General features: G+C 43.3%; 3 protein-coding genes and 1 pseudogene across 3 annotated transcripts; 2 read left to right on the top strand and 2 right to left on the bottom strand.

The window, feature by feature from the left end:
* The first annotated feature begins 2642 nt into the window (after window positions 1-2642).
* OSGEPL1 (O-sialoglycoprotein endopeptidase like 1) lies at window positions 2643-18507 on the top strand. Its single transcript, XM_066635444.1, has 9 exons — window positions 2643-2803; window positions 9824-9899; window positions 10687-10937; window positions 11502-11889; window positions 13162-13366; window positions 13454-13602; window positions 15908-16038; window positions 16554-16625; window positions 18212-18507. The coding sequence occupies exons 2-9, from the start codon at window positions 9885-9887 to the stop codon at window positions 18288-18290; spliced, it is 1290 nt and encodes a 429-aa protein (XP_066491541.1). The 5' UTR covers window positions 2643-2803; window positions 9824-9884; the 3' UTR covers window positions 18291-18507.
* A 7803-nt stretch (window positions 18508-26310) lies between these two features.
* On the bottom strand, window positions 26311-68030 carry ANKAR (ankyrin and armadillo repeat containing). Its single transcript, XM_066637169.1, has 20 exons — window positions 67433-68030; window positions 64316-64753; window positions 63253-63416; window positions 61939-62054; window positions 59510-59687; window positions 56164-56377; window positions 53202-53409; window positions 51398-51606; window positions 47596-47700; window positions 44491-44735; window positions 43696-43864; window positions 43043-43070; window positions 39549-39795; window positions 39176-39329; window positions 38915-39076; window positions 37114-37220; window positions 35160-35282; window positions 32238-32396; window positions 28138-28255; window positions 26311-26603 (listed from the first exon to the last, which is right to left on the bottom strand). Exons 1-20 carry the CDS (start codon window positions 68028-68030, stop codon window positions 26398-26400), a joined length of 3948 nt encoding a protein of 1315 aa, XP_066493266.1. The 3' UTR covers window positions 26311-26397.
* On the top strand, window positions 52461-52576 carry LOC136637312 (5S ribosomal RNA; annotated as a pseudogene).
* An 8096-nt stretch (window positions 68031-76126) lies between the features above and the next one.
* ASNSD1 (asparagine synthetase domain containing 1) lies at window positions 76127-87875 on the bottom strand. The gene is made up of 7 exons (XM_066635743.1): window positions 87825-87875; window positions 86774-86951; window positions 84737-84790; window positions 83288-83363; window positions 79821-81374; window positions 78739-78920; window positions 76127-76642 (listed from the first exon to the last, which is right to left on the bottom strand). Exons 5-7 carry the CDS (start codon window positions 81279-81281, stop codon window positions 76393-76395), a joined length of 1893 nt encoding a protein of 630 aa, XP_066491840.1. The 5' UTR covers window positions 81282-81374; window positions 83288-83363; window positions 84737-84790; window positions 86774-86951; window positions 87825-87875; the 3' UTR covers window positions 76127-76392.
* Between the last annotated feature and the right edge of the window lie 26920 nt (window positions 87876-114795).

The following is a 114795-nucleotide window of genomic DNA, read 5'->3' as shown; positions in this document are numbered from 1 at the left end:
TTTACGAGGCTTAAAAAAAAAAAAAAAGATCTAGGAAGAAATTACTTATTTATTTACAAATAATAGCCCCTCAAAAATGCTTAAATATGTATCTCCATGTAGGCTGTTTTTAAATCACCTGAGCAAAGGGACTTTGTTTTTTAAATTGATATGCCTTAGTGTGTTTTTTGCCATCCACATGAGTTCTGGGAACAGAATCCTCGCAAATAATGAGACTTAGGGCCCAATCATATCTAGTTTTCCAGTGCCAGTGCAGCCTTACCAATAGGGCAGTGGTATTCAAACTGGGGCATCGCGATGCCCCAGCCTGAGGGTCCTGGTCTCTTTCCCCTTAAGGGGTGGGGGCAGCGAGGAGGCAGGATCCCCAGGATTGCTCCACTCAGGAGGCTGCAGGGGTTTGGGTATACTTGCCCAAGCCTCCTGGGGCTGCGGGGAGCCCTGCGCAACCTTAGGCAGGGCTCACCAGGTCAGGGAAAGTGAGAGTGAGGTGATCGCTCCACTTTCCCTTCTGACGGCGCTGCAGGGACTGGGGTGCACCCTCCAGTCCCTGCAGCAGCCATACCTGGGTGTGGGGAGCCATGCGTGAGCGCCTGCAGGGCTCCCCAGCTCAGGGAAAGAGTGGAGAGATCGCACTCCGCTTCCGATTTTGCGGAGACAGAGTGCGATCTCTCCACTCTCACTCTCCCTGACCTAGGGATCCCTGCAGGCACTCGCGCACGGCTCCCCACACCCAGGGACAGCTGCTGCAGGGACTGGAGAGTGCACCCCAGTCCCTGCAGCCCCCTGAGCAACGCAATCTTGGAATGAAGACAGATAGTGTCATGTGATTTTGAAGATCATGCTGGAGCAGTGTTTCTCAACCAGTGGTACAGGTACTACCAGTGGTACTTGAGATGGTGTCCGATGGTACAAGTAGGACCCCCAGATCCTGCTGCCTCTTAGTGAGACCAGCAAAGCAACACAACAAGCAGTGGTAGGAAGCTTGGCACAGCAGACAGTGCTCCAGTGGGCAGTTTTCATGCACTCTAGAAAGCGCTTCTGTCTGCCCAGAGCCTCTTACCAGTGTTTCTTGCAGTGCTCCTGGCCTCCCAATCCAGAAATAACTGGCAATGATGTCATCACCAGTTACTTCTGGTGGTTCTTCCAATACGTGGACCATGTGAAATGGTACGGGGATGGGGACAAACGTTGAGAAATGCTGTGCTAGAGTTTTAGTTCTGAAGTTGCTAGGTGTCAGTAAAAGTCCTTTGCTTTAGTCTGAACCAGGACTTGCAGTGCATTTCATTCCATTTGATTTGTTTTTGCTATTGGTATTTGCCATTTACAGCTGAGTGTTACACACATGTGTTTTTCTCATAATTGGGAAAGGGTAAGGTTTCTCAGTGCTAAATTAATTACTGTTGGAGATCTGTCTCCTGTCCTCTCTCCTAAAACAAAGCTACCAAACGATAATAAAACTCAAACAATATAATTGCAATCAATAAAAACAAAACGGGTAGTCCCAGGCTTATGTTCTGGTTCCGTTTAAGATGTTGGTCTGGAAGTCAGAACCAGCACCCAGCAGCACAAGACTGTACCTGCCCAGCTGTCTGCAAGCCAGCCACAGACAGGGACTACCTGTGCGATATAAAAACAGCAGCATAAAAAGACCACAAGCAAACTGGTTAAGGGCCTAGTCCTAGCCAACTTTCCAGCACCTGCACAGCTACAATGCAGCCTGGAGGCAAGGAAACAAATGTTCCCCTACCTTGAGGAAGCAGCACACACCCCCATTGGCAGGGTTGCACCAGAAAATTGGATAGGTCCTAAAACAACAGAAGTAAAAGCTTTGCTTTTAAATGCAGTAGCTACGTTCTGGATAACAACTTCCAGCCTGGGAGAAAGGAGCCTATCTTGTTGCAGCCATTTTCAACCACTCTGCCGTGGCACAGTGGTGTGCTGCGGATGGTCTACAGGTGTGCCCGGGGAGTTTGGGGGAGGGTCATTTGTGAGTAGGGCCACTGGGGGAGGCGAGCCCCTGCAGTCAGTGCGTGCGCCTTGTCAGCGGTCCAAGAACCGACGGTGTGCCTTGACCACTGGAGTGCCTTGTCGGTGTGGCGTGAGACGGAAAAGGCTGCCAAGCGCTGCCTGCAGGAAGAGCTGAGAAAGGGGCTGCCACTGCGAAGACACCGGCTCGGTGTGCGTGCAGCAGAGCTCGGGCCAGATGCTGCCCCAAGGCCTGCGCTTGCTGAACCCAGGTCTGCCACAGCCTGCTCTGGACAACTAGTGTGCCTGGACTCCCCAAGCGCTTGCGCCTTTCCATGCGCTGCAGCCCGCAAACAGCTGATGCGTCCACCAAGCGCCTTCTCCCAGGGGGTCCTGGAGCCCCGCCCCGCCTCTGCGCTCACAGCTGTCACTCAAGCGGGTGGTGCCCACCAAGCCGGAAGCTGCTACGGGCCCGCTCTCTCTCGCCCATCTCTGTGGTTTGTCTTCATGCGGAGGGAGCTTCTGTGCGTGTTCCGAATGCCGTTGGCTCGTCCGCGTGGCCACGCCCCCTTCGCCAGCGGCCATCTGCGCTCGTTTTAACCCTTGCGGGCCCGCGGCGGAGCGACGTTGCCTCGCGCGTTCGTTGTGGGCGGGGCTGCGAGTGTGAGGTGAATGGGGGGGAGGAGGGGGCAGAGCACAGCAGCTCCCGGCTCTGGTCCCCGAGTCCAAGGCCTTCACCCTCCTCGCCGTTGAACAGCGGCTGAAGCCTGCCGAGGACCTTACCAGGAACTCCACTCCTAGGCGTGCCATAGACAGGCCTATGCGTGTCTACTCAGAAGTAAGTCCCATTCTAGTCAATGGGGCTTACTCCCAGGAAAGTGTGCACAGGATTGCAGCCTAGCAGCCCAGTCCTAGGCGTGGCTACTCAGAAGTAAGTCCCATTCTAGTCAATGGGGCTTACTCCCAGGAAAGTGTGGAGAGGGCTGCAGCCTAATCTTATGCGTGTTTACTGCTTGATGATGTCACTTTGGGCCATGACGTCACTTTCAGGTTAATGACTTCACTTAAGATGGGTCCTGTCATTTGTCATTCTAAAAAGTGGGTCCCAATGCTAACTAAAATGTCTGAGAACCACTGGTGTGATGTACCACATTTATTGTAGCTTTGTGAACCACAATCCAGTCTTTTATTTCAACTCTTACCTATTTAAAAAGAAAACACCTGACAAAAATTATAAAGAGTATTGTAAATCGGCACACCATGCTGTGGGGGGGGGCTCGCATCCCCCAATGGACCTACTAATAAATGACCTTCCCCCAAATTCCTGTGGCACGCATGTGGACTATTCATGGCTCACCAATGTGCCATGGCACAGTGATTGAAAATCGCTGTTTTAAATACTGTCCAAAGTTAGATTCTTCCTTGAAACTTTTGTCCCTTCTACCCTTCTCCTCAATACTGGAGAAAACAATTTACTTTAGATATGTTTTTAAAAAAATGTATTTTGTGTTGTGTATTTAACCCAAATTCTGTTTGTTTTTTTGGCTGCAGTCCTAAACACATTTACGAGGAAGAAAGCCCCACTGAGCTTAATTGGGATTCACGGCTGGGCTACTGGGGCCCTGGGCAAGCCCTTCGCTTAGCCGCACCTCACCCTGTGGAGCATTAGACCAGTGTGATCAGTACTGAGGTTTCATGGGCTCATGCCTAATCTGATGCCACCTCACCTCTTTAGAGCCCAAGCATTGTGGTCACTTTAGAAAGCTGTTGTTTGATTTGAGTGCTGCATGCTCAGACTAGTGTCATAGTTGGCTTGTTGCAGGACTGTGGTTCCTTTAGGTTGGCAGGAAAAAGTTAAATATGAAATGGCCTTCAGGGCCTGCTTGCTACGTATTATGTACTCACAGAGCAACAAAAGAAGGATCACTTTTGCTGTCATTTGAGCTGCAAAAGACGGGCAGCCAAACCACGGCTCAGGGGCCACATATCACTCTTTGACATAATGTGCAGCTCACAGAAATACGTTGGCTGAACTTTTGGCATCATAATATAAAAGGTAAATAAGATATTTTTAAGTTATATAATTATTTCCCTGGTATAAACTGAGAGTCCACTGGATTAAAACAAGTTTAATGTTCATGGTGAATAAATATATTTAAGAACGTAAGTACTTAAGCAAGTTTGGCCACCGCTGCAAAAGAGGTTATAAAACATGTAGAACAGTTTTCCTTGTTGAACATCCTGCTCTTTGATTAAGTGCAGCATATTAAAAATAAAACATTATGGCTAACAGGCAGTTGGTTTTTGAGATACTGATCAGATGCTCCTCAAGCGTTTCCTAGAATAGTATAATCAGCAATGTCACATTTTGAAATCTCTTTTGGGATGTGTAAGTAGGGGCAAAAAGTTTTTCCTTCTGCAGTCCCACATATTTACTGACTTTCAAGTAAATATGCATCAGATCAGCCTAGAAGTCATTTGGATGAAGACTTTGCAGGGGAGGTGTTGGGTTGGCCAGGTTGGGTATTGGACAAGGGCTTGTGTCAGAGAACCTACCTAGCTGCACTAAACCCTGAAACCTCAATACTGGTGGTTCTCGTTGCACCCAGTGAGGCATCAAGGGGAGGACAGGGAGCACAATGGAGGGCCCAGTGCAGATGTTAGGTTCATAGCAGACCCAGAGTCCAAATTGTGGGCCTGCCTTGGGAGGAAAAAAGGAGAGGCTTGATCAAGGCCTTCTGCTTCCCAGTCAGAAGGGAGATCTTGTTTACTCTGGGAGTGGGAGAGCTCAATTGTATGCAAATCTACTCAGAAGCAGGTCCCATTATAGTCCATGGCAGTGGTTTTCAAATTTTTCACACTGAGGCCCACTTTTTAGAATAAGAATCTGTCAGAACCCACCGGAAGTGATGTCATGACCCGAAGTGACATCATCCAGCAGGAATTTAACAATCCTAGGCTGCAATCTTACCCACACTTATCCAGGAGTAAGTCCCATTTACTATCATTGTTAAAAGCATATATACAATATGTTAAGTTAGGAAGATAGGAACCTTGGGTGTGTCCCAGTGTAGAGCAGGGCACACAAAAAGGCAAACACAGCAGAGTCTTTAGCTTTAGCTACAGTATATTAGAGCTAGGAGTTTCACAGACAGAGTAGTCAAAACAGTCCAGGTCATACACATTGAGTAAAGCAGTCCAGCAATAACTTATCAGTCCAAGGTCAATAACATATACATACATAGATATCCAATCGTCAAAGTCTCCAGCAGCAGTATCAGTGTTCACCTACCTCACTGGTGGAGCTGAAGACTGAGGGCTAAGTACTCTGAGCACCCAATCAGTGTCTGCTCAGTTACCTAGGGTGTGGCAGGTGCAGTGAGAAAACTGCTGACTCAGCTACCAGCAACTTTCCATGAACCAAACTTGTCAGCTTTGTCTCTGGCTTTGCAAGAACAGAGCGCTAACACAATAGCCTGTTGAAAGTTCCCATTTAAAAATTTCCCCAAATGCAGTCACATATCATGGTAGCATAAAGGCCAATATATTAAAAATAAAATATTGAAATGAATGGGGACCCATCCCGACCCACATTTTGAGAAACACTGATCCATGGGACTTACCCCCAGGTAAGTGTGGATAAGATTTCAGGTGGAACCACCTCCAAACAGCTATATCAATTAAAAGCAACTCGGAGCCCAATCCTGGGACCACAGTCACAAACATGCCATAAGGCACGTTTGCGGGGTTCACCGCTGGGCTCCCGCCAGTGCGAGCCCAGCGCTGGCCAATGCTGGGATAGCACTGGGTGGTGGCCCACGTTCTGCAGCTCAGCGATCTCCTGTACTGCCAGGCTGCAGTACAGGAGTTGGGGGCATGGATGGGGGCATGGGGAAGGCGTTCCGGGGAGGGGGGAGGCTGGCAGGGGCAGGCCGGAGGCGGATCCGCAGAGCTGTGCTCCGCAGGATCCAGGGCGCTCATGCAGAGTAGCCCCATTGCGGGGCTGCTTCCCTTACTCAAGGGAAGGGGATGAACATCTCCTTCTCCTGAGGAGCCTCCTGCAGTAGCACAGGAGGCACAGGATTTGGCAGTAGCCCTCCTCTGAGCCTGGGCGCTGCGAGCAGCTCAGGATTGGGCTGTCTGTTGGTTATAACATGACATAAAAACAATGCTAAATATAGATTATATTAAATAAATGAAGATTTCTGAAAGAGCTTTTAGATTTTATCTTTTCAAGGATGTGTGAAATGCCTCTCCAGTAAACCAGATTTCTTTTCCTTTCTATCACAAGGCAGCTTATAAAGATTAAAACTCTCGCTGATCAAAACCATTGAGGAATCAATAATTAGAATGTCAAGGGAGATGGTGAAGCTCTGCTGTTTAACAGTGTTGCCTCCCAGCTGGAATGAAGAAAACATTAAGTCAGGAGGCAACTGCTGTCTCATTAGTTGGGTCAGTCCAGTCCATGTGTATGACCTGGACTGTTGAGTTGCTTAACCTTGTTTTCAGTTTTCCCATTCGTAAGATCAGGAAATCATTGGCTGTATGATGTAGGGCTGAAGAGAAGCAACCACTCATTAATATAATGTGCCTTTGCACTAATGTGTGGGTGCTTTTAATAGTTATGGAAGTCAGACAAGTCAGCAGATTTGAGTAATTACTGGAGGCATTTACAAGAGGTATAGGTGACCTACAGCCCAATCCTATGCATGACTCCTCAGAAGTTAGTCACATTATAGTCAATGGGGCTTGGAGTAAGCCCCATTGACTATAATGTGACTTCTGAGAAGAAGTAAGTGTGGATAGGATTGGGCTGTTAGTTTTTAATGTGCATGGATGCATTAGCAAAAGTTTTACAGAAATTGTGTTGGAATAATTTTTCCATGTTTATAAAAATTTATTTCAGGTGTTTTACTACTAGCATCCTAATCAGCAGCATTTGCTGGACAATGCTAAGAAGACTATCATTCTGATCATACAACATGTTTGTGCACTTCAGGGAATCCTGATATTCTTTCATTGTGATTCCTGTTGGAAGAACCATCAGAACTAGTATTGCTTCTCTCAAACAAACTGCTCCTCCATGGGTAGCTCGCCTGTTCAACCTGCAGAGGTCCTCTCTCCTGCCAGCAGCCTCCCGCCACTACCGCAGACCCTTGGTCCTCAGCGGGTCTTGTGCACAGCAGCCACACACCAAACTCCAGTGTCTCTAGCAGTCTGTTAGTCACAAAGTCAGTCAGAGTATCCAGGGCAAAGACCGAAGTCAGTCAGTCTCCTCTCCTACCTCCAACCTGCACTCCTTCTACAACCCACAAACCCTTCCTGCCTCAGGTGCTCCTTATATACTTAGGTACCTCATTGCCTCTAGTGGCTGCAGCTGTGCAGCACACCCTTTACTGAAAGCCGAGGCCTTAACTCTTAAAAGGGTCACTGCAGACACCACATTCTACCTCCTCACCAGATCTTTTGCTATTCCACTACATTCCACCCCTTGGTGTCACAGTGGTCCCCTTGATCAATTGGTTTCTTTCTTGGACCATCCACCCCTTGGTCTGCCATATCTTCTCCATACTGGTTGCTGAAGCTCCCATACAGTGCAATCCCTTCCTACCCATTCTGGTGCCCATTTGGTCCATGTCATCCCCCATAACAGAGGGCAGCCTATCAATCCCAGTGGTCCTGCAGTTAAGTCCAGAGACCATCCTATTAATTGCAGGCATGCTGGCTCCTCCACCTCCATCTGTTCCCCTCTCTAGGGCATCCCCAAAACTATGAGGCATTCCCATCCCATTTCTTGGGGAATCTCTTTCAAACCCACCTCTAACTGCACAGTCCATTTTATTCATCCTGCCAAGCCCCATTCTAGGAGGGTAATGGCCCAAGCTCTCCACACCACGAAAAGGGCCTTCCATTCCTCCCATTTTGTTCATCCTAAAGCCCAAGCCTTTTATACCCATTCCTCCAGGTTCCAAGTTGCCTATCCCCAGGCCCTTGTTCAAGTGGTTTGCATCAATAGGGATCCCTCCTGGTCCAGCCCCATACCAATGCCCCCAAGTCCATGAGGAAGTTGCTGGAGCCGCTCTGGAGGGAAGCAGTCTCTGTTTGGTAAGGTTCGTTCATCTGTCTTCACGTGCATCTGTCTACCAAACAGCAACTGTCCATTGAACATGGAGATGGCCTGAACAGCTTCAATCACTTGCTCAAAAGTCACAGTGCCAATCCCTTGACTTCTGCCATCTTTGTCTTTAAAAATGTCTGCATGGACAACCACACCAGCCATGCTGAACACATCCTTCAGTTTCTTCCAGCCAACTTTATAGTTCAGATTGGCAACAGAGATAGTGCTTCCCAATCTGCCAGCCTGAAAAGAGTCAAAGAGGCCCTCTTTGCTGCTCCTGCAGCCCCCACCCCTTTATCTCTAGTCAAGACCAGCGCTTTAATTCAACCAGGCACCCTGCCTGTGTCTTATTAAGGCTTTCTGCTGCCTTCATATCTTTATGGGCCGGGGTGCTCAAACTTTCAACTTTAGGGATGCTGGACCTTTAACAAGTTTATAGAGAGAGAATTACAGCAGGTGCAGTTTGTCATCCCACAGATGACAAGCTGCACCTGCTGAAATTCTCTCTTCTATACACTTGTTAAAGGTCCAGCATCCCTAAAGTTGAAAGTTTGAGCAACCCTGTTGTGGGCATTTGCCAAGGCCTCCACATATGTGAGATTTTTCTCTCTATGCAAATTAGCCCCTTTAACTTGGCACCTTCTTCTCTTAGGGATCTTATCGCAGCCCCCTCCCTACTTGATGTACTAAGTTCTTGAAGGAAGAGGATGCCAAGCCAGACCCATCTCACCATGTGGTACAGGATTTGAAAAACAGTCAAAAAGAAACTCACAGTGGTCAGAACATCCCATGATATGGTGCGAGTATTTGCTCTCCATGTAGCAAGGTTTAGGGTCTCTTTGCTCTCATTACACAGGGGGATACTAATTGCCTTGGGCTTGGACCCAACTCCTGGTACCAATTTGTCTTGCTACAACTCCTCCCCACTGGGTATCCTGCTCACTTAAGGCTGGTTAGTTGCCTTGTTTAACTCACCAGGGCAGCAAGCACACATCAGAGTCAGGTCCCAGTCCAATAAATGAAGGTTGCCAGGTCACAGTCCAAAGTCAAATTCCAGGTTAGTCAATGCAAGGTACCAAATCAGAGTCCCAGTCAGCCACCTCACCTTTAAACATTCATTCCTCCCACACCACTAGCTTTATAGGTGCTGCTTATATGCTCCTAGGTTCACTTTAGCCTCTAGTGGCTGCAGCTGTGCAGCACACCTCCAGCTACCACCTGGGCTTTAACCCTGCAGAGCAAGGGGCACTGTGGACACCACACCCTATCTCCTTGGTAATATCTTCCGCGATTTCACTACACCCGTCCCTGGTACCAAGCTATAGAGTTTGAAGGATTGAGAGCCTTGTGACTATTCTTATGAAAAACATAGAATTAAATTATTAAATACATCTGTCTAATCCTTGCTAACTGGGTAAGAGCCATTTTTTCAAGTGGGTGCTCCTCTTTTATTTAGCAGGGGGAGAGTAATGGGCCCTCCCCACCCCAGCAGTGTCTCTTCTAGTGGCTGTCTGCTGGTGTTTTGCATCTTTTAGTTTGTGAGCCCTTTTAGAATAGGGAGCCATTAGTTATTTGATTTCTCTGTAAACTGCTTTGTGAACTTTTGTTGAAAAGTTGAAAAGATAAATACTGTTAATAATAATAATAATAATAATCTGTCTGGCAACACATCTCAGGAAATTACAGTATGGATTTTATATAGTCCAAATTTTTCTAACTTTATTTGTGTATCTGTCTTAGGAGGCTGTGAAATGTGTTATACTGCAATTGGGAAAAGTATAAAAAGAAATATTCTGGCACCATGTTTTTGACACAGGTAACCCATAACAGTTATGTTCAATACATAAAGTATTAAAGGGTCATTTTTCTTTGACTTTCAGCTGCTTAGGTAATTTATTTTATATCTGAATTTAGTTTTACAGAAGGCAAAAGAGAGGTGCCTTTCCTATTAGTTCTTGAATGTGATTATCATTTAAGAGTAACAGCCCAATCCTGAGCTGCCTGGAGCATGGAGCTGCTGAAGCACCAATATGGCTACTATGGCATCTAATGCACAACCGAGCAGCCCGTGGTGGCTCCTTGGAAAAAAGGGGACTTTCATCTCCTTACCCCGAGTAAGGGAAGTAGCCCCTCACTACTGATTCTGCAGTGGCTCTTGAGCTGGCACAGAATTAACTATTCCCATATTGGGACCACACGGCCCAACATGGGGCTCCACTGGTCCCACTCTCCTCCCATCCCACTCTCTGCCCTCATCATAACTCCCTCCCACCTTCTCCCTGCCCTCTCCCCCTTTCAAATAATATTTGAGTGGAATAGATATCTTTGAGAGGCTGCTATTGAGGAGGAGGAACCTGCCTGCAACTACTGCAGGTTTATGCTTTCTGCTTTATACTTGCTGTTGCATTCTGGAGTTACCCCCCCCCCCCATCCTGATGTTCCTTTCCCTTTGCCAATGAAGATAAATTATTTCACATCTAATGGTATCTTGAAAGGGGGTGAAGAGGCTGGCTAGAGGTTGGGGCACATGAGTTTGATTGTCAATTATTTCTAACTTGTCAGTTACCTCCATACTTGTCATTCTAAATGACATTTTTGTCTAGTTCCTTTGTAGGCATGCCTATCTACAGAAAACTTCAATAGTGAGTAGCATCCTAGGAGTAATTTCAAAGTCTCCTAAGTGTTGCTGGAACGGCTCTATAAGTAGTATCTCCACTTGCTATGGCAAATTATTTTCTACTAAAATAGTTCTGGGAATAGAAACCAGCTGTGATGATACAGGAGCTGCTGTGGTGGATGAAGCTGGTGACATTTTAGGAGAGGCACTACATTCTCAAAGTGAGATTCATTTAAAGTAAGTAAGTCTTATTTTAGGTGAAGGAACTATTGAGGTGCTATTTTGTTATCATTAGTACATATTAAAGTATTGAAAGGCAGGGCTGGATTCTCAAAACATTTAAATGCTTTTAGAGTTCTGGGAGAATTCTGCAGTCCACAGAGAACATGTTTATAATTACCAATAATAAAAGCGCCAACTCCTCCAGTAAAATGCAGAAATTATGAAACATAATTTATTATATTAATAATGTATGTACCGGGGATGGCCAACCTTTCAACTTTTGGGCTCCTGGACCTTTAACAATTATGTAGAAGAGGGGATTTCAGCAGGTGCAGCTTGTCATAAGGAAATATCATTTTGATCTGTAATTTCCTGGCCATAGCCAGTTTGAAGCCAAGCTTGCAGGAAGGCATCAAATCATTAGCATCCAGGTGGCTCTCTAAATTTGCTGATCAGCCAAATAGTTAGGCTGGACAAAATATTAGTTAGGCTAATGAAGATGTTAACATCTATATTTGAATTTTTGAGAAGGGTCAAATGAATTTAACATCAACATTATCTGTGTGTCTTTCTAATTAGAACAGGTGGAATTATCCCTCCAGTGGCACGACAGCTTCATGAAGAAAACATTGTCAGGATAGTCCAGCAAGCACTCTCCGTGAGTGGAGTGACTATGAATGAGCTCTCTGCTATTGCAACTACTGTCAAGCCAGGACTTGCTTTAAGCCTTGGAGTTGGACTGGATTATAGTTTAGAAGTGGTGAAGAAGTACAAGATGCCTTTCATCCCCATCCATCATATGGAGGCACATGCACTGACTGTTAGACTGACCAACAGAGTGGAATTTCCATTCTTGGTGCTTTTGCTCTCTGGGGGTCACTGTATATTGGCAGTAGCACAAGGAGTTTCAGATTTTCTTCTCCTTGGACAAACCCTGGACATTGCTCCAGGGGACATGCTGGATAAGGTAATTCCTTGAAAATAGATTTGTCTTTCAGAAACAGTAGTTTGTATTATTTGGTCCTCAACTTGTCAAGAACTGGATCTCACCTCAAACCCCTATCTGCAACATGGGACCAACCTTCAAAATCCCAGGAGGCAAGAGGAGTGGGCAAGTGATGGTTCCTCTTCTTATAAAGTGGCAGCCAGTCCATGTACACTGCAACTCCGGGGTTAGTGACATGAGCACACAAGTGTACTCTCCAGAGACCTGCTTTTAGCCAGAAGTACCTTCTTTTGGAAGTAATTTTTTGCATCATAGGTTGGATAAAAAAAATGTACACTTAGTTGATACATAGTTACACCTCATTGCTGAACTAGTATAATTCTCAGTCAGTTCAAAAGATCTGTTGTGTTGTGTGTGTGTGACAAGCCACTGTGCAGTTGATTTCATCAATATAACTGCTGCAACATATATATTTCTAGTGTTATAACAGTTTTTTGCCATACTAACAAAATGGGACTGGCCAAGAGCTTATGCCCACCAGATAGCCCACCCCAGCAGGACCAGTTCCTGAATCCTCACTGCTGATGAGGGTGGTTGTGCTCGAGGCACCATCAGGGTGGCAAGACAATGCTCTAGGGTGCCTAGTGCAGGTTTTTACTCCAGGCACCAGCATTGCCAACAAGACTTTCTTTGGGGTCTATGATACTCTTGTAGTTTCTGACCCTGGGGCACAGGGTGCTGACCCATCTAGTTGTTCTTCCACTGCCACTAGTTCCAGCTTGTCAGTGCCTCACTCTCAGTGGATCTTGAGGGTTGAGAGACACTCCCTTTCAGTAACTGGGTGCCCCGCCAGAACCTGGGGCTGAACTGAAGTAGACACAATGCAGCTCCATGATTGAAACTGAGTTTATTCACAAAGGACACATCAGTAGGAATCTTTCTCTCAAATAGATCAGCATTGTATTTCAGGAGTGACAAGCTCCAGTTCCCTACACTGAATGGCTAGGAGCATGCCTTTGTATTCATTTTGGGGCTGTTTAGCTCTTCTCCCTTTCAGTTGACCATTTGAGAAGGAATTTCAAACCAAACAACCAAACCAAACTGTTGTTCCTGCACTTTTTCCGCTTAAATGGTCTTGGAGGGAAACTTATAGTTTGAATTCTAACCAACTTCAGACAAACTGTTTTTAACCTTTACTCAGATGGCTCTTTTTTTTAACCTTTTCAGATGGCTCTTTTTAAAATTTTCATTTCTTTATATTCTGTTCTGCTTTTTTCTATTTTTTTTTTTAAGGTAGCCAGAAGACTTTCATTACAAAAGCATCCAGAGTGCTCTGGTCTGAGTGGTGGAAAAGCTATAGAACGGTTGGCCCTGGAGGGAAATATGCAACGTTATAGGTTCAAAGTTCCCATGGAACAACAGCATAACTGCAATTTCTCCTTTTCTGGACTTCAAAGTCAGGTCACTAGAATGATTGCAGAAAGAGAAAGGGAAGAAGGTATTTTCCAGAATAGGCCTAATACAAATTGTATCTGTGAGTGACACATATGGTTGGAAAACTCATTTGGTCATAATTTTTTTTTAGGCCTTCAGGAAGGGCAGCTCTTGTCCTGTATCTCAGACCTTGCTGCAGCCATCCAGTATACAGTCACCGTTCATATTGCTAAGCGAACACACCGGGCTATTCTTTTTTGTATAAGAAAAGGTATTTTACCTCAGAACAAGGCAGCTCTGGTAAGTTTGTTTATGTATTATGGATGAGCCATACCTCCTAGGTAGACAACACAGTTTCATTATAGCTCTTTTTGTCCTTAGGGTAAATTTTACAGTGTTGTTAAAATCTGCCACTTGAAAGTTTGGTGCAGAAAAGTGCAGTTGTCTGTGCTGTGCTTTCAGCAAACACAAGCTACATTTTCTGGCTAGCACTGTGCCAAGGAGAGCAGTATATTCTGGCTGCATGTGACCAGTAGCCTTGTTATCAGGAAATGCTTCAGGAGAGGAAACTGTGCAAGGAAATCTATCCTAGATGCTTTCTTCCATGAAAAGCCTGTGTATTGGAATCGCAGAAGATCTGGCAAGGAGGTAGATGTGGTGTCAGCAGTGGCCCCTTTAAGGGTAAGGGCTGGGCATCCAGCAGAGTGTGCTGTACAGCTGCAGCCACTTGAAGGCAATAGGGCCCTCAGGGATATAAGGAGCACCTGAGGCAGGAAGGGTTTGTGGGTTGTAGGAGGAGTGTAGGTTGGAGGGGACACCCTGACTGATTTGACTGACTTACCTGGAACCTGACCTTGGAGTGTAACTTGGCTTATTGGCTCTGGACTCTGATTTGGCAACTCTCATTGATTGGACTGGTTTACTTGGAATCTGTGGGCTGGAATTGGACTCTGACTTTTGCTTGCTGCACTGGTGAGTTTCACAAGGGAAACTAATCAGCCTTAAGCAGGCAATAGGCCCAGTGGATTGGGATTTGGCAGAACAGCTTGTAGTTCTCAAGTTTGAGTCACAACCTGGCTGCTCCTCCCATCATCTTCCTCCGCTACCATGTAACAGGAATGATAGCACTGGTGGTCAATTACGTAGCAGGCTCTGACCTAATGCGCAATTGAGTCCACAACTGTGAACACATCTACATTAAAACAGTGTTATAGGTACCTTCCATAGAACTGTCTCTGTTTTCCAGGAATGTATCCACATCGTTGTAGGAGGTGTGACTGTACCTGATCTGAAATTCTGCTTACATGGCTAGAATCTATTTTGTTCCTAAAATTAGCACTTTTAAAACAGGAAGTGGTGACCTGAACAGCAGACAGAAACTGGCATCTCAAGTTTTACTAACTACAAAGGAAATAAAATCTACTGACAGAACAATCCTGTGCATGTTGTAATTCTCTTAAGAGCTTCCCCCTCTCTACAGACATTCCAACAGAAATTGAACACTTTTTGGTTGACATTTGAGCACGTTGAGTGGGTTGGGGATTTGATTGTTATGCCTATCACACTTGTTTTATGGCTGCTTATTGGTTACTTTTATTACATGCGGTTCTGTTTCATAGCACTGGTCTTATGCTGCAATATATGTTTTGATTATTTATTCTGCAGATTTGCCCAGGGGTTCTATGTGCTGTGCTGTGGAGTACTAAGGCTATGCTATACACTGATATTTTGAATATTTTTAGTGTTTCCACCAGAAATGTTGTTTTTTATTATTGATTTCAGTATTTGTACAATATTGTATGTTTTAATATTGTTAGCCACCTTGAGTGCCTTTGGGAAAAGGCAGATACAAATCTCATAAATATCTACATACTTGGAAACAAGTCCAGCTGTGTTAAATGGCGCTTACTCACTAGTAAATATATTTAGGCTTGCACCGTAAGTCAGCGATCTCCAGACTGGAGACTGTTGTGTCCCAAAAAAGCCTTCCCCATCCTTAGCGCAGCTTACCATTCTGCCATGGCATCATGTTTGTTTCAAGCCAATCCTGCCATAGAGACACTCTGGGCAGCCACTTTTACTGCCCATCATCCCAGAAGGCTGTGCAACAGGATGTCCAGGCAGACACGACTGTCCCTGTGCCAGGATCGTCTTGAAACAAATACAGTGCCATGGCAGAGGGCTTTTTCCAAACCCCAGATCCAGCCTGCAGACTGGAGTTTGGAGAGCCCTAAGTCATAGCTTCAAGGCTATGTACGTTCATGGAGGAAATCAGCATGCAGTGGGAGCCTACCCTAGAATGATGATGCTAATGCTTTGTGTCTTAAAGTAAATATTGAGGAATTTTAAAAATGGCAGATTAGAAGAACATGTCCAGATGTTCTGATTAAAGAAAACGGAAGCATTCCTCAATCTTCAGACATGGTACTGGAGTTCTTCTTCAGCATCACCTTGCTTGATTGATTAAAAGTAATGTAATGCTTCTCTTTTGTGTTATGATCCTTGTGGGATGGTGTTCATATCTTAAGCATCTCCTCCATGTTGTTGTGAGTAGAAAGATGTAGCTCTTCCCTGACATTAAAGTGATTTCCAACACTGGTTTCAGGTGGTGTCAGGCGGTGTTGCAAGTAACCAGTTTATCCGCAAAGCTCTGCAGGTTGTAACAGATGCCACAGACTTCACCTTGCTGTGTCCACCTCCCAGGCTCTGCACTGATAATGGTGTTATGATTGCATGGTGGGTAAAGATACTTGTCAATTTTGAATGAGCTGCAATGCTGTGGTGTCATGTGGTTAATTTAGTAACACATACTTTCTTGGTAGGAAATTGCATGCACACCTTAAAGTTGTAGCTGGTGTAATTTTGTGGTACATACATGCCATGGAAATCTGCCACAAACAGACATATGCACTTCTCAAGTAGGGTGGTGTACATTTTGGGTACATATGATTTCCTATGTGGAAATGGACAGTTCGTCACATCTGAAGTGACACTGTAGAATCATTCATTTTCTGAAAGAAAACGCTCTGTAGTTCTTTGCCTCCAAATTTGAGCAGGGTCAGTGAGTATATTTTGTGCATTCATGTTCATTTCCCGTTGAGGGATATTAGGTAGGCCAGGTTGAAATATCGCATTGCCTGAAGAGCTTAGCTGGAGACTTGCTGCCAGGCAATATCAACATATCATATTGTGTTGCAGAGAAATGAAATTGTTTTATGCTCACGTGTCTTATTCAAATGTACCCTCTTTAGGAATGGCATTGAAAGGCTTCGTGCAGGATTGGGTGTTTTATATGATGTAGAAGGCCTAAGATATGAACCAAAGTAAGTAGTATAAGAACTTCATCTTTATTTCTCTGGTTTATATACTGTATCTTATTATCTCTGTGGTTCTCAGGGTTTCAGAGAAAAGTGTGAAAATAAGTGCTCAATATCTCCTGAGTACTTGGGAATACTAGGAAACCATAGGTAGTACTTTGCCAGCTGCAAGGAGGTATTCAGTTCTGGGCATAACTCTCTGCCCCTTCCCCATCTAGATCACACCTCTGTCCTCCCTGGCCATATGTGTACTATATCCAGTGGGGAGGGGAGCAAATCAGGTGACTTCAGAAGGGAAAGGTGATTTAAATCCCCTTACTCCTGTGTAAGCCTCCTGCTCTGCAATTGCACTAGCGCAAGTCCGAGGAGAGAAATAGGTTGGGGAGGCTGCTGCCAGAGGGGATAGGATCCTGTTCACTCCATTGCCTCCGAATGCATTCCCCCTCAGCCTTCCCTCCCCCATTATGCCCCCTCCACCTCATTTCACTCCTATTATGCCCCCTCTACACCTTGACCCCACTCCACCCCCTGCTCCTTCCCCCACCATCTTACCTGCCTTTGAAGATCTGGTACACACAGGAGGCTCTGGCCTTCTAGCCAGCGCTCAAGCAGCATGCTACTCAGTGTACTGACAGAAAGTGCTTTATGGCTGCTTTACAGCAGCCAATGCTAGCGGAGAGAATGTTCTACCAGCACTTTCAGCCCAAAGGATTGTGCTGTTCATGCTGAATGAACATGCATTTAGCATGAGATTCAAAAGTTATTCATATACAGGTCCAGCCTATTTATACACTGATTTTTTATACACAAATTTGACTCAACACGAATGGACCCTGCAAATGAGAGAGAATGTGCTGATCCCTGGAGAAGGGGAAAAATGCATCCCTTTAAAATCAGTTTTAAAAACTGAACAGTCCTTTAACAGCCTCCTTAATGAGAGAGAGAGAGAGAGAGAGAGAGAGAGAGAGAGAGAGAGAGGGCAGCAGGCTAACAATCCATCAATCCTTCTCTCTCCAGGCAATCCCTCCCTTCCCCCTGAGCAAGTGAAAGAAAGATACTTTGCGTTGGTGAAGGGAGGGGCTGAGTGAAGTGCTGATGGATTTTCTTCTTAATGACTCTCAGCTTAGAGTCAAAAGGTCAGCAAGGCTGTTTTTCAATCACTGGAGCAAAGAAACTTTTTTTCTTTTAAATTTGGTATAGTGCATTTTTTTAATCCATGTGAATGCTTGGAACGGAACCCATGCGAATAATTAGTCTCAACCTGTACATTGAAATTAAATAAAGGGGTAAAAGGAAGCTAGTAGTAAAAGCTATTAATAAGGAACAAGATAATCAGAATTATTTTGCTTGAAATTCATAGGCATGGACTGTTTAAAACTACTGTATAATTGTTGTATTTCTTTGAATAGGAGAGTTTTAGGTTTTATGAGAATGAAAATTATTATATAAATGAAATAGTAAATAACCAGTGAGGTATATTATCCAATTATGTATGAGTTTATAAAATGGGCTAATTGTTTTGCCCCCAAATTTATGTGACTGTAGTCTTGTCTGAGTAAGAATGAGTAATAACAGTTTTTCTTGTTTCATAGAGCTCCTCTCGGGACTGATATATCAAAACTAGTCAAAGAAGCTACCATCAAAGTGCCAACACTGAATCTAACAATCTGATGTTTGACTTATTTTGAAAACTTTGTTTTGCTGAAAATCGAACGACCCCATCAAACAGCACAGCACAGCAATTTTTTGAGGATTTCATACTGTTTGCCTCCAGTCTTGCACTCTTTTTAATGCAGTGTGTCATTGCTTAAATATTTTATACTCTGAATACATGCTAGAAAGAAACCGTTTTTTACCCAATTTAACTAATAAAACTCAGCGTTCAAGAGGCCTTGTGTCAGATATATTACAATGTATTTTGCATTTTTTCCTGGACATTGAGCTGGTGCTCAGCTTGGAAATATCTGTGGACTTACAGCCCAATCCTATCCACACTTTCCTGGGAGTAAGCCCCATTGCCTCTAATGGGACTTATGTCTGAGTAGACATACATAGGATTGAGCAGTTAATCTGTAGTTGTGTGTGTGACACTGGTGGCAAGGAACAGTTTTACTAACTTTGGCTGGTCCTACCTGGAGAAAGCTGATCTAGCCTCAATTATGCATCCTCGGGTTGTATCAAGACTGGGCTTCTGTAATGCACACCACATGTGATAGCCTTTAAAAATGATCTGGAAACTGCAGTTGGTTCAAAATGTTGCAAATCTATTTTCAGGTTGAATTTAAAGCCCTAAACACCTGAGACTGAGGGCCCAACTCTATCCAAATTTCCAGCACCAATGCAACCACAATGCAGCCCCAAGGTAAGAGAACAAAGGTTCCCTTACTTAGAGGAGGCTTCTCTGACTGCCCCCACACTGTTGGATGTAGAGCACATCCTGTTGGCGCTGCTGCATCAGCACTGGAAAGTTGGATAGGATTGGGCGCTGAGTTACTTTAAGGACTTCATTCACCTGTATCAGCCTTCTTAAGACCTAAAATCGGCATCACAGACCCTACTGTCTAGCCCAGCTCTAATTGTATTCAGATGGACGGTACCAGAAAGAGGGTGTTATTGGGTGGCAATGCAGGAGTCACTCCTCTCCTTGGGGATATTTTTCTAAACCCCATGTTTTTATGTTTTAAAGAGGCTTTTAAAATGGTTGTATTCCATAAGACAGTGATTCTCAAAATTTTAGCACCAGGACCCACTTTTCAGAATGAGAATCTGTCAGGACTCACCAGAAGTGATGTCATGACCAGAAGTGACATAATCGAGCAGGAAAATTCTTAGCAATCCTAGGCTGCAATCCTACCAACACATACCCAGGAGTAAGCCCCATTGACTATCATTGTTAAAAGAATATACAGAGTAGCCTGTTAAAAGTACAGATCGGTAACATTTCCACAAATGCAGTCACATCCCATGGTAGCATCAAGCCTAATATATTATGGGGACCCACCTGAAATTGGCTCGCAACCCACTTAGTGGGTCCTGACCCATAGTTGTGGAAACACTGCCTTAAGATATACAATAATTGATTTGTTGTGAGATATTTAGAACACTCCTTTATGTTTCTTAGTTTTAGAACCTCCCCCCATTTCATCTGTTTCATGGGGGACTCACAACACTTGTGAGAAATTTTGGGGCATAGGGTAGCCAGCTTGAGTGGCGGCGGTGGCATTATCACAGAAAATGCTTTGCTGCTCTTCCTGGCAACTAACTGCTGCTACCTGCCATTTTTTCTCACCAGAATGGGAAGCAGCAGTTCCCAAACTATGGGTCTGGGACCCAAATTTTGGTGGTTCGCGAAACTGACAGGTCAGATTGGGCTATGTGCATCAAGGATTAAAAAGCTTCTGGGGGGGGGGCACTGCTTGCCAATCACCATTATAGCCACACCCCTTGGAATTTATAAATCAGGCAACAGCCTCTTGGGCAATGATTTTCAACCTTTTTTGGTCTCATGGCACACTGCCAAGGTACTAAAATTGTCAAGGCACACCATTGGTTTTTGACAATTGACAAGACACACCATGCTGTTGGTGGGGGGCTCATATCCCCCAATGGTCCTATTAATAAATCACCCTCCACCAAACTCCCATGACACATGTGGGGACCATTCGCGGCACACCTGTGTGCCATGGCACAGAGGTTGAAAATGGCTGCTCTAGGGCCTCTAAAACATTTGGGAGCCAGGGAATTACACCTCAACTGCTCCTTTTACCACCTGCAGGGGAACAGCTTTTTATGTACAAGAAAGATTACATACTGTGGCTGTCACCATTTACACTGGAAAGCCAACTCCAAAATGTCATTAGGTCCCTCGTGATAGCTGCCATGGTTTTTCCTACACCAGCCATCCCTGAAAATCGCTGAAAGTATATTTGATGAATATTTTTGAACCAGTGCAAGCTTCTGAAGGAAGCACCACATTCTGTGAAGTAAGAGTTTAACCCCACCTTGTCCTGACACTGCATGTAAGTTGCTTTTTAGACATAATGGTTGACTGGTCACCAGTGTTTTTATTTCCTAGCACTGCAGCAATTCTTTGCATTAATATGTAACTTTGCATTGAAAATATAGGGTTTGTCCTGTCACTAATCTCTACATAGCAGTAGTTCTACCCTAATGAAGTAGTATCCTAGTGGTCTTAAGAGCAGCGGTTGTTCCTTGCTGCTACACCATAGTCATTCTTTCTTTTCTGGGGAGTTACTTCGGAGCGCACAGACGTTAACAATTCTTGGTCTTAAAACTTGAATGAGATCTGATGATGTGGTATGTGGCTGTTGATAGTGTGTGGAGATAGGAATGCGGGGCTTCTCCAGAGTTCTGAATCGTCCCATTAAGTGAGTTGTTGTAGGCACTAAAAAGAGGGAATCCTTTGGATGGCATTTTGCTTTGTATACTTTGACACCAGTACCCCGTGATTTGTCTGCAAAACAAAAACATTACTTTCTTATGCGCTGACAGCATCATCCATATCAGACAGTTCAGTGGCATAACAAAATTACTTTTTAAGTTGAGGGAATATCACTGTTTTGGCTGTTCTACAACATATTGGATAAAATGGATGGAACACAGAGATATTTTGGCTTACATAAAGGGTTTATACAAGTCCAGTTCAGTGGAATTCAAAAGCACTTTGCCATGTACCATGGGTTCAATTCACAACAAGTCTAATGTCCTTTCAGACTTATAATAAACCTGACTTAAGGCACAAACCTAACCAACTTTCCAGCACTGACCTAGCCGCAATGCAGCCCCAAGGCAAGGTAAGAAACATGCCCTTACCTTGAGGAGACCCCCTTGACTGCCTCCCCACTGCTGGATGCAGTGCACACCACATTGGCATAGCTATGTCAGTGCTGGAAAGTTGATTAGGATTGCGCCCTTATTTATGTACTGCTTCAGCTTTAAGCCTTATAGTTAGCTCCTTTAGACCCTAATCCTATCCAGTTTTCCAGTGCAGCTGTGCCAATGGGGTGTGCACTGCACCCTGTGGTGAGGAGGCAGTCACAGAAGCTTCCTTAACTTCGCAAACGTATGCAGGGCTCCCCAACATTCCAAAAGTGGAAGTGGAGTACGATTGCTCCGCTTTCACTTTTAGAAGGCTGGGGCGCCCTGCAGACGCTCACGCAGGGCTCCCTGCACCCCCGACAGGCTGCTGCAGGGCTAGTGAGTGCATCCCAGTCCCTGCATTCCCCCTTAGTGATGCAATCCTGGGGATTGTGTTGCTGCCTTCCCCCTGCCCCCACCCCTTAAGGGGGCAGAGGCTAGGGCTGTCAGGCTGGGGCATCACAATGCCCCAGTTTGAATAACTCTGCCTTAATGAAATGCTACAGATGAACGCTGAGACTTAGATGTGCAGTCCATCCCCCAAAACCCAATGAGATGAATTTACAAGTTTAATTGTTGAAAATTAAGCTGCTGAATCAGGTGGATTTAAATACTTTATTGTGCAGAAAAAACTGATCCATTAATTTCTGTTTTCCTGAGGTAACATGGGTGCTGCATGGGGGCCAAAGCAGACTTCCACATGTGCACCCCCTGCTGGATTGGCACAGTGCGCTTGGGTTCCATTGCTGGATTGGAAACAATGGGTTGGGTCCAGAGAAGCACAAAATTGCTTCTGTTTATGATCCCCTTTCTTATGGTAACCCCCAAAGCTCAATGACCTCCAGAACGAGAACTAGTGAGGCATGAGATGTTGCTGATGGATGGCAAAATCAATCATCTTCTCTGGATCATCATGAAAGTGTGTCACCCCTATCAGATGACTGATCACTTGTTCAGTGAGGGATCAGTTGAAGTGTTTGCAGACAGTGCAGTGACTGGATGTGGATTAGGGCTAATGAGATTTAAATGTTTACTTTCTCTGCACTTTGCTCTTTGCATGTACAGTATTTAAGTATTGATTTATCAGGGTTTGGTATAAATTAATGCTATGAAGTTGAGTAGCTAAAAGGATAGACTTAATCATGAGCTATGTAGGCAAGGAAATTACATAAAAAGTAAGATACCTCGTATGTGTACTGGAACTGCAGATGGTCCTCCATTTATTACCAAACTGAAAAAAAAAACCAAACATTCAGAATTTAGGCTGCAGTCTTATAAACTGCAGAAATGTTGCATTTTGGTGTATTTTTAATTAAGTCTCTGGGACTAATCTAAAGAAAAGTAACGAGAGGATTCGGGTACACACTATGCTTAATCTGCCTATGAAACAGTCAGTATAGTTTAGCTTCTGAACTTGCAGTTCATCTTCACTGACCAGATTCATTCTCAGGGCCCACTGAAGACCTCCTAGTGCCTAGTGGTGTGCCTCCCCCTTTCTTGGTGGTGCACTTCTTCCTCCACTTCCTGGATGTAAAAAGGAAGAGGGGAACTAAAAGGAAGTCTAGAGGAGAGTGATGAGCTCAGACTGAGCATTTATGGAGGAGGAGGAACAGCAATATGTAGCACCCCCCCCCCCACAACAATCTGTTGTCTGAGATACCTACTTCCACCTAATGGATGGGCCAGCCCTGCATTGTCTACTTCATGCACCTGAGGAAGAAGTCTGTTGCCTATGAAAGCTAATGCCTCCGTAAATTTTAGGATTCAGTCTCCACAAAATGCTTGTTTCTTTTTTCTGCAGTAGATGGCTGCTCTTCCAGAATTGAACTGTTAGTAAGTTTGGGCGCAATCCAAACCTTGTCTTGTCGTAAAGCACGTTTGCGCCTCCATGGGAGGAAGCCAGGCTGGTGCTCCCAGAAGCGCCTGCCTGTGGAGGCTGACGGAGGCCTCCATGCTGATTTCCTCCCGGCTCCTTGCATCAGTTCGGATGAGCCGACGCAACGGTGACAGGTAGGCGTGGGGCAGGGGGAGGGAGGGTAATGGGCGGCCCAGGGGGGCGGGCGCAGAGGGAGCAAGAGATGGGACTGGGGTCCGGCAGTTATGCTGGATCCTAAACCCCGTCCCTGGGGAGAACGGAGCAGCTTCAAGCTGCTCAGCTATCCTCGAACTTGTGCCACCTCAGGAGGTGGCGCAAGTCTGAGGAGATCCATTGGGGCCAGCAGCTCTTACCCAAGGGCAAGGGAAAAAGTTTCCCGTTGCCTCTGGCTAAGACGCTGCTGGCCACAAATCTGCTCTGGATACAGCGCAAGCCTCCTGACTTGCCTGTTCCTGCGCAAGTTAGGATTGCGCCCTTAATTACTTAGTGAACCTGTGTTGATAAGTCTTCTTGTTCTAAACTCCAGATTGCAAAGAAGATTTTGGATATTCCCCAGATATAGTGCCAGACCATTATATTTGATGGAAGTTTTGGTGAGCTTTTAAATAAAAGCCTTTTACCACTTATTGTATGGGTCCCTGGAGGGAGGAACCTGAAGCCATTAACTATATAACTAAGGGCGCAATCCAAAGGGTGCCTTATTTCAGCCCAAGTCCCTTGGGCCAGCATAAGAGGGTTGCAAATGTGCCTTAAAGCATGTTTGCACCCTCTCACAGGGAAGCCAGGCCTGCGGAGGCTGGCATAAGCCTCTGCCGCAGCTTCCCCGCAGCCACTTGTGTCGGTGCGTTGTGCCGGCACAAGCAACAAAGGTAGGCGTGGGGGGCGGGGCGGAGGAGGGAAGGAGGAGTTTCTGGGCAGGGGGAGGGCAGGCAATGGGTGGCCCCGGGGGCGGGTGCGCAGGGAGCTGGAGGCGGGGCTGGGACCTGGTAGTTATGCTGGATCCCAACCCCTGTCCCCGCAGAGAACGGAGCGGCTTCAAGCCGCTCTGCTCTCCTCAGACTTGCACTACCTCCAGAGGTGCCGCAGGTCCGAGGAGATCCATTGGGGCCAGCAGCCCTTACCCAGGCGTAAGGGGAAGAGTTTCCCCTTGCCTCTGGCTGAGCCGCTGCTGCCCACAAACCCGCATTGGATGCAGCGCAAGCCTCCTGGCTTGCCTGCTCCAGCGCGGGTTTGAATTGCACCCTAAGTGGCAGGATCTAGAAGAGTACAGAGCTATGTGCTTCTGGGGGCTGGTATTGGCCAACCACAGTCAACCTGCAGTTAGACTCCAATAAACACCTATTATTGTCCCTCTAAATTATTATTAAATTGTAAACTGCTTTGAAAGTCCATCTAGGCTGAACAGTAGGATATAAATATAATAAACTAAATCTGCAAGACTTTTGTTATTCTACAAATGTGGGGCCTTCTAAATAGAGAACCCCACAAAATAGAGAAGCAAGATGACTTGTGCTACCTGAGAGATGGAAGCCCAATTTTCTTTTGTCTCTTAAATTCTTTCACAAAGTCAGCATTTATTTTTCCGTCTTTGCTAAGATTCATAATCAGCCTTTTGAAAAGCTTGGGCTTATTCCTACACTGTACTAATAGATGGCGATATGCTGTTCGGTTAAATGTCAAATATCCCAGGGCACACGCCATGGCTGAACGAACCTGGAAGAGACAGACATTCCCCTTTTTATGTGGCTTAGGTTATGATCTCAAGATATAAAGGTAACATTTAATTTTTAAAGGGCTCTATCAGAAATTATATGAAGTTAAAGAAAATCGTATAATGAGAAGATATGTAACAAAACAGCCATTATGAGGGAAAGAATGAAGATACAGATTTTATGAATATTGATAATCTGCTGCATCACCTTTTAATTAAGTAAGTATAACTAGGAAAGTTTCATGTTTACCAAAGATTCTGACTTGAATTTGCATGTTGATGATGATGTCTTATAAGAGGGCACTGTCTTATACAGCACTGTGCATCTATTTTGGGCTTTTTACTGATATGCATATTCAGTCCACCACATTATTTGACTGGATGATAAAAGCAAGATAGATACAATCTTGTGGGTTAGTACGCACTGCATTTATACTCCATATATTATTGAATTGTGATTTGTATCTGAGGATGATCCCTATGCAGAAACAAACCTGCCTATGGCTTGTCTTCCAATTCAGTTCCTGCATTTACAAAACAGTGCTATTACAGTGTCAAAAAGTCCACATCACACACCCATTATTCAATTTCAAAAAACTTTATTAGGCATAAAACACCCAGTATTTCATATGCACACTGGGAATCAGGCTCATGCTGTATGCTAATTGACAAAATTAGCTTTCACAGCACTGATTCCATTTGGAATGGTGGTCTGAACTATCCATCTGGAATAACATCAAAGGGCACAATCCTAACCCACTTTCTAGTAGCAACATAAGGGCAATGCAACTCCGAGGTAAGGGAACAAACATTCCCCTACTCTGAGGTGGCCTCCGTGAGTGCCACCCAACTGCGGGATGCAGCAAACGTCCCACTGGCCCAGCTATGCCAGTGCATGAAAATTGGTTAGGATTTGGGCCAAAGAGTCCCATAGCAGGGCAGGCTAAGTATCAGATTGACATGACCTTAAAATGAATGACTTCAGTTTTGGGTTTGGGGTTTTTTGTTTTTATAGAAATAGCTCTCCAAATTTCTTGGTACATGCAAACCTGCTTCCTGTTTTGTTGTTAAACATTCATTGATTTTTTTTTTATTACAAAGAACTGGTATGTGGGTTATCTCTCAGGATTCCTGATGAGTTAACACGTAATAGTTTGAATTAAATAAAAGAAGGGAGGAGGTCACATTTGAATGTGGACAACGGGGGGGGGGGGAGCCAAGGGGGAAACTTTTTTTAAGGTGAAAGAGGAAGCACTGCAGAACAAGAAAGCTCCATGTGCTCAGAGAAAAGTTTCCATTGCAGTCAACTATAGTTAACAGGATCTAGGAACATCTACTGAAGATAATTTTGTTTGCATTGATTGGTCTGTAACACTTTTAGGCCACACTCCACAATCTAAAAGTTCTACCTCTTCTTCCAGTGCATATAAATGATAACAAAGACGCTGGACAGTTCCCAAGCTGGTAATTGCTTCTGGAATGCCTGCTCTTGTGTGAGCCAAACTAGCCAATAATTTTCCTATAGATAAATAGATATTACAATTATACATGCTAGCAAATCATGCTAAAATCACACAAAATTATAAGATTAGGCAGTACAACTGTAATCCCCAAAATATTCAGCAAATTAGCACTGTTTTGGAAATGTTTTCATAATGCCAATGAAGTTTTTACAGAGCCAGTTTTACCATTCTTTCTGTTGCTACATGCATGGTATATTTAGATGGGCAAACCTTCAGACCCACACCCTACAAGCCACAATGTGCATGTGCAACCTCCTGATTTTAGAAATAGGCTATGTCAGAATGCCAGATGCAAGGGAGGGCACCGGGATGCAGGTCTCTTGTTATCTGGTGTGCTCCCTGGGGCATTTGGTGGGCCACTATGAGATACAGGAAGCTGGACTAGGTGGGCCTATGGCCTGATCCAGTGGGGCTGTTCTTATGTTCTTATTCCTTTGTGGGTGACAACTGTCCCTTCCAGAGAACAGGGGATCTTTCTGAGGGAAAAACTTCCCCTGCTCCTAGGGACTGTTGTACTGGGACAATTTCTTGCCTTCTGCAAACTTCTTTTACAAGACAAAACTGTTTTCAAATTGTAAGATCTTTGACAGATAGCTTTACATTTTTAATACATCAAAATTTATGTTGGCTTCTGTAAAAATGTTGTTTATACAAGAATTGTATACAAACTGATCAATGCCTGCTATAATTGTTGCAGAATATAAAACCTACAGTTAACCATTAATAAAGCAACTGGGTAGCCAGGATACCAGCTGAAGTTTCAATGGTAGCCTCATTATAGTTTGGTCTTGAGTTTCTTTTCATCTAAGATTCTTCCACCTAGAAAACAAGATATCAGGAAGAAGGCTTTAGTCTTGCCTTTTCTCTGACACACAAGTTTTCTATGAGCAGGGATGTTTTTGTGTGTATGGAAGAGCAGTCAATAATGAGACTCTTCCCCCCACACCTGTACTTTGAATACTTTGACTCCAGAAACCCCTCAATGAGAAATAAGCTTCTGTCTCATTGAGAGCAATGGATCGAGTTTGTCATGACTAACTAAGTCATATTGCTTTCTATTGGATTTCTTCACAGCCAACTTTGGCTGGATCAGAGCCCAGTAAATCTATCAACTGTGTCTCACCTACAACCAAACCAATTTTCCTTTCCTTTTCAACATGTTTAATTGTTCATTATTAGCAATGTAAACATCCATTTGAGATTTCTCCCAAATGTCCCTTTGTACACTCTGGCCATCATAATTTGGTTTATGAATTTGTTGTTTTTCTTTGATTGTAAGCCATCTTGGATTGCCATAAGCAAGAAAGGAAAGATAAAAAGGTTAAAAATAATAAATAGTAAATACTATTGAAAAGACAAAAAAAAAACATGTGAAGGAGAATAAACAGATATTCTCTAGACCTGAGTATTAACTGAAGATACAAACAGCCATGTCCTATTGTATTAAGGTTGTTCAATATTTTAGGACTTTAGTTTCTAAACATTTTTGTACTGAAGAAACAGAGCTTGCTCCTTTATAGCATCTCTCACCTGTTAGCACTAGAGTGGGTGTTTCTTCTGAACACAGGAGATCAACTAAAATAGAAACTCCTCTTGCAGACAAAGTAACTTGGTCCATATCAACTATAATCCTGGCTAACACAACTATCTGAAATTTATTTTAAAAAATGCATTTAGACACAACACATTAGACTTCTGATGTTCTGCATCCATATCTTACTTTTCACACTACTGTAGTCTATCCATTTTTGTTTCAACACTCAGCAACACATTTTAATGGAAATGAAGCCAATGGTTACAAGATCAACGGAATGAGACATAGGTTTATGTTGCCTGAGGATGCAGACAGAAGCGCACAGAAGTACTGGCATTTTCAGTCCTTGCTCCTTTTGATAAACAATGGCTTGTAGCAGCAATTATTGATGATGGGAAGGGATTTCCTCAGCCCTTTCAGGAGGTGGTAGTTAGGCCAGTCAAAGCATCTATCAGCATCAGTATCAATCAGGGTGACATTGAAAGTTACATCAAATTGGAGAACAGCAGTGCAGGATCTAAACCAGTCCTTGAAGACTGTAATGTAATGGAGTGGATGAGAGTTAAATTGAAGCTGAATTCAGGTAAGATAGAGTTTTTGATTTTTGCAGCTCTCTTGATCTAGGAGATGTGGATGTGCTCATGAGGGAATGGGGTTATACTATCTCTGAAACTGGCCCACAGTTTGAGAGATGGGATGTGCTTCTGGACATAGCTTAGCTCCTGGATAATTAGATGATGGACATAGTCCCACATCAGTATTTATTAGTTACAGCAGGTGATTTGTCAATTGCTCTCCTTTATGCTGAATGACTCACTCTGGATCAGCTCTCTTAGGAGGCACAACTAGTCTGGGAGCTCACAAACAAGGGCAGCTAACAGGAGCAAAAAGACTGGCACGGGAGTTGGGAAGAGGAACAAAACAGTGAGGTTGTGGGGCTCTACAGTCATACATAAACAATGGAAAGGGAAAATTTAGTTATTTTAAATGAATTTAAAATGAATTTTTTGTGAACTTCTCACAAAACCCTTGACTTCTGATGAGTGGACTTCCCTCAAATGAGGAGGCTGGTTAGAAGGAGGTTGAAAGGGAAGGTAAAAAGAGTCCATCTCTCCAGAGTGCATGGAGGCTGCTTAAAACAACAGTAATAGAGACACAGCGTAAGTGTATACCGCAAAGGAAGAAGGGCCCCACTAAGACCAGGTGGGTGCCTGCATGGCTAACCAGCCAAATTAGAGAGGCCATAAAGGGCAAGGAAGCTTCCTTCCATAAATGGAAGTCTTGCCCTAATGAGGAGAATAAAAAGGAACATAAACTGTGGCAAAAGAAATGTAAGAAGGTGATACGGGAGGCCAAGTGAGACTATGAGGAACGCACGGCCAGCAACATTCAGGGGAGTAATAAAAGCTTCTTCAAATATGTTAGAAGCAGGAAACCCGCCAGAGAAGCAGTTGGCCCTCTGGATGGTGAGGGAGGGAAAGGGGAGATAAAAGGAGACTTAGAGATGGCAGAAAAATTAAATGAGTTCTTTGCATCTGTCTTCACAGCAGAAGACCTCGGGCAGATACCGCTGCCTGAACGGCCCCTCCTGACCAAGGAATTAAGTCAGTTAGGGGTTGAAAGAGAAGATGTTTCAGACCTCATTGATAAATTAAAGATCAATAAGTCATCGGGCCAGGATGGCATCCACCCAAGAGTTATTAAGGAATTAAAGAATGAAGTTGCTGATCTCTTGACTAAAATATGCAACTTGTCCCTCAAAATGGCCACGGTGCCAGAAGATTGGAGGATAGCAAATGTCATACCAATCTTTAAAAAGAGAAAGAGGGGGGACCCGGGAAACTATAGGCCGGTCAGCCTAACATCCATACCGGGTAAGATGGTGGAATGCCTCACCAAAGATAGAATCTCAAAACACATAGACGAACAGGCCTTGCTGAGGGAGAATCAGCATGGCTTCTGTAAGGGTAAGTCTTGCCTCATGAACCTTATAGAATTCTTTGAAAAAGTCAACAGGCATGTGGATTCAGGAGAACCCATGGACATTATATATCTGGACTTTCAGAAGGTGTTTGACACGGTCCCTCACCAAAGGCTACTGAAAAAACTCCAGTCAGGGAATTAGAGGACAGGTCCTCTCCTGGACTGAGACCTGGTTGAAGACCAGGAAACAGAGTGTGGGTGTCAATGGGCAATTTTCACAATGGAGAGAAGTGAAAAGCCATGTGCCCCAAGGATCTGTCCTGGGACCGGTGCTTTTCAACCTCTTTGTAAATGACCTGGAGACAGGGTTGAGCAGTGAGGTGGCTACGTTTGCAGACAAAACCAAACTTTTCCAAGTGGTGAAGACCAGAAGTGATTGTGAAGAGCTACAGAAGGATCTCTCCAAACTGGCAGAATGGGCAGCAAATTGGCAGATGCATTACAATGTAAGTAAGTGTAAAGTCATGCACATTGGGGCAAAAAAATCAAAACTTTACATATAGGCTAATGGGTTCTGAGCTGTCTGTGACAGATCAGGAAAAAGATCTTGGGGAGGTGGTGGACAGGTTGATGAGTGTCAACCCAATGTGTGGCGGCAGTAATTAAGGCCAATTCTATGCTTGGGATCATTAGAAAAGGTATTGAGAATGGCTAATATTATAATGCCGTTGTACAAATCAATGGTAAGGCCACACCTGGAGTATTGTGTCCAGTTCTGGTCACCACATCTCAAAAAGGACATAGTGGAGATGGAAAAGGTGCAAAAGAGAGCAACTAAGATGATTACTGGGCTGGGGCACCTTCCTTATGAGGAAAGGCTACAGTGTTTGGGCCTCTTCAGCCTAGAAAATAGACACCTGAGGGGGGACATGATTAAGACATACAAAATTATGCATGGGAAGTATAAAGTGGATAGAGAGATACTCTTTACACTCTCACATAACACCAGAACCAGGGGACATCCGCTAAAATTGAGTGTTGGGATGGTTAGGACAGACAAAAGAAAATATTTCTTTACTCAGTGTGTGGTTGGTCTGTGGAACTCCTTGCCTCAGGGTGTGGTGACGGCATCTGGCCTGGATGCCTTTAAAAGGGGATTGGACAAGTTTCTGGAGGAAAAATCCATTATGGGTTGCAAGCCATGATATGTATGTGCAACCTCCTGATTTTAGAAATGGGGTATGTCAGAATGCCAGATGCAAGGGAGGGCACCAGGATGCAGTTCTCTTGTTATCTGGTGTGCTCCCTGGAGCATTTGGTGGGCCGCTATGAGATACAGGAAGCTGGACTAGATGGGCCTATGGCCTGATCCAGTGGGGCTGTTCTTATGTTTCTAATTTAAGATCTCAGTCATAACCAACTTTCCAGTGCCAATGCAGCCCCTTGGTAAGGGAACAAATGTCCCCTTACCTTGAGGAGGCCTCCATGATGGCTTCCCCACCACAGTGGGTCATGCACATCCTGTTGGCATGGCTTTATCAATGCTGGAAAGTTGGTTAGAATTGGGCCCTATGTCTCCAGGGACCAGATTAATTACATTTAGGTATTTAAGATGTGATCTTGGAGCCACTCTCTACAATGTTTGAGAACTGGAGACTGGGTGAGGTGCCAGAGGACCGAAGAGAAGCAAATGTCCTTATCTTTAGAAAGTGGAAAAAGAAGAAACTGGGAAATTACACACCAGTCAGGATGTGGTGCTAGTAGGCCAATGCATGCCTTTCTGCCAGAGCTACCAGCTCTCAGGTTGCTGCAAACATGCCTTATGGCACATTTACAACACTCTGAGCCAGCCCTGGGATGGCTGTGCCTGCTTAAGAAGATTTCAGGATTGTACTGACAAGCCTATGTGTGTGGCCATTTTTTCCTCCAGTGGCAGACCCTTGTATCTCCAGGGGCAGCTTTTCTGGGATCATTGTAGAAAGGGTTGCTGCTTAACATAAGTGAAAAAGCCCACTTGGTAGACTGATCATGGACCACTGGATCCCAACCAAAGCATTGATGTATAGCATCAAAACAACTCCTCCCAACAAACATTATTTTCTAAAATGACATATTCATGTTTACACAAAGGTACAGTCTGTGTGAACTAGAAATATCATCCTTGGTTTTGTACCTGAAAGGCAGCCATTGCTTTATCTGTCTCTACCTCCGATTGCAGAAAAGGTTCAAATATTGACAGTGATATCGGTCCAGTCTCCAGTATCAAGAACTGCTGGATAGGATTATTATAAGCAAAAAGGGCTATAGCATATCCTGTCCGTAGACTTATATCCTTAAAATAAAATCAATAGAAATACATAAATATTGACAGTTATATTAAAACACGCTACTTTTATATACATGTTAAGGCTTTCACGGCCAGTATTCGTGACATTGAAATGAGCCATGTTCAAGCTGATAGGCCGCGGTCGAATAAAGTTGTTCACACCTGTTTCGCCTACTATTTTGATAGGTATTTTCAAAGGACGAAGCTACAGCAAGTAGCTCTTCAAACTACCCAGTATAACTGATGTACTGATTCTAAAGTCCCAAGTACATATTGTTCTATCTCAAGAAAATACAAGTATCCAGAACTTTAAGAACTGATGTATTTGGGACTTTAAGATCAGTACATCAGTTATACTGGGTAGTTTGAAGAGCTACTTGCTGTAGCTTCGTTCTTTGACAATGCCTATCAAAGCAGTAGACGAAACAGGTGTGAACAGCTTTATTTGACTGCGGCCTATCAGCCCGAACATTGTTCACTGCAAATCTACTTTTATGTTTGTTGGAAGAACCTATGTGATACTTAATTCAAGAGGAGTGGCTGTGTTAGGGCCCAACCTTCCAGTGCCAATGCAGTCACAATGCGGTCCAAAGGTAAGGAAACAAATGTTTCCTTACATCGAAGAGGCCTCTGTGACTGCCCTCCCCACCATGGGATGCAGTGTATACTTCGCTGTCATAGCTGTAGCAATGCTGGGAAGTTGGATAGGATTGGGCCCTTAGTTCCCTACAACAAAAACAGAGAACTATGTGGCACCATAAAGACTAACACCTTTATTGTGACATAGGCTTTCATAGGCTACATCCAGATGCACAATGTGTTCTCTACAGTGCACAAACACACACGTAAAAAGGCAGAGACAATTTTGTTAACAAAATGAGACCACAGACCAAAGAATACAAAAGATTATTATGCAGCACACAAATGGAACGGAGATCTAGTCAAAAAAGTAAAAGAACCAGTTACAACAGATGTAATCCTTCCCAATTGGTAAAAAATAGGCAAAGCAAGGTGAATATATAGGGCACTTGCAAAAATAGTGCCCAAGTAGTTTCTATATTTTGACTATATTTATATAGACCTTCTCTCTCTACACACATACACTCTGCTCCACTGCAGGAAGCTCATAAGCAAGTGTCACAACCCACTTGACTGGAGAATTCTGGAGTTCCGTGCATGACTTCTTTTGGATAAGCAGAGTTGCCATTTCCGCAAAACTGAATGGGGGAGCTCAATAGGCAGCGCTTGCTCTATGAGCTAATTGCTGCACCCACCAGAAAATCAGAGGATGAGGATGGTATTCACATAGTAAATGATAACTCATAACCCTGAGACTCAGCAAAAGTGGCATGTGTTTAAGTGCTCCTTCATGTGTTACTTTGTTGTGGGTGGGGCACTGATATTAACCACTGCATCAGGCGAACCACTGCATGTACCTCAGGCAGCTGAATCATTAGCTAAATTCTTGTGTAGCAATGCAGTGGTGCCACCAGTTCCTATGTGCATCCAGCAAGGGAACTTTAGCTGCTGGAGGCCTCCTCGGGGAGAGGGGACATTTGTCCTCTTGCCCCACAATCAGCCCTAGCAGCTGCTATGGTCAACTCGGATCTGCACCAGCAATATTGCTGTCAAGTCTGAGTTGATCCATGCCTGCAGATCAGGCCTGGGAAGGGGAATAACAACAACAACAACAAGGTATTTATATACCGCCTTCTTTCTGGTCATCGGATTACTCCTCTGACTTTATTCAAGGTGGTTTACATAGGCAGGCGTTTCTAAATCCCTCAAAGGGATTTTTACAATCATAGAGGTTCTCTCTTTCAAGAACCAACAACATTTCAGAATGGATCTTCCTGGTTTGGTCTCACTTCTGGCCTCCAGTTCTCCCACGCAGGCTGGCAGGCAGCTCCATCTCTCACATGGAGGGCAGCCAAGACGCAAGCCAAGAGCCAAAAAGACATGGTGTACACTTGCACCACTTATCCCACCCCCTCCTGGACCCAATCCACCCACACCCTGCCCTCGTTACCCCTATGCCAGACTTACCTAGTCTAGTGAGCATCCCTGTGACTGCCATCACTAGTGGGAAGGCTCCAGCCTTCCCCTGGCATGCCAGCTAGAAGCACTGTAGCAATGTGTTTACCGTGCCTTTGCAACAGCATACACCAACAGTGCATATATTCTGCTGGTGCACCAGATGAATACTATTGTGCCATTAGTGTAAGCACTGGGCTGCAAGTGTCTTTGTCATATGCCCTGGTACACATATACATAGAACAGACTTGAACATGAATCCTCTGAGGCATAGCTATGCAGCTTAGAGGTGCTCATCAAGGCATTTTCACACTGGCCCACTGATAATATTGTTCCAAAATGGTGCACTGATCTGAATTTGCCCACATCTACTCCTGAGTTGTCCAAACTGTTGACTCACTGAATACTGGGCTAGACTGTCAGATTGCTTCTGAAGGCTGCTCTTATGCATTGTTGTAAACTTGTGCTTGAACCCAAAATCGATAGATGTGCTCAGATGTACACCTGACCTCACATATGTGCAGCATACTGCTCTCTAATGAAGGGAGTGGATCTGCACATGTAAAAGAGTGTGCACATAGTTTTGCTTCTTCCACAGAAATATGTTGGGAACTGAGCCAACTCTTGCAACAGCTTCCAAGGCAATGGAAGCTGGCAGTAATTTTTGAATTCATAGAAGGAACACAAAACATGCTCTTAAACTTACAGGATGATGTACTCCAATGAAACTTGTACCTTATCTGATGCATAAAGAAGTCCAAGGACATCAGAATAGCAGAAACCCTCCTTTTCTTGTAACACATTCTGCAGGGTACAGTTCTTTAAAACAATGCAAGCTAAAGAAACTGCAACCTCAACCTGAATATTCAGTTGAATGGGAAAAAATAACACTTTTAAAAAGTAAAGGATAAAATGTACCTTTTAATTTATTTTAAAAAGTATATATGCTCCATCTTTCTGCAAATGGACTTGATGTGGCTTACAGTGATAATTTTGCAAACAATAAAACAATCAGCAGCCAAGTATAACTAACAAGGTAGATATCAAGACAAAAGAGAGGAGAGGAGAGTACAGAGAGAAAACTAAACCAGCAATATTGTTATATAATATTGTAATAAAATAGACTGAAAAGAGTCCCAGGCAATACTTTGCCCTTAAGAAAGGTGATGAATCTGAAAAAACCATGCCACTCCATACAGAGATGAGAGTTACAGCACAATTCTATGCACGTCTACTCCGAAATCCCACTGAGTTCCAAGGGGCTTACCCAAGAGAGTAAGCCCCTTGGAACTCAGTTGGACTTCTGAGTATGTATAGCAGCAGCAGCAGCTCCAAACTCCTCAGGAGTTTGGGAACCAGGTTAAGTCTTGGAGGGTTAGGGACAAAGGCAGCAACACAATCCCCAGGATCATGATGTTGTCAGGGACAAAAGGGGGTGTTTTACTTACAGTGAACAGCACTACTCTCTGGAGGGGGGGATGGCAGCTCCCCAGGCCTCAGAATGGTTAAAAAAAGCAATTGTGACCCACTTGCAGTTTGCTATTGCAAAACCAGAAATGGGTTGTGATCACTTTTTTTTTCTTTACCATTCTGCAGATGAATCCATGGGACTCCCCGCACCCCAAGAGTCCAACACTGCTCACTGTAAGTAACCTCCCCCCCTTCGTCCCTGGCAGCGGCATGATCATGCGGATCATGTCACTGCCTTCCCCATCACCCAGCCCCTTAAGGGGGCATCACGACGCCCCAGTTTGAGAACCTCAAGTTATAGGATTGCAACTTTAATAATAGTACTGATGCATTCCCTCTCCTTCCCCTTGGAAAAAATCATGAATCTGACACCTGGGGATTTTCCAAGGTTTTTTGTTTATCACTAATGTATGGAACTGAACAACTATTACATAGTTAAAAATAGGGCTACTGCATTGAAACTGTAAATGTACAAATAATGCAAAAAATAGAATCTAAAGAGTTACAAAGTATAACAATGCAGAAGACATTATATTTGGGGAAAACAAGCCAGTGCAATCCAGTGGCTAAATAGCTGAACTGGGATCTGGGTCATCTATATTTGAGTCTCACATCTGCTACTGACACATTGTTTGTATGTGTCCTTATGTAAGTTGCACTATTTCAAAATATCCAATTTTTTAATGCCAATAAAGGTTCCTGAAATCTGATATCTAATTTGTAAAGAGTAATAATAGTGCCCTACTGGTTATTATGAAGATGAACATAATTAAGGCTATTTTGCAATCTGCAAATTAAAAGTGCTACATAAAATACTATTTGTAGAAAATGAGGAAGATACGAAACATATAGATAGATCTGCTAGTAGATCTAGACTGCATTGGTTAATTTGTGTGATTTCAGTTCAGTTCCAATACTTGTTGCAACAATAAGTACTTGGCTATACAGTAGTAGCAACACCAAAAAATGTCATGTAACATCAGCATTGCTGATGTATTATTCCATCAAGGATCATGGAATTGCACATGTGCTAACAGCATCCTGCCTCTAGTTTTTAAGTGTTCCCCCAACCCCAGTGCCCTAGGTGCATCATCATGTCATAAACCAAACAAATTTGCCAGTTAAATTTCTACTAGGTTTTCAAGGCACACAAGTATTCAGTGAGAATAAAGGGTATCAGGACTTCTTACAGGAACACTAATTAAGTCTTAAAACCCACCTTTATCCGAAGAGAATGATGATTTTTAAGTAATTGAACCAGTATTGGTAAGGCCCCTTCATCTACTATGGTCTCTTGACTGTTTGGATTGCTTCTACTAGCTTCACCTGTAAGGTCCAACAGTGTTCTACATCACTGAATGAAATCAGAAATATTTCAACACAAGCTAACGAGATCATTATGAGAGTTTTGCTTTATTTACTTTTAGACCAACATAGATCCATCTTCATAATCAATATGGTAGAGCAGGGGTGTCCAAAGTTTTTGGCAGGAGGGCCACATCGTCTCTCTGACACTGATTTGGGGTCCGGGGAAAAAAAGAATTAATTTACATTAAAAATTTGAATAAATTTACTTAAGTTTACATAAATGACTATATTAAAAATGAACTTATATGAATGAATGAAGGTCTTGCAATAGCTCAAGGCCTATAAAAGGCCTTGCACAAAGCAAGGCTGGCCTTTCCTTTGCTGCTGCTGCTGCTACATCACTGACGTGAAACAGCAAGCAGTGGAGGGAGCCCTCATCCCACACGAAGGGTCAAACAGTTGCATCGGGCCAGTGTGGGCTCCAGCAAGTCTCCAGAGGGCCAGAGGCTCTTTGGAGACTGCGGGCTCCCTGAGGACTGCATTGGGAGTCTTCGAGTGCTGCAAGTGGCCCCAGGGCAGGGGTTTGGGCACCCCTGTGGTAGAGTAAAACTTATGCTAACAGAGCCTATAAACTGGAAAATGTCATGGACCAGATGGATTGACCAGATGGATGGATCGCTCAATAGATCCAGATAAATAATGTGAAACAGTAGCAGAAGAAAGCATATTATATTCTGCTCTAACTCCAGCATTAACTGTCTGTTTTGGTACTATATCCCTGAAAATACTGATGGTGAGGAGCCTATTAGTAGTCATTCTCTGCTGTTTTACAAATGCTGCAATAAGCAATAATTACAGGCCTTCTTGGGTGGCTACTGATAGAGACTAATAATGGTCACCAAAACTCTTGAGAGAAAGCTTGATTTTGTTGTAATGTCTCAGAAGCCATGATTTGGGACTGATGGATGCCTGAAATGTGCTCCACTTCCTGTATTTGCAATCACAGGTAGACAGCAAAAACAGGATTATCATCAAGCCATTAGTGGGTTGTATATTGGCGGTGGATCATAAGTCAGACAGGCTACTCTATACCAGCAAGTCAAATCTGAACTTTGTTAATGGTAGTTGATCATTTTGGTACAACATCACACTTGGGGCAGGGGGTATGGTCTGGAGGTTGAGCTGCCGCCTTGCCTGAAAAATCTAAGCAGGATCAGCAGCTTGGAAGAGTGACCAAGAGACTGTGAGAAGCTGCTGGCATATCTCTGTGGAGGAGTGTGAAAGTGTCAGCTGCCCAAAAAAGGATAATATCTGGAGAACCTGTCTGAACCTTGGTTTGCAGCTACCTGTTAAAGCTTGGAGGGCACATGGGTTGACAGCCAGCATGATGACTACACTATGAAGGGAAACATTTCTGGCGAAATGGAGCGTTCTATGATATTTTCTCATGGAACAATACTTGTAAAAACCAAATTCAAAAATGGGGTCTGTGTTCAGCCTCCTGTGTAAACAACCTTGAGTTTATGAGAAAGGCAGTATATAAATGCTGCAATAAGCAAATAAATAAATAACTTCAAGAGCATTTTAACATTAACCGCATTTAATTTACCTTAAATGCAATTTAAGTGGTTGCATTATTCTTACTCAGAATCTCTCTCTCTCTCTCTCTCTCTGATTTTTTACTTTAAAGTAACAGAAAAGAAACTACATACCAACACACATGGTCCCCAAGGCTTTGATGACACTGAGGAGCGTGCCCTCTGCTATCCTTGAGCTCCTTAGCAGCCGAACCAAAGGGGCAATCCCATTCCCTTGGCATATTTGGTTCTGATGAACTTGGCTATCTTTGCTAAGAGCTATGACGGCTTCACCTCCTTCCAGAACAATCAAAGTAACAGATATGTTGAAGAACCTTCACAGTCTTGCCAAAAACATTTTTTTTGGTGCAAAATCATACAAAACAGGTGACTTACCAACACACTGCATTCTATCAGAGGGTGACAAAAGCATATCTATAATAAGGTTGTATCCAATCTGTTCGGCCATATATTTTTGCTGTTTCAAGGTTTGTCCTGCAAGTGCCCAGAGTGTTACAGCACCTTGTTCTTTCACTTTCAAGTGAAAAGCCTGTAAATTGGACAAACAAGTGTTTCTTAGCTAAAGCTTACATTGCCCAAGTAATTTATGTTGTAGTCCTAAATAATCCTTCCATTGCCCTCAGTGGGACATGTTTCTCAGTAACACATTCTCAGGATCAAACTATGAAGATTCTCCAGTTTTACCAAAGAACATTCTATCGCTACACAAATCTGGAAAGCTTCCCACAGAGGAGAAGCAAAGACTTACTTTCAGGATCTTTAAAAGGAACTTTGTAACGGACTTGGATAGAAAGTTCATCTGGATACGCGCATTCTTTTCACAGAGTGCCTCAATTGCCATTGCTCCTTTCACCTGAACACCAATTTTCCTTCCCCTGAGAAGTTCAACTAGTGGTGTAATCACATGTGCCTCCGCAATGGAATTCTGCATCTGCATATTCCCACGAGCAAGTTCGGCAATTGCAGCTGAGGCCACTGCCAGTAGGACATCTTGAGAGAGAAAATGTATTAAAATGATATCAGAACATGATCACCAATATTATTACAACATACTACATGCAGAGCAAGGAGTTTTATGACATCTTTAAGACTAACCAGTTTATTTCAGCAGAAGCTTTTGTGGACAAGCAATCACGTCATCAGGTGCATAATTATATAAGCATGGAGCAAAAAAAGAATTGTTTCAATTTCTTTAAACTTTGTGACATTTTCAGTGATATTTAGTTTATCCTCCAATCTTTCATCCTTCTATTTTTTCATGTATCTTCCAGCTATTTTTAGTTTCATTTTTTATCTTCTTTCAGTATTTCTTCTAACATTTGATTGATAATGTGCTGATTCCTTCCCTCAAGTGAGCTTACAGTAATTAACTTTGTTTAGCATCTCAGGTTTGTCAAACTCAATTATTCTAACTGACTTTCAATTGTAGTTTTTTCCCATCTAAAAATAGCCTGAGGGGTGGTATGATCAGCATCAAAACCATTGTCTGGGCAAATACTAAAGCCCCAATACCCTTGCCATGGTTTTACCATGTTTTGTGGACACCCTTCTTCCTATTTGTTAAAAAAAACCTTCACCCCTCCAAGGAACCACACTGTACAGTTACCATCACTTTGTGTACCATCAAAATATACCATCACTTTGCTTAAGAAATAAACGTTTGCAGTTGACCAAACTAGAAATTATTCAGTGTCTTTTAGGAGGCCTTGACCATAATACAGATGTCCTCTGGAATCCATGGAGATAAGTTCCTCCCCCCCCCCAGCAGATACAGAAAACCGTTGATAAGGGGTAACCTTATCTCCGCAGCCGCCACAACCCATTACCTTTATTTACTTTGGTTACAGTTGCATGAAATGTCTCCTGCTTTAACAAATAAGCGGGCAGGCACTCTCTTGCAATTACTTTTTGTCTCTTGCTTTAACAGATGAGCAAGAGGGCAGATGCTAGAACAGAGATCAAATATTAACAGCAGGAAGTTAACATTCACTCTTAGTCTAGCCTGCCTGCTTGCTTGTCTGTTAAAGCAAGAATCATACAATAATTGCAAGATGCTGCCAGGCTGCCTGCTTCTCTGCCTGTTTGGTTAAACTCTAACCCAGCTATTTTCAACCACTTTGCCAGGGCACACTGGTGTGCCACGAATGGTCTGCAGGTGTGCCGAGGGAATTTGAGGGAGGGTCATTTATTAGTAGGACCATTGGGGGATGTGAGCCCCCCACTAACAGCATGGTGTACCTTGTTAATTGTCAAAAGACTGAGGTGTGCCTTGACACTTTTAGTACCTAAGTGTGCCGTGAGACAAAAAAGATTGAAAATCATTGCTCTAACCTAACAAGCAGATAGGCAGCTTTCTGCAATAAGCAAGAGATATTTCGAATGAATGTAATTAAGATAAACAAAGGTAAAGGGTGGGGGGAAGAGGAACCACAGGCAGGCAGATCAATGGATGCCGAATCTGCAGATACCAAGGATGCCTGAATATATTTGTTGCACAATCAGCTTTGTTATATGCAGGGCTTTTTTTCTAATGGAAGGGGGGGGGACAGAGTTCCAGCACCTTTTTGCAGGGGCCCCTCCCCTTCAGAGGCATTCCAGGAGGGGGGGAGCAAAACAGAGGCATTCACTGGGTGGGTGCTGGGGGTGCAGGGTGGGCGGGCGCCTGGCCCCTGCCTGACCGCACAACAACCCCCTCCTGCCCCCATCTCCAAGCTCTTGCCTGAGCCCAGCCATCCTCCCTTTCCCCCCCACCCCCTGCGCTCTGCTTCCCTGCGCAGATTCCAAGCCGGTGGAGGGCGCAGGGGACATGCGCTGACACCGAGAAGGAGTACAGATAGCCAGCCAGCCAGGGAGACGGGCTGCGGCACCCACGGAACGCCCAGGTACTGGCTTGGCAGAGGAGGAGGGGAAGGAAGCTGGCTGGTGCAGCCCCCGTGCCAATCTGCAGCACGAGCCTAGGCGTGTCTACTCAGAAGTAAGTCTCAATGTGCTCAAAGGGGCTTGCTCCTGGGAAAGAGTGCATAGCCTTGCAGCCTGAGAGCCCAAGCCTATGCATGTCTACTCAGAAGTAAGTTCCATTGTGTTCAATGGGGCTTATTCCCGGGAAAGTGTCATAGCCTTGCAGCCTGAGTAGACAGGCAGAGGAGGGCCTCTGAGACTGCAGTCTTCTACACACCTTCCTGGGAGGAAGCCCCACTGCCTCTAGTAGGACTGACTACTGAGGAGACAGGCAGAGAAGGGGTTCTGAGGCTGCAGTCCTTTCCACACTTTCCTGGGAGGAAGCCCCACTGCCTCTAATGGGACTGACTTCTGAGTAGACAGGCACAGAATTGGGCCCTGAGGCTGCCATCCTATCCACAATAAGCCCCATTCACTATAATGGAACTTACTTCTGAGTAGACATGCACAGGATTGGACTCTAAGGCTGCCATCCTATCCACAGTAAACCCCATTCACTAAGGTGGACTTCTGAGTAGACCTGCATAGGATTGGGCTCTTAGGCTGCAATCCTAGGCACTTTCCTGGGAGTAAGTTCCATTGACTAGAACAAGATTTACTTCAGAGTAGACATACCTAGGATTGGGCTCTTAATCCTGGCAGAGATACATATCTGCACCCGTTTTCACATGCTAAGGGCAGGTGAAAAGGGATTCTACGTGTGTACAACGTGCTGTCCAGACTTGCCAGAGATCCTCCTCATCCTTCCCCCACAAGCATGCCCTCCGCCAACCAGCGTTTGCAGCTCCTCTCCAGCAATGCACAGCAGCTGCTCAGGGCAGCAGAGAACATACAATTGCATGCCAAGCACCTTCCCAAAGACACAGAGTATTCTGATGCCTGAATTAAACCATATTTAATGGCTTGTTTGCAAACGTAGCTGTTTCTATGTGCACCTAAGGACCCCTCTCCTGTAAGAATTCCTTTTTTATTCTTACTCCCACAGTTGCTTAGAGTAATTTTACTACATGGAACTCATGTAAGCCATTTTTTGGAATCCATTCACTACTTCCTCTCCTCAAAGTAGTGCCACACTACATACTACACGCTACAAGTGCACCTGTACAGTATTTTTCCCCATGTGTAGAAAAAGTAGCTAGGGGGACGGGATGTGGAGATTGACAGCCCAATCCTATGCATGTCTACTCAGAAGTAAGTTCATCTTTAGGGGGGAAGCACATAAAAATCTTTTATTTCTCCAATAAAAAATGGTTTAAAAATAAATAAATAAATAAATAAATAAATAAATAAAAGATTAACAAGTTGTAAGTTCCTGCACCTTTTCTTTTACAAAAAAAGCACTGGTTATATGGATGGTATATATAGGGCACATCCAAACTGTCTCTTCAGCTTGTGCTGCCTCGTGCTCATGGAAGAGGGAGTGGGCATAATATTTGGCAAACTTTCCTTTCCTCTCTGGCCCCCTGCACACATACAAAATATCTGCTCATAAGCAAGGAAAGAGGAGGCTGGTAAGGAAGATTGAATTGCTGAAAAAATTGCCGCCACCTCCTCCCCCAAGTCAATATGCAAGTGTGAATCAGGGCAAGTGAAAGTGTGGGTTTGGATCCAATTTATGTGTTTAATGGTGTAAACTGACATGCGTCCAATAATTTTTAAAAAGGGGTTTTGTACTGTTTTACTGTAATTAACCCACATGCTGTGGCACTGTATTGCACAGAGCCATGTTGTGTTGCTGCAAATTATTCTGTGTAGATATTTGAATTCAAAGCAGGGTAGTACAGCACATAACCATGTAGCATACCTCAATTTACTGTACAAAATGAATCTCTTGAAAAGAAGCAAAATATCTATACTAATAATCCTGTGAGATTATAATGTGATTAAAAGCTAGTGGAAGCCAGTAAAGTCTGTTCATAAATTTGGCTAGTTTTTACCTGAGTCTGAAGTTAAGAAATGAACAAGTGGTTCAATGCCCATACATGCTTTCACTCTCAGTTGATTGGCTTTGTTGTTAATACATAAAACTCGGATACAGTTTATTACATTCACAAGCAGACCTTCTATGTCATACTGCAAAAGGTTAACAAGAGCAGGAATTCCATCCTGAGGAACAAAAATGGATTTTTTAAAATTTACACACCCAATTTACTTATATATAAGTTACTTTATATATATAAAGTATATATAAGAGCTTCTGATAACCTGTGCAGTTTGAAGTCAAGCTCCATGCAACACTGAGCTCAGGAACCCAGAAGTTTTGCAATGATGTGCAATTATATCAATGAGCATGCAAGGTAGCTTCAAAAGTAGCATGCAAAGGTAGCTTCATGATGCAGTCTGAATGCTGCTCAGAAGAGAAGGGATCTGTACACTGGCATGGACCCCTTACTGGGAATACAGCTTGCAGTGCAGCATTTAAAGTGGGAGGGAGATTTCACTCCAAAAGAGGGTGCACAGGAGGAGCATATACTCCAATTGCTGGCTCCCACTTTGTTAACCATGGTTAACAGGAAGCCAGCACTATATCTTCCTGCAGTATGTTATATGGAACACAAAAGTAGCAAAACCACTTCCACTTTGAAATGCTGTAACAAGAGAACATGACTGTTAAGCATTACCACCTTTGAAAGTTACTTAATGTAAAAGTGAACAAATTTTCTTTTAATTCTAATCTCCTTTAAAGGAAAAAAACAGAATGATATAGCAGATGTTTTCTGAATTAGACTTACCAGCTCAGCAATGACAACCTGATTATCATCCAACTGGGCAATATCATATAAAACAACAGCACAACGAGATAGTAGTTCGGGTTCATATGAAGCCAACAGGGAAATTAATACTGGAATACCTCCTGCTTCTACCAAGCCTCTAACAATGGGCTCATGGGTTGAGATGTTACTTATCACTCCTAGAGTTATACACTCCAGCTTGATTTTTCCACTTTTTAACATGTTGATCAGCGAGGGGATAGTTCCTGTAGTGCAGAGGAAAACAATGGCCCAATGATACGTTTTTGTTTTTTGTCATTCACACAGTTATAAGAGAACAACATTCTGTGAATTACTTCAAGTTTCTTTCTTATTTGGAACCACTTGCAGAGAGATTATAAAATACAGAATCTGAAGATACCTTAAGAATGGGCTCCAACTTGCAAGTATCAACAAGAACCAGGTATGCAAGTGTTGGAGCATTGCTTGCTGATCTCTTTGCTATAGCTTCTGCTGCCAAGTCACTTCTTTGGCACTGAAAACAGCCAGTTCTGAACAGCCAGTTCTTCTTTCATGTATTTACATGTCTTTCAGATTCCAGCCTAACGTTTATAGATTGCAGATGAATGGGCGATAGCATACAATCTGGGATGAAAAGGGGGTATTGCTGGTTTGTTTTAGCTGTTCCTGGTTTTTTTTGTTTTTGTAGCAACAATAGACCAAATTTTATGCAAACTGATTGATTAGGGGCTTTTAAAATATCTAGATCGGTCATTTTCAACCACTGTGCCATGGCACACTGGTGTGCCGCAAGTGGTCCACAGGTGTGCCACAGGAATTTGGGGGAAGGTCATTTATTAGTAGGGCCAATAGGGATGTGAGGCCCCCACTGGTAGCATGGTGTGCCTTGTTAATGGTCAAAAACCTGATGGTGTGCTTTGACAATTTTAGTGCCTTGTCAGATGAAAAAGGTTGAAAATCACTGATCTAGATAAACAACTGAATCAATAGCATGGTCTCACACTGAATGTATAGTAGCGAAATAATCCATAAACTTGAGAAAGAGGGCAGAAAGCAAAAGTGTGTGTAGACTGGAGTTTTCTACCTGTGTAAACCAATATTTGTTGACAGTAATACTGAATAACCTTTATCACCAACCTCAATCACTCAATTTACTTTATTATGTTGCTTCACCCACAGATTTGAAGAGGCAGGAAAGTACATTTATTTATTTATTTATTTATTGCATTTCTATACCGCCCTTCCTCCAAGGAGCTCAGGGCGCTGTACACAGCTACTCCCCTCCTTTTGTCCTCACAACTGTTGGGGAATAACAACACTGAGTAGTGGTTATCAGTTGAGTATCTGGTTCTTTAAAATTGAAATTGTATGTAGTCCCTTTAATGGTCTTTCTAACCGGTGTGTCCCCTTGCTGATTCCTCTTTATGTGTATATATAGCTTCTTGTTTGCTGACCTTTGCAGAACAGGAGAGTGTATTTTAATCTTTGCTTTCAACTATTGTTTTATTATACTTACATGCATCCAGGGGCAGCTTTTTAAGGCTCCTGGTCTTCCAGTTTTAAGAATCTTGATGTGAGAAAATGTTTGTATAAGTCTGCATCAGATTGTGAGTAAACTGCCTTTGGTCTTAAATTTTTGGATCTGAGCTTTTGTGCCTTGGTTTGTAAGCAGCCTGGGTAGAAGACTTTAAGAGTTTTGCCTGAACCAACAACAACAACAACCCTGTGAGGTAGGTGAGGCTGAGAGAAAGTGAGTGGCCCAAGGTCACCAGGAAGCTTCATGGCTGAGGGGAGGCTTGAACCTGGATGTTCCAGGTCTAAGTCCACCTCCCAAACCAGAAGGAAGCACTGGGTCCAGGTTGTATATGGTTTTAAATGTATCTACTAGCATCTGTAATTTTGCCCCAGTTTGTAGTGGTGCCTGGATGGTATCCTTCTCATGCTGAGGAGAAGCAAGTTTACCCCTTCTTCTCCCTCCACCATCAAATAACACTTAGTTTGAACTGGCCAGTTCTTAGGGCCACCAGATCATGCTGAGTCTCTCTTTGCCATAATACTTCTGCACCAAAAGGCAAAGAAAATGCACAAATTGGGTCTTTAAATGGTTGGGTGTCTGTACAAAGTGCTTTCAAAGTGCCTCTAGCTGAAGTCACACTAGATATTATCTCCATGATGGAAAAAATAGTTTTAATTTGGGGGCTTTTAATTTTGTTGGGGGGCATGTTTCCACTGATTTTAAGAATATGTCTTTTGTGGGTGTGGTTACACATTCATATATCTATATACATGCACTTTATTTTAAGTTGACCTACTGCTTACAGGAGCAAATTATCTAAATCTCAGCATTTAACGTTTGCCATTACAAATTACTTTCATGAGACCAAAAACTCAGAATTGTACCAATAAAATTCCAAACAAGTATTTATTTCAAAACAATGGTTTTGCCCTGCAATTAACTGCTGTCTCAATAAAATATTTTTTGCTTTCTAGCATCTATAGCAAATAACAGTAGCATCTATACAATAAATTTGTTTTTATCAATAAGCAGACTTCAAATTATTTTTTTCTACTAGCCAGTGATCTCTTGTGGAAAGGCGACACTCCAGAAATCTGTCTAGGTTTGTCATTAAGGGAGCCCTATAAAACAGAGCATACAATGTCTTTCACTTTTTCTGTGCTATTAATATATTGAGGTAGTGGGAGTTGGCACTTTCCCTCTGCCAAGATGGGCCTGAAATGTTAGACCTGTAAAAGCCACCCTAAAAACAGGAAATGTTAGGTCTTGGAGATACTGTTGTGGATTTTACAATCCACATAATTTTTGCATAATTGCATAACTTTTGTTGCATAATTTTGAAAAATGGATCTGCAAACTTGTCACTAGATTGTCAATTATAAAACAAAGAAGAGTAAAAGCATGCATCTTATGCACTGGAATGCATTTTTTTTAAATGAAAGATAAGGTCTACATCAGTAAGGAAAAAACATCCATCTCTCTGAGTTCTAGTAATCTAATTTTGATGATTTTCCATATTCTTGAAAATCTATGGGGGAATAGTCACTAACAAATGAAAATACCTCACTCATATGTTCTGATTATCTCACCTGCATCTAATATGCACTTCCAATAGTGATCTTTGGCAAGACATAGTACTTCTAAACACTTTATTGCCCTTTCTTTTCTCACATACTGTATACAGTCCAGCATCCCTGTTGAGAACAAAAAAAAGCAAAGTGAAGATACTTGCTGGTTGTACTGAATGGTTGTAACCCTGCTGTGCGAGTGCGAGAGAGAGAGAGAGAGGATAAGAAAAGAAAATGAGCCCTCTAGCTCTTATTTTGCAGTGACTCCAGTTTGCAGTGCAATGTCTCTTGATAAACCAGCAGGCATATGAATGATGAACAAGAGATTCTGAAGGTACAGGTGTCGTCCCTGTCCGTCCCCCCCATATTCCATGGATCTGGTATATATGGATTCAATTATCCGGGGGAGGACAGTAGCCCAAGCCCATTACAATACCTTTGTTTTTCTGTAGTAGTGCTTGAAGCACAGGTGTTCCTAACTCAACAAAGGAACTTCCTTGCTGAACTGAAGAATGTGATGTGCAGGCAACCAGCCTGCACTCTAGAAGGAGACTAGTTTGCTTCCTGTTAACATTCAGTTAGTCTCCTCCCTGTAGTGTGGTTGCTTTCTTCAGTTCAGTAAGAATGTTCTTTTGTTAATCAAGAAACACCTATGCTTCAGGCACTACTAAAGAAAAACAATGCTTCAGGTAATAGGCACAGATATGGGGGGAAAGCCTGTATACTATTCTCGTATTAACTACTAGTAAATGAAGCTTGCATTCTGCAAGCATAGACACATGTTTCTGCTTCTGGAAGTGCCTCCTCCTCCAAATCTGAAGAGGCAATCAAATTCCTACAGGCCAACACATAGCGTGTGTGGCTTGACGTGCTCTGTCTTGCAAGAATTGCTTCAGTTATGAGGTAAATTTCATGTCCCAGGTTTTTATGGTTTTTTATAGGTAGGAATAAAAGTGCCTTATTATCAGTTGTTCCTTTGAATCTCTGTGTCTTTGGTTCCATGTGTGTGAAACTTCAACTTTTGGGGTGGCTTAGAATCACTGTAATAATTGGATGGTCACTCTGAGCAGTGGCATCACTAGGGTTGGTGTCAACCCCATGGCAACGCCCCTTCTGGTCTCACTCTAGCCCCAACCTCTCACGAGAAAGGGGCCAGCTTTGCAGACCAGCCACCTTCTGTGGTGCTCCTGAGCCAGCCAGCCAGCCAGCCACCGCTGCACCTCTGTATCAGCCAGCTTGCTGCAGACCAGCTGCCAACCATGGCACCTCTGGACCAGTCAACTTGCCGCACAAGTCATTTTGGTGTCACCCTCAGTGGTGTTACCCAGTGCAGTTTGCACCTCTACACCCCCTAGTGACACCACTGACTCTGAGTTCCCCAAAATATCAAAATGAGTCTATACAAATGTCCTGGTTTTAAATATTTCAGTAATCGTGGTAGCTGAAAGTCAGTATTCTTCAACAAAAGAACTACAAAATTGATACCAGTGTGAACTATTGAAGTAAAATTTATCCAGAAATTTTATGCTATCTATTCAGGCTTGAATTGAGATGATAGTTTCTTCTCATACTATAGGTGTTAATAAACTTAGCAAGTTTAAGAAGATCGTATTATCACCAATTACTGCTGCTTTGAATTGTCACTGTGCTTATCTTACATATATTTGCATATACATAATTGTCACAGAGACTATACTGCTTGTATTTCATGGTCTTTTTGCTGTACTGTTTTGCTGTTTACTACTTTGTTGTTTCTCTATATCTGTGTGTATGTGAGATTAACACATACACATGCACACACACGCACCCCAACCAACTAAAGGATAGACTCTAGTCTATGAAAAGTTATGCTTCAATAAATTGCTTTATGAGACTTTTCCCAGGTAAGTGCATGTAGTATTTACTTCAATTTACTTCTAAGCAGACACGAATAGGATTCCACTGTAGTACAGCTATTATTTTTCTCTTTTTTTATTCCACCCTTCCTCCAAGGAGTTCAGGGTGGTGTACACAGTTCCTTCTGTTCACACGACAATCCCGTGAGGTAGGTGAGGCTGAGAGATAGTGACTGGCCCAAAGTCACCCAGGAAGCTTCATGGTCAAGCAAAGACATGCAGGGATTTGAACCTGGATCTTCCAGATCTAAGTCCAACTTCTGAACCACTACACCATCCTGACTATCTACATAAAATTTATCATACCAATCCAATTTGGACTATCCATTATTGCTGAAAATAATTAAGCATGCCTCTGAACTCTATTATTTGGTTCTTCAGCAGTGGACCACAAAAATACATAAAGATATCTTATGAAATGCATTTACGCCCACTAATTTCAATAGACCATACATGTGCTAACTGTTGAACTGCAAGTGTAGTGGCTGCAATATAGAAATTAATTACAAGTTTCATAGGTCCTATTCTAAAACATCTTTAGCTGAAAATTGTATACCTGATCAATAATTACATCTATAGTAGTGATTTTCAAACTTTTTCATCTCATGGCATGCTGGCAAGGTGCTAAAATGGTCAAGGCACACTGTCAGTTTTTTGACAATTGACAAGGCACACTGTTCTGTCAATGGGGGGGGCTCACATCCCCCAATGGCCCTACTAATAAATGGCTCTCCCCCAAATTCCCACGGCACACCTGGGAACCATTCACGGCACACCAGTCTGCCATGGCACAGTGGTTGAAAATGGCTGCTCTAGGGCCTTTTAAACATTTGGGAGCCATTGCACCAGGAAATTATACCTCAACTGCTCCTATGCTCAAATGCTCCACCTGCAGAGGAACAGCATTTTATGTACAAGAAAGATTACATACTGTGGCTGTCATCATTTACACTAGAACTCCAAAAATGCCATTAGGTCCCTTGTGACAGCTGCCATGGTTTGTCGCACACCAGCCCTCCCTGAAAATGGCTGATCTATAGTCACAGTGGGGGAGGGGAAGCTGAAATATCAGTGGACTAGGTTAATACAACACTGTCAGTTTTTTGACAATTGACAAGGCACACTTCTGTCAATGGGGGCTCACATCCCCCAATGGCCCCACTAATAAATGACTCTCACCCAAATTTCCGCTGCGCACCTGGGAACCATTCGCGGCACACCAGTCTGCCACGGCACAGTGGTTGAAAATGGCCAATCTATAGTCACAATGGGGGAGGGGAAGCTGAATATCAGTGGACTGGGTTAATACAATATGTATGACCTGCCAACATTTTTACTTTGGACCGTACAGACTTGCACTGCCACCGTGTGGTAATTTAAGATCCCTTCTGGCATTACAGAGCAGCTGTAGCGTGGCTCCTTCCTAAGGCCTGCCCAAAATCTCTTGGCACATGAGGCAGCATGCCAAATGCTGTCCCTTCTGGGCAATTCACCGCCCTCCCATTCCCTAAATTGGAAAAGGAAGAAGAGGGTGGAGCAGAAGAAGAAATGTGGATCAGAGGAAAGTGGTGGGCTACAGCTTCCAATCCAGGGAGTGGGAAGAGGGGGAGGAGCAGTGAAGGTGAGTGATGGAATAGAGGTGAGCACTTCTCACCAATCTGCTTCCTGAGGCAACCATCTCAGTTGGTCTCATGGATCAGCCAGCACTACTCCTGCCTCTATGGTGAGGGAAGCATTAGAAATGCTGCAGCTCCTTCTTACACCAGCATTGCCTTTTTCTCTCCTCAGGAAGGAAGGCAACATCAGAAGGGAAAGGGGACTGTCTCTGGAAGAATATGGACCTGGTTATGTTTAGCTCACTCCAAGATTGAAAATTTCCAGTGGGTCAAAAAGGGCCATTTTTCTGGATAGAGAATTTATATACTTGCCAACAAGAGTTTTCCAGACTGGGAGGTCAGGATGATCTAGTTCAATCAAATGCTTCAGAACTTCTGTGTGAAAGCTCAGCACTGCCAAATGAATTAGATTATTTCCTTCGTTGTCTTTTTTCAGCCAGTTGGCACCAAGAGAAAACAAATACTGAATAGTATCTAATGCTCCAGATGCAGCTGCAAGCAAAAGTGGGGTGGAGCGATATCTGTAGAAGAGAGAAAAATGTGCATTGCCATGCAGGGAAAAAATGCAGTGATTTTTTTCTCAGATTTTTATACCGTTCTTTCCTCCAAGTATCTCAAAGTGGTGTTCATGGTTCTTTCTCCCCTTTTTGTCTCCACAAGCTACTTGTGAGGTAGGTTAGGCTGAGAGATAGTGCCTGGCCCAAGGTCATCCAGGAAGCTTTGTGGCTGAGCAGGGATTTGAACCTGGATCTGTCACCACAACCACTATGTCATAGATCAATGTTTCTCATGCATTTAGCACCAGGACCCACTTTTTAGAATCAGAATCTGTCAGGACCCACCAAAAGTGATGTCATCACCGGAAGTGACATCATCAAGCAGGAAAATTTTTTAACAATCCTAGGCTACAATCCTACCCACACTTACCCAGGAGTAAGTCCCATTTACTATCCTTATTAAAAGAATATACATAGTAGCTTGTTAAAAGTACAGGTCCGTAACGTTTTCCCAAATGCAGTCACATACCATGGGAGCATCAAGTCTAATATATTAAAAATAAAACATTGAAATGAATGGGGACCCACCTGAAATTGGCTCACGGCCCACCTAGTGGGTCCTGACACACAGTATGAGAAACACCTTCTTATCTGCAGTATTTCTCAAACTGTGGGTCGGGACCCACTAGACTCCATATATTATTTTTACAAGCATGTGGGAGCGTAAATGAAAAATGAAACTTAACCACAAAAGCCTGTATCCTTTCTATCAGGAGAGCCAGCAGCTTCAGTTGCTGGGTGTGGTGGGGAATGAGAGAATTTAGATCAGGAAAACAGCAAATGATTTAAATTTAAATTTTCTCACCCAATGGTGCTGCTTCTTTGGAGTTACCCTGCACATGCCTGATCTTGTCTGATCTCAGAAGCTAAGCAGGGTCAGGCCTGGTTAGTACTTGGATGGGAGACCACCTGGGAATACCGGGTGCTGTAGGCTTATACCATAGTCTTTCAAGACTGAAGGTTGCCAACCAACCATGGGGATCCCATGGCTACTTGTGACTTAAAATCAAAACACTGGGATATTTGATACAAATTTCCTCTGTTTGGTTTGGTTCTTTGTATGCTTAACCAACAGGAAGAAAATGTTAGCAACATCTTCCAAATTTTGCTTGAACTCCTGACTGAAAGACAAGTAGTTACCTCTTGAAATCCCTTTCCTCCCTTTCCTTCTGCCGATCTTACAATGTGATCTTCACAACTGAATTATGCCACCTTTTCCCACCTACTTTTAGATCATTCCTTCTGTCACTCCTATCTTCCACCCCAAAAACATAATGGTACCAGCCTACTCATTTCCCACAACAACATCTGTAGTGTTTTTGTTTTTTAAATGCAGTATAGCTAGCAGAAGCTCTTGGGGATCCAGATTGAATGCCTACTATTCTCCCCCACCCCATATATTCTCTATACTTAGTATGTATGAACATCTATTATGCAATTAATTATGTCAGTAATAAACCCTCTTTTGTATACTTGCAAGGGATAACTCTCATCTTTTGCTTTTAAGCAAACTCTAGGAAGGAAGCATCAGAAATCATAACACGTTTCTGTTTACTTACTCAGATCGTGTTTCAGCCTCTAGTAGCTCTGGGTTTTTTCGGTACAGAATTGTGACACAGGCAATGTTATCATAGAAGGCAGCAGAATGTATAGCCATCCATCCTCGTTCATCAGGAATTCGGTAGTCTGCTTTTAGGGCCAAGAGGAAATGAAGTGCTTCAAGTGAGCAACACTGAGCTGCTAGATGCAAAGCGGTGGCACCCCAACCTAAAAGAGAAGTTGCAGTGGAATGAGCTACATAGACCTTGTGTTCTTCAGTCTGCAAAATGAAAGACATCGCTCCTACAGATCTGAATAATTATTTGCTAGTTTAATATCAGGGCTCTTTCCTTACCATTCTTTTGTCAGTGTTAATATTAATTTATTTCTGCGAAATGTATTTTTGCTATGAACCCATGGCTTTTGTCTTGAAAAAGGCAGCATGTGACTTCATCAAGAATTTGAAACATTCAAAACTACATGCATTCTAAAATTTAATAACTGAGAAGAAGCATAATTCTTCTTAATATGAATGGCATACCTAATATTTTTAAAACTTTAAAATGACGCTGAATATACTTCTTGATATTGTTAAATATATTCAGGAAATAAGAAATTCATTCACATACATCAGGCTTACGGAACTTATGTAATTAAAAATTCATCAGTGAGCACACACACTATTCAGTACCTACTTATCTATTTATATTTATAAATGATCCAACCAAAATGAAGCACTTTTAAGTTACGCTGATTTAAGATGGAAGAATTAGGAATATACTGAAACCTCAACCACTGAAACTTAAAGGATTAAAAAATACTGTATGCAACATGCAGTGCAATCCTATCTTGTGCTGGAACAGGCAGGCCAGGAGGCCTGCACAGTATCTAGCGCAAGAGTGGAGCCAGAAGTTGCTCAGCTGGAGACAAGGGGAAACTCTTCCTCTTACCCCTGGGTAAGCCACCATGGCCCTAATGGGTCTCCTTGGGCTTGCCCCCCTCGGGTCATCGTAGAATCGAGTAGCCCAATTGCGGGGATACTCACTTTACCTGGAGAAGGCAACGAAAGTCCCCTTCTCACAATGAGGCAGTGGTGGCTGCCTGGGGCGCGCTGGATGCGGCAGCAGTTATTTTCAGCACCGCTGCAGCCCTGCATGCTGGGCAGCTCAGGATTGGGCCGTCTGGGCCCAATCCTATTTAACACAGGAGCAGAGGGTACTAAACAGCTACTGCTGGAACCTATGCTGAATCTCAGCAGGCCAAAGGTCTCCTCAGAAGAAGGGGACGTTCATCCCTTTACCCCAACACCCCAGCCTGCTCAATGGGGCTTTTCGAGCCCGTACCAGTTATTTTGCTTCAAACCCAACATGGAGAATGGAATATGACGGAGGAGGCCTCCGCCTGTTCCACCCCTTCCAATGCCAGTCCCTCCCCCTGTTCTGCCCTCTCCACCTTCCCCCCCCCCAAGAATGCCTCCCCCTACCTTCCTGCCACTCTGCACACCTCTGTGCTACTTGGTGCTTAGCTCTGCTTTGCTGGTGGCCAGGGTTTCATCCTTGGCATTGAAAGGGCGGCACAGGCCTCCCCATTGACACTGTTTACTCTCATGGTGGCCCAATCATGCTTTATGCACCAGCACTAGGGCAGTATTGGATTGGGCTGCCTGTTTGATCATAAACTCATTGCTTTCATTGGGAGTTAGTCATAATTGACTTTATCTGGATTGAAGGCTCCTGTTTCCAAGTGCCTACATTGCTTGGCTACCATGTTCTAAATACATTACCTACAAACAAAAACCCAGTTTAATGAATCCAACGTCTCAGTTTCTGAACCTTTTTGTTTTGTTTTTTACTTCTGAGAATCGTGGAAGCAATCTCTTTACGCAACTGAAATCAATGGCAATAGACCAAATAATTTAGATGGTTCTGGAACTGTATATAAAAGAGGTAATACTTGATTTATATGCAACTCACCACTTTTGTCCCCAGGGATATCCTTGTCTAAGAAACTTATTCCTGAAACTAAAAAAAATGTATTAGCCCATTTATATGATGTGTTATCTTTCATGGTAGCTCAACACATACTAAAATAATATATCTATGCTCTTATTATAATACGCATACCATATCATCCCCACTACCTGTGCAAAGAGGCATTTTTTAAAGAGGTGCTCTTCTTTACAATTAGCAGGGAGACAGCAACTGTACCTATTCACCCCTGCCATTCTTGGAAATGTGTCACTCTTGCTACTTTGTGGGGAACAGATTCAGAGCTTGTAAAAAGTTACCATAGAGCTTGTCCTTTAAGCATAGCCTCTAATATTCCTAAAACTAGCACAGATTTATTTTGTATGCTGTTTATATATTTAAAACCCAGAGGAGAAATAATTATTTATAACTTACCACCCTTGGTTTCACCTTTCTGGAAACGTTTTCCTAAAACAAAAGGTATTAATTTATGGCAATTGCATTTTTTTTCTTTTTGCAGTATACATTATTCAGCTGTTTGCTATCATGATTGTGGCAAACAGAAACCCTTCACCCTAATTGGAAAGCCCTTATGCATATATAACATGGTGCCGGCTTGCCTTACAGCCCAATACTAACTAAACACAGCATCAGCAGAACAAGCATTCTACTCATGCAGGCTGTTGTAAAGCAGCTGTAAATAAATCCATGGGGCCAACTGACATGGGCACCTCAAGCAGCAAGTCAGTGTGGGAGGCGCCCATCTTTGTCCACCTACTTGCCTCCACTGCTTTTTTCCCTCTTTCCACTCCTTGCCTTGGAAAAGGAAAAGAGGGACAAAACAGAAGTGTGGAGAGGAGGAAAGTGCTAAGCTAAAACTCTGCAGAGTGGGAACAGCAGATGCTGGCACATCATTGGGTAAGGGGGGAGGACAGAATTTGACATCAGGAGGTCTTGGCCCAGTCATGTTCGTGACAATCATAGCTTCTCAGCCAACTATATTTCTTACCTAGACTAAGTGATATGCTGCGCCTCTGATTGATAGTCAGAGGTGATTTAATCAACTGACATATAATTGATGCACGGTTGTGGATAGCAGCATGGTGCATGAGAGCATAACCACATTCATCTGTTAGACTGAGACTGGAGACAGACGTCTTACGGCAGAATGTAAGGAAGATAGCAGAGAGTCCTCTTTCAGCAGCCGATTTCATGCCAAATGTTAGACTCTAAACCGTGTAAGTAAGATGCACATTGGGAAAAAAAGGTGAGAATGCTACACTGTATTTCACTGATGCAATCCATGCTTATCACTCACAGCTGTTTCAGGACTATATATACTCTGTGCTGAAAGTACAGAGCACTGATCTTTTGTGCCAAGAACAACTGAATTCTGGGACTACTATAGGTTATAGAGATTGGTAAAATCCCCAAAATTTCTTTTATTTTGCATAAACTATTCTGTAATTTTAACAGTTTGGCCCAATAGATCCTAAATAAGGGTGATATACAAGGACTTTCAAGGTACCTGTGGTTTAGAATGTCCACATTCTCTCAAGCATAACTCCAAAACAATGACAGCTAGAAACTTGTTTTTGTTTCAGGTGAAAGCTGAGCTCCCCAAGAAGCAAAATCACATTCTACATTTTAATTATGTCTACAGGATTGTAGCATGCATACAGCCAGTGCCAGTGTGCTTCCATTAGGCTAAATAGGCAGCCGCCTTGGATGCTGAATTCAGAGGGACATGGTTTTTATACAGTATTTTTTAACCAGTGTAAAAAATGCAACTGACAATTTATATTTTTTTATTTTAAGATAAATACCACAACAGTGCTATGGAATAGAATTAATTATTTTTTTAAAAAAGTTGGATGATGCAAGTAGTTAGCCTTGCCCTGGGGTGCAATATAGCCTGGCACTGACCCTGCGTAGAGCTCTGTTTGTATCAGGCAAACTGAAATGTATGAAATATTGTTTGAGCATGAAAGTAATGAAGCAGCCTACTGATAAAGTATTCAGGAAAAACGAGTTAAGCAACTGTGCAAGGTAAGAATTAACAGGTATTTATTTGAATTATTTAATTAAATTGAAGGGTTATGAGAATACAGTAACAAATTGATAGTTGGGAGCTGCATCCTCCTAATTCTGTAGGAACATCGCTTTTCAGCTCTGCTGTGCAGTTCAGACTTGACTAGGGTGTAGTAAAACCCACCCAGACTAATCTGAAACTTAAGGAGGGGAAAGCTGGTACACTATACATATACCAAGTGAGGAGGACCACAGTGTAGGCTAAAATAGAGAAAGGTCAGATTTTGACCTGATCCCGCAGGACTGTTCTTCTGATCTTAATGTCTGCAACTGAAATGTTTTGTTATGTCACCTGTTGCTTATATCAGACAAGTTTATATCTGCCTGGTATAAGAGGAGTGAATTGTTTGCCTAATAAATGTGCAGTTTGATGTTTAATTTGCAGAACTTCTCTAACTGCTAGAATCTCCGTTAGCTGCAGTCATCTCAACTTTGCTTCCATAGGAACTATATGAATAAGTACATATCAACCAAGGTCTAGCTAGCCCTATCAGGAGACAGACCCAGTCAATTATTCTAGGCAAGACTTTTGCTGAAACAGCAGATGACTGGGATTTCAACTTTCCAGTTCCCCAAAAGGCTATAAAGGATAGCTATCCTAGGTCAGTCCAAGGTCCATTGGGTCACATGCTCTCAGATAGTGGGCCAGGCAAATGATCCAGGGAAGCTCAGACGTTTTTGTTACTCAGGAATAATAGATGGAAGGATGGTGAAACTGAAGTGATAAACCTCATTCACACATTCATATTAATCACCTGATGGTTGCAGCAGCAAGTGATGAACTGCATGTGTAAATGGAACATCATGTCCTATCCCAGACTCATACAGGGACTCATGAGGTCTGGCAAGACCAGGCAAGGCAGTTGGAGCTACAGGATCCTGGAGAGCTCCAAGGGAGCAAGGTGATCTGATCCAAGTCCCAGTTCCAACCTGACCTCAGGTACCCCTCTCAGGCTCCATCCCACTGCTAGATCCTTAAGGAAATAACCTCTGGGCCTGGAGTTGAACACTCCACCACCTCTCACCTGACATGTTCCCTCAATCAGCAGTTGGGTAGTGGAGGGAAAGAAATTCCAGCATGTTGAGGTTTGACCCCTAGTGACTCTGGCTAATGGCGACCATCTTAGGGTACAGAGTTCAGTTTCCTGCAGCTCCTTGCTGCCCAGACTTGGGTCCCGCATCTTGGAAGCAGGTACTATTGTCACAGATCTGATTGGGTCCTCCACATCTAAGCTCAGGGTTGTGATAGATGTGGGAGATTTTAGGGGTTTACCTGTTTCATAATCTTTCTATGTAATCATATATCTAGTGAGTTATCCTAAGGAGTCAGAAATGAATATTGCTCTGCAAATTGACAGCTGAGGGCCTAGTGTCATGGCTGCAGGCAGAGGCTTGCAGCTTTAGCTTAAAGTCTGCCTATGCAGCAGATAAAGTGAAAAACATGTTTATGACCAAAAGCTCAGTCAGCTGGGGGCCAAAGACTTTTGTTGGAAGAACAAATATGGGAAACATGTCAAGATGTTTCAGGGCAAGGTGACCTCCGGATTTGAGAAGTGAAAAGTCCCAAAAATGAGAGCCAAGTTACATCAGGGATGTCATTAAACTTGTTTACACATTGTTATAAATTTGTGTGCAAAGGGGAGGTTACTTGGGGGCTGGTCCTATGTCCTGATGGTCTTGTTTCTGTCCTGTATGGCATTTCTGCTGGAGCAATAAAGATGGACTAAAGAACAGTACAAGTCTCTTGTCATTCTATTCGGCTGCTCAGCTAAAAGTACCAAAGGACAAATTTATTTCTATCACAGAATAATCAGCACAGATAGACCATTGCTATCACATGACATCATCTCAAACACAATGCTTTTAAGCTGAGTCACTTCACATTTTCAGCTGCTAGCTTACTAAAGTAATTGTGTAGAGAAATAGTGCAGGGATATAGCAAATACATATTTCTGCTGGCTTATAAAGATGCAAGGACAAGACAGAGATCCCAGTAGCAGTAAGGGAATGGAAGTGGGTGAGTAATTCAGTGTCATTATATTTTGTCTTATATGCCTTTGGCACCTTATATACCGAAACATGCAAGATTGTTTCTGCCATCTGATGATCTGACTCTCAACAGACCAGTTTGTCTGCAGTTGCTGTTTTGAAAGAACACATTTGTTCTGAAATTCCTATTAAAAATTGAGAACTAACATTTCACATTTTAAAATTGCTTCTAGAATATTCTATTCCTTGAAGTAAAATAAATGATACAGCAATCAACATACCTTGCACTTAATAGCTTTCTTGTAGCCAAATCTTTTCTTGAATTGCTCCATTGCCTGAACATCAGTTAATGGAAGCCTTTTGGGTTTTAGTGTACTTATTATTTCATTGATAGCTCCCCACCACTGGCTCTTAAAAAGCAGATAAAATGCTTCAAGTTCAATAGCGATTACATAATAGCTGGAACAAGCAGGGAGAACAACATCAGAACACACCAGAATATTTTAAAATATGTTGCAGCCTCTACTTCTTGATGCCTTTAGACCAGACATGCCATCCAACTTGTGACCCACCAAGCCAAGCGTAGCCCATCAGCCATAATGATGGTCCACCTGCCCAGGGCCTTTATAATTTTTACTACCTGCTTAGGACACCAAAAGAGGGTTGAGGGGAGAACCTGGAAGCCACAATATATGGCTGATAGTAGGCACTCAGCATCACAAGTTGTATAGGTCTAGGGTTCTCAGTTGAAGCAGCCAGAGAAACTCCCTGTTTGAGGGAAGAAAAAGGCAACTGCAACTACTCCTGCCTACTCTGTCCCTGGCTCTAGCACCAACCCCTATCCCCCCAACCTGCTGTACTCAAACCCTGGGGTGCTGAAATTGCTGCCTAGCAATGCAGGGTGAATAAGGTATCTCTGTCCTTGCATTTTGGTGGCACGAGACGGCAGACAAGGAGAAGCAAGAAGCAAGAGTCCCCTGCAAACCATGGTTGTTGAGTAGACTGGCACTCCTGCTGTTGTCAGCCACCACTCCACTACAGGGCACCCGTCCACTCAACACCTCTGTTCTTGCATTGCTGCTCCCTCCTCTTTGTCTATCTTCTGTGGGTACTTGCCTTTCTTCTCATCTTTAAAGCTAGCCAGCTTGCTTTGTCTTGCCTTTAGGCAACCCTTCTAGATCTGCGTTAGATAATCTCATGGGAACAAAGGATTAATTATAATTTCACTGTTCTATCATGGAGGCATTGTAAAGAACACTCAAGTACCTATGTTCCTAGCAGGGATGAGAAACCCAGCATGATGTGACTTGAGTCGTCTAAAGTTTCCACCCCCCAAAACTTGACTCAAAAAAGTCATAACGGGGCACTTTCCAAGTCTCTGAGACACCCTTTCGCGACTCTAAAGGACTTGAGTTTAGTTGCCCCCCCCCTTTAAAAAGCTTGCCATGGGAAAAATGGAGTTGCAGCTGAGGGGTGTGTGTTTGTCAGAGTTCACTTTAAACACTTCCCTGATGTCACCGTCTATCTGTAAACAGGGTGGGAGGGGTGGGCGGTACTGCATGAGAGCAGGGACAGAAGTGGCAAGAAGGAGGAGGGTCATGCATAGCAGCTGCAAGGTTTACCAGGACGAGTCGTATCCTTGCCAACTCTACACAGAAGTCGTCCCATCACAGCCAGTCATTCAATGAGGTTTTTTCCGCCCAAATAACAAAGGAGCTTACAGCAGCTGTGCCATGTAGTTGGCAAGCATGATCACTACAAACTTCCTCCCTTCCACTCCCTCTCCCTGGGCTTCTCCAGCCAATCATAAGGCAAGAACCCCCTTAGGCTCTTCCTCTTGCCCTCTCTCAGCCAAAGAAAATATCAGAATGCCCATCCTTTGTCCAATGATCATTGGTTCCTTCCTATCAGAGATAGGCAAAAGTGCTTTCTCCTGCCTCCCTCCCTCCATGCCTCCCCCCATGCAAAAGCAAACATTAACCCATCCCTACTTCATGGCTGGAACTTCCCTGCTGCTTGCCTGGTCTGAATGATGGCCTCATGGGGTTTTTCATGCCAAGAAGATAGTAAGCAAGCACACCCAGATATAGGCAGACTCAAGTCTGCAAGCATGGAGACGAGTGCCGAGTCAGGGGGCCCCTGACTCAAGTTTGTTTCCGAGTTTTCCATGTGCACGACTCATAAATCCACAAGTCAGCAAAAAATGTGCATTTTCACGACTCAAGTCTGAGTCACCTGACTCAAGTTCCCTGCCCTGGTTCCTGGCCTGCAGGCTTTGAACTTAGGTATGAAAGATGAGAGAACGAAAAAGTACAAGCCTGACAGGGGAGAACAAACTGTGAGGTGACAATGAAATGGGCAGGTGAGAATTCTATGTCAACAGGCAGCACAGAAAAGGCATTTTGTGCTGATTTATATTGATGTCTAACATCTCAAGCCTATAATGGTCTACGCACAAGTAAGTCTCATTGTGTTTTGTGTTGCCTACACCCCGGAAAGTGTGCATAGGATTGTAGCCTAAGAGTTATTTTTACAAGATTGCATTTATTTTATTGTCATAGATAGCTAAGAAATTATTTCACACTAAGAACTGCTGCACATAGATTAAGTACACCTATGAAAATTTAGGTCCCAGTTTTTAACTGCCCCTTGACATTTATCTAGCAAAGTTTCCTACAGCTGGGTGGAAAGTGTTCTATGTGTTTTTTACCTCTTGCCCTCAAAATCCATTGTTGGTATAGAATAATGTTCTCTATAGGGAGCATCTGGGTCTAGCAATTGAGCAAGATGGTGCATTGCACAAGTCTGCAGATCATCACAGGCACCCTGCAAAAAAAGACATATTCAAAATAACTGACCATATTTATTGCTAAAAAAGGATTTATATATTAGCTGCACTGAGATCAAGCCCTAGGTTTTTACCAACCTTAAGTAAAATGCACAGTGTAAGAATACACATGTTGCTAAGAAACCTCAATTAATTTTATGATTGTGGTGCTGTCAAACACAAAGCTGTATGGAAAAAGCACCTATATGGCATATATAGTATCTATTAAAAATATAACTATGGCCAAAATCCTAACCAACTTTTCAGCACTGACATAGAGATGCCAGTGGGGCATGTGCTGCATCCTGCAGTTGGGTGGCACTCACGGAGGCCTCCTCAAAGTAAGGGTATGTTCGTTCCCTTACCTCAGAGCAGCATTGCACTTAGGTTAGTGCTGGAATGAGGGTTAGGATTGCGCCCTACGTTAGCTAAAACCCCAAAAGTACCGTATTTGTCATAAAGGAGCCATGTACTTTACTTTCATATGATGAAAACATACAAACAAAAGAACCCCACACAAACACACACCCTTGGGGTGCCTCTTCCTAAAAGGGCCGTGGAGGGAATGCTGGGCTCCTAGCATTCTCTCCACCAGCCATTAGACCCAAGATTCTTAACTAGGGATATCCATACCCCTTGGGAGTATGGGAAGCAAATGAGGGGGTATGGAATGCAATCTCTGAACAGTTTTTTTTTAAAAATTGTTGGACTGGGGGGATGCTGTGATTGGCTCTTTGGATAACATGCAATGTCAGGATGCCACTCCATGGGTGATGGGCTGGGTCAGGCTTTCTACTGACGCTGTCAGTGTTACTGGGAAGGGGTGCACCAGTGCTACCGGGAGGGGTGAGCTGGCATGACATTGCCTGGTTGAGTTTAAGCTAGGTGTGCCACCAAAGCAACATTTGAATAGGATTGAGCCATACATAACTGGAAAAAGAGACACCAATCGAAATGGTAGTTCTTATAGCTAGCGGGGGGGAGCAACTGTCCCTATTCAACCCAGTACAATATCCTTACCAGCACCTGTTTTCTGGTGAAAAGATGTTTTCATCTTTTTAAACAATGTCAGACCATTTGGGACAGGGAGCTTATTTATTTATTTATTTAGCTATGCAAACCACTGTGAACTTTTCATTTAATAAATATAAATGTTTAAAATAATAATCCTCTATTTCGTAACTACTAAATAAGTACCTTAATCTCATCTGAGACATCTTCAAGGGAAGGAGTACCAATATCAAATTCAATGCCACCATGAAGATGGAAATATTGATTCTGGGCATACACAAAATGTTGACACTTAAAATCTGGTCCAAGTAAAATCGGAGGCAATTCACGCTCCGTTTTAACTTTGTCATCTACAAAAAGGCAAATAAGACTTTCGTTTAGAATAACTGTCCATGCTATTTTTCATTAAAATGTTAATTAAAATAATTGTCATAAAAATGACATATATATATACCTTAAGAAACACTTTCAAAAGCACATACAGTATTTTCAGTATCTTTATCAAATGAAAAAGATTGCTTATTTGCCAAATACTAGATGTGATATAACTTGTAGTTGCCCTTACAACAGCTCTGTAAGCTAAGTATTACTGTATTGTCCTCATATTACAGATGGGGAACTGATACTGAGAAGGAGTGGCTTGCCTAAGGCCACCTAATGAGCTCATGGCAGAAGTGAGATTGAAACTAGTCAAGTTCCAGTTCACATCTCTGGGCCTAATCCTATTGAAGAGGAGCACTGGTACAGCTGCTGGGTGTCATAAAAGCACCGTAAAGCACTTTTCAACACCGCATGTGTAAGCGGTGGTGGTTGGAAGACCTGCACCATCCTGCAGGTGCTGTATGCAGTCTGCCAGCCACCGGGATAGTTTAAGTGCTGCACTGGGTGGTGGAGGGGAGGAGAGAAGGGTGGCGTGGATCAGAATGAATTGGCTTATTTAAAACATTTATATCCCACCATTCCTGCTAATGTAGGAAATTCAAGGTGGCTTATGATCAATAAACATAATAAGCTTGCTTGTTTAGACAATTAAGTATAAGCTTGAGCCAGTTGCTATCTTTCACCCAGACTTGTGTTACAGATGTGCTGTGGGGCAGGAGGAGAGCATGAACACCACTCTGAGCTTCTCACTTTTAATTTTAATTAATTTTAATTAATTGCTTGTCACTCCTGAAAACATAATGTAATATTAGATTAGATTTTGTTGATGGATTAAGAGCAGTCTACGTACAGATTGAGACATTCTTACCTGAATAGGGTTGAAGAAGTCGATTTAAATTTGGAACTTTATTTCTTCTTTTTAAATTGATAATAAATGGAATGAGAAAGGTTGTTATCTTTAGGTATGCTAAATTCTTGCGGATTTCAAGTTTTTTTTCTAGGTGTTTCTTCACCAGTTTTTGTTGAAGAGCCAATCGCTGTTGCAGCCTCTGATATGAAACGCTATCAAGGCGTTCATCTGGCAGCCTTATTGCATTGCAAAGATTGTATGCAGCACTAAACCTGAACAAATTTTCATACTGCTGAACCTCTGTAGTAGCAAAAGTCAATTTAAGTAAGATATAGTCTACAAACTGCATAAACAGCGCCTTTTCCTCTTTGCTGTTAGGCTCATACGTTGGATCTTCATTCATGTTTTCATCATAGATTCCGACAAAATCTGGTTCTTTTGAAATATCAATTAGACCTATATCATACACATGTACACAAAAGATCAATGAATATATGAAATAAAATACATTAAAATACAGATATTTTCTGTTGTACAAGGACATCTCTCTCTGCAAATGAAACAAATGTGACCAGTTCATGAAAATACGTGTATCTCAAGTTCTGTGTAGTATATTTTAAATACTGCAGGATAACCTTATTTGTTAAATACAATCTTATGTATGCCAGTTGATTGGTAAACAATTGGATGCTTGATTAAATTTTATCAGTAGGAAGTACAGAACTTATGCTACTGCAGGTTTACATGATATATTTGAACCAGCTTAGCCCACACATTTATTAGTAAGAATATTTGTAAACCGCTTGTCAACCATAAAGCTCCCAAAGTGGTTTATACAGCAAAAGAGAAGGAAAAAATTATGATATACCTGAACTAGTTCCACTCTCATGCAATCAGGGATGTCAGCATTCTTGCCTTTTCCTAATCCTGGCATGCCATTCAATTTCTCATAATCATGTGGGGAGAGGTTTATTACCAACAGTGCTTTTGGGGGTGGGGGCTATTTTCCTTGAATCCGTGTACTGCAGACGCCACTTTCTCTAATCTCAGGTAAAGCTCAACAAATGCCATTTCATTCATTTCTATTTAGGCCATATCATGCATATCATATATGTTGGGAGCAAGTGTAACACAGTTCCTATCTCATTGTACTGAGAAACATGTGTCTCCTGTTTGTACTTGTTTGACATCCTTCTGTACATTTGCATTTTGGCTGTCTCCATTGAGGAATGAGCCTCTTGATTCTGTTCCAGGAAGGGCTATATCAGTGTCTACCCTGATTTCATTCACACACACTAGCTCACACATTAACACAACAAAAAGGGGGCTATTAAAATCCCAATCAAGTCCCTAATAATAGAAATAGGCAAAATTAAATGCCTACTTCCAGAGCAGCATATAGACAGACTCCCAATTCCAATACATATTGAGGCATTTCAACCCTATCTGTAATTGACTTTGGGGGCAATCCAAACCTGCACTGGAGCAGGCAGGCCGTTGGGCCTGCACTGCATCCAAGGCAGGATTGGGGCTGCAAGTGGCTCAGCCTGGGGCAAGGGGAATTGCTTCCCCTTACCTTGGGTAAAGCTGCAGCAGCCCCAATGGAACAACTCGGATCTGTGCCACCTCAAGTGGTAGCACAAATCTGAGCAGTCCAGGACTGCCCCAGGCTGCCCAGGAACGGTGTTCGGATCCTGCATAACTGCCGGATCCTGGCCCCACCACCTGCTCCCCACCCACCTGCCCCCAGAAACACCCACTGCTTGCCCTCCCCCACCCCAAAACACCTCTTTCCCACCTCCTCCCCACCCATCGCCAGACCGCTGCGTCAGCTAAGTTTGGCCGACGCAACCTATCTGGCTCCTGGGGCCCCCATCAGCATGGGGAGGCTAGCACGTGTCCATGTGCCGGCCTAACCCCACTTATGTCGTCGCAAAAGTGCTTTATGGCACTTTTTCCACAGCCTTGGGCCAGCGCAAGGGACATGCATTTTGGGAAATGCCCAATTGGATGCCCAAGGCCCGGTTTGGATCGGGCCCTTAAATTACTGTAATTGAAGTTGCTTCCTTCTCAGTCTTGTGTATTGGTTTTTGCCACTGCTGATCTTGCACCTAGTCTAAAATCTCAATCTTAATTGCACATGTGCTTATGAATGCCCCTTTGGATTCAGACTCGATTGTGATGTCACACTTGACATAAGATATACAATTATGTGTACACATGGTAGACAGTCATGACTGTGTGAGGTTTTCCCATGTGTGCATTTTATATGTGCACATTGTGAACAGATATGTGCAATTGTTGTAGGTTTGGATTGGTCTTTGGAGCTAGATTGGCTAGAATGAAAGGACTGGGAATATTTGATTTTAATCCCTTCCTTGTGGGCAGTGGGCAAAACCTTGCATTTGTCCTTATTCTTTACCAAAAGAGAGTTCAGCCTGCCCAAACAACTTGGAACCAGAAAATGGAACCCCAGCGAGTCGTGCCTGGGAACCCTGACTTCCCATTGACAGAGCCGGACATTTCACCAGACCACCACATTGGATATAATAGCTCTAGTACTAAATTGCATTGCATCGAAAGAGGAGTCTACCATGTTGCAGCTGCAGCCAAGGATATCTTTTTAAGGCTGTCATGCACTGCCCTCAACAATTTTGGCTCTGAGGTAACCAGGACCTCTCTTCAGGCTAAGAGTGCCTTGGATAGAATAGAGTTGGACACTGAAGCATGTAAAGCATGAAGCTTCTCTCTTCAGCACTCCCTCAATCCTCTTGTAACAATAATTTCTAGGCGCGCTTTTCCCCTCAGAGGGTTTCATGGCAGAGATTAAAATGGCTGCCGCAGTGGCATCTACCCAGGGCACCTTCCTACCTGTTCCCTTGGGCACTGCCATCTTGGATCTCGTGAAATCTCACAAGATTTGGGTGCCACCTTCTTAGATCTTACAAGATTTCAGAAGATCCAAGATGGTGGCATGTGGCTAAACTGGAAGGAAGAGGCTGTGGGGGCATTGTGACCCAGGTTAAGTATGGGAACATGCCCTACATGTTGTTTCATGCTCATTTCCACACGAAGTTTGTTCCCTGTATAGTGTGAAATGTTTGGCAAACACACCAGTGTAAATATTATTCTTACCAGCTTGACAAAATTCTGCACATGCTGTCTTTACTGTTTGGGGAGTGCCATCAGCATCAATATCCATGCTAGCCCGCCACAGTTCGGAGAATCTGGCCCGTTTCTCTTTGGGCATGTATGCCCCATGCCACAGGGCTTTCAGCATATAGTCAACGCTGATTAATATTTGTCCAATTCTTGTGTCATAGTATGCCGGAGGAAGTGAACAGGTAGTGCTTTGATCATAATTGGCATCCAGACTAATAGAGGGAATTTGGTTCAAACAGTAAATTCCAACAGCCAACTCTCTGATAATCTGATGGATTTCTCTACAGTCCAGATCTAGTCCTGGCTCTGCTGGAGTGAGCAAAATAGCCGTTTGCACATTTACATTTTTCAGCTGACTCATAAGTCCACTGGGAAGATCTAATGGATGGCGCAGGTCATCTTTGGAGGCCAGCCAGCTACTGAATGACATGGTCAATAATTCCTGAAGCTCACTTCTCTCATATTTTTCAAAGAAAGCAGTGGCATTTCTTTGTGCTGCCAAGTGCGCTAAATAGGTGGCCTCATCTGCTTGCTCATTTCTAAGCACTTGTTTCTTGAGTGGCCTCAACATTCTTCAACCTCTTCTGTTCTCTTGCTGCTAAATATATACATAGACGTGAAAACTTGAGTTAGTAGAATGTCACAGTGATCTGTTGAAACAAATATTTCTGCAATAATAGAATAACACACTGAGCAACACAGCATAGCAGATCATTGGGCAGTAGCAATGATCTTGAACTTAGCAGCCGAAACTTAAGCTCTACCTCAAGACATTCTCTCAGTCCATTCTCAAATTGGTAAAATAGGAACCTGTATTGGAATCTGGAAGAACTGGCGAGGAGGTAGATGTGGTGTCAGCAGTGGCCCCTTTAAGGGTAAGGCCTGGGCATCCAGCAGAGTCTGCTGCACAGCTGCAGCCACTAGAAGGCAATAGGGCCCTCAGGGATATAAGGAGCACCTGAGGCAGAAAGGGTTGGTGGGTTTTGAAGGAGTGCAGGTTGGAGGTAGGAGACTGACTTGGCTTATTGAATTTGGAATCTGAGTGTGGATTGTGATTAGACTTTGGCTTTGGACTTGGATACCCTGACGGATTTGACTGACCTACCTGGAACCTGACCTTGGACTGTAACTTGGCTTATTGGCTCTGGACTCTGATTTGGCAACTCTAATTGATTAGACTGATTTACTTGGCATCTGTGGACTTGAACTGGACTTTGACTTTTGCTTGCTGCACTGATGCGTTGCACAAGGGGGACTGATCAGCCTTAAGTGGGCAGGAAGCCCAGTGGATGGGATTTGGCAGAACAGAACCATAATTGTGAAGGCAGATACAGAGAAAGCCGTAAAGCATTTTGCAAAAGGTAGTAGCTAACTATAAATGTTCTGAAGGTAGGAAGATTAGAAAGCATTTTATTAATGGAATTGCAAGATATATTCTTCCTTCAGAGAAGCTGGAATGCTACATTTATTCTATCACTATATTATAATATAGTGATAGAATATTATAAATATTTTATAATATAGTGATAGAATATTATAAAATAAATTCATAAAGTGCATTGGATTCACAGTACGGCCTCTGTGAACGGAAACACACTGTGAAAGCAACTTTCCTCTTCCACAAAGGGCCTATTCTGCTTGGGCAAGGACTTGCTGCACAAGTGGAACGCTCAGAAGGGGTTTCCATTCGTGGAAGCATTATTCTGAAAATGAGCCCGGGTCTGCAAGTTTGAATAAAAGATACCCAATCACTTTTTACAATATTTGTCACTACTGTGATATTACTCACAATGAAAGAGATGAGTGCAAGCCTATACAACGTGTGCCCCACCAATTTAAATGTACCTATCCAGACAATATTCAGTGGCCTGGGTTGGCAAACGCTTTGTTTTCACAGCCCAAGGCAGGCAGCATGAACTGGAGTTAAAACACACACACACACACACCTCATGCCCAGTTTGGTAAATGGGACTAGGGGGCAATTGTCATGATCAGAGGTCATGTCCTTGCCCCAGCAACCCTCTATCTGCCCACTTCATTGCTTAGTTGCCCACTCCATTGCTTAATTCTGAAACCCTATGATAATTATATAATTTATTCATGCTAGACTGAAAAGTTGAAAAGGCTATTATTAATGAATGTGAAATTTTTATTTACAGTAACACCCATCAGCATAATTCACAGCTTCTGAAAGGGTTGCAACTCATCCCTATTTCATTTTATCTATTCAACAACCTTGTATGCTACTTTAGTCAGGGATGGCATCTTACCCCAAGAAGACCATCCAGACTGAACTGAGCTTTGAGTTGTGAATCTTTCACACCTGAACCTAAGATTAAATTTTTGGAACTTACATTCATTTTAAAGCAAAGAAGGTCAACATCCACAACTTGACACCATTCCTTTAGCAATAAGTTGCTGTATCTTAAATGCAAGGGAAAGGGAAACTCTACAGATAAGTATATTTCTTTTATGAACAGAATCATTTTGTTTGTAACGAGGGGGTATACAAAGAGTAGCTGTACAATGAATGGAAATTTGACAAAAATCATCCATCAATAATATTGTTTTGGAGCACTGGAGACTTAGGAAGTGAGTTCACAATGGTGAAGGATAGACAGAAGCTCCCCTACTTCAGAACTTTCCAGATACAAGTGTGTCTAGTGTTAGCATCCATTCCCTGCGTTCCTAAGCATTCCCCATCTAGCAAGCCCCATTAGCCCAATTCTTAAGGTAAGACAACACAATACAGAGTACACCAAATACACTTCTCATGTTTTGCTATCAACTTACAGTACAGCAGAGAATATACAGGGGTTTATCCCTATAGCAAATCTACATTTGAGAAGGTCGGTAAGTAGTGAGAGAGATAAGCGTGAGTTGCTGTTAAGCGTGAGTTGCTGAGGCACCAAGAGGTAGTGCCTCAGTACTCACATATACACAAATCACACCACTGCTATTTTGCATCAATTAACCAATTAATAATGTACTAATAGCCACTAATTCAAATTAGAATTCACCATTCAGTAGGCCTGGAAAAGGGGCAGGGAGCAAAGGACAAGGTAATGACAAGTTTTAAGGGGTGAACCATCTCTGATCTTGAATGCCTGTCCTAAATGAGAGGTTTTCTGGGCAGTGGAGCAAACTGAAGATTGCTATGAAAAAGGCAGCACTATGATAAGGAAAAATAGTGCCACCAGGAAGTCTTCCCCATATCCTGGTAGTGTTTTCTGAAAGCCAGTCCATAAATATGCCATACCAAACTACTGCAAGCCCTGCCTCTTGCCCCACGACTAGAGAGAATACCACAGCTATTGTATTGTGAGCCCTGTGGAAGGAGAAGATGCTGACTAGATGCTGTTGCTATGGAAACCATAGGACAATGAGCAAGATCAACACTGAGGAATGCTGTGGGATGAGGAGAGCAGGGAAAGGAGTGATGGTAGATGGGGGGGGGAGTTCATCATTTTTTCTTGGATGCCCCTGTCCTTCTATTAGCTGTATGACATGGCAGGCCACAGTCACTTCATCGGTGGTACAAGCTGGTTCATTCACAAACAATATGGGGAAACACCTCAACATTTTAGCACATGTACATTGTCAAACAAATAACCTGCCATAAATGCACTACACAGAAATCCTAGACCAGGGTGTCAGGCATAAGCCCCATGAATAGGGGTGTTTGAAAATGGTTTTTTTCGCAGATTTCATTAGTTGAAAAAAATGAAAGAGGAAGACAACGGTGTTATGTGTTTTTATTCCAAGTTCTCATTTATATTAATTTTAACACTTTAAAAGTATACTAGGTAGGTGATATAAAGGCAGCAGATGCAGCCACAGTATTATTTCTAACCAGAAAAGTTATCTATTTTTAATTTACAAAAATATCTTAAACACCAAAATGCGGTCTTTTGTGTTTCTATGGCATTGACAAAAATCAAACACCTCTATATCCAGTCTTTCTCCCCAAAGTGCACCTATTTCATCTTACAAAAATGTTATAAATACACATATAATACAATATAATACAATATAATTACAATATAATACAATATAATACAATACACATATAAACACACATATAATTATACCAAGATCCAGGTCTACAGAGCTTGCGTCCTGAGTACACTTCTGTACTGCAGCGAGTCATGGACTCTTCGCTCACAACAGGAGAGGAAACTGAGCGCTTTCCACATGCGCTGCCTCCAACGCATCCTCGGCATCACCTGGCAGGACAAAGTTCCAAACAACACAGTCCTGGAACGTGCTGGAATCCCTAGCATGTATTCACTGCTGAAACAGAGACGCCTGCGTTGGCTTGGTCATGTCGTGAGAATGGATGATGGCCGGATCCCAAAGGATCTTCTCTATGGAGAACTCGTGCAAGGAAAGCGCCCTACAGGTAGACCACAGCTGCGATACAAGGACATCTGCAAGAGGGATCTGAAGGCCTTAGGGATGGACCTCAACAAGTGGGAAACCCTGGCCTCTGAGCGGCCCGCTTGGAGGCAGGCTGTGCAGCATGGCCTTTCCCAGCTTGAAGAGACACTTTGCCAACAGTCTGAGGCTAAGAGGCAAAGAAGGAAGGCCCATAGCCAGGGAGACAGCCCAGGGACAGACTGCACTTGCTCCCGGTGTGGAAGGGATTGTCACTCCCGGATTGGCCTTTTCAGCCACACTAGACGCTGTGCCAGAACCACCTTTCAGAGCGCGATACCATAGTCTTTCGAGACTGAAGGTTGCCAATACAAATTATCCTCATATAGACTGGGTCAATTTGTATTCTGGTCACGAAAAGGAGACCGGATTCCTTGACATGGTAAATGACTGTGCCTTAGAGCAGTCATGGAGCCCACCAGAGGACGGGTGACTCTGGATTTAATATTGTGCAGTACTCAGGACCTGGTTAGAGATGTCAATGTTACGGAGCCGTTGGGGAACAGTGATCATGCTGCGATCCGTCTCGACATGCACGTCGGGGGAAGAATACCAGGCAAATCTCTCACAAAAACCCTTGACTTCCGGCAAGCGGACTTCCCTCAAATGAGGAGGCTGGTTAGAAGGAGGTTGAAAGGGAAGGTAAAAAGAGTCCAATCTCTCCAGAGTGCATGGAGGCTGCTTAAAACAACAGTAATAGAAGCCCAGCAGAGGTGTATACTGCAAAGGAAGAAGGGCTCCAGTAAGTCCAGGAGGGTGCACACATGGCTAACGAGCCAAGCTAGAGAGGCTGTAAAGGGCAAGGAAGCTTCCTTCCATAAATGGAAGTCTTGCCCTAATGAAGAGAATAAAAAGGAACATAAACTGTGGCAAAAGAAATGTAAGAAGGTGATACGGGAGGCCAAGAGAGACTATGAGGAACGCATGGCCAGCAACATTAAGGGGAATAATAAAAGCTTCTTCAAATATGTTAGAAGCAGGAAACCTGCCAGAGAAGCGGTTGGCCCTCTGGATGGTGAGGGAGGGAAAGGGGAGATAAAAGGAGACTTAGAGATGGCAGAGAAATTAAATGAGTTCTTTGCATCTGTCTTCACAGCAGAAGACCTCAGGCAAATACCGCTGCCTGAACGGCCCCTCCTGACCAAGGAATACAGTCAGATAGGGGTTGAAAGAGAAGATGTTTCAGACCTCATTGATAAATTAAAGATCAATAAGTCATCGGGCCAGGATGGCATCCACCCAAGAGTTATTAAGGTATTAAAGAATGAAGTTGCTGATCTTGACTAAAATATGCAACTTGTCCCTCAAAACAGCCACGGTGCCAGAGGATTGGAGGATAGCAAATGTCATACCAATCTTTAAAAAGAGAAAGAGGGGGGACCCGGGAAACTATAGGCCGGTCAGCCTAACATCCATACCGGCTAAGATGGTGGAATGCCTCATCAAAGATAGGATCTCAAAACACATAGACGAACAGGCCTTGCTGAGGGAGAGTCAGCATGGCTTCTGTAAGGGTAAGTCTTGCCTCACAAACCTTTTAATAATAAATAATAATAAACTTTATTTATATCCCGCCCTTCTCCCCGAAAGGTCCTCTTTTAGAATTCTTTGAAAAGGTCAACAGGCATGTGGATGTGGGAGAACCTGTGGACATTATACATCTGGACTTTCAGAAGGTGTTTGACACGGTCCCTCACCAAAGGCTACTGAAAAACTCCAATCAGGGAATTAGAGGGCAGGTCCTCTCCTGGATTAGACCTGGTTGAAGACCAGGAAACAGAGAGTGAGTGTCAATGGGCAATTTTCACAATGGAGAGAGGTGAAAAGCGGTGTGCCCCAAGGATCTGTCCTGGGACCGGTGCTTTTCAACTTCTTCATAAATGACCTGGAGACAGGGTTAAGTAGTGAGGTGGCTATGTTTGCAGACAACACCAAACTTTTCCGAGTGGTGAAGACCAGAAGTGATTGTGAGGAGCTCCAGAAGGATCTCTCCAAACTGGCAGAATGGGCAGCAAAATGGCAGATGCATTTCAATGTAAGTAAGTGTAAAGTCATGCACATTGGGGCAAAAAATCAAAACTTCACATATAGGCTAATGGGTTCTGAGCTGTCTGTGACAGATCAGGAGAAAGATCTTGGGGTGGTGGTGGACAGGTTGATCAAAGTGTTGACCCAATGTGCGGCGGCAGTGAAGAAGACCAATTCTATGCTTGGGATCATTAGAAAAGGTATTGAGAACAAAATGGCTAATATTATAATGCCATTGTACAAATCAATGGTAAGGCCACACCTGGAGTATTGTGTCCAGTTCTGGTCACCGCATCTCAAAAGGACATAGTGGAGATGGAAAAGGTGCAAAAGAGAGCAACTAAGATGATTACTGGGCTGGGGCACCTTCTTTATGAGGAAAGGCTACTGCGTTTGGGCCAATTAAGCCTAGAAAAGAGACGCCTGAGTGGGGACATGATTGAGACATACAAAATTATGCATGGGAAGGATAAAGTGGATAGAGAGATACTCTTTACACTCTCACACAACACCAGAACCAGGGGACATCCGCTAAAATTGAGTGTTGGGAGGGTTAGGACAGACAAAAGAAAATATTTCTTTACTCAGCGCGTGGTCGGTCTGTGGAACTCCTTGCCGCAGAATGTGGTGACGGCATCTGGCCTGGATGCCTTTAAAAGGGGATTGGACAAGTTTCTGGAGGAAAAATCCATTATGGGTTACAAGCCATGATGTGTATGTGCAACCTCCTGATTTTAGAAATGGGCTATGTCAGAATGCCAGATGCAAGGGAGGGCACCAGGATGAGGTCTCTTGTTATCAGGTATGCTCCCTGGGGCATTTGGTGGGCCACTGTGAGATACAGGAAGCTGGACTAGATAGGCCTATGGCCTGATCCAGTGGGGCTGTTATGTTCTTATATAAACTATAAAACATTAAAAATATGAAATACATCCACAACAGTGTCAAAAGCCAACCAGTGGCAAGAAGCAACATTTGTCTTATTTGCAACATTTGTTGCAATAAATTAAATTTGTCTTAAAATATGCAGCAATATTTTAAATTGTTAATTAAACAATCAAGCACTGGTGTGCAAGCAGCAAATATACCACTAAAAATGCTGAGTTCAGAAGGGTTTTTAAAGAGAAAAGTCTTCAGGCCCTGCTGGAAGACTTCCAAAGAAGGAGTAGTGCTCAACCCAAAGGGGAGGGAATTTCACAGAACAGGCACCACTATTGAGAAGGCCCCATTTCTGGCTGCCATCCCCCAAACCTCTCTTAATGGCAACATGATAATTTATCTGGCCATGATAATTGGGCTCTCTCAGCACCGTTTCTGCTGAGGTTCTGGGAGAGCTGGAAGAAGGCCTCAGAAGGAACACTACGAGGGAAGGGGCACACCAAGAGGTGTACGAGAGGGAGATACTGCTGAGGCTCTAGGGCAGCCCAATTATTTTATTCTTTATTCTCAAGTGGGAACTTAGTAGCTGCAAATGACAGAAAATATGCAAATCTTAATATTTTCAAGATACGGGAGACCCCAATTATCACGTGAGCTGCCCTTTTGCAGCACCACTTCTGCTGAGGTGTCACTTTGCAGAGCACCTTTTAGCTGCGGAGCTGCAAAGTGACGCATTGGCAGAAGTGGTGCTGCAAAAAGGGCAGCTCACATGATAATTGGGGTCTCCCGTATCTTGAAAATATTAAGATTTGCATATTTTCTCTTCTGTCATTTGCAGCTACTGAGTTCCCACTTGAGAATAAAGTGCCTTTTCCTGACCATCATCTGCTTGATAACATCACTTCTTGCTCAGTATAGTGGGCCCTCCTTACCACAGGTTTGGCACCTGTGGATATGAGTCAACATGGGTGCCAACCTACGCTGGAGGGCCTCCCAGTCGTGACCAGAAGTGCCTTCTGGGTGTGTCTGGAAGATATTCTGAAGTGCAGGGAAGACAGCTGCAGCCTTCCCATGCTTCAAAAAGCCAGCCAGAGCCTGCCCATGTTTCCATGGGAGATTTAACATACAGTATTCTGAACGTCAAACATAGAGCAGCCGTGGGTACTGAATCTGTGTGTAAGAAAAAGTTTGGGAGACAGAAAAAATTGAGCATATCAATTGGGAATAAGGGACATAAAATTTGCTGAGACAAATGAGAAATTCTGAATTTTTTTTTAAAAAGCAATTTATTTCATGAAAGTGAAAGAAACATCTTGCAGATCACGCTAGACACAATTCAATTGGCTAGTCATGTCTAGTCTTCAATGAAATCAATGGGATGTATTAGTTGTAATGGATTCCCATTTTCCATTGCTGTAAGTGGGATCTTATACATTTTTTTAAAAATGCTCAAAAAATGCCAATGTAAACAATGAAGACTTAATTTTAATTAAGTGGATAGAACTAGAGTCTTTGTTGTAATTGAAGTTCCCTGAATTGCATTCAATGGGTAATTAACTTGGCAGGCATGAGCTCAGTATACAGCTACTTTATTGAACTGCCTGGAGCCTTATACATTTGTCAGATGCCTTTTCATTGCTGTTCTCCATTTTTGCAATCCTGGAACCGAACTGGATGGCCCTCTTGGGCAGAACAGATGACGATGTCAGGCCAAGCTCAGCAGCTGCAAGGCGCAAAAGCAATTTCTCTCCAATACCTCGAGGTAGAGCCAAGTTTGCTTTTTCCCAGACAGGAAGAGAGTTAAGAAAAGATACCACCTCTTCATCAAGAAATGGAAATCTAAAATAAAAACAGTAACACAAAAATGTTTTTAAGACATGAAAAACGTTTTGGAAAATCCTCTGTAAATTTAGTTCTGCTCTTTATTTATGCCTTTATACTGTTGCTGAGCTACTTTCCTCATTTGCTGTTTTAAGGTATTGTATTTTAAAACTGCTCTGGGGGATCTTAGCAAAAATTGGCTTGTACATTTTAAAAGAAATACATAAAGTGAACCGATTGGGGGTACTTACAATAAAATCATGTTGGAAAGATTTTGAGATTCTTTTCACTGACGCAATACTAAACAGTCACAGACTTTATGAAAAGGGTTTCGAGGCTTTATTACAGTTCTTTAGTAAGTTATACAAGCCAATTGATTCAGTTTGGATACAAATGTTCACCCCTCGTTTCTCAAAGAACCACACCCCGAAAATCACATTAAATAACGTGAGACAAACAAGTTACCCATGTGACACTGTATGTTACTTCCACCTCCTTATTGGGCATATTATGACAGGTTTGGTGCATGGTTCCAGCTCTAATTAGGAGGTCATTCTGCCCTGCATCTCAAAATGTTCCTGGCCCACAACTTTAGTTACACAAAATCCTGGAATTCTCCCTTTAGGAAAGTTATGATCTACATGTTCTGCCAATCATGATCTCTTTAAGTCACTTTGACATAATGACTCTCCTATCCTGTTTTTAAGGGAAACAATAGTCATTCTCTTGGCTCCAATTTCAGTTATTTTTCTCAAACAAGAGAAGATAAGTTAACCCCCTAAAATCTCCATCATTCAAAAGCAAATATCCAAGTACAGCCAAAAGTAGATATTATTTCAGTAAGTTTTAGAAGGCAACCCATGGGTTGGGATTGAAGGAAATCCTGTAAACACACCCATGGGTTCAGCAACCCCCTCAGTTTCTATGTGGCACAGGGTAGAGAGGCAGCGCTGTGTGAGAAACAAACCCAAGGACCTTTTATGCATGTGGAATTAATTGCATAGTTCTTAGGATCCCAGACACCATAATACAATGTGCACCAAAAATAAATATAAATCAATTATCCAAAATGACTACAATAAGCTTTGTTCCAAGGGTGGCTCCAGATGTTACAAGGAATTGCCCAGACAGGATATATAGGTGTCTTGGGCAACCTCTTGTCACACTTCCAGTGGTGTCTCCCACATCTCCCTATGATGAGAATCATGAGGAATATTATGCATCTGGAACTCCTAAATCTAGCTGCTGCTGCTGCACAGAAGTTACTCACACATGCTCTCTGGCTGCTTTCTCTAGAACTGCTAAAGCATTTATAGCTTTCCTTAAGGTGGCACTTTGCATTTCTCTCAAATGTAGAACAATTTCTTCCTCCAACACTCCATACCCAAGATTGCTTCTGATAGTAAGCAGCTGCCCTGATTTTCAGTCATCATTGCGAGACTTTAAGGGTGGAACTATCCATTATGGTTGTCGCCAGAATGCCAATTTCTGTCACAGTGCCATATCGAGGTCTCCCACTCTCTCCTGGAGCACGCACAATACCTCACCCAGTTTCACAATGTTATCATATTGTTTGTTCCTGTGCCTCTGCTCCATATCATTAGCTGCTGCTACAATGGGGAGCCACACACAAGGACTTACTCTATGTTATCAGAGTAAGTGATCTTACACACAACAGGAAAATGATTTTAGGCAGGGATGTGCTTGTTGGTGGCAACCACAAATCCTGCATAATGCCGTTTCACCCATGTATGCCACTGCAAGAGGCATTAAGGCACAGGTATGTGTCAAGCTGTCCGTCTCCAAGCAATTGCCTCAGTACATGACATGGCTAGAAATTTGCAGCTGCGCCTCTGAAGGCAGCTGTGAGAATGTGTCCCTGCACATTCGGAACTCTGCGGAAAGTATGCAGAAGCACATCCTTACATGGTTCCCACTCTGAAACCTAACAACTAACAGATGCTTTTCAAATTATGTTCTCCCCCCCCCCACAAGGAACGATGCAGCATGCAATACACATGCATGTTCAAATGTAAAGTCTATATCCTTATTGTTTTTATGTTGCATGATAATTCCTCAGAGTCAAAGTTTTTCTCAGCTGCTTTACAGTTTACCTAGCTTCTTTGCCGTGATCTCCAATAACTCTATCATCTCGGCCAAGATTTCTAGAAGAGATACGACCCAGTTCCATTCTTAGCTCTTCGTTCAGACCCACTAAGCCACGTTTCTGAAAGCAAACGCGATGTCTGGAATAACCGGCAAGCTGCTCATCTGCTCCTATTCCTGTCAGTACGATCTAGAGCAGAGTACACAACACTGTCATCTTAACATTTATTCATTCATTCCACCATCTGTATCTTGCTTCCCAAAGATTATGCAAAGCAAATAATCCAGGAATACAAAATAAGTTTTTCTAAAGTAAATAGAGGTACAGTAAAATATTAATGCAGCCAAAGATGCCTTAAGGTAATGTACCTGCAAATGACATTCACCTAAGGTTCAGTTCTGTCTCAGTGAAGAATAAATTGCTACTTGAAGTTTAAATGTTATAATACAGATATTATCAAAACTGGAGACATTCACTCAAGCAAAGTCAGTACATCATAAATGTTACAAGAATACAAGAGTGAAAGAATGTTTCCTTAAGATGGCTTGATATGTTTGTTAAAGAGAAAGATTTCTCATCAATAAATCCATTGCAAAGGAACAAGGGATCCAATCTAAAGACACAAGGAAAAAGAACTGCAAATGCAATTGGTGCTTTCTGTGTTTCTTTGCAGCAGCTTTGAATACCAAAGAAGGTTCCATCCACTGCATATGCTAGTGGCTACCTTGCACATTAGTTCTTATTGAGGCCTGAATTTGTATGTTTTCATCTTCTGGGTTACACATGCAATGCATTCCTAAACAGATTTGCCCAGATTGAAGTTCAACTGCATTCAACAGAACTTATAGACAGGAAAGTGACAGACTAAAAGTACAAGCTTGTGCATGTCTATTCAGAAGTAATTCTTGTCAAATTCAATTAGACTTACCCCTGGGTAAGCATGTATAGGATTGCAGCCGTAGTTACAAAACAATTATGGCTATAAAATATAGTTGTATTTAAAAAAAATAAAACACAAACTATGGACTTTCAATAGCTTTACACTTTTATTCAAAGTGATCAATCAGAAGTCAATAAATTGCTTCATACCTTGGCAGGACTTTCATATGGTCTTCTATTTCCCTGATGCATAATCAGACCTTCTCCTCGGGAAGCAAACCACACAGCACAACCAATGCTATCATCCAACACAGTGTCCAATGGGTATACTAAGTGGCTTATGCTTTGCTGTCTCTTTGCTTTTAAATCTTCCAGTGTAACATTGATCTCCACAAAATTCCAAGATCTTGAGGGATTAATTGTTTTTAGCTCTTCCAGTCCTGCTCTGCCTGTGATTCTATCAGGCACGTTAAAGCACGACAAAGAATCACCAGCCAAAACATCAGTGTCACTAAAGGTTTCGTGGCTAGGTGGCAATGCTTTCTTCTGTTTGCTGTACTTCCTCACAGAACTGTTCTGTTTCCCTTGGTCAGAAATCTCGAAGGCCACATTGAGAAGATCAATGGGTTCCTCTAAAGGCACATATCTGTCAGCAAGGGTTGCTATAATCATGGAATCAATGCCACCAGAAAAGAGTATAGCAACATGGGGTTTCCTTAGAGTCAACACTTCTCTTAATCGAGGAGTGTCTCTGACTAGACATAAAACCCGTCTCTTTACTGCTCTACTCAAGACATCAATAAACTGGTGAACCAGGGATTTTCTGTGGGGTTCTGCAAGAAATATTTGAAGAACTCCAACATCAGGAACATTATTGGTAAAATCAAAGAAATGGGACTCTTCCGGACCTTCAAGAATCTTCTGATTTAAAGGAACTACAGGTGTTATCAATGAGTGGGAGTCGCTCACTACAAGAGACACATGAGCTGGCAGATCTTTTGAAATTGGATTCAGGTCACTGATGGCCGCTTCTTTGGTTATAGTCCCTCTGGAGGAATATTTCCAAGGATGCAATGTTAAAGTAATAGCTTTAGATGCAGCACAGACCTGGAGATCAATTTTGAAGATCCCAGACGCCGGAACTTCCTGCCATTGGCTATCGGCTTCAGGAACAGCACTTACAGAAGTCAGAAGGAGAACCTTGTCAAGCTCCTCATTAAACTGCCACAGCAAACTACGACGGCCAAAGTAATCCCTACCAAACCACAAGTGATGTTTGGATGCCTGATAAAAAATAAAAGACCATGGGCCCTGAATGGAAGAGAACACTGACAAAATGTCAGATTCACTAATGCATGAGCAAAGTTGGTGAAAAATAACTTGCGTATCATTCTCTTCAGCCTCTATGGGAATTCCACTGAAGACTTCTCCATTCCAAAGAAATACATTCCCAGTAGCAGGGTCTTCGACAGGCTGTGGAGTCATGGGCCCCCTTAAGTGAAGAACATGGCCAGAAAATAAGCACTGATATGGAAGCTGGCATACAGTTTTTACCAGCTGCTGGCTGCTGTTTGGCCCTCTTCTTCTAAGATTGCATAGGATATCCTCTTTCAAGAGACAATCTTTAGGAGGGCAAGCAGACAAACTGACCACACAGCAAATACCACACATTGTGAATGGATATTTGATTCAGCTATTTCTTAATTTTGGATTTTTCTGTATTTTCCATATCTAGATGCGCTTTCTTTAATCGATCTAGTGTGCCTGTATTAAAAAAAGGGGGGGGGAGAAAAATTCATTTTTAGCACTTAGAAAAAGCATCAAAGTAAAAGTATTTTTAAGTTGTTCAAAACTAAACATTTTAGCCCATTAACTGTACATCACTGCAAGTTTCACACATACACAGTGGCGTCACTAGGCTTTGCGTCACCCAGTGCGGGAGGCCAGTGCGTCACCCCCATGTTGAGCAGTGCACCCCCTCCTGTGCAGTGGGCGGTGCCTCTAGCGTCATGCGCATGTGCGAGGCTCGCACATGCGCACAACGTTAAATCTAACTGCAACCGAGTTCGGAGGTGCCTGCGAGCCGTTCCAAACTTGGCTGCAGGTGCCTCTAGCGTCGTGCGCATGCGCAAGGCTCGCGCACGTACATGGCGCTAGATCTATCTGCAACCGAGTTTGGAAGGGCAGGAACTCGCCTGTAGGTTTGAGGCTGTGGCGTCGTGCGCTTAGTAAGCGCGCAGGGGGCGGAGGCACGTGGCATGTCACCCCCCCACAGCGCGTGACCTGGTGCGGCCCACACCCCCCTAGCGACACCAGTGCACATACATATTTACTAAAGACATCATCCACAAATATGCAAGAGGGACGAGGGCACAATCCAACCACACAGATCACACAACAGAAAGGAAGATAGTGCTCACTTTCAATTCACATCCCTCCTCATACGGGGAAGGAGTTCCATATCTACTACTGCACTGATTGGTTGTCTGAAACAGAAGAACTATTGGATTTTTGGAGCACATGACTCCACTTCTATACCAGCTTCACTGATTTCCAAGTTCAGTTCAAAGTCACCATTAGTCCCAAATGGCAAAGACAAGTGCACCTAGAAGACTTTCAGTTCTTCTCCCATATAAACCTGCTGGTTCACCATTGGGGAGCTAAGGAGGTCCTTCTGCACGTCCCATCATCTTTAGAGGTGTTAGCAGGCATGGACAAATCAAATCATGCTGTGGTGGCACCCAAGATGTAGAACTTCCTGCCCCAAGGTTTCCCTCAGTATTCTGTCACCTATAGAAGAATCTATTGCTCAAGCAAGCTTTTGGTCTGTCTGTGGTCGGAATTTGCATTATTTATTGTGTGCTTGTCTCTGAGTATATGCTGCTTTTAATATTTAATAAAATTGTTTTTATTATTGATGTCAGCTGCCTCGAGTGTTTCTTCAGAATATGAAAAGCAGGACAGATATCCCTTGAACCACAAAACAAAAACTGGGTTATATTTCAAGTTCTTTTTCCACTTGTTCCTTTCCCTTCCTGTCTTTTGTACAACTTCCCCTTCTCTCTGCAGCCTTCCAATATTCTGCTCCTAAAGATCTGGAAAACGTCACTTCCTTCCCAAGGGAAGGGTCAGAACTCAGTGCTGGAGCACCAGCTTTGCATGCAGAAATTTCCAGATTTAATCCTTGATATCACAAAGGTGGTGCAGAGAAAAATTTGTGTCTGCAGCCCTGGAGAACTACTGCCAGCTAGTGTCAATAGTACTGAGCTTGATGGACCAATGGTCTAATTCCATATAAAGGTGGCTTCCAGTGCTCTTAAGTTCACTCTCCTCTTCACATATGTGAGACAGCGTCACAGGAAAAGTCTGTGAGAGCACAATCCTATATCCTCAGAAGTCTGCCCCACTACATTCACTGGGGCTCATTCCCAGCAAACTGTGTATAGGATTGCAGCCCTCAGCACGTTTATGTAGTGCTAAACTCGGGCTTAGGGTTACATCTGAACCAGATCAGTAAACAGGAGTACAGTATTCCAGGTGATCCAACACCAATATCAGCAAACACTGAACATTATACTCAAAAAAGGGAACATTCATGTGTTTTTCCAAGAATATCAACTTTAAAAGTAAACACCGCATTCAATGCATACAGAAATAAAAGCATCTCCTGAACTTACTTTTGCATTCAGATAGTGTTTGGGTCCTGTCAGCTAGAAAGAAGATGCTGCTGTTGGACTGCTGCCTGTAAACCTTCTGCAAAAGAAGATGAAACAAGAGGGCATAAATATACTCTCTAATGGAAATAACAAGAAACAGGAAAAATAAAAGTGGAAACATACTTAACTTCATTTTTGCAGTTTTTATTTTAAATTCCACTGTAACATGTATCTGGCTGCACCAAAACTTTTGAGTTCCTCTAAAATATGGGAAACTATTCCTTCACCAATCAGAATACATCTTATTTTCCTTTGCCCCATTTTTGCCTTATTAGACTATAAACCTGCCTTTATTTTTAAAGATGTTATACAGCAAATAGATCTTTGAGGTACATTAATATAAATAACATATCCTGATACAGCCTCAGTCTGGGTCCAAGTTTGGGACTAAGTCACACTTTCCAAATTGGGGAGGGGGGAGGGAAGAGTGCAAAGCACATCACATGTACACATTCATCCCATCTTCACAGTGTGGTGGCTATGCTTCATCTGCTGCTCTGCACTTACTTCCAAATCCAATTTCTGCTTCAGCCAGCTGCTCCTGCAGATTTATGTACAGTACCTATTATTTGCACTTAATTTTCTGCCTTTCACCTCACATGGTCCCAAGGTGGTCAATGACATCAAACAGGAATTAAATACATTTTAACAAAAATTAAAAACCAATGAAAGCAGCACCAGAACCAAGCACAATCCTGACTGGCGGATGGGCCGGTGCAAGTCCCTTGTGCTGGCCCATTGTTGTCACGAAATTGCCATAAAGCACTTTTGTGCCAACGTAAGTGGAGTTAGGCTGGCGCACGGATATGTGCCGGTCTCCCCACACCAACATGGGCCCTGGGACAGTGTGAGTTTGTGTCAGCCAAGCTGGCCAGCGCAGGGGTCCAGGCGGCGTGGGGAGGAGGTGGGAGGGAGGCATTTTGGGGCAAAGGGAGAGCATGTGTGAGACAGCTGAGATCCTTCTTTAAAGCAGGGAGAGAAGAGGGTCTCCAGTACACCCCCCCCCCCATATTAGGAAATGTCACACTTAGGAGGTACAACAGAGGAGGCCCAGTCCTATGTGCATGGTGGCCTGGCCTGGTGATGGTACATGGAGCAATGTCTACCTGGAAGATCTTAACAGGCCAGCCATTTCATGTGGCAGACAGTCCAGGTATCAACAGCCCAAGAGCTTTAAGGGCAAGAACCAGCATCTTGAATTTGATCTGAAGGTCAATGAGTGTAACTCTTGCAAGACAGGATTACTGAGCTCCCTCCATGTGGCTCTTGTAAAAGTCTGGCTGCAGTGTTCTGCACTAGTTGGAAAATAATAGATTTCTATTTTGTATCTCTTATCTCTATTTTCATAAATTTTTTTCTACTTCCCTTTATTGCTCGTAATCTACCAAAAGTAGCTCTGAAGTCACTTACCCGATTCTTCTTCAGGTTGGAAAGTTCATCAAGTACAACTTTTTGCTCTTTAATCTGCAAGACAAGGGAAAAAAACCAACTCAGTTGGGTTGTAATGAGTAAATGCCACTACTAAACGCAATTAATGGTTTTCAGAACATAAGAGGAGCCCCGCTGGATCAGGCCATAGGCCCATCTAGTCCAGCTTCCTGTATCTAACAGTGGCCCACCAAATGCCTGAGGGAGGCTACAAGACAAAAAGAGACCTGCACTTGGATCTGGTGCTCTCCCTTGCATCTGGCATTCTGACATAGCCCACTTTTAAAATAAGGAGGTTGTACATTACACACCATGGCTTGTAACCCGCGATGGACTTTTCCTCCAGAAATTTGTCCAATCCCCTTTTAAAGGCATCTAGGCCAGATGCCATTGCCACATACTGTGGCAAGGAGTTCCACAGACTAACTACATGCTGAGTAAAGAAATATTTTCTTTTATCTGTCCTAACTCTCCCAATACTCAATTGTAGTGGATGTCCCCTGGGTGACATCATTAACCTTGAAGTGGTGTCATGGTCAGAAGTGACATCATTAGGCGGGAAAATTTTTAACACACCCTTATGACAAAATCAATTAAGTTTATAATATGTATAAAAATTTATTTAAAATAAAGAACCTTCCTAAGTCGTTGCTGATCTGTTTAGAACAGTATTTCTCAAATTGTGGGTTGGGACCCGCTAGGTGGGTCACGAACCAATTCCAGGTGGGTTCCCATTCATTTCAATATTTTATTTTTAATATATTAGACTTGAGGCTACCCTGGTATGTGACTGCATTTGTGGAAATGTTACAGATTTCTACGTTTAACAGGTTACTCCGTATTAGCTTTTAACAATGAAAGTCAATGGGGATTACTCCTGGGTATGTGTGGGTAGGATTGCAGCCTAGGATTGTTAAAAATTTTCCTGCTTAATTATGTCACTTCCTGCCATGACATCAATTCCAGTGGGTCTTGACAGATTCTGATTCTAAAAAGTGGGTCCCGGTGCTAAAAGTTTGAAAACCACTGGTTTAGAGTAATTCCCCAAACACCCCAAAGGTTGCAATCCTATCTGCACTTACCTGGGAGTAACCTTACCCCATTGACTATCAAAATAAAGGCATATACATAATAGCCTGTTAAAAACACAGTCTGTGACATTTCCGCAAATGCAGTCACATATCCTGGTAGCATCAAGTTTAATATATTAAAAATGAAATATTGAAATGAATGGGGACCCACCTGAAATTGGCTCACAACCCACCCAGTGGGTCCTGACTACCCACTAGGTCAGGGGTGTCAAACTTGTTTCATATTGAGGGCCAAATGGCATTCATGATGCCTGCTGAGGGTCGGAAGTGATGTTGTTAGGCAGCAAGTAATGTCAATAAACAGGCCATAACCAAAAGTAAGCACTTTTTCTCACTTAGAAATTCATTAGCTGCAAATGACAGAAGAGAAAACACGCAAATCTTTATCATATTTCAAGATATGGGAGAGCCCAATTTTCATGCAGGCTGCCCTTTCAGCAGTAACACCTCAGCACTGCTCAGCAGCTGAGAGCCTGAGGGCAAGATAAAAAGCTTCCAGCTGCATCCAGCTCTGGGGCCTTATGTTTGACACCCCTGCACTAGGTAGTGTTTGAGAAACATTGATCTAGAACAGGGATCTCTAAACTTTTTGGCTGAAGGGCCAGAAAAAAATTAAAATTTAAATAAATACATTAGAAATGAAACTTAGATGAATTAATAAATGAATGGGCTCAAATGCCCAGGGTTTCTTCAAGCACCAATACAGCCCAAGAAATAAAGCACACACTTAAATGGCCCCCATTTCCCCACCCAAAAGCACAACTCCAGTTGTGTTTGGTCAACTGGGCCAGAAGCTCTCAGGATCAGAGGCTGGCTGTGGGTCGGACAGAGGATGGCCGTGGGATGCATCTGGCCCCCAGATCTGGGTTTGGAGACCCCTGATCTAGAACAACTGAATTTGCATACTTTAACTCTCTTTTTGGCTAACCTTTTGATTTAGCTCCTCTTTGTCATGCAGGTCCTGCTCCTCTCTCTCCTCCATTGTTGTGTCTGGCTGAACATTCAGGTTGTGTCTGGCTGGACAGTCATGCTACTCCTGTAACCAACTGGGTGAAATCACCTTGTGTGCTTTTTCTGTCCCAGACGTGTGCAATCAACCTCTATTTCTTTAACAGATAAAAGCTGAGTGTTACAGTCAGAATTACTAAGATAGCTAAAAGCTAATGCAAATTCTCACAGTAGCAGTCCAGAACACATACATAAATGAGGGTCAAGGTGGGAACACAGAAGACAGCACACACTCCACTACATTAACCCCTTTCTGCCCAGCCCACAGATGTACACATTTGATCCCTGTTGCAAAAATGCAATGCTGGGCAGAAATGGCTTACAGCCCAATCCTATCCACACTTTCCTGGGAGTAAGCCCCATTGACCCTAATGGGACTTACTTCTGAGTAGGCATGCATAGGACTGGGCTCTGAGGCTACAATCCTATCCACACTTTCCTGGGAGTAAGCCCCATTGACTCTAATGGGACTTACTTCTGAGTAGGCATGCATAGCATTGGGCTCTTAAGCAGCAAGAGTTTTAGCAGGGAAGGGTTTTTTCCCCCCTTTGTGTTACTCTCAGATTAGCTTCCTCAGTCCACTTAGATCTCTGCTGGCAGAAACACTGTTCACATGAAGCTAAACAACCCAGTGCCAGACTCTTGAGTATCCCTAACTTTTTCCACTCTCACATTAACATTGGGGGACATTTCACACTTCAACCACTAAATGAAGGATCTCTAGGGCTACTGTCTTAAAGACAGACTCACTGGAAATAAATCCCACTGAGCCTACTAAGACTTCTGCATAGAATTCATAGAGTGAACAGCTCCCTTCTGCAAATAGTGGGGCTGTAAGTCAAGGCACACTTTCCTGGAAGCAAACCCCACTGCACTGGGAACACTCCAGGATAAACATGCACAAGGCTCAGCTGCAACCCGCAAGAGACCTTCCCAAAGTGGGTCACCCCATTCAGACGTGCATCACCCACCTGCCCCCTCTGTGCTGCCACTTCCTCCATCCGGCAGTGCTGTCACTGCTTCCTTCCTCGACTCAGGCGAGGCTGCTTCGGATTGGATTCTCAGAGTGACGGGCGTGATTCGGATCAAATGAGACGGAGCAGGCTGCGGAGACGCAAGAGGAAGGCGCCTCCGGTGCGCTTGAGCAGAGGCTGCTTCCCTCCCCACGTTGCTCGCTGGTTTCATTCATTGGACCGAGCTCGTGCAAAGGTCAGCAGGCTTGATCGCGCTGCAGTCCCTCCTTCAAGAACCTCTGAAGGCGGCTTACAAACAGTTGAGGCTGCAGTGCTTGCCACACTTACCTGGGAGTAAGCTCCATTGACTCTAATGGGCCTGACTTCTGAGTCGACATGCCCTGGCTTGGGCTCTATCCTAGCCACACTTTCCCGGGAGTAAGCCCTATTGATTCTAATGGGACTTACTAATGACTAGACATACCTAGGATTGGGCTCTCAGGCTGCAATCCTATCCATACTTTCCTGGGAGTAAGCTCCATTGACTATAATGGGACTTACTAATGACTAGACATGCATAGGATTGGGCTTTAACAGTTAGTTAAACAGGCAGCTTAACTGAAAAGCCAGCTCATATAATTTAAAACTGCCAGTATGATTTTAAGATGATCTTCTGCCTACTGAAAGAATCATGTTGGTGCTTGAACATACAGTATAACTATTGAAAAGTTCCACCATTCCAGTCAGTCACACATCACACAACAGGGGAGGAGCTACTGTTCTCAACAGAGTTGGGAAACTCTTATTTCTAGGATGGTGCTTGAAAACTAGAACAGTAGATTGGTTTTATTTTTGAGTGAAGTCCAAATGAGCAGATGTTGAGTTGTCCGTTTCTGCTGACATGGCCCCTGCACTTTTTATAGCTGTTCACAGGACACTTTCTGTAGCTCCATAACTCTAGGTCAAGAAACACTGCATGTTGAATTTCTGGAGGTTGGAGGCGCAAGAGGCCTGCTGGAAAACAGCAGCAATCTTACCTATTGGATTTTTTTTACTCCAAATTATATCATTTTTGAAAACAGGGGCCAAATCCACTCAAACTGCTTGAAATGAATGTATCCACTAGGCCAATGTTCTTCAACCTTAGAGTCAGAACCCCAGTGGGGTCGTCAAGCCTCAGTTGTGGAGTCACGACAACTTATGGGAATAAAAACGTTGAAGACCACAGGACTTGGACCACAGGCTCCAAGAGGGAGCATCTGATGTACCCCTTCAGGTACATCAGGACTGTGTTCCAGTCCAACTCAGGACCTTAGTAACTGTGCTAAAATAGTTATCAGTAGTACCAGGCTTCATGAGGACTTTTTCTGTTCTTTCTAATAAGAATGCAGGTTGAGTCTCGGTATCCACAAGGGTTCTGCTCCCAGAACCCGTGGATGCCAACAATTATGTTAAAGGAAGTCCATTTAAAAAACAATGTCCCTTTGTTCAGTGATTTAAAAACCGACTTGCTTACCTTTGTAATGCAGGACAGAGGCATAAGGCAGGCAACCATTCTCTCTCCAGATGCTTAGAAAGGCTTCACTCCTAGGCAGCAATCCCTCCCTTCACCCAGAGAGCAGCATGGGAAAGAATGCAAAGAGAAAGTGATAATCGCATTTTTTTCACGTGCTCAGGGGGAAGGGTCACTTGCCTTGGAGTGAAGCTGTTCTAAGTGCCTGGAGAGAGAATAAATGATGGATTTCTGCTGGCTGTCCTCTCTTGCATTAACAAGGCTATTGTTAAATGACCTACAGCCCAATCCTGAGCTGACTGGGGCGCCCAGCTTTGGCGGCACCAAGAATGGCTGCCGCCAGATCCTGTGTTCCTCGGGCTACTGCAGGTGGCACTTCGGGAGAAGGGGACTTTCGTCCCCTTCTCCCAGGTAGGGGAAGCAGCCCACAATGGGGCTACTCACTTTACCACTGACCAAAAAAAAGGTAAAGCCATTTTTGTTGGATGCTGAGCCCTGCACAAATGGAAAGGATCTGGTGGCACCAAACCCACCTCCCTGCCTCTTTGCTCCCTCCCCCTGGCACACCTCCCACCCTTCCTCTCTCCGCCCCCTGCCAGCCTCCCCCCTCCCTGGAATGCCTCCTCCCCACCCCTGCTTACCATACTGCGGCTCAGCGGTCCGTGAGACTGCTGAGTGGCGGTGGCTGGGCGCCTGCCCCACACTAGCCCGGCGCTAGCTCAGCTCTGGCCAGCGCTGGGCTAGGACAGGTAGTAGCCCGGCAATAAGTGTTGTAGACTTGCCTTATGGTGTGTTTGCAACAGTGCGTGGCAGCACAAAGCTATGGCGCCAAGCTCAGGATTGAGCTCTTATTTCCTTTAATTTAAAGAGCCCTCCTCATCACATTGAGATAAAATTGTGGGTGAAAATTGTGGGTGAAAAATCCATGAATAATTAAGTTATACTTGTATTTGGTTACAGTCAACAGTGCTGGTAGGGCATTACGAGGTGGAGTGTTGGTGGCAATGGTGGGTAGAAATCCTGGCAAGGGGATGGGATAGACAGTGGGGACCCAGTCTCATACTTACATTATTTATTTATTTATTTATTTATTTATTTGGGTTGTGGGACTAAAAGACCCACACTAGGACCACTGCACTAGGTTAATCTAATGAACACATGAAAGTCTTTTATATTAACTGAGACTATTATTTATTTTTTCACATTTTTATACTGCTGAGTTTACTGGAAGTTTCTCTATAGAAAAGAAAACTCCTTGGATGTAGAAAACTAGCATGTCGGGGACTAGGCTAGACCCGTTCTCCCTGATATGCTTGTTCTCTGCGTGGACTGAACTTTTGTGTGAAAAAGCATTCAAATCTCACACTTACACTTCAGACACAGGTTTACCACTTCAGTAAGAACCAGGTTTAACAGCAAACAACCAAGCCTGATTATAAAAATGTCAGGAATTCACTAGAGGCTAGAGATTAGATCCACTCTGAGTGATCAAAGAAAAATCTTGATGACTCCTAACAGTTCATGTCACATACAAAACAGGTTCAGATGCTCATGATATGGTTTGGCACTTTGCACTGCTCATTGTAGGTGTTCATCACATTAAAGCTTTCTTTAATGAGGACACTTTAGAAAATCGAAGTGGAACAAGATCACAGGAACAGGACTGTATCTAATCCACTGTCTCCCATTACATGCTCTTAGTCAGCGTTCAGATAAAAACATGAAATTAGCCCACAAAGTTCTTTTTTCAACTATTCTGCATTAATAAGTCAGCAACATCTTACAGCTATCTTATCCAATTGAGCACTGCCTTCTAGTGGTCATCTGGAGCATAAGAACATAAGAAGAGCCCCACTGGATCAGGCCAAAGGCCCATCTAGTCCAGCTTCCTTCATCTCACAGTGTCCCACCAGATGCCTCAGAGAGCACACAAGACAACAAGATACCCACATCCTGTTGCCACTCCCTTGCATCCAGCCACATTACCCCATGACTTTTTAAAGCCTCACAAAGACATACTGTACTAGACATACTGTATTACTACTACTACTACTACTACTACTACTACTACAGTGGAGCAGGCAAAGATTTTTCACCTGTGGTGTGTACTCTACATGCCCCTGCCTTTAGGCATACATAGAGCCCCCAAATAAAATTCTACCTGAATTATGGAGGAGGGATGAAGACAGTGTGACTGACCAGATACAATGGAGGACAGAGTGCCTATACTTTTAACCATTGTATAAAAGACGGAATTTTGGCAGGTGCAGCTCAACATGGAAGGGTTTGAAAGGCTGCACCTGCCAACATTTCCTCTTCTATATAATGATAAAAGGTATAGGCACTCTGGGCCCAATCCTATCCAACTTTCTAGCACTGGTGCAATCACAATGCAGCCCCGAGGTAAGGGAACAAATGTTCCCATACTTTGAGGAGGCCTCTGTAACTTCCTCCCCACCCATTGGCACAACTGTACTGGCACTGGAAAATTGGATAGGATTGGGCCCTTAGTCCTCCATTGTATCTGTTCACCCTGGATGAAGAGGGTGCCAGTTTTTTTTCCCTTGCTGTTTGTCCCCCAAGCAGCTTACGTATTTCTCTGACTGTTAGTTTGAATGCTTAAGTTTGTCACGTTTTCCACATTTTGTTTTCATAGTTGAAATGCAACTCTGAGAACGGAGGTGACTTTGTGCTGACACAAGGGACCAGCCAATCAGTGCTATAAACTTCCCCTTTGTCTGCAAAATGGAAGAACATATTTCTCCTGATCCGAGAGAGAAGGCTGTACATCTGACCAAAATGCAGCAAGGGCATTTCCACAGACAGTTCAACATTATAGTGATGTCCATCTGTATGCTCCCTAATAGGCTGCAGAAGTGCTTGGCAAACAAAGGTGGAAATTTCCCACCTCATTTAACGTGACCTTTTGTAACGAAGCACAGTTTACTAATCACGCACATGAACTGTGTAAAGTTCCATTGTGTGAGGAGGAGGGTCAATTTTTGCTGATGTCCTCTCTTCCCTACGTACTTGCTTGAAAATTAGCTCCTAAGGGTCTTTCACCCCATGGGAGCAGATTTTGGGAGGTACACAGGGCTGAAGGAGGAAATGAAGGTTCAGTAAAAATTGCTCCGCTTCTTGCATGAATGCAAAACAGAAAAAGCTCTTTGACTACAACCTGCAGAATTCAGGTGACTAGGAGCAACATGTATCTTTAAAATGTTGTGTGAACTGTGACTTTCAGCAGTTTTGACCTTGTGCTCCTGGAGGGAAAGATGTGTTTTACTTTCTGTCATGGCATTCCAAATGAATGGCTTTCCCCCACTCAAGTCTAAAATACATAGGTAGAGTCCTGATTTTCTTCTTGACAACTATTTTTGACTAATTTGCAGCTCAATGCTGCATGAGGACAGAAAGATATGGGTGCAGCGTACCAGCATTTGCACACTAAAGAAAGTTCACTGCTTTCAGTGAAAAGGAAAAAAAAACAAACATATTATGGGTACAATCCTATCCAATTTTCCAGCACTTTTGCAGCTATGCCAACACGGCATGTGCTGCATACTGTGGTTGGGTGGGCATTTCATGGTGGGATCCTCAAGGTAAGGGAACATTTGTTTTCTTACCTCAGGACTGCTTTGCAGCTGCATTGGTGCTGGGAAGTTGGTTAAGATTGGGAAGTATGCCAAGCCCATTGTTGGAGCTACCTACACCCACCTGAGCAGATAAGGCAGCAGCAGGAGTGGGGAGGGGGCAAGTCAGGGTGGCAAGGGGTCAGGTGAAATTGGGCAGGGAGGGAGGAGGTTGTGGGAGGGGGTGGATCCAGCAGTGATGGCAGGTGGCAGATTCAATCTCACTTTTCTGCAGACGTCCTGCCCCCTTTCTCCTTTGGACTTGCTTGCATCAGTGATTTCTCTAATGCAGGTCCAAGGAGACCCATTGTGGAGTGAGAGGCTTATGGAGGTGTAAAGGGATTTAAATCCCTTTTGCATTTGAAGCCTCCTGATCTGCCCCCCTGCTAGACACAGCACACCCGTTTTTTTTATTGTGGCTACACCAGCAGATGAAGGGGGGAAAAGGATAGGATTGGGTTATAAAACAGCCACTCGTGCTGCAATCCTGTAATAGTAACTTGGGAGTAATCCCTATTACATTTAATGGAACTTAATTCTGAATAAAACAATGCATTTAACTGCACTGTCAGCCACTCAAAGTCAAAATGTGAAAAGTAATGTTTTCTGAGCACATGAGTTTGTGGCTCAAGATGGAGTCAGAGATTACTGGAATGAGGAAAAGAGCATAGTGTATTTATACTCTGTGGTTTTCTGACAATGTTATTCACAAAAGAACTTAGCAGAGATGACAAAAGTAACGGTTATTTGGATTTTATTTTCTCTTGGCTACAACCAAGCTGCAATAAACCTAATATGATCACAGCATTTGTTTGCAAATTGGAAAGCAAATGACTCAGCACCTGGCTGTTGACTTGCTATGAGCAGGTTACAAAAGACATTTGTTTGACTCAAGTGGAAGAAAACATTTCAGTGAAGAAACATATCTTTAACGCTGCATTTATAAGGACATTTACTGTTCTGAGGAGAAGAGCAGAAATGAATACTTTTTTAAAAAAATATTTAAACAATCTTTATAAAAACATGTTGAGCAATTAACTCAGACTTTTATACTCAACCAAAAAAAAGGGGGGGGGCAGATTCAAAGCCTTCCAAGTCCTGTCCTTGTCCCACATTCTGACAACATTGTGGTGCCTGAGGTTGGTAGTCCCAGGAGGTTAAAAAAAATGCAGTTGGTGGTCTAAGGTGGTAAAACACCACAATACACTAAAAAATAATAATAATAAACTTTGTAGATGTTATTATTGGCTTGTTCCGACTGCTTACTGCTCAGTGGTTTAGCTACTGAAAAAATGACAAAGGTTGCCCACAGAGGGACTGGGCCAAGTGTAATTTTTCAAGTCATTATCCTTTGCACCTGCAGCAATAAACATCATTAACGGATATTAATGGGTAAATCATTGCTGATAAGTGATCAAACCACAGCCGCAATGGAGACTGTACCGGAGAAGCTGTGTTATTTAAAGTGTCTTCCAACACATTTATTGACATTTCCAGGGGTTCTGAGTGCAGGTTGGAAAGACCTTTGAAAATAAATGCATTCCTAATAAATATGCAAATATAATAAATCACCACACCTTTCACCTTCCATGATTTAGAAAAATGCTCTGTTCTTTCTCTTTAAAAAACAGAGCTTTCTGAGCTACAGGGTCTTGTTGAAGCAAAGTGATCTCTGTTTCTAAGTCTCAAGGCAAAAGGCTGACTCAGTGCCCAATCCTATCCAATTTTCCAGTGCTGATGCAGTTGTGCCAGTGGGGTGTGCACTGCATCCTGTGGTGGAGGGGCAGTCACTGAGGCCTTCTTAAGACATGGGAGCATGTATTCCGTCACCATGGGGCTGCATTGTGGTTACACTGGAGCTGGAAAGTTGGATAGGATTGGGTCCTCATTCACCTTACATTTGAGGTAGGGAATCAATATGTTATGCTAGGAAGACGTGTTCCTCCATCAAGGGTCACTCTGCAAGTCTTCATCCCACTGATAAAATCTCTTCTTCGCATGTTGTACCTTGGCCAGTCATTCTGGCTTCTGAAGAGATTGTGCTATTCCACATCTAGTCTTTCACAGCTTTCAGAGACTAGTTCAGAACCTCTGTAGCCTCCCTGGTGCCAAATGGAAATGAGAAGGTGTTATCAGCATGTTGATGAGATACCAGAACCAACCCTGTTTAAGCAGTACAGTGTGACTATTATGGTAACCTGTCATTGAACCAAATGTACCTCATTGACTATTGCTGGTAATTTATAGAGAGCAAGAAGCAATGCATTTCACTCTCCAAAGGTAAGAAATTAGAGGAAGGCCATGACACCAATTCTTTGCTCCTATCTTCTTCCATGGTTTCTACCCACAAAGTGCTTCAGCTGCATATTGCACTATGGTTGTGTGAAGCCTACCTTTGAACTGTTCTCTCAGCAGCAGTTGTATATGTGTGTGTGTGTTGCCAGTTTGCTATCATTGGCATGCAGGACTCAGGAGTGAGAAATCAAAATTCTGGACATATATGAGGGTAACTTTTGGGTTCAGGGCATTTTATCCTGGATGGGTTTCTGGCACAGATATATTGTCCATGGCAAATAACTACAAAATTTTAGTGTTTCAGCAGGATGTAAAGAGACCTGCTAACAGACCACTCTGCTACTAGCTTTGATCCACACATACAAAGGGTTTGTTTTTTCAAATTTACTAATTTTTTAATCTCCTCCCCCCTCCAAGGAGCTAAGAGAGCATACATAGTACTCTCTACTCTCTACTATTCTGTACTCTGTTTTTTGCATCAGAACAATCCTGTGTGAAGTTAGGGAAAGTGACTCACCAAAGACCAAGATCGCTTAGTTAAAAGCCTTGTAGCTGAGCAGAGATTAGTATGGAGTTCCTGGTCTCAGACCAACATTCAGACTACTAGACATGCTCAATAAAAATGTTTTTCCACATTTATGAAAATTTGTTTATATCTGTTAGTTATTTGTTATATCCCAAAACACTTTGCAGCAAAGAGAAACATTTCCAGAGTCTTTTTACCTGAGTTTTAAAGGTGTGGAAATTGTGTCCAGGTGATTTGCCTAACATTACAGGGGAAGTCAGTTGTGAGGGAGATAATGGATACTACTCACCCTGCTCTCTTCGTTCATTTTTCCTTTAGCTATTTACAGTTCAGTTCACACAGTTGCAAACCCTAAAGATAAAAACTGTCATTTTCATCCAAATTAGCTTTCATGAGTATTCATAGGGGTGGGATTGTTATAGTCTCTTGATTTAATGCCCTATTGCATGTGCAGCTCAGTTGTGGCTGGGGGCTTTTATTTTTTTCCACCCAGAATACCTTGTGCTCATAGTGAGCAGGTAGCCAGAGTGATCTGTCATGCGCCTTAATTTGCACACTACTGTGCATCCTCCATTTGTTGACAGTAGGAAATGACAAGTTTTGCTTGTAATTTCCAATACATTTTGCCATTCCCAATGGATAACCTGTAGAAGAAAGAGGGAAAGTGGATAAGAAGTAGGAAAAAGAGCTATGTACATAATAGCTGTATGAAGTGACCCTAATACCCAGCTTAGAGCCCAATCCTATCCAGTTTTCCAGTGCCGGTGCAGCTGTGTCCATGAGGCATGCACTGCATCCTGTGGTGGGGAGGAAGTCACAGAGGCCTCCTCAAAGTATGGGGACATTTGTTGCCTTATCGCGGGGCTGCATTGTGGCTGCACTGGTACTGGAAAATTGGATAGGATTGGCCCCTTACAGACCAGTCCTGGGCTTAGTGCTGCAGCTTCGTACCACTGTACACTGTTGCGAATGTGCATAAGGCATCCTCACCACCAGGCTACCACCCATGCTGTACCGCCCATGCTGTACCGCCATGCCGCCCAGCACTGGCCAGTGCTGGGCTAGTGCAGGGCTAGAGTGAGGTGGGTGCCCAACCTCCATGGCTCGGCAAGTGGGGGCGGGGAGGGGGGCAGGGAGGAGACGTTCTGGGCAGGGGGGAAGCCGGCGGGGGGCAGAGAGAGGGTGGGAGGAGGCGTGATGCAGAGGCGTGAGGCAGGGAGGGGGCGGGCGGGAGGTGTGCTGGGGAGGGAGGGAGTCGGGTCTGTGGAGCTCCACTCCACCAGATCCAAGGCGCTTGTGCAGGGCTTGGCGCCCTACACAAGCGCCTTTACTTTACAAGTAAAGGCCGTTTACGAGTGCCTTTTGGTCAGCGGTAAAGTGAGTAGCCCCATTGCAGGGCTGCTTACCTTACCCGGGGGAAGGGAACAAAAGACCCCTTCTCCCGAGGTGCCGCCCATGGTAGCCTGGGGCACACAGGATCCGGCAGCAGCTGTTCTCAGTGCCATCAAGGCTGGGCACCCCGTGCAGCTGAGGATTGGGCTGCCCAATGTTACTTCAGTAGAGTATGAGACAGCACCCTCATGCTTGTTGCTTTGCAATTGAGATTGCATATAAAACGTCTCCCTTGTGGTGGTTAGGACATCTGGGGTGATATCGAACCCAATGGCACTGACCAATGGCGATAGAAGTTGTATTCTAAGGTTTCTTTCTTCAGTGCTAGCCTCTTCTTTCCACTGCTCTGAAGAAAGCCTTCTTGCTCTGGAGCAAGGAGTCTTTCCTCTGGACCTGGAAGGACACACCTTTCTCTCAAAGGAGCTTCTCTGAAGAATGGAAACCTTAATGATACAACCTACTACTGTATGGCATCACTCAGGATGCCTGAACCATTCATATATTTTATACAGGATCTTACCAATGTGAGAGCAACCACAGGGCCAGTCACTAAGGTATTGTTTCAATTGCGCACCATGGAGAAGTGGCTGGTAACCATGAGCTTTAAAGTCCATATAGATATTCTAATAAGTGTTGAAAAGTGGGTATAAATCCACCATATGTCTAAAGAGGAACATAGTAGTGCATAAACCATATGTTAATCTGAAGCCTGCAAAATGCCTCCAACTCACACATTTGTTCTGTGATGCCTTTAGATCATTGTTTCCCAAACTGTGGGTTGGGACTCACCAGTGGGTTGTGAGTGATTTTTGGTGGGTTTCAAAAAGTTTTTGAAAAATTAAAAAAAAACAACAACTTTGCAAGCACCCTTGCTCAGTTTGCAGAATAAAACCATTACTTGGTATGAGGTAATCTTCATACCTCCAAATCAAAATGTCCCATTTTCCTATTTTCTCTAGTAATTGACATGCTGTAGATCAGGGGTGCTCACACTTTTTTGGCTTGAGAGCTACTTTGAAACCCAGCAAGGCCCGGAGAACTACCAGGGGGGAAGGAAGCGTCTGACAGACACCCCCTTTAATGTATGGAGCCCCTGCTGGAGTCTAGTCAGTTTCGTCAGTTTTGTTGCTGCATGCCTGAAGAGCAGCTAAAGTGCCAGTTTCAGTGTCAGTTTAGCTAAATATGTCAGTTTCGTCTAGTCACTAGATGAAACTGACATATTAACAGTTTGGAGAGACAGGGCTCCCTGATCTACTCATTTTGCCTCGCGATCTACCGGTAGATCGCGATCCACCTATTGAGCACCCCTGCTGTAGATCAAGCATGAACCCAGTTTCAGTCTTTTGTCTGGTTTGGAAGTCCCTAACTGCACATCTTGCTCTCAGGTTCAGCCTTCTGGGTTTCCTGGAATGACTGTAAAGGTTTGGGCGAACAGTCCTTCAACTCCATTTCTAGGAAGAGTCTAGCAAATGTCTACATACACATACTGTATATAAGATCTCTAGCAGCCTTGGGAGCCCAGGACCTTGATGATGATGACGATAAATACAATATTATTTCTTTAGAGCTCTTTTTGGTCTAGTGGATCACAACAGATTTTTTTTAAAAGTGGGTCCCAGTGCTAAAAATTTGGGAAGCTCTGCTTTAGATTGTATTATCAGAAAGCAGAAGCACTAGGCAATGTTGCATCGACTTCTAATGTCTGAAGCTCCTCTGAAGTTCTTTCTGCTTCCTGTTTATATGGGGATTGGTTCGTGGGGAAAGGGAAACTGAACTGTTACATGGGGTGTGTGCCTCAGAGGGGGTGAGGTGAGGAGTGCAACGGGGGGGGGGTGTTTCAGTGTTGCAGATGTTCTGGAGTTGCTGGTAACTTCTCCTCCTGATGCATTTCATTAAAGTTCAGTTGCCAGGAAAACATCATTTTTACAGTAAGCAGCATCCAGACAAGCTCTCTTCTTTGTTTTAGTTTCTGTTCTCTTGACTTATTGTTAAAATCCACTTAGTACAAAGGAGATCTCTTGAATTTAATAATTCAGTTCATAGTTCTGTGCCAAATGCTGTTCACAATACTCCATAAAAAGAAAAGTGTTTTGAGATGCAGCTGCCATTTGAAATATTTGTTGGGTGACTTTCCATTTTGGAAACTAAATACAATATATTAGCCAGGTTTAATACTAAAACACTATTATAAAATAGACTTATAAAAAAACAAACCTTGTTTTTACCAAGTTATAACAATTCATGTAAGTGTTGTTGGCATCCTTGAGTCTCGGAAGACTATGGTATCGCGCTCTGAATAGTGGTTCTGGAACAGTGTCCTCTCCAGTGCGCGAAGCCTGGGTGAAGTAGATATGGAGGATAGACTGTTTCCCATGCAGCAAATCCCCCCCTCCACGTTGCTGAAATGGTCCAATGGAAAGGCAGACACCAATACGGTTGGTTCCAGCGGTGTCGCAGGAGTTACAAGACCGTGACTGTGTTCAGCCATGAACTGCCTCAGGGACTCCAGCTCTGGATTTTGCCTCGAGGTTTTGCCTCGATTTTGCCTCCTGAAGCCTTTTCCATAACTAGATGTAGCCACAAGGCAGTGGAGATTTGGGATCAGAGTTTTCCTTCTCTTAGATGAGCTGCCTTCCCAGGTTGACGAGTCCCATCTACCTGGTGGCTGTTTAGTCGCCTCTTATGAGATTTAGTCACCTCTTATGACAAGTACAGCCAAACTGAGGGTCTATTCTTATCCCCAGCCCCCAGGGGAAAATTCATGTAAATGGAAGCTTTTTTTGGTACATTCTATGGCTTTCCACAACATTTCTCAAAGATACTAAAGCTGTAGATACTTACCTGGGAGTAAGCCATTTCTGAGTTGACATGTATTAGATTTTGCTGTCGAGACTTAAGTCCAATTATTGATTACCATAGGAGCCACTACACAAAACTAAAAGTGCATTTTAAGACTCATGTAACATGCGCACATGGGGGCAATGTATGTGTGCAATGAGTGAAAGCTATCAGTGACCAATGCACAAATCAGTGGTGCTCTGATTTGCAGACTTCACAATTTGTTTGGCAACCATGATCTTTCCACCTCAATCAATAATTGGCTCTAGTGGAAGCTTTGTTCCACTAATCAATTGTTTCCTACTGAGATTCCATGTCCAGATTGTTACCTTTTCAGTTACATTCATATACTTCTGTTGAAATGGACTGGGTGAGAAAAATACTGTACAAAGATTATACAGGCACGGGAGTGTCTATATTGATTATCTTTCATTGTGTCCGGGACAACTTTCATCATGGGTGTTTAATCTCCAAGAAAATCTCGGAGGTGTAATAGCTTCTATCTTCAGTTTCAGAGGTGCTTTCCTACTTGTCTTTCATCTCAACCTGCTCTTTCTCATTCTTTCACATTCTCAGTTCCAACCTGAAAGGACTCTGTGGGAGGAATATCTTTCAGTCCAATCATAGGCAGGTGTATAGCTGACACAGAGTGGCTTGAGCCTATATAGCTACCTCAGCATCCTGTGTTTGTCAGGTAAGGCAAGTTTGTCCTGCTTTATTGCCTGACCATTACAAATACAGTATCACTTTCTAAATTCTTTAGAAATTGTTCCCATGTGGCCTCAGCGGTGTTTACTCAAGCTAGTTTTTGTATACGGCTCTGTATTCCAGAAGAACTAACTCTTGTTCACTGTTTATGGCAATCAAAGAAAGCATGCTTTTTTATAGTAGGGCAGAACACAAGCCACTAGAAACTGAAAACAACAAGAATGAACATCTGAGGGTGTAGTTTAGCTCCGTCTCATAATGGAAGGTTTTGAGGTTTAACTTTTTAATGGCCATGTTACTACATTTTCTCCTTTGCCGTCCATGTGTTTTGCTTTATAGAATCAAAATTCTGAACTATAGCAATGTCTGTTGAAGCAATCCTTTTTCTCTCTGAAATTACTTTGCTCATATTCTGCTACTGCTGGTGTTTTGGCTATGGCATGCCAAAAGAGAGATCAGCCATTTTCAACCACTGTGCTGTGGCACATTGATGTGCCTTGAATGATCCATAGGTGCGCCACAGGATTTGTTGGAAGGTCATTTATTAATAGGGACAATGGAGGATGTGAGCCCCCCTCCCCCGCATCATGGTGTGCCTTGTCAATTGTCAAAAACCTGATGGTGTGCCCTGACAATTTTAGTGCCTTGTCAGTGTGCTCTGAGATGAAAAAGGTTGAAAATGACTGAGATAGATGGTTAACCCTTCTGAACCCCGATTGGGTTAACTGCACATTATATGCATTTGTCGAAGTTCTGAGAGGTGTTTTTTTTTTTTTCCTTTTAAGCTGTTCTGAAAGGGGGGGCAGTTAGAGCAGAAGTGAGAGAGAAAGAGAGAGAGAGAGGTGTCAGTACTGGGTTAATCCTTTCCCCACTCCAAATTTGCTTTCCAAGTTGCTCTCTCTCCTGATCAAAATGTGAGGTTCCAGGTGTGTTTGCCTGATAACGTGACCCTAGATAAAGGTGACCCATGAAACTTTGTAAACTCAGACTGCCAAAATGTTTTTGACAAAGCTCCTTTCCAAATACAGATAAATAAACTTCACAATCATGGAATAAGAGGCCATCATGAATCAACAAATGATTCAAAAACAGGAAGCACGATGGGAGAATAAATGAACAGTTTTCACAATGAAGGGAAGCAAGCAGTGGCATCTGCCAAAGATCTATACCAGGGGTGTCCAAAGTTTTTGGCAGGAGGGCCACATCAGCTCTCTGACACTGTGTCTGGGGCCAGGGGAAAAAAGAATTAATTTACATTTAAAATTTGAATAAATTTACATAAGTTTACATAAATGAATATATTAAAGACAAACTTATATGAATGAATGAAGGTCTTGCAATAGCTCAAGGCCTATAAAAGGCCTTGCACAAAGCAAGGCTGGCCTTTCCTTTGCTGCTGCTACTGCATCACAGACGTGAAACAGCTAGAAGTGGAGGGAGCCCTCAACCCACAGCTCATGTGAGAGGTCAAACAGTCACCCTCACGCTGCGAGCAGTTGTGGACTCCAACAAATCTCTGGAGGGCCAGAGGCTCATTGGAGCCTGGAGGCTTCCTGAGGGCCACATTGAGAGGCCTCGAGGGCCGCATGTGGCCCCAGGGCCGGGGTTTGGGCACCCCTGATCCATACTATGATCAGTTCTATTCAAAAAAATGTGGTGGACTCAGATGTCAGCTGAGAGGTAGTCAAATTGCAGATGACACCAAGGGCACAATCCAGACCTGTATTTGTGCCACAAGGCATGTTTGCACCTCCTCGAGAGGAAGCCAGGCTGGCACTCTGAGACTGACATAAGCTTCCGAGCCGGCTTCCTATTGGATGCTTGCATTGACCCAGCTGGGCTGACGCAAGCTCAAAAGGTGGGGGGGAGGGGGGAGGGAGGTGTTCCTGGGTGGGAGTAGGCAGTGGGCAGCCCCGGGGTGGGCAGGCAGGGATTGGGAGGTGGATGCCTGATCCCAATCCCTGTTCCCAGGGAGAACGGAGCGGCTTCAAGCCACTCTGCTCTCCTCAAACTTGTGCCACCTCAAGAGGAGACCCATAGGGGGCCAGCAAGTTCGAGGAGACAAATAGAGGCCAGTAGCCCTTACTTGGAGGTAAGGGGAATGTTTCCCCTTACCTCTGGCTGAGCTGTTTATGGCCATAATCCTGTGCTGGATACAGTGCAAGCCTCTTGGCTTGCCTGTTCCAGCACAGGAGAGGATTGCACCCCAAATTAGTCAGAAAGTTGAAATCCAAAATAGACCATTCCCCAAGCTGAGTGAAAGGGCAACAAAATGGCAAATGGGATTTAACACAAGTAAGGTCACCCCTGTTGAATGGGCAGTCCCTTTAAAGTGGTTGCTCTTTTATTTTATTTATAGAATTTGTATCCTGCCTTTCTGTCCCAGCAAAGGGCACTCAAGGTGGCTTACAAATAAAACAATACTAAAAAGATTTACACACACACACACACACACACACACACTAAGACATTTAAAAACAATAAAACACAATAAAACTTGGATCCCGTTCAAAATAAGTTCATAAAACATATACCTTTTATATTACCAGGGTGAGAGCGCAGAATTCCTTCCAGTTTGCTGGTGTCTTCCTTGTCTGTTTTTGGACCTTGCACCATCTGAGTCAGGGAACCCTCTTTTCATGATTTTGCTTTGTAAATCACTTTGTGAACTTTTTTTTGTTGACAAGCAGTGTCTAACATTTTGAATAATAATAAAATGATGAACCATAATGCAAAAATTACAAGTCCTACATGCTCTAATGAGATCTGATGTGCAATGACAACTCAGGAAAAGGATCTTTGGGTGATGGAGACAGTAGTCGAGCTAGAGGTGGCGATGCGGTAAGTATGGCATGCTCCATAACGTTTTGTGTAAGCAGCCCTCAGTGTCGGTGTCTGACCCCTCAGTGTTGGAACCATTTGGGACAGCAACAGCAACATACCATTGCTGCCCTAAACGGCTCTGATGCCGATGGGTAGGGGCATCACGGTGCGTTGCAGAGTGTGCCATACCATGATGCCTCCCCTGTATCTACGCTTCTGCAAGGAAGAGAGCTCACTGAAAGCATCATCGCAAGGGAGCATCCAGAGTACCTTGTTCTAAGGAAGGGACTGTTACTCCAGAGGAAGAGAAACTATGGAAGCTACCCATCATGTGAGTGCAAGCAAGTGTTAAACAGCTATTAAAGGTCAAGGGCAAAAGTACAGGTTTCCTACCACCTAACCTCATCTTAAAGATAGTATATTCAGCCGAGAGTTGTATCACTGAGTGATGAGACATTAATGAATGTGTATAAGTGAATTGATGATAAACTGGCTGTGAAACAAAAGTGATCATCCACAGCCTTGGTAAAGACTATAAACTGAGAATGATACTCTGTCCAGGCCCTCCTGGAAGTGATGTCATGGCTGCATGGGATGACATGCAGGCCTCCCGCACCGGGTGGTGCTAGAATCCTAGTGATGCCACTTACATGACCCACCTGAAATTGGCTTCCGACCTCCCTAGTTGGTCCCAACCCACAGTTTGAGAAACACTGCCATATTCACATTCCCAGTTCAACATAGGTATGTGTGGGTTCTGCTATTCAGCAACCTCTTAAAGTGCTAGACACGGTAACCCAGAATGCATGCCACGGTGTAAACCAGGGGTGTCCAAACTTTTTGGCAGGAGGACCACATCATCTCTCTGACATTGTGTCAGGGGTAGGGGGAAAAAAGAATTAGTTTATATTTCAAATTTGAATAAATTTACATATGTGAACATATTAGAAATGGAACTTATGTGAATGAATGAAGGTCTTGCAAGGCCTATAAAAGGCTTTGCACAAAGCAAGGCCAGCCTTTCCTTTGCTGCCGCTGCTGCATCACAGACGTGAAACAGCAAGCAGTGCCCACAGCTCACGTGCAATATTGAACACACACCCTCATGCTGAGAGCAGTTGTGTTGGGCCAGTGTGGGCTCCAGCAAGTCTCCAGAGAGCCAGGCTCATTGGAAACTGGGGGCTCCCTGTGGGCTGGATTGGGAGTGACTGAGGGCCGCAAGTGGTCCCCGGGCTGGGGTTTGGGCACCCCTGGTGTAAACTAAGTGCATCTATCTCCTGCCGTCTTGGGCCACTCTCTTCTTCAGATACTTATCCAGGAGTCAGAACAATCCAACTCTCTCAAAGATGGTCAGTGTCCGTAATAACAGTCGGTGACAATTCCAGTATAGCCATCCATGAGTTAGGATGGTATAAATCAATAGGAGGAGCTAAGAAATATACTTTCTGAAAGATCTCAGGAGGTGATCCTTTGCATTTCCAGAAAGAGATTGTATTCCTTGAGTATTATAATAGGATCATCTAGGGAGGCAGGTATAAAGGTTGCTTCCGGGATCGGTTTTGGCTGGCAGACCATCAGCTGGCTTTTCCTAGTATAGAAATAATAGTAGCTTTGAGGTATGTTTCCATGGTGCTTGCCAATGTAGCCATACCCTGAAGAGACCTCCAGCAGCCAAAATTCCCCCATGGGATGCAGCATAGCCTGCCCTGGCACCACTGCATTACCACGTGGGAATTTAGTTAGGATTGGGCTGCCCCTCATCTAATTTCTAGTCCAATGTGTTATATGCAGTCCTGTAGTATTATATGCCCAGGCACTGAGGTAAGATGTCTTAGCATATTTGGCATCAAGGACAAGTCAGGCACACCTGCGCAGTTTGGGCACACTCAACTGCCCTTGAAAATATGTTGGGTCATTGAACTCTGTGCCTGTGAGCAGCAGAATGCTAGGAAGAAGAATCTTATCTAGGAATGTGTTTGCGGTGAAGCTAGAACTAGCTAGTAGACAGCCAGTATGAAAAGTAGCATCCTTGTGGAAATTTCCCAACTACGTAATCTTATATCATGTGTTTTGAGACTTAATAAAAGGCTGGGTCAGGAGCTGGGAGAGGGCACTTCACTTCTCCCTTGATTTCATTCTTGCTCCTGCTTCCAGCACTTTCAACCTCTCTGAAACCTGTGTCTGTTGTCTAATTCTTGCCATGGCTTTTCTGCCACACCAACGCAGCATCTCAGGCTGCTCCTCAAGTAGCACCAAAATGCTACACAGTCCAGTGTAATGTCCAGATTAAGAAAAAAGTACTAACTTTTGTTTAAAGTTAAGAAAAATATTTTGCACTAACTTTAAAGATGGGATTTCTTGCCTGCTGGGCTTGTTGGGAATGTTTGTACTGTACATGGCTATAATTTCCCAGATCTTTTTAGAAAGCTGATCAGGAGACTTTGGTGCTCAATTTCCAGCTCAATCCTAGCTTGTTTAGAAAACACCACTGAATTCAATCAGACATTCTTAATAAACTTTCTTGCCTCAGTCCACCTTCTTAAAATGTGTATAGTTATATTGTGGACCAGGCAGTCTTCAGTTTTGTAGACAAGCGGGGAAAAACAGATAAACTTTCCAAACACTCAGCATCTCTCACATGTAATAACTCTCACCACAGACCTGCTTGCAGAGATGCAACAAAGTGTTTTGCTTTAGGTTGGCTAAGACAGAAAGCAAATTTGGCTTTCAAAACAGGTTTGGGATCTTTGACTAATATTTTTGGTCTTCAAAATGATCCTTCTTTAACTCTTTGCAATTTGTGAGGCTGTTTTGTGTACTGTATTCTCATAAATGATGGGCTTGGTGTCCTTCTTCAAATAGAAAGATAAGGATAGGAGATTCTTCAGTACACAACTGAACACCCAGTGCCTGTTATTTTGGAAATGAAATATAATGACTTTCTGTATAAGAAAGAAACAAATAACATGTTGTCATTACATCTTTTTTATTCCTAGAGAATAAGAGAATGCTGCAGGCCAAGGAACCTTGCAGGCAAGCCACCTGGTGGACAGCAAGGGAGTACATGTTGCTTAAATCAGGTTGTGCTTAAAGCTATTTAAGCTTGGAGGCAGGCTGTGCAGCATGGCCTTTCCCAGTTTGAAGAGACACTTGGCCAACAGTCTGAGGCAAAGAGGCAAAGAAGGAAGGCCCATAGCCAGGGAGACAGACCAGGGACAAACTGCACTTGCTCCCGGTGTGGAAGGGATTGTCACTCCCAGACTGGCCTTTTCAGCCACACTAGACGCTGTGCCAGAACCACCATTCAGAGCGCGATACCATAGTCTTTCGAGACTGAAGGTTTCCAATACAATAAAGCTATTTCTAATGTGGATGAGAAAAAGCCAAAGCAAAGTCGTACATTGACTAGAATGTACCTTTGAATCTTATGGTTTTCACACACACCACAAACAGTGCAAGAGAGGCTTAAAGGCACTTTCTAGAGTTGCATGTGAAAAATTGCGTTAATAGAGATGAGACAATGCAGCGCAGAGGAACGAAGGTTTAATTTCAAAGCCCAAATGTGACATTGACAAGTGAGCTCTATAGCAAGATAAAATTCCAAGGGTGACCTGGCCCCCTTTACAAAACAATGTCCATCACGCTTCAAAATGTATTTCTAGCTTCACCTTAACATGGTTTACAATCCTGAGTTCAACCAGGAGTATGCACTGAAAAGGTGAGGGGGAAAAATATCCTCTGTTTTTCTGCTTGGATTTTCACTACCGTGACTGAAGATACGATAGGGCAGTTAAGGGTACTGAACTAGTTCAAATGAAGGGATCTAGAATATGATCCCCTTCCAAAAAACTGCACCCAAACGTGAGAGGGACCTTTGTCTGTAGCACTTTCAAATTAATTTAGTCCTGTGCCCAATCCTGTCCAACTTTCCAGCACTGATGCAGCCATGCCAATGGGGTATGCATTGCATCCTGAGGTGGGAGGGGCAGTCACAGAGGCCTCCTCAAGGTAGAGGAACATTTGTTCCTTGAGGTTGCATTGTGGCTGCATTGGTGCTGGAAAGTTGGATAAGAGTTCATGGAGGAGCAGGGCCTAATGACTTCAGATACAAACGGGAATGATGAGAAGGGTCAAGCAAGATACATGTGTGTGGCAGAAGTGTGGCCGCTGTAAATTAGAGCTATAATTTAGTTCCTTACTTGTGCCAAGACTGCACAGCAACATGACACCCTGCTAACCATTGGTGAATGTCAACTCTAGCCAGGATATTATAAAGTTTAACTGGGGCAGAACTGGAAGGGAAATATTATCTTTGTTTACAAACTTAATAGACAGCGAGAGGTTAAATGAGTCTCTTAAGTCACACGCAATGAGTCAGATCCCGGTTTATACTTTAGGGAGTGCCTGTCTCATTGCCCTTTGGTCTGTCATTAGGCCAAACCTCTCTCTTTCCCCGTTCTTTCTTTCTCCATGTTCCCAGGATCTTCCCTTCTCCACCCCTTCCGTATTTCTTCAGTCTTTTCCTGACTGGCTTTTGCCTTTGCTGTAGTGGACTTCTAAGACACAACTCCTTCCTTCCTTCCTGTTTAATAGGCTCATCAGTCTGATTTCTTTTTATTCTTCTCTCCCTCCCTGCTGTCCTATCACCATCACGTGACTATTGTCCGCAGAGGTTGATGTTTAAGAGCCATTTGTTACTGTAATGGTGTTGACCATCCTTTTGGCATTTCTGTTGTGTCAAATGTTATTATGATTCTATAAATGGTGAGGAAATGAAATGCACTTTTAATCAGATTATTTTTAAATGTTGGTTTACATTGTATGCTCTTTTAAGTGTTTGCTTCTAATGCTGTTGCAGTTTTGAGACTAATGATGACTGACCTAGAGAGGCCATAACAAAATGATAATCAACATTCTTTAAAGATGTGTAATAGGTTAAAAGTGTTGTTTGTCTCTCTGCAAGGGACTGTAATGTAATAGCATGTTCACAAGCATTCTGACTTTGCAGATTGAAGATGTAACAAACAGGATGCTTACAGGTTTTGTGAGGGAAGTGATGTTGGCTAGAATCAGTGGAGGGGAGGAAAGAATCAAGTGGGAGGAAAAGAGGGTGGCTGAGAAAGCTGAAGAGGACATATGAAATGTGAGACATAGGGGAGTGGACATTCAGAAGTATGATGTCTTAAGAAGTGGAGGCTTATACTTTTAAGAAGGAGAGACTGGACAAGCAAGAGAATGTTGGACACTGGAGAACTTGGGAGTCAGGCGAGCAGAGATGTCAGTCAGGAATCAATGGACTGAATTTCACCTATTGATTTGAATTAATCAGGGATAACAAAACACAAAGCTGCAATCCACACTTATCTGGTGATAAGCCCCATTGATTAAAATGGGACAATTCTGAATATAGTTGCATAGGATTGGGCTGCCTGTCCCCTACTTATGGAGAGGCTGGATTCTGGAGGTCCATATGTAACTTAAGACTGATGTAGATGGGAACAGCTGGTTCTTGCTGGCCCAGTGCTATTGTACATGTGCAGAAGCACTAGCAAAGGACATACCTCAACCTGCGAAAAAGCACCAATGTAATTGGATATCTGTAACTCATGGAGCATATGCAGTGTAGTTGCACATATAGCACTGTGGTCTACAGCAGTGATTCTCACACTTTTAGCACTGGGACCCACTTTTTAGAATGAGAATCTGTCAGGACCCACCAAAAGTGATGTCATGACAGGAAGTGACATCATCAAGCTGGAAAATTTTTTAACAAGAATAAGCTGCACTCCTACCCATACTTACCCAGGAGTAAGTTCCATTGACTATCATTGTTAAAAGAATATATATAGCAGCTTGTTAAAAGTACAGGTCTGTAACATTTCCCCACATACCACGATCAAGTCTAATCTATTAAAAATAAAATATTGAAATAAATGGGGACCCACCTGAAATTGGCTTGCGACCCACCTAGTGGGTCCTGACCCATAGTTTGAGGAATACTGGTCTACAGCAGTGTAACAATATATAATGACTGCCGTTTTGCAACCAGATGCAGTTGTTGGCTATAGCAAAAGAAAAAAAAAACCATAATGACCATGAGCTGCTCTGTAGCCACTGGAAACCTTCTGTGTGTGTTCATAACACTCAGCAGTGGCCACGATCCAGCACAGAGTTAAGTGTGCCTAAATCCATTGATTTGCAATGTATTCTAAGCATGCTTTATGCTGTATTGGAGTAAGCTCAATATTCTTAACTGTGGCTGTTACTAGTACTGGTATTAGAAGTACTACAACTTGTCATCATCATCATTGGGTAATAGTCCATCTATATGATTGACAGAGCTGGGTGGGTGAAAAGAATACTCCTCTTGTATGACCTTTTGTCATCCTTCTTCTTATCACCCCTTGTAGCCATCTTTGAGTACACCCTATTATCTGAAAAGCTTCAGTTAACTGCAAGCTTCAGCTGACCCTTTGTGGGTCTTATGTTGTTCTCGTTTTGCTTCCTGACCAGTCACTGTATGAGTGGCTGTGAGCTCCCCCAAAGGATTCCGGACATCTTTGCTCTGAGATGTGGGACTTAAGCCCAAGTGAAATGGCCTTGCAGTTTTACCCTATCAAGGCCCCAAACCATCTTCATTACAGTAGTAAAGAATTATTTGCTTCAAGTCTCTTGTAACTGCATTGGTTCAATCTTGAATGCCTTCCTCAATCCAAGACACTTTCGTGTGGGATGTGGAAGAAACTAGACTTTGATCCAGCGAAACACGTGCATAATTGTATTCATTGTGAAAACATGTATGGCTTATATTTATGCACATGCAGACTTGCTGGCCCTGAGCCAGTCGTGATTCTTAGTGGGGAGGCTTGGAAGGGTGTTAAAAGATCCCTGATCAAGATAAATGAGACTGTTTATGATATGCTACGGGTAGAGAGTATCAGATGAAAGCCAGGGCACTGTGATGCATACAACCTCAAGCAAACATGAAGCTTAAAGCAACATGTAATTATGAGAGACAATATTTTCTTGGCTGATTTCCCCACTAATTCCACCTTGCTCCCAATGTACATCTATCTTGAAGAGCGAAGTTGAATCATTCATTAATTTCCTCTCTTCCTCTGACCACCCTGGGACAGTCCCTTCCTTTTTAGTACCAACCCTATAATAATAATCCGGAGTGATGGATTACTGCCTTTGTTGCCTGTTTGCTCTACTGTCTAACAGTAAGTTCAAAATGACAACTAAACACGTCAAAGCAGCTCAAATTACCATGCATCTGCCAGTATGAGTGTCTGTGGAAGAACTGATCTCATACACCTTTTGCTCATGTAATGTTTTCTATGATTGTTGGTATGCACTTACAATCACAATCAAGTCAACATGGACACAAATATTAGCAGCACTATGTATGATGTATTCTCTGTTTTATCAGTGGGGAAAGGCTGTTTCTGTTTATTTCATTTTTATTCTACGCTTTCTCCAAGAAGCTTACAAGATTCTTTCCCTCCTTTTTTATAAAAATCCTGCAAAGTATGTGAGGTTGAGAGACTGTGACTGCTCCAAGTTCTATGCCAAGTTCAAGCCTGTGCATGTCTACTCAGAAGTAAGACCCACTGAATTTAATGGGACTTACTCCCAGGTCGGTTTGTATAGGACTACAGCCCCAGTTAGCTTCATGGTTGAGTGGGGATTTGAACACAGGTCTGAGTCTGACACACTAAGCATCATAACATGCTGGCCCTAGGCAATCACATGCACACCTATTAAAAATGATGTATCACTGAATGCAGTGGTGCCTTTGTGCTATGCCTGTCTGTGATGCACAAGATAGAATGGAGAGGTCTCTGCTGTATTACGTAGCTAGTCAATGAACACATCTTTCTGGATAAGCCTTTGGAGGGGCTTCAAATGGCATAGGTTGCTCTTTTTTTAGTCAGGTCAGGGAACGCCCAGCCTGTGATTCTGCAAACATAGTGCACATGGTGCTGTTGGACAGAATACAGCATGTATTCTGCTGTATACAGGAGGCATTCAGCTCTTCTTCTAATTCTAATTCTTCTTCTTCTTCTTCTAATTCTAATTCTTCTTCTAATTCTTCTTCTTCTTCTAATTATTCTAATTCTTCTAATTCTAATTCTTCTTCTAATTCTAATTCTAATTCTAATTCTTCTTCTAATTCTAATTCTTCTAATTCTTCTAATTCTAATTCTTCTTCTAATTCTTCTTCTTCTTCTTCTTCTCCTTCTTCTAATTCTAATTCTAATTATTCTAATTCTAATTCTAATTCTAATTCTAATTCTTTTTAACTTTCTAGGTCTAAACACTGTACAGATAAGTGAGAAAACAAATATGGGCAGTGCCTGAGAAATCTGAGGAGCCAGAATAGTGCTGCAGCAGATTTCAAAGGGAAGGATTTCAGTGGCCAGATTTGCCTTTTCCCAGAATACTAGAAAGGAAGGAGATTTTCCTTATTTAATGTTGAATTTTGGTTTTGTTACATTTTTAAAGTTCATTTTTAACAAAAATAATTAAATCCAAGTGTTTTAAAGATTGTGGGGGCTGCCTAGATTATCACAGAATCCTGTTTGGATGTGTGAGGTCTAGTTGGCATTTCTTCAAGGTGGGCATTTCAAAAACCATCTTTAGTTTCAGGGCAGGAACAGTTCTACTAAAGTCATCAGTCTGACCTATGATATTCGTTGTTGTCAATTGTTCTGTGACTTACACATAGACCTGCTAATTAGTTAGTGTATTCCCCAAACCAAACATAACAATCAGCTTTATGCAGTCTGACCTTTGTGTTTACTACGCTATCATTGGGGCTCTCCAAAACAGGACTCTGCTGGAAGATGTGCTCCTAGGCTGTACATGGCAACTAACATACAACACAAGTACTAGTGAAATTGACAGTGCTTATGGAACAACACTGTGTTGTAATGAATAACCTCACAATACTGTTTAAATCTAAAATCACTCAAGTATGACTGACAGTAGACCATTGAGGGAAAGCTGAGAAATTATAAATGAATGAATGAAATAAGGACACCTTGAATTGCATCAAGAAATTTTAAAAAATGGTATAGATCTCTTAGGTAGCAGTGGTGTGACTATGACACGTGAGTCACTGCTGAGAACTAGATTGCTCCCATTTCTTCTTGCAGAACAACTGTCTATTCCAGGAATAGCTCTTTTCAAATTAATAGGATTTGTTGCAGATGTTGACTCAGGGATCACACGTTTACCATATATAATAATAATAATAATAATAATAATAATAATACAGGTATTTCTATACCGCCTTTCTTGGTCCTCAGATTTCTCCTTAGACTTTATTCAAGGCGGTTTACATAGGCAGGCAAATTTAAATCCCCGTAGGGATTTTTACAATTTTTGAAAGAAGGTTTCTATCTTTCAAGAAACCACAACATTCAGATGTTTCTTTCTGATCTGGCTTCACATTCTGGCCTCCATCCTCCCACGTTCAGAGCAGATGGAATAGCTCGGCTCAGCTTGTCAGCTGCTTCAAGGTCGCACGGTGCTGGTGGCCTTGAACTGGCGCCCTTCGGATGTTATCTTCAGACAAATGGAGGCTCAACCCTCTAGACCAGACCTCCTGCCTATATGCTTGGTAAACTTGATATTACCAGACGCCTAAACGTAAAAACACATTTTGGTATTTTCATGGCCTGAAATTGCTGGTGTGTGGTATTCACTCTTCAAGCCTGACGTTTTGCTGTGGACTAATGCTTCATATCCCTTGACCCTTTACTTTGAGAGTCAGGTCTCATTTATTCAGTACTCCAGGCTGCAATCTTTCATACCCTTATCTGGCCGTAAGTCCCATTGAGCTCCGTGGGACTTGCTTCTGAGAAGACATGTATAAGATTGTGCTGACAGTGTTGAGGCTGCTGCATCTTCCATGGTTGCTCCCTCACTGGGTAACACCTGAAACATGTGGATAGCATGCCTGCCCCATTGGGATATATGCAGTGCTTTTTTTGTGGAAAAAAAGGTGCAGGAACTCACAACTTGTTAATCTTTTATTTATTTATTTATTTATTTATTTATTTATTTATTTATTTATTTTTAAACCATTTTTATTGGAGAAATAAAATATTTTTTATGTGCTTCCCCCCTAAAGATGAACTTACTTCTGAGTAGACATGCCTAGGATTGGGCTGTCAATCTCCACATCCCCTTCCCCCTAGCTATTTTTTCTACACATGGGGAAAAATACTGTACAGGTGCACTTGTAGCGTGTAGTATGTAGTGTGGCACTACTTCGAGGAGAGGAAGCAGTGAATGGATTCCGAAAAATGGCTTACATGAGTTCCATGTAGTAAAATTACTCTAAGCAACTGTGGGAGTAAGAACAAAAAGGGAATTCTTACACGAGAGGGGTCCTTAGGTGCACATAGAAACAGCTACTTTTGCAAACAAGCGATTAAATATGGTCTAATTCAGGTATCAGAATACTCTGTGTCTTTGGGAAGGCGCTTGGCATGCAATTGTATGTTCTCTGCTGCCCTGAGCAGCCGCTTTGCATTGCTGGAGAGGAGCTGCAAACGCTGGCTGGCGGAGGGCATGCTTGTGGGGGAAGGATGAGGAGGATCTCTAGCAAGGTTGGACAGCATGTTGTACACACGTAGAATCCCTTTTCACCTGCCCTTAGCATGTGAAAATGGGTGCAGATATATATCTCTGCCAGGATTAAGAACCCAATCTTAGGTATGTCTACTCTGAAGTAAGTCTCGTTCTAGTCAATGGAGCTTACTCCCAGGAAAGTGCCTAGGATTGCAGCCTAAGAGCCCAATCCTATGCATGTCTACTCAGAAGTCTACTTTAGTGAATGGGGCTTACTGTGGATAGGATGGCAGCCTTAGAGTCCAATCCTGTGCCTGCCTCTGTTTTGCTCCCCCCTCCTGGAATGCCTCCGAAGGGGAGGGGCCCCTGCAAAAAGGTGCCGGAACTCCGTCCCCCCGCGTTCCATTAGAAAAAAAGCCCTGGATATATGCATTCCTAACCATGTGATCCATCTCACCATATGGGTGGAAGTGGAGTGTTACTTCAAGTGGTGTGGCAGCAACTGTCCAGCACAGCAGTGGTGATGCTCAAAGGAATCGGGCAGTAGACCGAATTGCACCTCCTACGTCTCGACTTGCCTGAGTGTCCGTTCAGTCCAAACAGTTGGCTAGCCCTGGACACTTTTTGAGCAGAAGGACAACAATAGCACTTGCCATGTGGACTTTTAGTCATCTTCTT

Source organism: Tiliqua scincoides, chromosome 1 (genome assembly GCF_035046505.1).
Source record: "Tiliqua scincoides isolate rTilSci1 chromosome 1, rTilSci1.hap2, whole genome shotgun sequence".
NCBI lineage: Eukaryota > Metazoa > Chordata > Lepidosauria > Squamata > Scincidae > Tiliqua > Tiliqua scincoides.
The sequence above is the reverse complement of the archived record's forward strand: the minus strand, read 5'-3'. Positions and strand labels throughout refer to the sequence as shown.

Bases quoted from the DNA above. Each gene is read 5' to 3' on its own strand.
- ANKAR (XM_066637169.1), bottom strand. From the start codon at position 68,030: ATGTTGAGGCCACTCAAGAAACAAGTGCTTAGAAATGAGCAAGCAGAT. The intron at 56,378-59,509 runs GTATGTTGATTG...TACACGGTTTAG, and splicing joins AGAAAGCTATTAAGTGCAAG to AGTCTAACATTTGGCATGAA. The intron at 43,865-44,490 runs GTAAGTCTAATT...TTTGTTCCTCAG, and splicing joins AGGTTGTCATTGCTGAGCTG to GATGGAATTCCTGCTCTTGT.
- ASNSD1 (XM_066635743.1), bottom strand. From the start codon at position 81,281: ATGTGTGGTATTTGCTGTGTGGTCAGTTTGTCTGCTTGCCCTCCTAAA. The intron at 78,921-79,820 runs GTATGAAGCAAT...ACTCTGCTCTAG, and splicing joins CATATGAAAGTCCTGCCAAG to ATCGTACTGACAGGAATAGG. The intron at 76,643-78,738 runs GTAAACTGTAAA...TTTTTATTTTAG, and splicing joins GATCACGGCAAAGAAGCTAG to ATTTCCATTTCTTGATGAAG.
- OSGEPL1 (XM_066635444.1), top strand. The intron at 13,367-13,453 runs GTATTTTCCAGA...ATTTTTTTTTAG, and splicing joins AGAAAGAGAAAGGGAAGAAG to GCCTTCAGGAAGGGCAGCTC. The intron at 16,626-18,211 runs GTAAGTAGTATA...CTTGTTTCATAG, and splicing joins GGCCTAAGATATGAACCAAA to AGCTCCTCTCGGGACTGATA.